We start from the raw sequence: 131,352 nt of genomic DNA, 5'->3' as shown, positions 1-131,352 counted from the left end.
CGCTAGTGGTGATTTGACGGGAAGAATATAGATGTTCTGTATAGCCAAAGAAAACATTTAACTTTTTTTTTTATTGCTGTAGTTCCCTGTTGACTCCTTTTCAGTTTAGAATGTGGCAAACCCTCCAGATCTTTCTGATAAACTGTTATCTAGTAACACTTTCCCTCTCCACAACTAGCAAAATTGTTTTCCCCCAGCTAATACATTATTACCCATTATAATGCTCTTGGTAATAAGAGTATTAAAATTTCCTGAGAACATTGTATCTTTTTCAACAGCAGAGGGTGCTTTTGTGTCACTGTAGAAATGGGCTTAATTCTCAAGAGAAATCAGAATGAGGAGGCCAATGACATTTTGGGGGATATTTAAACTTAATGGATGAACAAGAGACACATCAGACTTGCTCCAAGTTGTAGAAATGCCAAATGATGGAAATTGAAGATAAGGCTGATTTAGAATATTAATTCTCAATACTAGACAGTGTCAAGTATGCTGAGCAACCTCCTGGTGAAGATACTGTATCTGTCCTCTATATCTTCACTTGGAGGAGAGAGTGGTGGACAGGATGAATAAGCTGAATTCAGTCTAAAAATCTGAGGGGTGAGATGATGTTTTTGTCTGTGCTTTGAGATAGTATGTATCCAGATAAGACTAATTTTTCAAAGGAGCTCTTTGATCTCATCTTTACTCCAGTAAATTAATTTACCGTGGGTGAAGAAGAAGATCCCAGGAAGGATTTGTCAACTGCTTTGATCTCTTGGAAAGAGGAAAGGAGAAAGAATGAGATGGGCCGGAGCTGGATGCAAAATTGAAGTAGATGTACTTTTGGTACCCTTTCCCCTTCAAAGTCTTGTGACTAACCCAAAATCTTTCACTTCACTTCTCACTTTAATCTGCCTCTTTGCCTTTCCTTCAGATCTTTGTGCTTCAGAATTGTTTCTTCTACCTTCTTAGTGCTAAGCCCCATTTCCCTACTTTTTTAAAAACTTCCCTACTAGTAGGTATTTAGACAATCTGAATTGTTGGAAATCTGCCTTACTTTAAAAGTTACTTTTTTGAATTGTTGTTGTCTTTTGTTCTTGAAGAGGACCATGACATCAGGGAGTGATACTGTGACATGCAAATGAGTTGTATTGAAGTGAGGAGCAGCTGTACAAAGTCACAATTTCATTTGGTTCTCCAGAGTCATCAGGGTCCAGATCAATAACGATTAAGACAACGGGAGATGTACCTGGATACAGTAGGAGACCTTGGCTTTTTTGAGCAATGGTCTTTATTAACAGGTGGGCCTTGACCTGAGATCTATTGTTGACTAATGTATGAGAGCCAGAATCATTTGATATTTAAAACTTGGTCCTTAAAAAAGAAACCTATGGGTAAATCCCAAGATAGCTTGGGAGATTTCAGTGATCAAAGGGGAAAAAAAAAGTTTGGGCAGAACACGCACAGGTAAGAGTATTATTTTGGAGAAAAGCAGATTAAAGCAGCATATTCCCAGTAACACGATTATGAATTTGTGTTGTTTTCCTGCTCTTGTTGTATTGAATATTTTTCTAGACATGGCATTATACTGTTTTTAATGTCTTAATGAAAATGTAATTATTTACAGTTTACTGATCTTATTTACAGTTTACTATTATTGCCCCACTGCTTCAGAAGCCTTATAGGTTTTTTATTATGTTGCTCATATTCATTTGGGAAAAATCTTACTGATTCTCTGTCAGGTGTGGTGGGGAAGGCAGAGGTAAATAAAGTGAAATTCCCACCCTTGTGGAACATCAGCCATCATTTGATTCTGGCATGAGCTTAGTAGGAAATCTGTAATTCAAGCCCTTTTGGGAAACTTGCTTAAGGAAGTTTGAAGGGAATTTCAATGCAAATCCTTTTACTACCCAGTAGAATATAAAAGGGCAGGAAGGAAACTACATGCTGGGCTGGTTTCACAAAAAGATCACTTCCAGTTAGGTTCTGAGAAGCTCATGTGGAGAAAGAACTTTTTGGTAGGGAATAGATAGCAATTGGGCAGCCAGATTTGTGGAAACTGCTTGGGAGAAGCAGGGAAACAATTTGATCAAGCTCCTGTTTACACCTCTGTTTCACCACTATCTGAGAGGACACCACTCTGAAACTTAATTTTTGGGGTTGTTGATAATCTATCTGAACTCATTCCTTAATTATTATCAAACTCTCACCCTGTCATATACTTTAGTGATTCTGAAGCTATGGTTGTCATTATCTAAACTTCTTTTAGACTCCCATTGCCCAATTCCTTTATTACTCTCAACCTAACCCCTCTCATGTCTTACTGTGAAGCTATGCTCTTTTCACTGTGCCCTTTGGAATGCCTGCTCTATAGGTAACACGTTTATTTTTTAATTAATCCACTATCTTCACCGTTGACAATTTTCCAGGGTTGTTTTTTTTTTTTTTTTTTAATCTTTTTCAAAATCCCAAACCTTTCATAGCTTTCTTCCATTCTTTCCCCTCACTTGAGAACTTGGCTTAATAGTTTACTGAAAAAAATTGAGGTTGTTTGCTAAGAGTTACCAATCCCTGTATTCAACTTTAGCTAGCCTAATAGTTGGTCTGGGGTTGATGAATTTGTAAAGGGATCTAGTTCCCTTTGTCACCTTGGATATAAACTAGTCTTGAAGAAGGGACCCCGAAACTCTAAAAATCTCCCTTAACTCTGCCTCAGTGAGGGACCGCACATCCAGGGACAAACAGTTTCATCCTTGTTATCTAGTGGGGTTGATTCAGTCTTGAAACTCATTGAATTCTATTCAAATCCCAGCCCAAGTTGATGAGCCAACTCAGGCTGTCCCATCCCCCACTAAGACATTCAATATAAAAGAGCCAAACTAAAACCCTCTCTTTGCAGAGGTTCCAAACATGCCAGCTATGCCATGCTTGGGATGCCAAGAGCCTTTGTCCACTGGAATATTCTTTACCAGTGTCACCCTCTCTTTACTCTCACTTATGCCTCTCTGTCAGGATGTCTAACTTTACTTCCCAGTTGCCATAATAAACCCTTTTATCAAGCTAGGTTTTTGGATCTATAAATTCCTTTACAGAGAACCTCTGCACTGCCAGAAGGTAGTCCCCAAAACTCCCTACCCTTGCACCGAATCCAAAGAGGGTGCAGGGGATCCAAACCTCTTCATTTGATTCCCTGACCAGGAATCCCGAATATCTGGACACTCAGAGCCAAGTTGGGTTTTGAGCTGTTGAAGCAGTATTCTCCAGGGGAGTATATCTGCATTTTTTGGCAAAAAGCCAACTTTTGGTCACATTCTTATTTTTAGATATAGTGGGACCAGGAAATCTGGAACTCTAGACAAGGTAAAAGACTTTTTTTCTTTTCCTATTCTATAGTGGACACCCAAGCCACCCGGGTCAGGCTTGGGTCGTTGTTAAAGCTCTACCCTCGTGCACAATTCTTTCTCAGGGACGCCCTATGTGAATTGCTGTGGACTGACAAAAGGCCTCCTTTTGTCTCGCTCTGTCTCTAGAGACATCTAGACACACAAGAGATGCTGCAAGAATTTGGGAAAACTAAATGTTTTTACCTTTCCACAATCTAGAAACACCTCTGCCTCTAAAAATCCTTGCTTGAGCAGAGATACTTGGCTTGAGGAAACTCCCTAGGCCTAGCCCCTCTAGAGACAAAGGACCTTCCTTTGCATTTTAAGGTACTCCTAAACTCCTTTTTCTCTCACCAGAAAGCCTGCCCTCAGGCAGGAACTCCGAAACACTAGAGGAAGTGTCTCTTGATATAAAGAGCTGAAACTCTGAATAGGTGCACTAGAATCAGACAACAGAGCACTAAAGGCTAATTACCTATTAGACAATAACTCTGTTAGCATATGCTTGATGGAATAGCACTATTCTGTGCTTAATCTTTTAGTGTATACAGATAATGGTGGGAGGGATTAGAGGTGGAGACAAGCCAGAATCACTTTGGAGGAGGAAGAGGAGAAGGGAGGTTGGTGGAGAGTTTGTGGCAGTTTTGCCCATCCCCTTCACTTCTTCCCCTAAAGACCAAGGACTTTTGCTTATCCTGACTCTGGCTAATTCTGAGGCCTCCTGGGAGCTAGCTTGGACATTACATTTTGGGGTCTAAGGCCAGCACTCTCTTCTGTCTGCCCTGGGGAGATAAACAGATATTTAAGAGAAGTCAAGTTTGAGCCCTCAAGCTTCTCCCACTCTGCTGTTACATACAGCTCTTGGGGTCTCTGATGATCAGGCTGTAGCCATGAGGAGAAAGTTAATTGAATTGGGGCGAGCCTTAGAGACATCTCTTGACCCTTGACTGCTATTCCCAAGAACTACAGGGGTTGAGATGATTTCCCTAATGCCCTGTCCTCTGACAGGAGTTTGGGATTTGTTCAGTTCCCCCTCCCTCAAGTTCCATCTTGGAATTGACAGAGGAACCCCCTGGTAAGAACATTGCATTTCTTTCTCCCTCACTCTTTCTGGGTACCTCTGGTCTTTCTTCCCCCTCCCCCATAGAGTGGGGATCACTGAGGAATCAAGGCCTTTTTCAGACTTCTCCCATATGGCTTGGTAACCTGTCATTTAAATGCTCTTATCCTGTCTCCTTTTTGGGGTACTGTACAGTGGGGAGATTGGGAACTCGGTCTTCTCAAATCTCTGGAAAAGTTTTTCACCAACTTCTAAACTAACAGAAGTTTACCGGCATTCTGGACAAGCAGGCCACGTTCCTCCCAGAACCTTTGTCTGGCTCTTAAAGGAGCTGAAGCTTCCAGCCCTCTCAGCATGCGGGTCCCATACATTTTAAAACTGGACTTGGTTTCCCTGATTTGGTCATCCCGCTTTAGAGCAGTGCCTCCTGCCACAGCCTTTTAACTGAAGAAGTCTCAAAACATGCTTTTGCATGCTTATGGGGCTGTCTACAAAGACAGGAGATTCCAAACTGCTCTTGGGTTGTTTTTTTTTTTTCCTAGTCTCAGAGCACTTGCTTAAAGTGCCACTTCCTGGAGAGATGAATAGCCTAGCTGTGGAAAGCAGGCTATGTCTTTTTGTTGAGGTGTAGACCACATGTGTTGAGGTCTACATTTGGGGTACCTAAATGAAATTAGGGTTTAGTTAAGGTCTAGTGGCAGGTTTGGGGTACAGGGAGTCAAACAGAGTTCCCCTGCAACCCCCTTAGATTCGGCACAAGGATACAGCGGTATATGAGGTCTAGAAGGGGCACGGATTCCCAATAAAAGCATTTATTGGCCCAGAGAGCTAGATTGATAAAAGAGGTTTATTACTGAGTTTAGAAGTAGGAGATAGGTGAAGGTAGAGATAAGGAGGGCACTGGACAGAGGGTTCAGTGGACAGAGGGTCCTCACATGGCGACCATGTTTGGAATCTCTGCAAAGAGGGGTTCCCAGTGTGGTCCTTTTAAGTCGGAGACTTAGCTCGAGGGGCTTTGGGGTGTACCCCAGAGTTGGCTCAGATCCAGGTGGGGCTGGGACAGGTCCGGACCTTCTATTGGAATTCAAAGGGACCAGGATTTGTGAGTCAAAGGGTAATTTACATTAGCTAGGGGGGTTGGGAATCAAAGATTGGAATCTTTCCCACATCACTTTCTCTCACTTTCCTACCCAACTTTACAGGTGGGAACTTTTCGCTCCTAATTTTCTCAGTCCCAAGAACTTTTGCATTTAGCATATTCTCTCCTATTTTTCTGGATTGGCATTCTATGTCCCTACCAACAATTAAAGGTTTCTTTTCTAGGGAAATAAAATTCCAAAGCAATTTAATTAAATTGTTAAGAGTGAAAAATAGCTTCTTTCTTTCTTTTCTCTTCTTATTCCCTGACTGCAGCGGGGAAATGAGGAGTTAAAGGGAGATACTGAAACTATTTGAAAACTCCTTAACTACTTTCAATTTGGTGCCTTTTCAAAAGAAAAAAAGGCCTTTCCTGTTGCCTTTTCTCTAGCTTTCAGAGTTCCCTTGTGGGGATTCCTGTGGTGTCTCTCTCTAGACTTGTTCTCTATTCTATAGCTAGTCCCAGTGACAAATTCTCCCTTGTTCTGTTATGCCACAGTTCTCTTACTGCCTCAGTTTCCCTAAACTGATCTGTATCTTGCCGCAGTTTCTCTGGCATTACAGCTCAAGGAGCATTTTGTTGCTCTTCTCTGGAGAAGGACAAGGGGCTATAGAATCTGGATACTGTCTAGAGTTGGGCGAGGAGCTTTTTTTCCTAGAAATTAAGGATTTCAGTCTTTCTAGTGATGGCTGATTTCCCATTTGGTGACTGTTCACGGGTTTTTTTTTTTCAGTAAGCCACCACCCAACCCTTTCTATAGCAAGAATTGACAGCTTGACACCCCAGGGCATGGTCAATGCTGTCTGGAACTTCTATGCTCAGCAGAGTTTTTCCACAAGTTATGGCCTAAAGTTCCTGCGAATTGACAGAAATTAAGGTTTTTGTCATCTTTCTCTCTTATGGACGCCTATAGAAAATGGAAAAAACCACAGAATTGGAAAGCTTGGAGCTTGGGACCTTTTCCCCTATCCCCAAAGACTCACCTTTACGTTGTCTCTTAATGCAGAGACACTTGGCTTGAAAAATACCTCAACCTCAAAATTTGAACACTGATTAGATTACTTGAAAGGGATCCAATCTCCCTCCACACATCAATATCTCAATGTGCTCTTAAAAGTGCCTTCTTTTTTTCTTTCAAATCCTGGGACTGATTCTGACTTCTGCCCCAGTGGAAGTGTCTCTTTCAAAGCTGAAAAAACTCCCAGCCTAAGGAGAAACCTGGGAATCACCCCAACTTTTTCAGGAGTCCAAGGCCAATATACTAAGATCAAAACTGGACGAGCCCATTTTGAGTTCTTGATGTTTCTCCCACTCTCTCTCACCTGAAATAAAACCTGAGACTCCCATCTCTTTTTCTTCTCAGGGCAACTTCTGCTTCCTAGGAAAGACATTCAGAGCAGAGTTGTCTTTTTAATGCAAATCTCTCCCAGACTTAGGCCGGGAACCCCAGAGGTTTGTCCTGTAGGTGTCACGGAAACTGAGGAGACCCCAGCGTCCTGCTCTCTGGTAGGAATTTGGGATCTGGCCCTGTTTCTCCTTTTATCTACCAGAACAGCCTGAACATCTCAGGGGCTGGTAAGCTGGGTAGGTAGCGCTGCTACTTTGCACTCCCTCTGGCCCTTCCACTCCTCCCCCATAAAGAGTGGGGATAGTAAGGGGGGGAAGGCTCAGGATCTTTGCCTAAATCATCTTGGTGATTTTATGGTGAGACTGAAGAACCAACTCTCTATTTAAAACAAACCAAAAAACCCAGCACAGTCAGTTAATCAATTTCTAAAAGCTTAAACTGCATTTTTATCTTTATAGCCCTGACAAGTGGGGACACGCCCATCGCTAGACCCTGCCTCACAAAAAGATCAGTGGCTATTTTTAATCAAAAGCCTCCTAATTGAAGAAGTCTAAAAATTAACCCTGGGATAGCTATTAACCCCAGGAATTCAGAGCATTTTTTTTTTTAAAGTCTATGGATGACAGTGGCTTTTAAACTTAATAGGTATTAAGGCCTGAGTAATCCTTGCCACCCTGACACCATTGCAGGAGAAATTAGCTTTCCTGGAAATTGGAGTGAAAGGGCTAAACTCTAGGCTACTTAACACCTTTTACTATCAACAATGAACTTTTTGCTCCTAGCATTTTCTCCTACTTTTCTTTGGCATTCGATATTATTAGATGGGCCATCAGCATTCTTATAGGCAGCCCACAGAAGGGACATGAGGCATTTTGTGCTAAAGACCCCATTCCCAAATGTGGCCATCTCAACCCTGGATGTCACTCCACTTTTAATCTGCTCCTGAGATCTGTTTTCCCTAGACTTCAAACTTTGGATTCTCAACTGCCCTTTAGCCTGGAGAACATGGGACGAGTGACTGGGACAAACACCCCTTAGATACCCTGCTGCCATTCCCAGACCCACGCCTCATATCTCACCTCCTGGCATGAACCCCCAAAATCTCTATGACCCTTGCCAGCTCAAAGCAGTTATATGAAGGAGAGATCTTCACCCCTTTATCCCAATGTACTTGGAGGTGACTGCTTGAGGGGGAATGAAGAAGGGACCCCAAAACTCTGAAAATCTTTAAAGGAGAAAATCTTCAACTCTGCCTCAGTGAGGGACTCCACCTCGAGGGACAGTTTCATCCTTGTTATCTAGTGTGGTCCATTCAGTCTTGAAACCCATTGAATTCTATTCAAATCCCAGCCCACGCTGATGAGCCAAATCAGGCTTTCCCATCCCCCACTAAGACATTCAATATAAAAGAGCCAAATTAAAACCCTCTCTTTGCAGAGGTTCCAAACATGCCAGCTATGCCATGCTTGGGATGCCAAGGGCTTCTGTCTACGGGAATATTCTTTACCAGTGTCACCCTCTCTTTACCCTCATCAATTTCCTAATCAGACTTTATGCCTCTCTTTCAGGATTTCTAACCTTACTTCCCAATCCCCATAATAAACCTTTTTATCAAGCTAGGTTTTCGGGTCTGTAAATTCCTTTACAGAGAACCTCTGCATTGCCAGAAGGAGTCCCCAAAACTCCCTACCCTTGCACTGAATCCAAAGGGGGTGCAGAGGAGCCAAACCTCTCCAGTCTTATCTATAACAGCCACAAACCACTTAGAATCAGCCTGTGGTTCTCAGATATTTTTCAGAGACCATTGTGCAGACCATTTCCATTTCTTAGGATTCCAGGAATCTAGGTAGGGGGAGATAGGTTCATATTTCCTTGTGCATGTCATTGTCTTACCAGTGATTTGTAATGATCAATAAATTCCATGGATTAGATTAAAGGAATGTGAGACGAGAGTAGTTGTCAAAGGTTTCCTTTAGCCACCAAATATCATTGGACTGAGACTTCTTGCTTGTCCAGAAAGAAACATACTTTCTCACCTTAGTCCTCCAATCATTTTAACCTTTTGATCAACTTAGTATCATATCTTTCTTATTAGACTTGTTTCTTTTGGGTAGGAACTATACAATTTTCTTTTATCTTTTCCTTTTTTTTTTTTTTTTAAATACCTAAGTTCTAAAAGTGCTAGCCTTAGAAAAGTTCTAATGTCTCATAGTAGAGAGATAATCAGAGCCATAACTAGCACAGAATAAAAATATCTTTTTTTAAGTGCCTATTACATGCCAGCCACTATGCTAAGCAATACAAAGAAAAGCATATGATAATCTCTACCCTCAAGGAGCTCACAATCTAACAGGCAAAGACAACACAAAAAGAAGCTGGAAGGAGAAAATTGTGGGTGGGTGGGGAGGGGCAGGAGGATGGTACCCAGTGCCTGGGAATGGGAAATTATTGGAGTACATAAGAGTTTTAGAGTTTATGTTGTCTTGCAGAATGATGAGTTTCTGGAGATCATGAATTCCAGGAGAGCAACCTGGTGGGAAATGATGAAGTAAATGAATACCTGGGGTAACCTCAAACAGAATCTGGGAGAATCTTCCTGACCATCTCTCCACCCTCTTTAATCAGAGGGAGGAAGGGACCCCAGGAGCAGGTGGTACTAAGAAGATTTGGGTTTCAGAGTTGTTTTTATCTTGTAAAATGAAGAGTTTACAAAATGAAAAGGGGCTTTGTCCCAGGGCTCCAGAATCTTCTGGGGAAATAATGCTTTTACCCTGAGAGAGCTTAGTTTTCCATGGTGACCATTGTTTGTGTGTCTTGCTTTGTATTCCTTCACTGGCCCATACTGCCACACAGTAGTACCATCATGAGGATTTTACCATTATAATGCTCTTTTCTAATGCCCATCTTTTCCTCTGCTGGAATGAGGGCCAGATTTTAGCCCTCTGCCATAACTGCATCTGCTCCCTATCTTCAACTGTTTTGCCTTAAAGTTTAAAAAAAAAAAAAGTCTGAGTGATCTGCAGGAAAGGCTTTAATTAAAGTCCTAACTACAAATTGTGTCTACTGCAGATCAGCCAAGATGGTGGAGTAGAAGGGTGTTTGTCCCCTACAACTCTACAAAGATTTATAAAATGCATCAGAATAAGTCCTGATGGGGAAAAAACAAGAAAAAATTATACTCCTTAAATTTTTCAGTTGCCTCATGAAGCCTAGGAAAACAAAAGTCTGAACATTAAGAATAGGGTTTTTCTAGGATTAGCCACACAAGAGTCTTCCAAAATGGGGATTGAACAAAATTTTGATTGCAGTTGTGCACAAGGCTCCAGAGTAGTATTTATCTGGTAGAGAGGGGTCTGCCTTTGTGCAGAGATCAGGAACAGGTGCCAGTTGGCTGAATCATAGATCCTAGGCAGATTAAGAATCCACATCTAAAACCAGGGAAGAAATGGTAAAGCACCTTAGGCTTGTGTCCTCAGCTAGGAGGAAGTATAGAGGCCAACAGTAACATTTGTGGCTCTGACCCTAGGAGCTGAATGGGGACTGAGATCCATTCCCTGGACAGCTCTGAATTTTGTAGGCCAATATCCAAGTCAGGAAGTGGGATACACTAGGGGAGAAAAAGAAGAAAGGAAAATTATCTTGGGGTATATGTGTAAAAGTCCATGTATAAACAAAGAGAAAAGTGGAGGAAGCTGTCAACATTTAAATCTCACTTTAAACTGATCAAAGGAGAGAAGAATACATGTATAATTTTGGGTAGAGAAATACATTTCACTCTGAGAAATAGAGGAGTGCAGTAAGAGGGAGGATAGATTAACAGAGGGATTATTACTAAGTAAAGTAGATTCTAATCACAGAGGGCGATTATGGAAGAGGGGTTTAGAATGATTAGAACCCATATTTGGGCTTCAGGCAAAGAATGCAACATCCAACCATGATTTCAGAAGACAAATGATGAAGTATGCTATTCATTCCTGACAAATAGGTGAGGGATTTGGGATGTGGAATGAACTGTGCATTTAAAAAAATAATAATGTATTTTAATATACTTTGCTTTATAAATCATGTTGAGCTATACATTTTTACATGGATAATATGGAAATTTGCATATTTTATAGGGTTTCCTTTTTTTCAAAGATGGAGGTGGAAATGGTAGATAAATATTGGAAATAATTTTTAAAAAAAAATTCTGTGTCTACTAAGGAACAGCCTATACATAAGCATATGCATACACTCATATATGGAAATATGACTAATAGGATGATTACTAAAGAGTATATTCTTTAACCATGAAAAGTTTGAAAGAAAGAAAAATGCAAAATGGCCTTCAGTTTCATGTGAAAGAATCACATTCTTTCCTTTTTTTCCCCCAGATATCAGCAGAGTTGCAAAAAAGAAATGAAGGTGTTAAGAATTTCACTATTTTTCATTTGTCTATAAAGTTAACTTAGCTATTAGTATTAAGTATGAGATCCGTCTTCAATAATCACTTAATTGACAGTATTCCTGATATAAATGAAACTAGAATACAAAGGCAAATTGCCTCTAAGTGGATCACAAGCTCTTCATTTTAATTCTGAATGGGTTTTCATGTTCAAAGTTTTCCTTAACCACAAAAACAAACCACCAAAGCTTTTATTTTTTATCTTCAATTTTTTTTTCATTTTAAGTTTCAAGTTCCCTCTCCCCACCCCCACCTATTAAGAAGGCAAATGATATCAATAACTTATTATTGATATCAATATACAATAACTCATTAAAAAACACTTCCATCTTGAGTTACAAAAAAAAAGGCAGAAAAATAAAGTAAAAAAATATTCTTTGATTTGTACTCAGTGCTCATCAGTTCTTTATGTGGAGGTGGATAGCATTTTTCATTATGGATTCAGATTTATTTTGAATTATTGTGTTAATTTAGAGTAGCTAAGTCTTTCACAAATGATCAACAATACAATAGAATGGCTACTGTGTATATGTGTTCTTATTCTGCTCACTTCACTTTGCATCAATTCAAAGAAATCCAGGTTTCTCAAAAAGCATTCTGCTCATCATTTCTTTCTTTTTTTTAAATTTTTTTATTTTAAATAGTATTTAATTCAAATTACATGGAAAGATAGTTTTCAACATTCACTTTTATAAGATTTTGAGTTACATGTTTTTTCCCTTTCTCCTCTCCCTCTTCCCAAGATGTCAAGCAATCAGATATAGGTTAAACTTTTACAGTTATATTAAACATGTTTCCATGTTAGGCATGTTGTGAAAGAAGAATCAGAACAAAAGGGGAAAAAAAACACAAGAGTGAAAAAATAACATGCTTCAATCTGCATTCAGATTCCATAATTCTTTGATGTGGATTTTTTCTAATGGGTCTTAATTGTCTCTTATCATTGCATTGCTGAGGAAAGTTGTCTATCAGAATTACCATTGTGTAATGTTGCTGTTACCACAATGTTTGCTCATCATTTCTCCTAGCACAATAATATTCCAAAACATTCATATACCACAACTTGTTCAATGATTTCCCAAATATAGACTCAATTTCTAGTTCTTTGCTACCACAAAAAAGAGCTGCTACAAATATATTTGAACATATAGGTCATTTTCCCTATCTCTTTGGGATACAGACCTAGTAGTGGTATTGCTGACAATTTTATAGCTTTTTAGGCATAGTTTCAAATTGTTCTTCAGAATTGTTGGAGCAGTTAAGAACTCCACTAATAGTATATTAGCATCACTGTTTTTCCACATTTACTCCACAATTTGTCTTTTTTCCTTTTTTGTCATGCTATCCAATATGATAGATATGAAGTAGTGATTAACTAAACCTAATGTGCTTTTCTCTAGTCAGAGGTAATGGTTTGATTTCTTTATCAATTGGCAGTGACTCTTATTTATAGAATTTAGGCTCAGTTACTTAAATATTTGAAAAAGTCTTTATCAGAGAAACTTGCTTTAAAATTTCTCTGCTAATTTCCTGCTTTCCTTTTAATTTTGGCTACATTGCTTTTGTTTGTGCAAAATCTTTTTAATTTCATATAATCAAAATGATCGATTTTACTTCCCATGATCTTTTCTCTTTCTTTGGTTATAAATTCTTTATAGATCTGGCAAGCAAAATTTTTCTATGCCTGTGTAATTTGTTTATAATATTATTCTCTTATTTTTAACAATGTATTACTTAAATACAAAATCAAAAAAGAAAAAAATATTGCAATGTACATAGCAAAACATGAGAGGATTCAAAATATAAAACAATAAATTTACATTTTAAGAAAGCCTATATAATAGATACTGTAATGCCAGAGAAACTGAGGCAAGATAGAGATTAGAGAGTTTTTAATATTTTATTAATTGGAGAGTATCATTGACTGGACAGTTCTCTTGTCTCAAAGTATCCAGTGACAAATGGGAGAATTCCAAATCTTTATATCTTTTTTGAACAAAGAAAGGAAAAAAGCAGGAACTTCTTTACAGAACCATTTGGTTCTGTCAGGATGGGGGGAGGCTATAAATTCTCACTAAAAGCCAGAGTCAGGATATTTGAATAAACAGAAGTAAAGGTGTCAATGAGGTATCCGGGATAGTCTTATCTTTTGGAATATTTTAGAGGGGGTAGTGTCATAAATTCTTGAGGGCAGAAGGAGTTAGGAGCCAGGAAGTCTGATCTCCCCCTCATCTTGAGCCTCATATTGACAATTTATAACCTTAGAGCAAATAGTCCTCAGTCTTAATGGACCAGAGTGGAGTTTTACAACTAAAGGGGATTGAGGCAGAACAGTTAAGGAAATTGAAATAGAACAATTCAGGGAAATAGGACAATAAGGGAAACTAGTGCAGGGAAACTGAGGTAGAACAGTTCAAAGAGACTGTGGCATAACAATACTACACATTATAGTTAGATTTTTTCTTTGCTTCCTTGTAAGTTTTCTTTTTGTTCTCTGTGTTGCCCCTTGTAGTTTATTCTTTTTCCTCTTTCTCTCCTCCCCTAAGAAGGTTACGATAAAACTTTGATATATACATATACACAGACACACACATACACATATGCACATACATATGCCTATAATCATACACATACACACATACATTTATATATATCTATGTAAGACTGTACTGTGCTTATATGTCCTCTTATTTCTCTGATGGTAGATAACATTTTCATAAGTTCCAAGTCTCCATATTTTTCTAAATCTACCAATGCATCTTTTCCTACACCACACCAATAATCCAACCTTAAATAGTCTAAAATAATATTGAGTAATATGTCTAACATCATATTTCTCTATTTTTCTCTTTTGATTAAATCTATTTTAACTTTAAGATCATGATTACTCTCCTGCTTTTTTTTAAACCTAATAAATTCTACTCTTGATCTTTATTATATTTGTGTATATTTCCCATTCTTTCTGACTCCTCAGCTTTATCATCTCCCCCCATCCTTCACCTTTGCCTTCTTGTTTCTGTCTGAATTTGGAAAACTTTTATGGCTTTCCAAATATATATATATATATATATATATATATATATATAATATATCAATATACCTATATCTTTATCCCATCCCCATTAATCTATACATCTTTCTATATTCACCCTTATCTTATTCCTTTACTTTTATTTATTTCTAAATGTATATGTTGTTCTCTCTTTAAGTTTGATTCGAGCAAGATTCCGTCTAAAAATCCCTCCCTTATCCTTTCTTTCATCCCTATTCCTTTACCCTCTAATTTCTTTCTGAATTTAGAATTTAGAAGACTTTTATACCCTTCTAGATAAGTGTATATAATATAAGTATATAATATATATATAAGTGTACCCTCTTTAACTCATCTCAATGAGAGTGGATTTCCAGAACTACCAGCCCTCCTCTCCCATCTAATTCCTCTGTGTCAGTTCTTCCTCTTGTACTTGGTTTGTATAATTACTTTTTATCTTTTTCTGCAGTTTTGCTTTTTAGACTCACATGGTATTCATCTCTATCCCAATTTTTCTTTTCAATTATCTATTTACTAATGATAATTTTAAACAAAGGATTTTTGTTTTCATGTATAAAAAGTAAACATTTTGTTCTTATTGAGTCTCTTGTAATTATTCTTTGATGTTTACCTTATATTTCTCTTGGATCTTGTATGTCAAATTTTGTGTTATATTACGGTATTTTTGCAAGAAAATCCTGAAAGTCTGCCAATTCACTGAATGTTCTTTTTTGTTCAGGATTATGCTTAACTTTGTGGGGTGTGATATTTTTGGATGCAACCCTAGTTCTTTTGCTCTTCGATATATATATATATACTTCTCTGGTGTAACTTTTACCCACCTGAGAAGAAATAACCCAAATCCACAACTAAATAAATTTCCAGCCTTGAATTTATCAGTTAGTCTCCTTAACTTTCTTCTTCGAATGCCAGGGTAAAACAAATAGCCAATTGGATGGGATATGCTGTGCCTCTCAGTTCCCAGGCAAAGCAGGTTTGAGAGTGCTGCCTCCACAAGACCCTCCCAGAGTTAGGATGTGCTCATGCCTGAGAAATTGTCAGAGCTTCCAGACTCGGGTACATGTCCCTAGATTTTGGAATCTTTCACCCTGCCATGAGAGGCAAGTCGAGCTGAGATAAGGGTCTAGTATATCCTGGTTTATTTTCTCACAGAAGGGAACAGGTAGAACAAAACACCGCAATTCTTCCCAGGAATGTTATGTTAGGAATCAAAGGATCCTGCACTTGAATTCACTCTCATATTTTTCCATATCCAAAGGGAATGGTACTATTTGGGCATGGGACAACTCATAGCACAGACATAGAAAGTGCTTTTGGTTCAGACTCTTTGCAGAGTACTTTACCAATTCTCCCCAGGCATTAGTGTCTATTACTTAAGTCCTTGACTTGATTCCAAATCTTCCTAAGAAATTTATACCTCTTACATCTATTCCCAAGTTCCTCTTTGATCTGCATTTTCTAAATGTCCAGCCATTGGAGCAAACCAAACATTATTCCAGATTGAACAGGAAGTTCCATAAAATCCTTTATCAGGACACAAGTACTTATTCAAGCCTCTATAATTCTATAATTTGACAAGCATCAAATTGAATTATTTTTGCGGTACCTTTTTCAGTAATATTAACTCAAATCTTAACCCAATGTCTCCAGCTTTAGTCCCAAATATTGTTGTACCAGGGGAGTAGCATTAATCCTTTATAACTTCCCCCCTTCACAGCATTGACGAACTCCTTATAAGGAATTTATTCAGACATTGGATAGTTTGGGGTCCATTCGCCAATCAGCTCAAGTTCACTTAACTAATGGGGTCCAAAGATCTTTTTTGTGGTATGGGGTGAGGGTCTCAACTTCTGAAACTACTTCCTGCTGTGAATGGGTGTTTTGAGGTAGGTCCTCCTACCATCTGGAGGAGTTTGAGCTGATTGAAGATCCAGTGAGTTGAGTCAGACCCCTGAAATTGGTCAAAACAGTTGTATGGTGCTCAAAATCTAAAAGAAAACAAACCTAAGAGAAGTTAGAGAATAGTAAGAGCAAAACCCTCATTTTTGGGAAGAGTGCTTTTATCTTCCCTGAAGATTCTGTAAATAGCTAATTAAGCATCATCTCTTTTAATAGAGACTTTATTACAATGCAGGCAATTTTGTGAAAGTGGGAATCCCATCAGAATAATAGAGGTATTTACAAAATCTATCCTTTACAAGTCTCATTTGCCTGTACAAAATAAGATTTTGTGATAGAGATTTAACCCAAACTTCTACAGGAGGCATATGTGAAGCTTCTCTGCAAGCAATTTATTTCTAGACAAGTATCCCTCTTCTGAACAGGTTTCAGGAGAAGGGAATTGATTCAACGGCACTTTCAGGAGTCACTTGGGCTCCTAGCCTGTGACCAGTGAAAATAGATTTCACAAAAGCCTTTGTAGCCTGTTGTAGGCCTAAGAAAAGTTTCCACTAGCTTGGCTCTGGGATTAGAAGCTGGCCTGAAGGTGTTTACCATTCAGATTTCTAGATTGGCTAGCAGCTTTTCATATGGAATAAGTTATTCAAAAGAAAACATATTTGTGCACAGGACATACAGAACAAATATGCTATTCCCATATTAGTAACAAATAAAATTGACTTTTCCATTGATGTAGCAAAATATTCCATAAAAATCTTTCTAAAAAAACTTGAATACACTTAAATCCTCTTTTAAACCACAGGAGAGATGTTTTAGCTTTAGTTTCAATAATCAATAAAATACAGATTGTACACAATTGGATCAATTGTTCTTACATTATTTTGAAGGACTTTTTATATGACACAATATATAGTAACATCACTAGGCCAAATACTCATTTACCTAATTACTTAGGATATAAAGATTACATATTTTCAGATTGAAAATGGCAAGATAGAATTTACTAAAATTGTTCTTGTGGCTTCTATTGACCACTTACTCTGATTATAGAAATTTACCATAAGAGGAAAAAGCAGGAGCATGATAATAATAGCTAACAATCCCATCTTAGCTAACTCAGGAATCCATTTAAGTAACAATAGTATTTCTCTCAAATAATGGGTTAGTAACTTATTCAGATAGTCATTTCCAAATTCAAAACTGAAAACAATATCAGTTTTAATCCCAAGAGATTTCATCTCAACAGCAAGTTTCACTAATCAGAGGTCTTTAGATCCTAAACTATCTATTCCATGTGCCTGCAGAGCATAGCCAAAACTATATGTAGTACTGTTGGGTTGAAATCCTGCTTTAGAAACTTCAAGAAAACTATAGATCATATTTGCTATCATATTCATTAAACATTGAAACTGTGATGCATTTAAATAATTTTGCTGATGACAGATGGAGATCTTGGTAGAAGTAATCATTTTCAAAAAACTTGTAGTTCCTAACTCTGTGACCCTGGGCAAATCACTTAACCCCAATTGCCTCATTAAAACAAACAAACAAACAAAAACCAACTTGCAGTTCTGGCAAACTTCTCTTAAAAGTTCCTTGCATCTAAGCAGTAGTGATGAGGTGTGGTAATGAATGAGTGAGATTCCTTCTGCTCAGAGACCAAATTCGGAATTCGCTAATCCCAGAAGCTTTGGCAAAAGAGGAGGCTTTATTGTTTAAAAAACACCAAGAGATATTCTCTTAGCAGGCATGTCTTTCTTAATGGAGAAAGATCTGCAAAGAATCAGTTTCCAGAAGACCTATATTATGAGTAAGTCTAGGGGAAGTTTGATAATTCTCAATTGAATGTGAAATCTTTCCTGGGATTGTGACTTGATCACAATCAAGACTTGTGACAAGATCAATAGGAGTTTAATTTGCTCTTGAATGGTACAGCTTATCGAACTCTGAGAGGATGTGAAGCCATTTGGAGCTATAGATCAAAGGGGACATGGTTTTTGTGATTTTACATAATTTTACAGAGTTCACTTAGGTCATACAGAATTCACTTGTGTCAGTAGAACCTTTGATACAACATCACAAATGACTGTCTTAAAACACAGACTTGAAAAATAAAAATGAATATTCAATTATTAACACCATGTAAACATAAGTTATTCTTTTAAAAAATAGAGGCAATTGATGTTAAAGGAATTTTATTTAACTAGCTGGAGGGGGCCAAGGGTGTAGAATGGTCTAGATTTCTGGTGGTCCAGAGGTTAGTGGCTATGAGAGCGTTATTAAGAATCCCCATTAAATTGGCTGCAGGTTCTAGGAGTGAAAGAATTCACTCATTCTCTAATATTAGTTGCAAAATGAAAATTTATTGTTAGATAGAAATCAGTTTAACCAGAGACTGATTTCTATAGTGGCAGATCTAGGGAAAAGAGTTTTGCACTGAGGATGCCGTTCTCAGTGGACATAAAGTACTGGCCGCTGAGTGAGCCACCCAGGTCCATCTGCAAAGACTTTAGTTGCTGGATGCTAATTATATTGATTACCTTAGTTGGGGGTTGGGAAGCCTGAGCAGATCAGAACCAGTGGGGACTGGGAGAGCCTAAGTTGGCTCAGATCCAGTGGGGACTGGGACAAGCTCAGATCTCCTATTGGAATTCAAAGGGATGCTTTTGACCAGGATTTGTGAATCAAAGCCTCTGGCAAGGTAACTTGTCTGGGGAGGATATGCCTCAGCCAGGAGGGCTGGGAATCTGAAAGGAATCACAGATCAATAGGAAATACAATTTCTTAAAGGGACCCCAACCCACTTCAAATGGACTGTTTTTCTCACTCTCTTCACCCATTCCCCAGGGGAAAGGGCTCAGATGCTGCAGCCACATCCAGTAGGAGAAGAGTGGACTATGCACCTTCCCTAACCAACAGATCTACAATAAAAATATGATGTAAATAATTAGCATAGTTTCTAATCCTTAAATACAAAAAATCCTAATCAATATTTTTCAGAAATTTAAAGGTTGAGTAGATTGGAATTTTATGCTTAGATCCAAGCTTTTTCTAAACCTGACAAGTTTATGAATTAGGGAAAGAGACCCCAGAGCAGGGGCTGAGTCTGCTTCCCCTGTCTGTCTAACCCCACCTTTTCTACCCTTAGAGTTGCTGGGGGCTTTCCAATACATAATAGTAATTATCAATATTAGATTTCAATATTATGACAATAATCAATAATTTAATTAACAATCTCACAATTTTCATAAGTGACAGCCAAATAGAAGTGGCCTATCACAAAAATGGATAGGAATCTCATGTAATTTATAGTCAAGTTTCTAATTTGAACACAATCCAATTGAAAAAGTTATTTAAAAAGTCAATATGTTAGCTTGTGGGTCTAACTGGATATTCCATTCAAACTTGATTACCTTAGTTGTTTCCAAATTCATATAAGCTAGGAAAGGAATTCCTTTTCCATCTCAAGAATGCAGACCTTTTCCTCTTGAGGTTATTACCAGAATAGCCCCACAAACCTGACTCCTGTTAATGCCAGTACAAACTTCTAATTGCCCTTTTTAATCTTAGCAGTTACTTTTACAACCAATCTTTTTTGTCCTTGTTTTTTTTTAACCATCTTTTTTTTTTTAACTTTCTATAAAATTTTGTAAACTTTACCTGTTATATAGCTTTGTAAAATGGAGAAAGCAAGACAAACCTTAAGATTCAAAATATAAGTAATATCTGAATAACTTTAGACCAATTTTCATAAAATCTATATAATGTTCAGCAAAATTGATAAAATTTTAAAACATAGTTCATATAATTTTTACAAATTGCCCAATATACAATTTTTAGAGCAACATAGTACCTTAAATATATTTCATCTAATTAAGAGATACAAATGTATTTCTAAAGTAAGTTATCAGACAATTTATCTTAGGTTAGTTATCAGGCAATTTTGTTTTGAGATAGCCCAGGCAATAAAATTCAAGACAGCTAAGATGTTTGTAATTTAGAGAGCATTTATTTATTGACCAGGATAGACCTCTTGGTAGAGTTTCATCCTGAACAGAAGTAGGGACAGGTTTATAAGCATTCTTGTTTAGCCTTGCTGTTACATTTGACCTTAAACACTGGCTTGTCTTTCTGCTTACTGATAGGGGGCTTACAGGATGTAAGGAGAATGCACAATGGCAGATGTTTGATACAGATTATTTTGGAATAGATCAGGGTTATCGAACATTGTTAGGCAGGCATCCTTATGGAATAAATACTCCTCAGAGCATTGTTGAGCAAACACTTTGTAGAGCAAAACACCTCCTTTAATGTAGCTGAGCAAACATTCCTGTGCAAGCCCGAGGCCCTTGTGGAGGAGGGAAGGGGAGGCCAGTTCTTTGTCCATTTCACTCCCCCCTTTTTATGTTCATAGTTGTGACTCATCTGAGGCCAATGGGGAATAAGTCATCGTGAGAGCAAAAAGTTTCAGGATCTGTATGGGATCCTGAATGTAAGAGGTGAGGCACTTAATTAAGCAGGGAGGTATGAGGAGGAGGAGAAGGAACAAGAGGACTGGGCCTGTAACTCCTGAAAGGAGGGTGATCAGCTAGGGGGACCAGTTATAGAGACAACTGACCTCCCTATCATCCAACCACTTACGCAAGGAGGTGAGAGATTTTAAGAAAGCCAATGTAAGGCTGGGGAAATTGAGACAAGATAGAGATCAGAGAGCTCCCAACATTTTATTAATTGGAGAGTTTTGATTGACTGGACAGGACTCTATTCTCAAAGTATCCAGTGGTGAGTGTGAGTTTTCAATGATATGTAGCTACAGGGTAGACCAAGGTGAGGGGTGGGGGTGGGGGTGGGGGAGGGGGAAGTGTCAGAACATTGAGAATGGGAACAGACTATCAGTCTGGTTCTGACAGGGTGGTGGGAGACACTGGGCATTCTGATAGGAGCCAGGAAGTCTGAATTCCCCCTTATCTTGAGTCTCATATTAATGATTTATAACCTTAGAGCAAGTGCCCTTAGTCTTTAATGAACCAGAGTGAGGTTTTGCAACTAAGAGGATTGAGGCACAACAGTTAAGGAAACTGAGACAGAACAATTTAGGGAAACTGAGGCAGAACCAATTAGGGAAACTGAATCAGGATAATTAAAGAGAACTGTGGCCCAACATTAAATAAAATTAGAAAAATGCAAGGATAACTCCAGAGTTAACAGCAGTACAAAAGATCATTATTGCAAGCACGTCAGGCCCTCTGTAGTTGGGATACCATCTCAGCCAGAGAATCCAGTTTGAGATGGACAGTCCACTGTGAGTTAAGTGGTCTGCAGTCATTTGTGCACCTAACTCAGTCTCTGCTTACAAAGCAGCAGGGTTCAAGGGCTCAAGGCCCATTCAGAGGGGCAACCCTCTCTATGGGAGAAGGGTGAGGCTTGGAGTAACTTCACCTGTCCCTGCCCAGAGGAACAGACAGGGCTGCAGAAAGGATCAGATTTCTGAGCAGATTATGCACAGTTAGACCATCAAGGCAGGCAACCCCAAACTTTTAGAGGCCTGATATCAAACTACAAGGTCCTTTGAGATTGCTGAAGTACTAATTAAGGAACTGGAGTTACAGGGCTGGAAAAACAGATCAGAGAGACTTCCAGTCCCAAAACAGGTGTCTGATTTCTAAAATTTTTCTTGTTTGTTTCTAAAAAAAAAGAATCCTAAGAACTGAGTCTGCCAGGGCAATTTTAACAGAATAAGAGGTTCCAAAGCTAAAGCATAATAAAAATGAAAAAAAAAAAAAAAAAAAAAAAGCACTGTTTAAAAGACATCCAAATTCAATCTGAACTAGTGAGATGGGGGTGGGGCAGAAGTGCCTAAGGCAAAGTGAATAGGAGCTAAGGGTTCCCATTCTTTCAGGTATTTTGAGAAAAATATAAGTTTCCCCAATGTTCTATCTCTTCTTCCCCTATTTTTTTTTCTCACAGAAAGGAATTATCAAATGATCATTCCACATATAAATTCCAAGAGTGAATCAAAATCCCTACATAACAGGCTAGTACAGTAAGTTTCCTAAAAAATCCCTCAAACAGTAATAGTTATACAATTTTAACATCCCATCCTAAATTTTAAACACACAGTAATAGATGACCCAGGCAACATTTAACAATCAGTCATCAACCATTTCCAAAGTCCCTCATATCAGTCCATCAGGTGTAAAGGGAAGAAGCTTTTCATTCAAACTGCCTCCTGCTGAGAAATGGTCAGAGGCTCTCATTCCATTCAAAGGGTGGATGTGCTGTACTGACAATCAAAGCTGATCAAGGTCCCAGAAGCAAGTCAATATCTGCAATTTGACCAAAATCTAAAACAAACAAACAAAAACCCCCACAAATGTAACACATAAAGATTAGATCAGTCTCAGACATAAAGATTCAATTCATCAGACTGCTGCAAAATATGAGGAAGTCAAAATAGATTGGCCAGCAACTTCCTATGTGAAGAGATGAGTTTGCTTTACCAGGACATGCTGTAGTCTCAAGTCTCAACAGCAGTTAGGTCTGTAAGACCTAACCAAAAGCCAAAACCACAAATATCCAGTAACAGACGGATGACAGGCTAAATACTTATTTGCCCAATCATTTAGGATACAATGATTACATATAATCAGACTGAAAATAGCAAGGTATGACATAATTGAATTGCATTAACAATTTCCGTTGACCATTGTTCTGATCATAGAGATCAGTTACAGGAGGAAAAATTGCAAGAGCATAACTATAATATAACATAAGCGGTCAAAACAACCTTCAGCAAATACAGACTAAAATAGTTTTAACCTAGTTTTATTCCAATCAATTGTCCCACTAACTGTCAGAGCATGGATCCTTAAAACTCCAAATAGCAGTAACTAATTAACTATAAGCCCAAGACATTTTGCCTCCAATAACAGATTCCATTAATCAAATTTCTGATAAATCCTAAATAGATATTTACATAACCTTATAGTGATAACAGTAAGAAATCTGTCCCAATAAGTTCACAACTTAAACAATGATCATACCCAAGTAGATGTTTCATAAGTGAACATTATATATACAAATCACTTTGCTTTTAAAATATCTAATACATAGGTAAAAAAAAAAAATCCCAAATTGCATATTGTCCATAACAGAAATATTTTCAAAAGGACAAAGAAAAAAAAAACCTATTATTTTCAGAGGCCCTTCAAATAACCTCAGGATGACCCAATACAATCAATTAAAACTTATACAGAATGTCCAAATACCACATAAGAGAACATGAAAGATTCTTAAAAATAGCAATTGAACTTTTAGGAATAATCCTACCAAAGTATGGATCACATTTATGACTATATTCCTCAAACAAGAAAACCATTATGTATCAAGAAACAAATATTTTAACCTAAAAGTAAGCCTGTCCCTTAAATCACAGTTTGCTGCAATGGCAATAACTTGATAAAAAATCCAGCTGGAACACACTTAGAGTGGGGAGGGGAGAAAAGGATTCCATGTGGCCACCTTTCTTCCATTCCTCTCCCCTGGACAAAAGCTTCCCTCAGGTTCCCCACTCAATTTCCTACACGGGAATCCTTCTTAAGATTTAGCCCATCAGTTTATTTACTTTCTCCCAATATCAAGTTTCTTCCCAAGTCCACCAGTTTCCCAACAATCTCCAACAACTTTCCTAACTAGACGTTCCATTGCTGAAGTAGCAGAAAGCAGTGGAGAGTGGGTGAGTTGAATCTTTACCTCTGAAGACAAAGGATCTTCTTTTCGTTTCTCTCTCCTCCACTTCTTCTTTCTAAGGCCATGCAAACCTTTAATTGCTCCTACAAATCAATCCTTCCTAAATCACCTGCCTTCCTCTTTCCTTTTTCCTTCAAAACCTGTAAGATTCACACTATAGTGAATAGCTCAAAACTCCACAAAACCCACACATGTCCAGCAGAGCTGGATTTAAAGTATAACTTATGTTAACAAATAAACCGAATCAAACCAAACTTTTTACAAAAGTTTGTTTTTTTTTTTTTTCCCCTGGCTGAGTGTTGCCTGACAGCAATTGGCATCTCTCTCTTATCTGTCCAGGCAGCTTTTATGGCCCACCCCAGGCTAAGTTTGAATTTTATTGTTCTTTCCCTTCCTCTTTAGTAATAAAGGTATCAATATTCAAACATATTCCAAGATCTTATACTCAGAATAAACAAATCTAGCATTCAAAGGCAACAGCAAAATTATATTTCCCATAATTTTAGAATCACCCCAATATTCCTAATCAAATATTTTCTCCTGCCTGAATTTAGATCAGATAAGGTTTTATTGCCCTGTACTCTAGCAGGCTCTGAAAACTGCTTTAAGGGAAACACTTTCCTGTGAGTTTAAAATAGCCAAGTTCCATTTACTTACAAATTAGTACAACAGATTAAAACGTTTAAAATTACAAGCAAATTTTCAAATAACAAATTCCCAAATTTCTTAATTATTGTTCTTAAAACTTAACAAAGTTTTAAATCAGCAAAACAGACTAGGAGCTTTTTCCAGGACCCCTGCCCCTGGAGAGAAGTTTGTTTCACTTTGAAAATTCTTGTACCAGAATCCAAACAGAGCTTCTCTAAACTTCCAAGCCCATTTAGTGCATTTCTCTGCCTTCACAGAGAATGCCTAGATATTCCATTCAAACTTCTTTTCTTTAAATGTTAGCACACTGCTCTTCTCATTTTTTTTTAACTTTCTAAACTTTCAAATACCTTTCAATCTATTTTTAAAAATTTCTTCCCTTCTCTCCCTTTTCTCCCTTTTCCCCAAGACTGTTGCAGTCAGCCAGAGACAGACAGAGAGAGAAAGATTTTTCAAACTTCTTTCCTTACCTGAGCCACTCTTGAAAGAATTACTACTCTGAATGAATTCTACTTCAAACAATTCAGCCTGATATTTTCTAAGCCTGTAACACAGAGGCTGAATTCTTATCTCTTACAAGCTTGTTAACTTTTAACACAGAACAAAATGCAAAGCAAAGATACACACACAGACACACTCAGAGCTCTGTTTTCACCTTTTACATTTTTTAAAAGTCTTGTTGCTTTTGCTTATGAATTAGTGAGACAGATTAAAAGTTAGAAATCACAATTTTATACTAAGCACAGTTGCAACGTTGTTCTTAAAAGTTTTAACAGAGCTCTTCAACCAACAAAACAGACAGACAAATCACACAGAACCCAGAACCAGATGTGTGCAGATTTATTATCTAGGACACCCAGAGTTGTGCCGCCTGGCACCCAGAACCAGATGTGTCTTAAGACACCCAGGACCGTCACAACAGAATCCCATGGAGGTTAGCAAGGGCATTTAGCTCTGCATCCAGCTTGCCACTTGCTACAGATACAGGAGTACTCACCAGACCAGACAGGTGGCTGCAGGACAGTTAGGCAGCTGCAGGGGCCCCTCAAAATCTTACTAACCAGAACTGGCTTTTAGAATGCTCTAAGCCAATTTTGGACCAAATTCAAAATTTGGGTCTCACTCTCCTGGTTGGCAGAAAGAGATTACTGGATACTAGGGGCTGGAGGAAGGTCTCTTGGACACCCCCTAGGATCCATAACCTCATTCGCCCTCCAGGGAGAGGGACTGGCCGTAAAACTGAGCCAAAGGCTTATCTCAGTAGGATCTCCAAGTGAGATAGCCCAGGCAATGAAATTTAAGACAGCCAAGGTATTTGTAATTTAGAGTTTATTTACTGGCCAGGATGGACCTCTTGGTAGAGTTCCGTCCTGAACAGAAGTAGGTACAGGTTTATAAGCATTCTTGTTTAGCCTTGCTGTTACATTTGATCTTAAACAGTGGCTCGTCTTTCTGCTTACAGGGGAAAGATAGGGGGCTTACAGGATGTAAGGAGAATGCACAATGGCAGATATTTGACATAGATTATTTTGGAATAGATCAGGGTTATGGAACATTGTTAAGCAGGCATCCTTATGGAATAAATATTCCTTGGAGCATTGTTGAGCAAGCACTTTCTAGAGCAAAATACCTCCTTTAATCTAACCGAGCAAACATTCCTGTGCAAGCCGGAGGCCCTTGTGGAGGAGGGAAGGGGAGCCCAATCCTTTGTCCATTTCAGTTTTAATAACCAAATTTTTAAAAATCAAATAAAATATAGTTTTAAATTTCTAGTAGCAATATTTCAATTTTAATGTACATATATTTCTAACATCTTGTTCCCAAATGCATCAGTTGAAAGTAATTCTTTTGTATGCAATTTAAATTTAAACCCACAAAAATTATGGTCACATTTTTGGGAGAAAACTCCTCTTCCCCTTCAAAAACTCTACTCTTTTATACTTCCCATAATTTTTGAAATGACAGTAAACTATTTGAGACCTGATAAGAAGACACAGGCTCCTGGGAGCAAAATAGCAATAGCTCCAATTCCCCTAAATTTTATATTCAAAACCCATGTGGACAGCTCATATAGGGAAGGGAGAAAGATTTTAAAGTATAAAGTGGATTTCCCTCAATTTCTCCAAACCACATGGATAGACGACACCATTTTATAGAATCCAAAATCCCGTGAGAAGAGTTTGGGGACTGGGGGGGGGAAGAAGGAGGGATTGAGGGACTAGGTGATGTGGTGCTAGTGGTAGTGAAGAGGTGTCAGAATTGATGTGGGAAATCCCCTCTGGTCTGGGAAGGTCCAATGCAAAAGAATTCACAAACCTGAAAAGTCTGAATGGCAGAAAAGGGAAGTTTATTGTTCACTAAGAAGAAGCTCTCTTAATGGGCATTAGGGATTTTGGCAAAGGTTAACACTGAGAAGAAAATAGCTTCACATTGGCAGTGTCCTGGCAGGCAGCTTTGCCAAGTAGAGAGCTTGCTGGCAAAGCAAAATCCTATTTCGGATTTCTGCAGAGATTTGTAGTTCAGAATTGTCTTTTTTTTATTAGAGTTCGGGGACTTGGGCTTCCATTGAATTAGATTCTTTCAATGATATCAATGCCTCCAGGCTTAGATTTCCAGTGGAAAAGAGATTAATTATCTTGGAGTTTTGAGCCACTCAGGGAGATCACCAACTGAATAAAATCACTTAACTGGGAGTTTGAGCTACTGGGGAATAGTCCCAAACTAATCTTCAACTTAATAGAGGGTGGGACCATATCTCTGGCCAAATCTCCAACTAAGTGAGATCATTTACCTGCCCTGAAGAGTGTTTTAGGGTTCACCCCCATCTTAAAAGAAAATGAAGCTGACTCCTAGAGTATGGTGTTTTGGGGCTACCTATTGTTCTTTGGAAAAGCTGCACTGGATATAAATTCACACACAATGAATTTACTGGCCATTCCCCAATCCCCTCTAGAGAGAGAGGTGCAAAAGCTTAAGAATAATTCAAGTAAGTTTGTATTAAGATGACTGACAGGTAAACAGAGACTAAAAACAAGCGCTTTTAAATCTTAAAACGGCCAGATCTCTTTTTCTTTGCTGAAGTTAAACTGAGTTTTTCCCATGGCTCACAAGTTCTTGCTTTCCCTAAAGGAAGGCTCAATGATGTCGCCCCAACCCTAACTCTTCGATCACCCAAGGTCCCCAGTTCTTGTCTTCTAGAACTCACTAGGTCTTCTTGTTCTTGGTTTTATGTGTAGCAATTTCCATGACCATTCTAATTCAGCCTCTCTCCTAGGTGACTTCACTGGCATGATAGGCGCTCCCAAGATATTCTCTCTTCTAGCACTTGCCTAATCAGCAGGGAGAACTTTCATAGATGGAGTCTACAAGCCACTGGGAAGTCTCCAGCGGGCACCTGCTTTAGGATTGGTATGGAAAAACCTCCCTTCCAAAAAGGGGGATCCTGGAGAGACCCCATAACTGTAGTAAGGGTCACTGCTTATCCTTACAATTAATCAGAGATATGTCTCAGGAGAGGCAAAGAGTAATTTATTGCTTTCTCATGAGAAAGGACACACCCAATGTCAAACAAAATAGCATCATCAGCGAAGAGCAAAGCTGAGCAGTTCTCAGCAAGTTTATATAGACCCTAAAAGCAGAATCCTTACCTACCCCCTACCTCTTCCTTCCATTGGCTGAGCTTTAGAGCTTATGCAGGATATTTTCTCAGCAACCAGAAAAAAGAGAACGAAACAAAGTTATTTGCTCAGCTCTGAGGTGTGGGGTGTGGAATGTCCTGAGAGGGAACAAGATCTGATCAAACAGGATCTTGTGGAACCTCAGTTTTTAATTCTATTTTCCATTTATGGGAAGAATTGTTAGACAAGTGATCTTGGAGGAGGATGAATATTTTGCAAAGATGTTCTGCATGTTTTCTGAAGGGGCTTCACTATTTAGGGATTTTACTCAGACAGTAAGTAGCAGGGTCTTTCATCCATGTCTGGTTGAATAGGAATGGATATTATAGCTATCTGTTCACTCCTTTCATTTCTGATTTATCCTGGTGAGACTGGCTCAACTCTGTGTAAGTTATAGTAAGGTATATGAGAGAATAGGGAGGAAGGCAGTCAGGAACATAAATGGCCTGCCTATGTTTTCCAAGTCTTAAAGTCTTGTATAATTTAACATGTACCATTTGAGAACCAGGGTGCAGAATATAACAAAGAAAAGATGTAAGCACTGATGACATGAATTCAGATTTTTATCAGATTTATATATCTGATCCTTCATGAAAGAATTCAATCACCCTTTCCTGAAAAAGAATGGCTAATTGTAGGTATCTTTTTGAAAAGCTTTGATACTATTTATAGTGATGAAATTTGGAGTAATCCTGGATTAAAATCTTGGTTCTGTTACTTACTATGGATGTGACCTTTGTCAAGTATTCTTCCCTTGACCTTGGTTTTTCATCTATAAAATGAAGAATTTGGACAAGAAGGTCATTTACATTTTTATTTTTGGTGAGACTGGATCTCTTTGTCTTGTCTGGAAGCCACTCAGCTTCTGATCAGCAGTAATCTTTAACCTGCTCTCTTTCTGACCTAGACTAATTCTGTTCTTTTCTGGGCAACCAGCTGGCTCTCTGTTCCTGCAGGGTAAGGGTTCACCAAATTGGTATTAGACTTAGTTTGGCCACCCAATTTTATTTAGTTCTACTGTAGCTCAGAACTCCTGAGTTCAATCATATTATCCTTTGAATGGGGTAGATATTTAATCAGAGAAATGCAAATTAAGACAACTTAAGATACCACTACACACCTGTCAGATTTGCTAAGATGACAGGAAAAAATAATGATGATTGTTGGAGGGGATGTGGGAAAACTGGGACATTGATGCATTGTTGGTGGAGTTGTGAACGAATCCAACCATTTTGGAGAGTAGTTTGGAACTATGCTCAAAAAGTTATCAAACTGTGCATACCCTTTGATCCAGCAGTGTTACTACTGGGATTATATCCCAAAGAGATTATAAAGAAGGGAAAGGGACCTGTATGTGCACGAATGTTTGTGGCAGCCCTTTTTGTAGTGGCTAGAAACTGGAAACTGAATGGATGTCCATCAGTTGGAGAATGGCTGAATAAATTGTGGTATATGAATATTATGGAATATTACTGTTCTGTAAGAAATGACCAACAGGATAATTTCAGAAAGGCCTGGAGAGACTTACACGAACTGATGCTGAGTGAAATGAGCAGGACCAGGAGATCATTATATACTTCAACAACAATACTAGATGATGACCAGTTCTGATGGACCAGGCCATCCTCAGCAACGAGATCAACCAAATCATTTCTAATGGAGCAGTAATGAACTGAACTAGCTATGCCCAGAAAAAGAACTCTGGGAGATGACTAAAAACCATTACATTGAATTCCCAATCCCTATATTTATGCACACCTGCATTTTTGATTTCCTTCACAAACTAATTGTACAATATTTCAGAGTCTGATTCTTTTTGTACAGCAAAATAACATTTTGGTCATGTATACTTATTGTGTATCTAATTTATATTTTAATATATTTAACATCTACTGGTCATCCTGCCATCTAGGGGAGGGGGTGGGGGGGTAAGAGGTGAAAAATTGGAACAAGAGGTTTGGCAATTGTTAATGCTGTAAAGTTACCCATGTATATATCCTGTAAATAAAAGGCTATTAAAAAAAAAAAAAAAAGAATGGGCTAGATATTTGGGATATTCATCCTGAAACCATCTACTTGTAGGAATAAATTAGGGCCATGTCTAAGTTATCAATTTGATTCCTTTCATTAGCCCTAAAGTAAACAAAAAAAAAAATTTAAAAAGAAAAAGAAAAACTCAGCAGAAGTCAAAATCTTGGGGAGGAGTTTGGCATAAATAGCTTTCTTACAGTATGTTGGTTTCACTTCTCTTTTTTAAACTGTGGCTTTGTAATTGTGGCTACAAAATTAATATGAACTTCATGGTCCCCAGTATCTTCACTCCAAGACAAAGTAGAGTGAACCGGTTACAGTTCTTGGTGCTAACGAGTGAAAAGTGAATTTTCTCTTCAGTGACGAATTGGTTAGTATTCTTCTCTATGCTTTGCTGTACTATATATAAGGTTTTCTTATTGAGGGAAGAAGCAGGTAATGTGAATTAAAGGGCAAGGGGGAACAACAGAACTATGGGGTGGCAGTCAGGAGACTGGTGTGCTAGTCTTGGCTCTTGGTTTTGCAATGAACTTGGTGTGTAAATTACAAAGAAGTCATTTCATGTCTCTGGGCCCCAGGCTCCTAAATCTCTAATGAGGATATTAGGGGTGAAGCTGTACCCCATACTTTGAAAGGTTCTTCTTTCACTGATCATTGGAATATTTAGCTTTCTTTAAGGCTCAGCTCAAAGACATTTACTGATCCCCCCAATTATTTGAATTCTTTCCCCAACATTATTTTGTACTGACTTTGAATATAGTTTATATTTCCATATCCTTGTCCATGTTGTTTCCTCTCACTAGAATGTAAGCTCTTTGAGGATAGAGGATATTTCATTTTTGCCTTTTTATTCCCAAGACTTTGTACAGTGCCTGGCACAGAAAAACCATTTAATAAATTCACACTGAATGAATAATGAATACATTTATAGTCCTGTCCCTAATTAGCTATATAATTTTGGGTAAATTATTTTATATCTCTGGGCCTCAGTTTCCTTGTTTGTAAAATGAGGAGATTAAAATATTTCTATCAAGTCCTTTTAACACTAAAGCACTAGAGGCCCAGATATTCTATAAGATAGATCAACAATTGCTTTTGTATTTTCACTTGACTACATTGGGCCATGTCAACTGTGAGAAGGTTACATTGTGATCTTGAATGTCTATTTTAGTTTTAAATCTGTGATCATATGATCCAAGAGTAAATTTTAAGATAAAATGGATAGAAAGTCAAAACCAAATCAACAGACAGGATGGAGAAAAGTGAAGGCAGAGAAGGGGCATTGAGGGTCAAATAAACACCAACCTTTCTCCCTTCAAGTCATTATTACATATCAATGTGTATTTTGTACCACTCCCAATCACAGCACTATTTAACCCAGAGGGTTTCATTTTAAAAAATGCTATTTTCAGGTTCAATGCTCACCAAGATAAATAAAACAATAGAGGACATAATAGCAACTGTTGACACCGGATGCTGGGTTAACCATAGTTTTATAATAGAGAAAATAAGCAACAGGGGCAGAGTCATGCATGTCTGAACATCTGGAGACAGTAATCATTTTTAAAGCAATAATTTATGACAATTTTTAGTTTCCCTAGCATCGGAAGTTTGTACTTTTTACCACATTTCCACAACCATTGCTCAGGAAAAAGGTTAATCTCATGATGACTGTCCATTCTCAGTGTCTCAAGGGCAGATCATGCTCAATTTGTCCCAGAGCTGAATCTTTCTTAATAGTTTTCTCCTAATAAAATGTAAGAGAATGTGGTAACAAGCACATTTCTCTACTATTTGGCAGCAAGGTAGGAGACAGCTTTCATCTTCTTGGAATTAATTTGCAGTAATCCTAAGTGGTTGTGTGATCTTTGTATTGAAGGAGAGAGGGAAGAAGAAGAAAGGTAGTCTTAATGGTGATGGAGCTAAGCATATACTCAGGCCACTTTTGATGACACATGAACTCTGGCCTCTTGCTAAAGGGCAAGTACCAAACAGAAATCTTTGGCATTATGTGACTTTTATAAAGGGCTGAATCATCTAACGTCATTTAACAGAGATAATAGGGCTCAGCTCCATTATACATACATACATACATATATACACATATATGTATGTTTAATGGAACTGAGCTCCATTATCTCTATTAGACAAGAAAGAAGGAGGGAAAGAAGAAAGAGGAAGGAAAGTAGGGAAAGAAGGAGACAGAGAAGAAAGGGGGAAGAGAGGGAGGAAAAAAAAATTCATTCATCTTTGCTCTACATGACCAATGATTCCATGATACAACCTTAAAAACCCCTTTGAACATAATTCTTATCTATAAATTCATGATTCCCCTAAATCACAGAACTTTAGAACTAGAAAACTTTCAAGGTGAACTATTCTAATTTTTTCATTTTATAGATAAGAGAACTAAAATTCTGAGGCTAAATGATTTTCTGCTCAAGGTCACACAATCAGTTAGTGGTGTGGTTAGTGTGAATTTACACAATCAGAATAGGTCTAAACCTTCACTTAGTAAAAAATCCTGTTGCTTCCCCAAATTTTCTATATTTCATTGAACTCTACTCATACAAACACAGCATAATGGAGTTGGTCTGTCACATGAAGTCACACTTAGATGTGTGCCAAGTTTGACTTTTTGCATAGATGCAGTAAAAGCAGTATGTAATAAAATAACTGCCATAAGGCTGTGAATCCAAAGCTTCTCTTAGACCTAGATCATTCACAAACAGTATACAGACATGCTCAAAATCCAGGAGTTTCAAGAAAGACACAGTTCAGTCTTTTTGTCTTTCTGTAGCTTCTCTTCCTGGGAGCAGACTAAAGAATGCAGAAAAAAAAGACATCTCAACATTGTATTCATAGTATCAATGGAACAAGTAATTAAGTGAAAAACTCAAGAATTCTGGATTTAGGGGCTAGTTCTTCTTTAACAGCACAAGAGATGAACTTGGAAGAGTCTTGGTATAGATGAAGCTTCTATAACTGATAACGTTCCTGTTTTATATCCTGTGGTTAATAGGGACCTTGATGGCCTCCTGTCACTAGCTTATTGCTTGGGAGCACAGGTTGCAGGCCCAAAGGGAGGCTTTGGCTGGAAGAACCAGTCTTCTTTTCACTCTTGTGTCTTTCTGACCTCATGATTCCATTTTTGGATGTTGATTGTTATGTCAGCTTGTATCTGGGGATTAATAGTATGCTAGAGAGAGTTAGGTAACATGTTAGTTAGACACTGAACCTGGAGTCAAGAAGATCTGAATTCATATTTTTCCCTACTTTTTCATTTTTTTGTTTTTGTTTGACTGATTCTTGAAATCTCATTGAGTCATTCACTTCCATTTGTTCAATTCTAATTTATAGTATATTATTTTCTTCAGTTACCTTTTTTAGCTCCTTTTGTAATTGACTAATTGAATTGTTTTGTTCATTGCATTTTTTTTCCATTTCACAAATTTTGTTTTTCAGTGAATTGGTGTCTTTTTCATTTTTATTTTGTAGGACACTATATGCTTTTTCCATTCCTTCTTGAGATGATGTTATTTTCTTTCCCCATTTTTCTTCTAACTCTTTTTTTAAGATCCTTTATACAATCTTCCAAGAACACTGTGAATTGGGGACCAGTTCATGTCTCCTTCTGGGGCTTCATCTGGAGTTGTTTTGCCTTTAGGAATCTCAGGATTTGAGGTCTGTTCCCTCACTCTATAAAAGCTGTCTATGGTGAGAGTTCTTTTTTTTACTCATTTTTTTAAGGCTTGAGGTCTGCTCAATGCAAAGGAGCGACAGCTGCTTTAATTTCCCCGGGGGGCAGTTCTGCTGATTGATTTCCGGTGTTGAGTAATCTCAGCTAGGTCCCGAATTCTTCTGGGGCTCAGTGGTTTACAATTTGCCTTTTGTAGCAAATCTGCCAAACCACCTGCTTGCAACCAGGACAGACTTAGCCCAAAAGACTCACAGAAGATTACCAGGTGCATGGAAGCTGCAACACTCTGCTCTCTGCTCCAGCTCCTTGCCCTGTCTCCTTGCACTGTGATCTAGGCTCAGCAGACTGCCCCCCCCCTGCACGTTTGAAATAGACCTGTTCTAAAGTTCTTCCAAAGTATCTTCTTCTGAGAATGTGTTGTATTCCAAATATTTGTGATTCTTTGATTCCAAAACCAGTTTAGAGGCTTAATCTGCTGTTGGTTTGAGAGGTTAGAGGAGGTCACAGAGTCTTGTCTGCTCTCTGCCACCCAAGAAGATCTGAATTCAAATCCAGCATTCAACACTTCTAGTTGTATAATCCTGGACAAGTGACTTAACTTCTGTCTACTTCAGTTCCCTCATCTATAAAAAACAGGAACAATAATATCTCACAGGTCATTGTTAAGGTAAAATGAAGTAAAATTTCTAAAGTCCTTCATAAACCTTAATGTGTGAAATATTATTATTATTATTAATGATGTTGTTATTATTTCACATTCCTTTATGTCCCTTTATTCTCCCCAGCTTTTGAGCTCAATAAGCTAGGCTTGCTTGAGCCACAAAACTTGGTTCATTGAGGGCAAAGATCTTTAACCACATATTTCATCTAGATTTAAAAAAAAAAAACCTTGGTATCCCATTAGATAGCCACAAGAACCCTGAGTAGGAAGTGAAAATCTATTACATTTTTTTTCAAGTGATAAAATTAAGAATCACAGGAGTTTGAGAGTTGGAAGTGTTAAATTAAGAAAATAGTTTTGTCTATTAAATTTAAATTAGTTTAAATAAATAAATTAAATTGAAATTAATTTAATTTAAATAAATAAAGTTGAATTAATTTAAATTAAATTAAATTAAAAACCACAGAGTGAAACCCCCAGAGAAATCATGGGCAAGAAGTGTAAACCTGAGCTGTGATTTAAAAAAAAATTATTCCATTGTTCAAATGAGTTATCATGGTCTGTTGCTAGTGAAAGATGGCTAAGTCAGGTGAAGATTTGCATATTTCAGTCACTGACTTCCTGCCTCTGAGATGCTATAATAGAAACAGAAGAAATAGACTTGAATAAGAAATCACTCTGCTCTCTGGGCTTATTCTCCCTGCCTTCCTTGTGATTGTTTAAGAAAAGCACTAGATTGTTCCCATCTCTCCTATTAATATTTTTATAATTTGTTGTTGAAATTTGAGGAGGAAAGGATTGCCCCAAATAGAGAAGCCCCTTTTAATTCTATAGCTGCTTAAGGTACAGGGCCTGCATTCTTTGTTTTCCTTTCTTCCTGGGTCAATTAGTTGACTAATTCAGACATCTAATTGGCTTTAGTTTTACTTTGGCTCAGAACTCCAGAACTCATCAGTTTCAATGTTTTCAGTAGCAGGGCTGCTATGACAATTATGCCATTGTCTCTTCAAGTTTCTCAGTGGTTTAAATGGATGTAATATGATTTTGTGGTCCCCTGATTTTTGGGAGTCTTCTGTTCTGACAATGTCAATGATTTTAGATTTTCTGCCTCAGGAAACTCCCATGCCCAATCTGTTTGATTCTGACCAATCCTTAGTCAGATAGCTTCTGGCTTTAGGAAACTCCCCCAGATCAAAATCCTGAGACAATAATGAATAGACCAGTCCTCAATTCATTGGTGACTGATAATCTGGTCAATGAGAACTAAATTCCTTCCTACCTGTGAGCCATAGAATTAGAGTATCAGTGATTGGAAAGCTGGATAAATGCAATTCCTTGCTTCTGTTTCTGTGCTAAATTTCCTTACAATAGCCTGATTTATAATGGTTTTGCTATTGAAAGAAAGCTTTGCCCTTTGGCCTGTAATGCTGGAGAAACTGAGGCAAGATAGAGATTAGAGAGTATTTAATAATTTATTAAATGGGAGAGATTTACTGGGACCAATGGATCCATGGTTTGGTCCCAGGGCGGAATGAGACTATCGTCTCCAAGAATCCAGAAAACAATGAGAGTTCTCAATGACCTATATACACTTGGCTCAGACTCAGGGGGTAAACTGAAGTGGGGGCAGAGTCAGGGTGCTGAGACCTGGAACAGGACTCTGACAATCTGGTTCTGACAGGGTTAGGGGAGGCAGGGGAACTCGGAGGTGGGGAGAGGCATCTTGATAAGACAGTATCTGACATTCGGTAGCTTAAGATGGGAAGAAGCATTCTGATATTCTAAAACATAGATCTTTTATCCTTGTCAGAATACTTGCTACACCAAGAAATAAATTTAATTTATTTCATTTTCTTTTTGTTATTATTGTTGCATTTTTTACCTGTGTCCTAACATAGCTAGTCTTCAAGAAAACCCCAAAAGAGTGTGTGGTTCAGAAATGATGAGGGGTCACCATTTAATAAAAAAAGCTGGAGTGATCTCTAGAAGCAAAGCAAAGTTTATTATACATTCTCACAAGAAGGGCGTCCTACCCATGGAGCAGACAATTGAAGGGAGGAAACCCAGTCAGGGGTAGGGTCAACACTTTTAAAACATAATGCAAATACCCCCTCCCACCACTGACTTTCATCCTTATTGGGTGAGGATCTTACATTCTAAACATGGGAACTACCCAAGAAATTGAACTTGACCAATAAGTACATAGTTGCCCATATTTGACTGAAATAGGGAGACCCTGATGTCATGGGAGGACAGCAGGAAGGGGACTTAAGTATGTTGACTCAATGCTTAAAGTCCTTCAGGCCTACTCAAACTCTGAAGTAGATGAAGCCTTACTTGATTTTCACAACTGTCTTGAAAGATCTCACCTCATCTCGTTCAGGAGGTTACAAAGAGTCAGGTACAACTGAAAATGGCTTACCAACAACAGTTCTAGCATCTAGCCCAGCCTATAGAGAAATAATCAAGTCAGAAAACAGACCAAAGAGGAATCTACAGGCCTACTTCAAATCAACAGAACCTTCTTGCTGACTATTAGGGGTGGAGTTTAGTGTTCTTTATACTAGCACAGACCCAAACCCCAGATAAGGAATTTGCAAAACTCAAAAGAAAGGGATGATAATCAGACTTTATCTTGCAAGAACTCCTCTGGGAGCACTGAAAGCTTTCAGGTTTCCAGCCTCTCCCTAAGATCCTGGAAAAACCAAAATTGAATATTCCAAGAAACCAGCAACAGAACCATTCCAAACCTTCCTACCAGAAATAAGGCAGAATCCAGTCTTAATAACAAATCCAATCAAGATGTAGGCTAGACAAACAGGAAAAGAAAAAAAGAACTGAACCTTAATGAGCTATTATAATGGCAGGGACATGGAGACACAAATGCAGAAGAGAATGACTCCAAAAATCTATAAGCAAGAGAAATCTAAATGAGACAAGAAGCAAGAAACATCCATAAGAGAAAAACACAGCTGGGATACAAACTCAGCTAGAATTTCTATAAGAAATGAAGCAAGAGTTAAGAAAAAATATTTTAAAATGTTTTTATGTTAGTGAGACTTTTCTTTACATGTAACATGTTTTGTGCCACAGTTCCCTTTTAAGTCCTGACCCAGTTTCCCTAATTGTCCTATTCAGTTACTCTGCCTCAGGTTATAACCATTCCCTCTTAATGTTAGGATAAAGGTCTTATATCTTAGACCTTAGGCTATAATCATTCCTTCTTAATGTTTGATGGGATAAAGGTCTTTATCCATTTTAGACATCATTAGAATATCAGGAGCCTCTCTAGTACCTCCCTCCATTATGTCATCTTAGGTGCATGCCTCCATTATATCATCCTCATTCTACCTTCTCCCCCCATTAGGTCATCCCCTTCCAGGTACCTCCCCCATTATGTCATTGTTCTTGTTACCCTATAAAAGATTCTTGTATCTGCCATTCACTGCTGGATTCTTATGGATTCTTATTCTGAATGAGAGACAATAGTCTCTCATTCAGTCCTTGGGCCAAACCATGGATCCATTTGGTCCCAGTAAATCTCTCCCATTTAAATAAATTATTAAATTGTACTCTAATCGCTATCTTGCTCAGTTTCTCCAGCATTACACATGGGGGTATCATTGTGCAATATGAAAGGAAGCAGAATAAGCACTTCTAGCTTCCCAAAAATTCAAATGGATCAAATGGAACACAGTGATTTCATGAAGCAACAAGAAATTCTGAAACAAACTCAAAAGGCTGAAAAAAAAAATGGAAGAAATTCTTTTCACTTAACAGATTAGGAAATAAAAAATAAAAGGTAGATTAAAGTGCAGACACAAGAAATCCTAAACAAAACAAACTATAATGATCTACAAAAAGTGTTAACTGGTTTTTGTTGTTGTTTGGTTTTTAATAATGGCAAAGGGTGGGAATCTGATGAAACATGCTACCTATCTTTTGGTAGAGAGCAAAAAAAAAAGGTTTTTAGACTTGGCTAATGTGGAAATTTGTTTTGATTGACCATGCATGTTTACATGGGTTTTGTTTTTCTTGTGCTTTTAGGAGGGAAGGTGTTGGAATGGGAGAGGGAGAAACTGAATAACAATACAATTCTTATAAGCATTGAGATGGACTTGTAGTGTAACTGGTTTGATTATTTCCTTTTCTTATGTAGATCACAAACACTTTTCGTTCTGTATAATTCTTCTTTGTGTCTTTGTAAATTCTTTTTATATAAATAGTGGGGTGCTATAGTGGAATTGGCTCTAGATTTGGAGTCAGGAGTTTGAATCCTGTGTTACTGTGGGTGAATGACAACCTCTTTGAGCTTCAGTTTCCTTCATTGCTAAAATGGAGATAATTTGATGAGATTTGAATGATCACTTGTTGGGTATATTGTAGTAGGAATTATTTTTTTCAGAAGAGATTACGCCAAAAGGCCACTGGGTTTCCAATTCTAGGTTTTGTGATTCTGTGAACACATAATATCTACTTCATAGGGTGGTTGTAATAATCAAATGAAATAAAATGTATAAAACCCTTTGAAATAGCATTTCTATAGCAAAACTCCTTCTGTTTTTGTCTGCTTGCATTTTTTATTTCCTTCTCAGGTTATTGTTACCTTATTTCTAAGCCTGATTCTTCTTGTGCAGAACATAACCGGATATATATTCATTTATTGTGTTTAACTATACTTTAACATATTTAACATGTATTGGTCTACCTGTTATCTAGGGGAGAGGGTGAGGAGAAGGAGGGGGAAAGTTGAAACAGAAGGTTTTGCAAGGGTCAATGCTGAAAAATTACCCATGCATATATCTTGTAAATAAAAAACTAGTAAAAAAAAAAAAAAAAAGAATCTTAAACTAAAAAAACAAAACAAAAATCCTTTGTAAACTTCAAATATATAAATAACAGTTATCACCATCATCATCATCATTATTAAAAAGTCTGTCCATCTAATATAACTTTCTTCCTTTAATGATTAGACTAGGTTCTAGTCATCCATCTGTATGGAAATTTTGACAGCTGAAAATCACTAGCCAATCAGATTAGCAGCTTGGTTTTTTGTCATTTTCAAGCCGTGTTCTCAATCATCTATCAATCTGCCAAGTATTTACCATGGGTCTACATACAAGACAATTTGCTAGTTTCTGAAGATTCAAAGACAAAGATAAAGTGGTCCCTTGTCCTTAAGGATTTTTCATTCAATCAGACAAGACAGAATTTCAGTGAATAAAAAGATCAAGTACATTGAAGGGGCATATGTGTGCCACTAAATTTGGTGTTATTAGGTATACAAATCAAGACAGCAAGTTGACAAACATTTATTAAATAGTTACTAATCAAATTTTGTGAAAAGTACTGGGATTGAAAAGAAGGAGCTCATAGTCTATCAGGAAAGACAACACTCAAATAACTATATGTAAACAAGCTATGGACAAAATAAAGTGATCCTTACCAACAAAGGAACTATTTATATATTTTTTTCCTTTTTTCAAAATTTTTAAAAATTAATTTTATTTGAAAAAAACAGTAAGAAAAAAAGAAAAACAGAAAAAATACAAAACAAAAAAAAAGCAAAACAACAGAACATTATCATGTGCCCAGCAGATCATCAGAAAGGATTCAAAATATATAAAAACAAATTATCAAATCAAGAAAGTATATATATTTGTAGAAGAAATTATAATCACGAGTGAGGAACTACTTTAAAAGGGATCAGGAAAGGTTTCTTGAAGGTGGGTATTTAGCTGGGACTTGTAGGAAGTCAGGGAATTTAGGAATTGGATATAAAGAAAGAAAGCATTCCAGAAGTAGAGGACAATCTATAAAAATCTTTAAAGTTGGGACATGGAGTGTATTTTGTGAGGAACAGTAAAAAGGCCAATATCAATTACATAAAAATGAATAAAATGGTATCTCCTCAAGGAGTTTCTATTCTAAATGGAGAGGCAAAGTAGAAGCAAAATTTAATAGTCTTTTATTCCTTCTTATAATTCATATTGTTTTTTTCTTTTTTTGTTTTTAGATCCTGTATTTTCCTGCCTAGGCAAGGTCGATCTACACCCCAGAGGCAAGAGTACCTGCTGCATGAAATGGCAGAGGCTGAAGACTTTGTCAGTCAGGAACCACATTTAGGTGTGACATGTTGTTGATTTCCTTTCTGTCCCTTCTTAAAGCTGGACCAATTTTGGGGATGGGAATATATCGAAACTGCTGAGTAGGGACCAACTCTTACTATTCCATCATATAAAAGTGGTTGTGATAGACTTGTCTAGGCTTGACTTCATATATAATCAGTGAGGTTCCTTGCAGAGTTTAGATTTTAGGATTCTGCGTTTCTTACTTCTTTATTCAGATTTATTTAGCTGTGGAAGGACAATACATTGAGTTGTTAACCAAAATGGCTTAAAATAAAAGATAGGTAACTTTTAAGATAACATCCTACTTTCTTGACTTTTCCAGGTGAATCTTTATTTTAAAAAGTGGAGTCAATAATAGCTCATTTTAATGTAGTGCTTTAATACATTATTTTATTTGGCCTTCATAAAACCATGTGAATTAAGTGCTATTATTATTGCCATTTTTAGAAATGGGTAAACTATATCCCAGGGAAGTTAACTAAATTGTTTAAGATCAGACAACTATTAAATGTCTGAACAAAAAAGTATAAACTCAGGTTTTCTGATTCCAAGTCCAGTATGCTAGTCATTTTATTACATACTTCTTTGATACTTCCTTGAATTTTATATTAGTTGAGAAATAATTATCCAAACTCTTTAGATTTGCTACTGGTCTATAGAATTGAGATTAGGGATGATGAAATTTTCATCCTTGAGCTCTCAAGATATTTTAATAGCATGTCTTAAAACAAGTGAGAGGATGCTTTTAATTGGATTCTGTATTGAATCCAATTCTAATTCTACTCAGAGTAGTCATGGTAACACCTGGCACTTCTTAAGTTACTCTGAATTACTTTGGACCAATTCCTAAGTATTCTACCCTAGCTAAATTGACACTCTTAAAGCACAGGTCTAATTATGTCATTTCTCCTCTCAAAAAACTCCAGTTCTGCAGCTCCTTATTGCCTCTAGGGGATCAAATACAAATTTCCCAGTTTAGCATTTAAAACTCTTCTCAATCTGAGTCCAGGCTATCTTTCCCAGATGATTACATGTCATTCCCCATCTGGCCAAATTGGCCTATTTGATGTTCTTAGACATAGTATTCCATCTCTTGCACAAGCTTTCCCCTCATTGTCTGGATGCACTCTTTCTTCATCTCTAACTTTTAAAATCTCTAGCTTCCTTCCAAGCTGATCTGAGAAGCCATCTCCTCTATGAGGTTTCCTTTCATGTTCCCACTACACAGAAAATTGTATTTACTTTGTATTTATTTTACATTGATTTTTTTTTTTCTGTGTACACATCATCCCTATATATATAGAATAGAGGAATGTAAGCTCCTCCAGGATAGGGACTATTTTTGTCTTTGTATTGTAATACCAGAGAAACTGAGGCAAGAAAAAGATTGGTTTTTAATCTTTAATGTGGAAAGTTTGGACTAGAAGACTGAACGGAACCCAAAATCATTTGGCCCTGAGGAACTGAGTCAGGGAACTTTATAGGGTTTTGGCTAATTAGGGTTTGCAGATGGGGAGGGGGGAGGGAGGGAGTGTGAGGCTGCTGGGAGGATCATAACTTATAGGGTCAATATAAGATAATGGTCAATATAAGAAGGTCACAGACAGGAGACAGCGAGGCGAGGGCCAATACTCAAAAGGAGAGGGAATTATCCCAGCAAGAATTGAGATAATGTACCTGGAGTTTATGACACAATGGTATATAAAGTTGACCAGAGCTTCAAGGTTTTTTTCTGACTCAATTCTCCCAGTTCTAATGGCAAGGAAGGGGGGAGGGAGCCATAATAATTTTTTTCAGGGCATAATAGTATTCTAGCCTATAGTAACTGTTGGCACATAGAAGTGCTTGTTGCATAGAATGGAAGACATTCCTTTAGACTACACATTTTTGGAGGAATTTGATTGATTCCATCCAACAGATTCCTCTACAAATTTGAAAAATTTCCTTAGGATTTGGTCTCCCCAAATGACTATAACCTGGGCCTCTACTTGGAGTTGGGGTTACTTTAGAAATTTAGGGTAAGAGTGAAACTCAAAACTATTTGAAATATATCACAGAATTATACATGTAGAATTGAAAGGAACTTTAAAGATCAAGTTCAACCTTTTCATTTTATAATATATAAAGAAACTGAAGACCCAGAGGAAAGCTATGATTTGCTTAAAATCCCACAGATATTAACTGATAAAGTAGACATTAGAATACAATTCATGGTGGAATCTCTGAAGAGATTGGTGAGGAAGTCTTTCTAGAGAAGCTAAGATCAAAGGTTTCTTAGTAGGATACTTCAATAGTGTCTAACATGGAGAATACAGGAATGTAGGACTCAGGTCTTCTCTGACCATGAGATCCTAAATACATAAAGGCTAATGTCAGAGGAACTTCAGAAACCTATTGTCCTAAATACCTTGTAATTCTTGTCTGTTTCTGTTTAAAAAAAGCTGTATTCAAAGGATCACCAAGAAAGAGGAGAAGATTAGACCAGAAGTGCAGAGTGTTTCCTCCAGCAGAACAAAGTGCTCTTAAGGAGTGTGAGTATGAAAAAAACACCTTTTAAAACTCTTCTGTCATCATGCTTTTCCCCTAAGAGTTTCAGGGAAGATGAATACTTGCAAATCATTTGCAAAAAGGAGTTAAGACTTGGATCACGCTTTCTTCAGCAGGTTTGTGGGTAGAGCTGTGCCAAATACCTAAACAGTGCCACCCAAAGGAAAGGAGAGTGAACTTTATTTTAGCCTGGGAAGTTAGCCCAAGAGTGGATTTAAATAGCGATAGGTAATAGCTAACATTTAAGAAGATAAAATCTTCAACTTGTTCTTAGGGATTTGTATTTCTTTCACAATTTCCTCAGTTTTACCTTACATTTTTAATGCAAATTTTTGCTAATTTATGAGTAGCTAGGTGGTACAATGGATAGAGAGCCATATCTGGAGTTAGGAAGATTTGAGTTTAAATTCCACCACAGGCTGTATATCCCTAGCTTCCATTAAGTCCCTATTAAAATCCTATCTTCTATATAAAGCAATACATCTTCCCATAGAGCAATTCCTACTAATTCCCATGTGTTCCCTCTGTTTATTATTTCCTATTTATCTTGAATATAGCTTGTTTTATATATATTTGTTTGCATATTTTGTGTAGATTTGTCTTCCCCATTTGATTGTAAACTCCTTGAAGACAGGAATTCTTTTGCTTCTTTTTTGTGTTCCTAGCTCTTAGCATTGTTCCTAAGTAGTAGACTGAGATGTTTTTTGATTGATTGATCCACAACAAGTCATTTAACTTTTATTTGCCCTAGTTTCTCTTAATTATAAAATGGGATAATAATAATAATACTTAACTCCCAGAAGTGTTGTGAAGATAAAATGAGGTAATATTTGTAAAGTGATTTATAAATCAAAAAGTACCATAGAAATGCTAGTTATTATTATTTCAATTTTTAAATTATTTAATAGAATTATATTTTTATTTTTTAAAAAAGGTATTTGACTAGATCAGTTGTTAAATGCCCAGTTATTTAGCTAGCTATACAAATGAAAGGTCCAGCCACTAAGCTGTTAAAACCTATAATCTAAAGCCATCAGAATAACTCTATGGGGAAGCATTTAATTAACTCATAGTATTTGCCTAACAAATCCAAATTAATCAATAGCTAAGTAATAATGGATGATGATTTGTAATGCCAGAGAAACTGAGTAAGACAGAGATTCGAGAACAATTTAATAATTTATTAAATGGAAAGATTTCCTGGAACCAAATGGATCCATGGTTGGTCCCAAGGTTGAATGACACTATCGTCTCAAAGAATCCAGCCATGAGTATTGGGAGAATAAGATTTTTATAGGATAACAAGAACAATGACATAAGGGGAAGGTACCTGGATTGGGGTAACCTAATGGGGGAAGGCACCTAGGATGACACAATGGAGGGAGGTACTGGAGAGGTTACTGATATTCTAATGATGTCTAAAAATGGATAGACCTTTATCCTGTCAAACATTAAGAAGGAATGATTATAGCCTAAAGATATAAAATCTTTATCTCATCAAACATTAAGAGGGAAAGGTTATAACCTGAGGCAGAGTAACTAAATAGGATAATTGAAGAAATTAGGTCAGGACATTAAAAGGGAACTGTGACACAACAGATTGTGAATGAAACATGTCAATATTAGGAAACTTCACTAAGCATTCCCAATAAATAGAGATCAGCAAAAAGTGGTGATTCTTATTGTGTTGTGCCACAGCTCTCTTTTAATGTCCTGACCCTAATTGTACTATTCAGTTACTCTGCCTCAGGCTATAATCATTCCCTCTTTTTTTTAAAAAAAAAAAATTATAATAACTTTTTATTGACAGAACATATGCATGGGTAATTTTTATAACATTATCCCCTGCTGTTCCAACTTTTCCCTTCCCTCCCTGCACTCCTTCCCCTAGATGGCAAGCAGTCCTATATATGTTGAATATGTCGCAGTATATTCTAGATACAATATATGTGTGCAGAACCGAACAGTTCTCTTGTTGCACAGGGAGAATTGGATTCAGAAGTAGAAATAACCCAGGAAGGAAAACAAAAATGCAAACAGTTTACATTCATTTCTCAGTGTTCTTTCTTTGGGTGTAGCTGCTTCTGTCCATCATTGATCAATTAAAACTGAGTTAGGTCTCTTTGTCAGAGAAATCCACTTCCATCAGAATATATCTTTATATATTCAAAACTGCCCAAGGTCCTGGAGATAGTAACAGAGATAACATTTGAACCCAGGTTCTCTGGATCTAAATTCAGCACCGTTTTCATAGTACCACACTGTTTTTGTATTTTTCCTAACAGGCAAACTCTTTGAGAAAATTCCTGTTGTATTTCCACATGTCAAATTGGTTAATTTAATAAAATAATAAAATAAGTAAATAAATAAATAAAATTAATTTAATTTTAAATTAAAAATAAAATTAATTTAAATTTTAAATTTAAATTTAAATTTAATTTAATTTAAATTAATTGATTAAAATTAAACTTACATTTAAATTAAATTAAAAAATTTTATTTTATTAAAATTATTAAATTTATTAAATTATTTATTTATTTTATTTTTATTAATATATTGAGTCAAATCACTTATTTTAATATAACATGTTTATAGATGAGCCTCACACAGCTAAAGATATATGTAGAGGTAATCCTGTACATGTGAGCTTTTTGCTAACATGTATGTATCACTATCACAAATTAGGATATGACATTGTGTGACAAGGTGCTCTTAGAGACAAATGTATCAACTTCTACCCTTTACTCTGCTACTTTATGTATTATCCTATTTATTAATTCTCTTAATGTACTCAAAGGTAACCAAAGATTATGATGATATTTTCTCATAAAGCACTAAAATTACATCATCCTTAATCAATTAACTAATTACCTTATTTTTTAGTATCCAAACAGTCTTATAATAGGATTAAACATAGATACTACTGGTTATATAATTTATTAGCAATGTAACAAAAAAATTAACAATGTAATAAAGATATTTAAATAATTCAATAATGTATCAACTATGAAAAAAATACATCTAGAGTCACTTACAACCAGTTGATTTCAACTGCTGACTTTTCCTTAGCATAGTAACCATTATCTATAATAATGCAATTCTTCCACGCTGATGGTCAAAATCTCTCAATAATTCTCCTCAGGCTTTCCTTTCTACAGCAAATCTTTTCTTTAGGCTGTTCATCTATAATCTGTCATACATGGCAATCAACAACCCCAAACTCTCACAAAATGATATTTAACTCTTGTAGTCTTTTCACAAACTCTTCAAAGAATGACAAGCTGTCAACCTTCTTAAAATTCTACTTCCCTTTCTTTAATTATTTGTAACAATATTTGGACTTTGTGAGAGAAGCCATTTAATCTAGAATTACAATAATATTCAGGAAAGCTCATCCTCTACCTTTACTTCTAGGGAGCCAAGGTTGGGTTGCCAACTGTGTATACCAAAATGAACATATTGTCTACTTATTTCAGATGAAAAGCTGGAGTTAAGAACCAGGAGGGTTCTGAGTAACACTTACCAGAAACTTATCCAATCTGCTTTCCTGGATGATGACATCCCTGGTGGGGTCAAGTATCTCATGTAAGTCCATGTGTTTAAAACAATTGTTTGTATTTTATACAAGGTTTAGAGTATGGGAATATAAGAGGGAGAAAAGGAAAGAGGAGATCTTAAAACAGCCATTCAGGAAGTAAGGAGGAATCAGGAAGGAGTTCCTACGATGTTGGTTTTGAGGTCGGGCATCTGCTGCCATTTCTTTTACTCTAGAAACCATGTTATTGTTATTACAGTTTTATTTCTGTGTAGATAAGACAAAGCAATAAATCTCAGATGTATACAAACTTATATTGAAAAAGCCCTCAGGGATCAAATTCAACTCAATGAAGGAGTTATTTCTATAGCACCCCTGACTGGACATTTGCTTGAATAGTTTTAATAATGGAGAATTCTCTTCCTTACAATAATGATAGATTTCATTTATATAGTATTTTAAAGTTTGTAAAGTGCTTTATAAATGTTTTATTTATCCTCAAAACAACCTTGGGAAGTAAGTACTATTATTATAGTTGAGTTAGATAGAGGAAAGGGAGTTGCTTGGGGTTACACAGCTAGTAAGTGTCTGAGATGTATTTGAACTCAGACCTTCCTGACTCCAGATCTAGTGCTGTATCAACTGAACTACCTAGCTACCTATCTTTTGGCAATTGTAATTGTTAGAAATTTCTTCTTCATATTGAGATAAAATGTTCCTCTCTGCAATCTCCAACTGTTAGTTTTAGATGAGAGATTCTTGATCTCATTTGTGTCATGTGCCCTTTGGCAGTCTGGTGAATGCTTTCTTAAAATAATGTTTTTTAAATTCATAAAATAAATACCTGGAATTTAGAAAGAAACCAATTATATTGAAGTAAAAATGTATTTTCCCCCCTATCCTACCTCAGGGTTTTCCTGAATATTAAGAATCCTTTTAGGGGTTTCAAGAATTCTATCCTTTGGAAATACACTGATTCAGTGCAGTTCTTCTTTCAAGGGGCAGCCCTTTCAGATAGAAAAATATGAGTTCTAATTATGCAAAGAAATTGATCAAAATATCCATGCCCTTTTGATCCAGAAATCCCACCACTAAAGATATATCACAAGAAGCTCAAAAAAATAAAAAGTTCTATGTATAACTTAACATTCATAACAGCATTTTTTGTAATAGTAAAGAATTGACATCAAAGTAAATATTCATCAATTGGAGAATGGCTAGACAGACTGTGGCATATGAATGCAATAAAATAATGATGTGTTGTGAGAAATTATTAATATGAAGACTTTAGACATGGAAAATGTTATGTGAGCTGACATATAGTTTAGTAAGCAGTACTGAAAGTATACATATACAGTAAATAAATGAAAAAGTATTTATTATGTTTTTTCTATATGCAAAACACTGGAGCTATAAAGAGAAAAACAACACACTCCCTGCTCATCAGAAGCTCATATTTTAATGGGGGAGATAACATATATAGGAGATAGCTACAGGTCAACTAGAAAGACCCCATGATCCATATGGTATAGCGCCAAAACATGACAAATGATCCTTGTTTAATGGCATTTCCACCAATAAAATCATATCTTCTTCTGATATTAGGTCATTTGACAGTATTAAGGACTTTGGTGGTGAGCCCTTTCAGATCTTCTATCGTTTCATAATAATACTATAATAATGTAAATAAAACAGAAAAAGAAAAAAGATTATTAGTTATAATCATATTAAAATGGTTAATATAATATAATTATATTAATTAGTATAATGATGATATTACTATTAAAATAGTTATAATAACCAAGTTTTGCCCCAGAGGAAATATATGAGAAATTGTACCTCCTTCTCTTCTGTATAGAGGTGGGAAAATATGGTATATATTGAATATACTGATGTGCTAGGGAAAAAAAAAAAACTTGCCTTTCCCCTTTTCCTTTCTCTTTCTCTGTCTCTTTCTGTCTGTTTGTCGGTTTTGTCTCTGTCTCTCTCAAAATCAATAACATTAAAAAAATCCATTTCTTTTTATTCATATAGAAACCGACTTCTTGCTCTGATTGAAAAGTCATCCTTGGATCCCTTTTATATCGGACTCTTTGGAGCAACTGGAGCAGGCAAGAGTTCCCTGCTCAATGCCATCATCCATCAGGCAATGTTTCTGCCCCTATCAGGAGACAATGTATGCACATCTTGTATAGTCCAAGTGAGTTCCAGCAGCTGTGAACACTATGAGGCCAAAATCCATCTTCTTTCTGACCAAGTAAGTAATCTACTCCCCTTCTGAGTATCAACTATTTATACTGATATCTTAAGTTCTTAAAGGAAATTAGGATACCATCAGGACAAATGGTAGCCAGCTTTTAAATTATTATAAGGAGAGCTTGTGCCTTTTTAAATGAGAGCTATTATTACAGGAATGTAACCAATCAAAGAATCATGTCTTTAGAACTGGAAGGAAACTTAAAGGTCATGGAGTCTGATTTTCTCAATATTGAGACCTTATGGAATAGATTGAGAAGATCACATATAGAATCCCAGAAAGTTCAATCTATACCTGAAAAAAGCTCCCTGATATCATACACCAAATGATTGACTATTTAGTGTTTGTTTCAAGAACAACACTAAAGATTTTTCCAAGGCAGTCCATTCCATTTGGGGATAGTTTTAATTTTAAGAAGTTTTTCCTGATATCAAGCCCAAATTTACCTGTGCAACTCTCAGCTGTTGTGTTCTCTGGGGCCAAGGAGAATAAATTTAATCCAGGGTTTATATGTACTTTAAATGGTTTAAGTCAGTTATAATAGTACCTTCAGGCTAAATACACAATTTCTTCAATATATGTTCACAGGGCATGAACTCAAAGCACTCACTATTCTAGTTGTTCTTTCCTGTACATTTTCCAGATTATCAATGTACTTTCTAAAATGTGGTTCCCCAAATGGAACAAAGTATGTTATGGATCAGGCAGAATATGAAGGGAGTATCATTTCCTTATTCTTGGAATTATTGGGGTTTTTTAAATGCCACGCTGAGATCATATTAGTTTTTTTTTTTTAATTCAGTTTAATTCAGTTGTGGAAATATATATAGAAGAATTATACATGTTTAACATATATTGGATTACTTGCCATCCAAGGGAGGAGGTGGGGAGAAGGAGGGAAAAAATTTTTGGAACACAAGGTTTTGCAAGGGTGAATGTTGAAAATTATCTATGCATATATTTTGAAAATAAAAAGTTTAAAAAACTTTTTTAAAATTTCTACAAAACGTTGTTGTGAACGAATCCAAACCATTCTGGAGAGTAAGCTGGAATTATCCCCAAAAAGTTATTAAACTGTGCATACCTTTTGATCCACCAGTGCTACTACTGGGCTTATATCCCAAAGAAATACTAAAGAAGGGAAAGGGACCTATATGTGCCAAAATGTTTGTGGCAGCCCTCTTTGTAGTGACTAGAAACTGGAAAATGAATGGATGCCCATCAACTGGAGAATGGTTGGGTAAATTGTGGTATATGAATGTTATGGAATATTATTGTTCTGTAAGAAATGACCAGCAGGAGGAATACAGAGAGGATTGATGAGACTTACATGAATTGATGCTAAGTGAAATGAGCAGAATCAGGAGATCATTACATACTTCAACAACAATACTGTATGAGAATGTATTCTGATGGAAGTGGATTTCTTCGACAAAGAGAAGATCTAACTCAGTTTCAATTGATCAGTGATGGACAGAAGCAGCTACACCCTGAGAAGCTACACTGGGAAATGAGTGTAAACTGTATGCATTTTTGTTTTTCTTCCCAGGTTATTTTTACCTTCTGAATCCAATTCTCCCTGTGCAACAATAGAACTGTTCTGTTCTGCACACATATATTGTATCTAGGATATACTATAACATATTTACCATGTAGAAGACTACTTGCCATCTAGGGGAAGGGGTGGAGGGAAGGAAGGGAAAAGTCGGAACAGGAGTGAGTGCAAGGGATAATGTTATAAAAATTACCCATGCATATGTTCTGCCAATAAAAAGTTATAATAAAATAAATAAATAAATTTCTACAAAACAAAGAATATTGATTAAAATGATAATCAAAAAATTAAAAAACAAAAAATTTTATTTTATTTTATTTTTAGTTCCATATTAGATATTTTTTTTTTGGACTGACATCATGCTATTATCAAAGATGAAATAATTTACTGGATAGAGAGCTGAACTCAGATTCAGGAAGACCTGGATTTAAGTCCTACCTTTGACACATACTCACCAATGTGACTCTGGACAAGTCACTTCTGCCAGCTGCAAGTCAACTAGAAAGACCAGGGTCATGTAAGGAACTCAGTTGTACTTTTCCCCATTATTCTACCATCTTGCCTACTGCAATCAGATCTTTTTGAAATTTATATGGAGTTCTAACAGAGCTTTCCAAAAGTGAGAATCAGTTGCCTCAAGAGGTGATTTGTCTTCTTCCCTGGAGGTTTTAAAGGAGAGTCTGTATGACAACTTGGTGAGCATATTGTGGAGGGGATTCCTGTTCAGGTATGGATTAGACTAATTGGCTCCTGAGATCTCTTCTAGCTCTTAGGGTCTGTGATTCTTTGAGTCAGTTATATTTACATGGAGCACAGCTTAACCTAAAGTTCCTTAGAGACCTGGAAGGTCCCCTAGAAAGGAAATGAAAGTGGGAATAAGGCAGGCAGGTGATAGAGCAAGTTACCCTATTGAGCTGAGATTGTATCCTGAAGCCTGTATTCTTGGTTCCCTTGAACAGGAGTGGAAGGAGGAGCTGCGGAACCTCACCACACTCTTACAAAGGCCAGAGGAGGAGGATGGGGAAGAGGACTCTTGGGACAGAGATAATGCAGTGGAGGAAGCTACTTGGAAATTGCAAGTACTGTATGGAAATGGAGCAGAACGGAAGAGTTATGAGGAGTTACTGAGGGCAAAGCCCCGAGCAAAGATCCCTGCCTCTAGGATTATTACCCTCAAGGGAGAAGAGGTAACTTCCAAATTCTTTTGTCTTATACATCACATATTTGCCATTCCATCATGTAGAGTGGTTGTTGTCTCTTAAATGGATGACTTTTTAAAAAAAATTGAACTTATCTCATTTCGGCAGATCTTTTGGATCTGTCCTGCATCATAAAGTTAAAAAAAAAAAAATACCAGTTTTGAAATACTGAGGATTTAAGTTAAAAGTCTAATTTTGACACATTGTTTGACTCTGGAAAGTCATTTAACCTCTCTGTTTCCTCATGTATAAAATAGACTCGATGATACTTATACTACCTACTTTGCTGGGAGAAAGGGATTCATAAGGGAAGGGAAGACATAAAGCTCAAAGAAAGTTATGACTGTGAATCTTTAATAATACTTAAATTTAATAATCATTTATATTTTTATAGTACTTTGAAGTATGCACAGTACTTCACCTATATTGTACATGAACCTTAGTATAATCCTGAGATGGATGCTATTATCATAGATCATAATAATAGCTAGCATTTATATAATGTTTTACAATTTGCAAAACACTTTGCAAATATTTTCACATTTGATCCACAAAACAGTCCTGTTGAAGGACAGGAGAAGAACCCTATTAGGACAATCCTGTGAAGTAATTCCTATTAGTTTCACCATTTTACTGGTAAAGCACTAAGCCTCAGAGAGGTCATATGATTATAGATCTTTATATTTAGACTTGAGATCGAAATTTTGAAGCCCTTTTATCCAAATTAAGTGATTTGCCTCCACGGTTATACAGATAGTAATAAGAGCATGAGATTAGATTGTGGGTCTTCCTGATGCCAGATTTAACCCTTTATCCACTGTGCTTCTCTGTACTGAATATATGTGATAGTAAAAGGAAGGGCTTTAGGCTAGGTACAGAATGTTAGTGGATGCTGTATCAGATGCTATTTGGCTAACAGGCCAAATCCAGATGTAGTTTGATTGTTTGATGTCCTTTGTTTTGAAGAGGACCAAAGTGACATACCTATGTTAAAGTCAAATTACAGTGTGTCTGGGCAGACCGGTATGAGCTTGGAATACCCAGATCTGCCACACATATTGTCCATGTAAACATTTGAGGTGGATTCTCTAAATTTGCACATTTCTTTTTCTTTTGTGCTACTTCAATTCTGCTTTGTTTATAGAACAGAGCCCCTTCTCTGATGGGGGCACACATGCTGGGATCTTGAGAGTGTCTTTGTATCACTTTTTCTAACCATTTTGTGAGTGTTTTCTTTGTATGAGTTCTCCATAAAATAGTCTTTTTGGCAAGTGTGTGTTTGGCATTCAAACAATGTGGCCAGCCCAATGGAGTTGTGTTCTTTGGAGTAGAGTTGGAATGCTTGGCAGTTTAGTTTGAGAGAAGACCTCAGTGTCTGGTGTTTTATCCTGCCAGGTGAACTTCAGAATTTTCCTAAGTCAATTCAAATGGAAGAAATTAGGTATCCTGACATGGTGTTGATATACTGTCCAAGTTTCATAGGCATATAACAATGCTCTGCAGACCTTCAGTTTGATAGTCTGTGCTTGTATAGTTTGGAGTAGTCCTGAATTGCTATCTGTGAAGGGGGAGTTTATGGGAGGCTGCCCTGGAGTTGGGCCACTTCAAGAAGATCTCTGGAAGTTTTCTTTGGTTCAAGAGCCCCTGGATCTAGGGGGAAACAGACCTGTCTGTATTTTTATGGAAGACAGCTGGATATAGGCAGAAACAAAACAAAACAAAACAAAAACCACTGGTCTTGGATTCAGTAGATCTAGGCACTTACCCCTTCAAATTCCAGTGCTCACTAACCATTCATCAGCAAAATACAATAAATACTTGTACTGCCATATAGGGATGTTGTGAGGAAAATACTTTTTGGGGGCAGGGAAGGGAGAGACAATTTGGGTTAAGTTATTTGTCCAGGTTCACACATCTAGTAAGTATCTCAGGTCAAATTTTAACTCAGGCCTTCCTGAGTTCAGGGCCAGTTCTCTTATCTTGTACCACCTGGTTGCCTCAAGCCAACTTTTTAAACTTCAGAGTTCCAAATAAATACGAATAGTTATAGTTATAGTAGTTCAAAACTGATCTGTCTCTAGGGGATTCTTTTTCATTCAACAATAATTTATAGTTATAAATTAGCTTCATACGTACAAGATGGGGGAGATATGGCTAGGAAGCTGCTCATCTAAAGCAAAGATCTAGGCATTTTAGTAGACCACAAGCTCCATGTAAATCAGAGTGATGTGGCATCCATTTAATATTAATAATAGCTAGAATTTATATTAATTACTGTGTGCCAGACCTGTCATTATCTCATTTGATCTTCACAACAGTCTTGAAAAGTAGATTCTATTTTTCTCCCCATTTTACAAATGAGGAAAATAAGGTAAATGAGGGTTAAATGAGTTGCCCAGGAGCACAAAGCTAGTAACTTTGGATTACTGGATTTAAATTTAGATCTTTCTGATGTTCTACCCCTACAGTCATCTAGCTTCTAATTCTGCTATAAGCTACAGTAATGGGGCCATAGCTTCAGAGGGCAGGTAGGCAATAGTTCTTTGTACCCTGTCTGCCCTAATCAAATTACATCTACAAGAATGTATTCAATTCTGGGCACCACATTTTAGAAAGTATTTTGACAAGCTGGAGAGCACTTTTAAGAGAACAATCAGGGTGGTAAAGAGGAACCTCAAATTTAGGCCATGTGAGGATTTGTTTCTGGAAGCTGTCAATTCTAGCTCCAGAGTCTCTAATATCGGTCCCCTTCCTTCCACTCATACAGACATCACCTTAGCTCATTGCTTGAATTGCCACACTAGCCTTCTACTTGGTTGGTCTCTGTCCTCCATAGCAGAGTGGAGCTACCTACTCACAACCTCCACAGAGGGTCAACTATAAGGCTGAGTTGATCTCCATTAAGTCTTTCCCTGATTGCCTCAGGGAATAATTTTATCAGTAATACTCCAGGCTTTCTCTGCCTACCCCACCTAGTTACTCAGGATCTCATCACTTGTATTTTTGTCTAAATTCTCCTGTAAGGAGAAGGATATCTCATTCAGTCTTTGAATCCCATTGAGTTATTTGCTAAATGGATGTATTAGATAAAGAATACATGCAAACTATTGACTAGAAAAAAAATTAGTCTGTCCTCCATACAGATTAAATTGATAGGACTAAAACACAGCTCTGGCTGTGCTACTTCCCCTCTTCTGTGAACTCCAGTGGCTCCCTGTCGCCTATAGGACCAGATAAAAATTTCTCCATTTGGGCATTTAAAACCATTCACAATCTGGCTCCAGCTTCTCTTCCCAGGCTTATTATGCAATATTCCTCACAATGGACTCTGTGTACCCCTGTAGATACATTCTGTCTCTTCTGTTTGTGCATCTTTGCACAGAATGACTCACCATGCTTGAAATGTTCTCCCTTCTTACTTTAACTTCTTCAGTCAATCAATAAACATAAAACTAAACATCTGCCATGTGTCAAGTACTGTGCTAAGAACTGAGGAAGCAAAAACAGGCAAAAGATAATCGTGCCTTGAGGAGCTTAAAATCCAATGCTTCATAGAATTCCTAGTTTCTGTTTAGGTTCAGCTAAAATGTCACCAGCTATCTAAGGTCTATTCAGATTCCTCCAATGAATAGTGTTTTCTTTCTGAAAATTGCTCTGTGTGTATATGTGTGTGTGTGTGTGTGTGTGTGTGTGTGTGTATCTGTGTAGGTATGTATGTGTATACACATGATGTTTCTTCCTAATAGAATCCCTTCCTCTTTGAAGGCATGGGCTATTTGTTTTGTTTTTGTCTTTATCTCCTTGGCACCTAGCTGGGTGTTAAATATTGACCAGCATACCACAAAATGCATCCCCTACTTCCCTGAACCTTAGAGAATTGCTTAGACCAGATTCTGCTTTCTGGAAACAACCCAAACTGCTTTAGGGCCCCAATTGTGGCAAGCCTAAATATCTACAATGCCTTTCTCACTATATGAGTGCTCTCAATGATACACTAAATGTCATTCTGTTGCTAGATAAAAGTGATATTTCACCTGGCTCTAGAACTCTATTGAAGCTTCCCTAATTAGAATTGTCAAAATTTATTTTGTTTGTACTACACTCCTACTTTGTAGGCAAGGCTATACTAAGGCTCAGGGAAAGGATTAGCTCTTTAGGCTAGGATAAGTGACTTGGGCTCCATTTATAGTGATAAAGAAGTAGAAACTTAAGATGCCCCTCCCCTTGTTGAACAAATTAGGTTATGGAATACAATGGAATATTACTAGATTACAAGACTACATTACTAGATTACAAGATTCCAAGACTTATATGAACTGATACCAAATGAAGTGAGCAGAAGGGAGGACAATTTAGATAATAACAACATTGTAAAGAGAAATAAATAATTGATCAACTCAATAACTAACCATGATGATGAATTATGTTAGCCACCTCCTGACTGAGAGGTGATAGATGAGGCACACATTTTTGGACATGGAAATTGTAGAAATTAATTTTGCTTGCCTATGTATATGTTATTATAATAGTTCTCTTTTTGTTTAGAAATGGGTATGGAGTGAGGAGAGAAAACAAATGATATTTAATTGAAAAATTAAATGAATTTAAAAAATTAAATGACTTGGTTATGGTTATGTAGCTAGATTAGTGTGAGATTTTTCATGCCTGCCTCATTTGATTATGTATGATACTTTTTTGACACACCTGGGCAAACATCAATCCAGGAAAAGATAGGCTGTTGGAATATAGAATACAGTTTCTCTCGAAAACTACATGAAACCAAGCCTCTGAATAGATTCTGATGGAATGAAATCATGCTTCAGCTCAAGATAGAATGAAAAAACTTCAAGAAAGGTCAGTCTCACTGGGGTAAAAAGGGTGCTCAGCCCAGCTCAGACAGACTCTAAGAAAGCTAATGAGAAGGTCTTAATCACAGCAAATCATCAACTAAGATTCTCAGTCCTGGTTCAGTAGAGTCCTGCCTCAGGGGGGCATCTTTCAGTCCCAACTCAGATGGCAAACTCTGGGAAACCAGGCTGTTTTCTAGAGAGAGTGGCCAAGCTACCCCTTACAAACACAAGGGGCCCTTGTGCTCAAAGCCAAAGCACAGAGCTGCACAGGATGCTTGGGATAGTACCCTCCTTTACCCCAGGAGCAGAACTGAACCATATAAGTTAAAAAAAAAAAAAAAAAAAAGAAGAAGAAGAGGAAATACCAAAAGAAAAGGAAAGAAACTGAGCAAGAAACAGAAAAGAACCTTGACCACAGAAAGCTATTATGGTGACAGGGCAGACCAAAATACAAACTCAGACAAGGACAGAATGTCCACAGAAGAAATCTCAAAGAGTGATATGAATTGTTCTCAAGCCCAAAGAGGCTTCTTGGAAATGTTCATAAAAGACTTTAAAAGGCAAATAAAAGAGAGAGAAGAAAAAAAAATGAGGGAGGAAGTGAGAGGTATACATAAGAGAGGAAACAGCTTGAAAAAAAATTGAAGAAAACAACTCCTTAAACAATGGAATTAACCGAATGGAATAAGATATACAAAAGATAACTGAAGAAAATCAAATATTAAAAACTAGAACAGGGCGAATGGAAGCTAATGACTTTATGAGACAGCAAGAATCAGTCAAACTAAAAAGAATGAAAAAAATGGAAGAAAATGTGAAATACCTTATTGGAAAAACAGCTGACCTGGAAAATAGATCCAGAAGAGACAATTGAAAAATTATTGGCCTACTTGAAGGCCATGATCAAAAAAAGAGCTTGGATAGCATTCTATAAGAGATCATTAAGGAAAACTGCCCCAATAGTCTAGGAACAGAGGAGGAAATACTTATTGAAAGAATCTATTGATCACCTCTAGAAAGACATCCCACAAGGAAAAGCTCAAAGAACATTATTGTGAAACTATAATCTCTTTATTTATTTATTTATTTAATAGCCTTTTATTTACAGGTTATATGTATGGGTAACTTTACAGCATTGACAATTGCCAAACCTCTTGTTCCAATTTTTCCCTTACCCCCACCCTCCCCCAGATGGCAGGATGACCAGAATGTTAAATATATTAAAATTAAATTAGATAAAATAAGTATTCATGATCAAACTGTTATTTTGTTGACAAATAAAAATCAGACTTAAATATTTACAATTAGCTTGTAAGGAAATAAAATGCAGGTGGGAAAAATAGGATTGGGAATTCAATGTAGTTTTTAGTCATCTCCCAGAGTTCTTTTTCAATTTCAGTTCAATGTCCATTGAAATGATTTGGTTGATCTCATTTTGGAGGGATGGCCAGGCCATCAGAACTGGTCATCATCTAGAATTATTGTTGAAATAAAATCTTTTGGCCCTGCTCGTTACTCAGCATCGTTTGTGTAAGTCTCCCAGGCCTTTTGAAATCATCCTGTTGGTTTTCTAAAGAAAATAATATTCCATAAATTTATATACCACAATTTATTCAGCCATTTCCAATTAATGGGTCCATTCAGTTTTAGTTTCTAGCCACTAAAACCCAAAAAGTGGGGGCCCTTTCCTTTCAAACTTTTTGGGAACATTACAAAGGGTTCCTTTTCTTTTTGAAATCCCTAAATTTATTTGACAACCCACCAACAATCCAATGTCCCAGTTTTCCTGCAACCCTTCCAATAATTATTTTTTTCCTGTCATCTTAGCTAATCTGACAGGTGTTAGTATCTCAGAGTTGTCTTAATTTGCATTTTTAATTAATAATGACTTGGACATCTTTTCATTGGTTAAAATAGTTTCAATTTTTCATCTGAGAATTGTCTGTTCATATCCTTTGACCATTACCAATTGAGAATCTTGATTTTTATAAATTAGAGCGCTTTATATTTTGGAAATGAGGCCTTTATCAGAACCTTTATGTTGTTTTCCAGTTTATTGCCCTCTAATCTTGTTGATTGTTTTGTTTTGTAAAAACTTCACACAAAACTTTTTATATAGGGAAATGTGAAACATAACTTTTTTTTTTTTTTTTTTTTTTTTTTAAATTTAATAGCCTTTTTATTTACAGGATATATAATGGGTAACTTTTAAGATTAAAATTGCCAAACCTCTTGTTCCAATTTTTCACCTCTTACCCCCCCACCCCTCCCTAGATGGAGATGACCAGTAGATTTAAATATATTAAAATATAAATTAGATACAAATAAGTATACCGACCAAACGATTTTTGCAAAAAAGAATCAGACTTGAAATATTGTACAATTATTTGGGGAAATCAAAAATGCAGGTGATAAATATAGGGGATTGGGAATTCAATGTAATGGTTTTTAATCATCTCCCAGAGTTCTTTTTCTGGGATAGTAGTTCAGTTCATCACTGCTCCATTAGAAATGATTTGGTTGACTTTTGGAGAAGGCCCTTTCCATCAGAACTTCATCATCTAGTATTGTTGGAAGTATAAGATTCCTGGTCCTGCCATTTCACTAGCATCAGTTCACGAAGCTCCAGGCCCTCCGAAATCATCCTGTGGTCATCTCTACAGAAAGAAATTCCAAATTTTCTTTCTTTTTTTTTTTTTTTAAATTTAATAGCCTTTTATTTACAGGATATAACATGGGTAACTTTTACAGGATTAAAATTGCTAAACCTTTTGTTCCAATTTTTCCCCTCCTTTACCCCACCCCCTCCCCCTATGGCAGGTTCACCAATACATATAAAATATGTTAAAGTATAACTTAGATAAAAATAAGTATACATGACCAAAAATTTTTTGCTGTACAAAAGAATCAGACTCTGAATTATTGTACAATTATTGTGAAGGAAATCAAAATGCATGTGCATAAATATAGGGATTAATTAATGTAATGGTTTTAGTTTTCCAGAGTTCTTTTTCTGGGCATAGCAGTTAGTTCATTATGCCCATTAGAAATGATTTGGTTGATCTCGTTGTGAGGATGGCCTGATCCATCAGAACTGGTCATCATCTAGATTGTTGTTGAAGATATAATATCTCCTGTCCCTCATTTCACCAGCATCGTTCGTAAGTCTCCGGGCCTTTCTGAAATCATCCTGTTGGTCATTTCACAGAAAGATATTCCATAATTTTCTATATACCAAATTTATTCAGCCATTCTCCAACTGATGGACATCCATTCAGTTTAGTTTTTAAAATACAAAAAGGGCTGCCACAAACATTCGTGACAACAGGTCCCTTTCCCTTTTTATAATCTTTGGGATATAATCCCAGTAGTAAACTGTTGGATCAATATGAAGGATAACTTTTTGATAGTTCAAACTACCTTTCCAGAATGGTTGATTTTTCCCACAACCCACCAAAATGCATTGTCCCAGTTTTCCCAAAACCCTCCAACAATCATTATTTTTTCCTGTCATCTTATAATTGACAGGGTGTAGTGGTATTCAGAGTTGTCTTAATTTGCATTTTCTAATTAATAATGACTTGGAGCATCTTTTCATATGGTTAGAAATAGTTTCTTTTTTTCATCTGAGAATTATCTTTCAATCCTTTACCATTAAATTGAGAATGGCTTGATTTTATAAATTGAGTCAGCTCAATATTTTGGAAATGAGGCCTTTATCAGAACCTTTGATTGTAAAAATGTTTTCCCAGTTTATTGCTTCCCTTCTAATCTTGTCTGCATTAGTTTTGTTTGTACAAAAACTTCACACAAAACTTTTTGATATAGTCGAAATGTGAAACTATAATCTCAAGGAAAAAATACTGCAAACTGCCAGACAAAAACAATTCAAATATCAAGGAGCAACAGTCAGAATTGCCCAGGATCTGGCAGTTTCTACAATAAAGGATTGGAGGACCTGGAATACCATATTCTAGAAGGCAAGGGACCTAGGGTTAAACCAAGAATTATCTACTCAGCAAGATTCAGCATCATCTTTCAGGGGAAAAGATGGAGTTTCAGTGAAATAAGAAACATTCAGTCACTTCTATTGAAAAAACCAGAACTAAACAGAAAATTTAATCTATAAATCCAGGGCAAGAAAAGCATAGAAAGGTAAACAGGGGGGGAAAAATTATATATATATATATATATATAATTTAAAGGTTGAACTGTTTACATCACTAGATGGGAAAATGATATCTGTAACTCTTGAGAATTGTATATGTCACTGGGTCAGAGAGAAAGAGAGGGGCCATCACATCGACTGAGAGTGCAGTTGTTAATGGACTATGATATGATGACATCAGAGAAAAGACATTAAGAGGAGGGAAAAGGCATGTATTGGAAAAAGAGGAAAGGGGAGGTATAATGAGACAATTAATTTATATGAAGAGGTGCAAAAGACCTATTACAATCCAGAGAAAGAAGGGAGAGGATAAGCATTGTCTGAAGCTTGATCTCATAGGTTTTGGGAATACTTTAATCATTAAGTTGTATATAGAAATTTATCTAACCCTATAAAGAAGTAGGAAGAGGAAAAAGAAAAGAAAAAGGAGGGACAAGATAGAAGGGAGGATAGAAACAGTGGGAAAAAAGGTAAAAGAAGGGATAATGGGTTAAAAAAAAAAAAGGAATAGATGGCTATTATACATCTTTCTTTGTTTTTCAGGCAAATGAACTTTCTGCAAAACTGGATCCTTACATCCAGACTCAGATGAGGAATATAGATGGGGGGCCAGTTAGGACTCAAATCTGGCCCTTGATCAAATATGTAGAAGTGACTCTTCCCAGGTCAGGGATGATTCCAGAAGGTGTGGTGCTTGTGGACATACTTGGAACAGGTGACTTTAACAGCAAAAGAGATGAAATGTGGAAAAGGGTAATTTCTCCTTATTTTTTGACTCTTTTAATCTCTTCAATCATGTCTCTTTCTTCAAACTTTAAAGGAAGATTTGCTTTTTTGATGGTAGAATACTAATGAGCTCATGTAGTGATTTTCTTATCCTGGTCTCTGAGTATTAAACCCAGTGTTGATGTATAGATAGGGATTATATACGGTAAGAGTTGGGAGTAGTAGGGGTGGACATAGGTCAAGAGACAGAGATAGAGTAGACCATAGCCAGTGGGGCAAGCTCAGCTAGTAGAAGGCAGAAGAGTTTAGGAGTTAGCAACAAGGAGGTTAAAGAAGAAGGTGGATGTTACAAGTGGTTACCTGACCGAAAAAAAAAATCTAATCTTTTTTTAATCCAGGTAACCAACAAAACAAGTCAAGTTCTGTGACAATATAGAGCTGATTTCCAAGGTATAAATGTTCATATTGAAAATATAATAATCACCTGCTAGAGTTGGCTCTAGCCCACCTTTGGCTTAGACTGTCTTAGTCCTAAATGTGACACTAATTATCAGTAAGAGCTCAGGTTATACCACTGTAATAACTGTTACAAAGCCCTTTATTTTATCATACATTTTATCTTATATTCTCATATCTCTATATAGATACATATGATCTAGATATATATCATTGTGTATCATATAGTTATATCATACACTCCTGGTGTTAGAGGGAAAGCTTGAATCCAGCATTTCCTGACTTCCTAGCCAGCTCTTTATGCTAAGGTGAGTAGAACTGCTTTTGTAACCAGGAAGACCCAGCTTCAAACTTGCCTATGACACATATAAGATGCATGATCATGGGGGAAGTTCCTTAGACTCCCAGTTATCCTGGCACCTCAGTGACACCATCAGTGGCAGAGAAGTGGCAGCTGGTATTATTGGAGGGAGTGCTTTATGTTAATGAAAGCATTGGTACAGTTCTTATCCCTAAATCTTATAGAAGAGTCATATTTGTGTATCTCTCTATATATCTTGTGTGTGTGTGTGTGTGTGTGTGGACTCGTGTGCACATATATTTGGGTGTAGGTATATATACCTGATAGTATGTGTATTTTGTATATATATGTATGATATGTTTATATATATATATATGTGACATAAGTATGTGTATCTGATATATATGTGTGTGTGTGTGTGTGTGTGACATATATAATACCTTTATATGCGAGATGCACACACACACATATGTATAGGTATGTATACCTGATATTATTCTGTTAATTTTCAGTCATGTCTGACTCTTTATGACCACATTTTGGATTTTCTTAGCAAAAATACTAATGAGGTTTTCTATCTCTTTCTCCAGTTCAGTTTACAGGTGAGGAAACGGAGGTAAACAGGGTTAAAAGACTTGCTCAGAGTCAGACAACTTGAAAGTATCCAAAACCAAATTTTAACTCAGATCTTCCTGAATCTAGGGCACAATTCACTGGGCCATCCAGGTGCCTTCTGTTAGTCAAGAAAATGGCAAATCACTCCAAAAAACTCCAGATGGGGTCACAAGAAGTTGAATAAGACTAAACAATAACAACATTTCTGAATGTCTCTCTCACACACACACACACATACACACATATACACACATATTCTCACATTTATATATGAACTATATGGATGTGTATATTTGATATATATATATATATGTATATATACATATATCATGTTGTCTATTTCTGACATGTGTGTACAATTGATATTTATATAAATATCACCTTTATATGTGGATATGTTGGATATATGATATATATTCATATAGTACCACACATATTACATGTATACATATAAATATGTACATACAAGGTATACATATAAATATGTATATATATATTTATATATATACATGTAATATGTGTGGTGCTATATATATATCATTGTATACATATATACAAGGTATACATATAAATATGTATATATATATTTATATATATACATGTAATATGTGTGGTGCTATATATATATAATATATATACACACATATGTGTATATATATACATATATCTATATGTATCTACATATACACACATATATCTATATGTATCTATACACAGCCACACTCACATATATAAACACTCAAGTATATATCTATATGTATACATACCACTCTCTGTGCATGCATAAAAGTTTGTCAGATTTGTATTTAAAGACTGCACCTGTAAAGAACTTCTGGTGAGTAAACTCCCTCCTCTAATGCAGATGAGCACCTACTCTGTAACTCTGAGTCTTTAACCTATTTCTACCTGACTCTGAGAGTGATTCTTTATGATCCCCAAAGACTTTATGGCTTGGCAAGCTTGATAGCCAATACCTCCTGGGAGGGAGGACTACCTCCCAGTAGTATAATCATATATATAATATATAATATATAAAGAAGACCCCAAATAGCTTGTTTCTCTGCTCCTCAGTTTTCTCATCTCTTAAACAAAGAGGGTAAATTGTTCATTGTCTAATGTCCTTTCTAACTGTCAGATTCTATGATTCTGGAGCAATGGTGACATTGGCCAGTCTTTTGTTCCTTCCACATGACATTCTATCTCCCAACTGTACATTTTCTCTGGTTGTTCCCAATGTTGGGAATGTTTTTCTTCCTCATCTCCATCTAGTTTTCCTGACTTCCTTCAAGGTCCAGCTTCTAGAGGAAGTCTTTTCTCAATACATCTTTATTCTAATCCTTCCTTTTTTTGATTCTCTCCAATTTATCTTGTTTATAGCTTATTTGTTCATAGTTGTTTGCATGTTTTCTACCCCCCTTAGAATGTGAGCCTCTCAACAACAGGGACTGTCTTTTACCTTTCTTTGTGTCTCCATTGCTTAGCATGGTGGCTGACACATAGTAGGTGCTTAATAAATATCTTGTCACTTGATGACTTAACTAATGGCAAGTTGGGAGAATACTAGCTTTGGAATCAGAAGATGTGGTTTTGAATTCTGGCTTTAGCTCTTAGTAAGCAAGTTATTTCACCTATTTGGACCTCAGTTTCCTCATCTGTATGATGAAGGTAATATATATTCTTACTACCCTCTAAGGTAGTAATGAGAAAGCACTACAAAAATGTGAATCATTGTTATTTGAAGGAGGATGAAAATCAGAGTGCTTGTTTCTTGAGGAAATGATTCTAGGATTTAGGCCATTTGTGGGGCTGTGGGGCTTTTATTTATATTCAGTCCAACTGGCTTTGGTTTGGAGGAGGCAGCTAATTTTTCTTGTCAAGCCAGGCTGTCTCTTAGTATCTTTATGAGGAAACTGAGGTTCTGAGAATCATGTTATATGACTTATCTGAGGTCACCTGGGTAAATTAAGTAGTAGCAGAGGGGTTGGACTCGTAAGTCCCTGACTCCAGAGCTAATTCTATTTCTGTTAAATGGCATCTCTATACGTACAAGTCTGGACTCGGAATAAGAGTGGCTATGAATTCAATTAAATTCAATCTCAGAACTATTGATTAAATCCTTACTATGTTCTAGGTACTCTGCTAGGTGCTGTTTGGGGATACAAAGAGAAAGTCCCTAATCTTTAGGTCAGGGGGATAAGGAAAGGAGGGTAAGGAAGGGAATAACCATTTATTAAGCTCCTACTATGTGCCAGACATTGTGCTAAGTGATTTACGAAAATTATTTCATTGATCTCCTCAATAACTATGGGAGGTAAGTGCTATTATTATTTTTGTTCTTCCGTTGAAGAAACCGAAGTAGATAGAAGTGAGGTGATTTGCTCAGAGTCACACAACTAAGTAAATGTCTGAGGATGGATTTGAACTCAGGGCTTCCTGACCCCAGGGCTATTTTTGTATCCACTAGATGTCTCTGGGTGGCAGGTGGAATCCAGTAGAGATAAATAAATGCAAATTATATACAATGTAAATTGGAGGGTGGTGATGGTAGTCAAAGGTCATTTAATCCAAACCCCTCATTTCACAGATGAGAAAAATGGGTCAGGGAGATAACTGAAATCATTTACATAATCACTAATAGTTTGGGGTATTAGGACTCAAATGACCCTTGAGTTGAGCCCTAGGGATGCCAAAACTTAAAGGATGGGAGAGAGAGAATTTCAGAGTGGACTGAGGAGGAGAGGGGACACCTGATTTATGCCAGTGTTGGGTTATTTTGACTTGGCCATGCGCCCAGATGGAGCACTTACCTTACTCAGTTGGATAGTCTTTCAGAGGTCACTAATAGCAGAAAAATAAACTGATCCAGATGGGAAAAAAAGCCCCAACAAGAACAGTCTGAACTAATTCCCTAATCCTGACCACAGTACATTTGGATTGCTGCTTCCTAGCATACTTGTGGTTTGGGGATATCATCTACATATTGAGGTAAAAATTGCTTTTCCTTCAAACATTGTGATCTGAAACTGAAACATAAAACCCGCCCTCCCTGCCTCAGTCATCTCTCCCTCATCATCTCCTGCTGAGTTCTGGCATTGTTGCAACTCTGTTGATTGCCCCTTAGTATAAAACTACCCCGTGAGCTTAGGCAAATTTTTTAAACAATTGGGACTCCTTGTCCTTTTATTTCTAAGTTCTTCATCAATTGTCTGGCAGAATGATCATAGGAAAGTCACTCCTTTCTGGCCCCAGTTTTCTCATCTTTAGGTTGAAGTCTATTTATTTTACTTGGTAAGACCAGTCCAATAATGTATTTTGAACTACTTATTGCTTCTCACCTAAATAATTCCTTAATCTTCTCTCATGTATTATTTGGACTAGCTGGCTACTGAGGTGCCTTCCAGCTCTCAAATCCCATGATTTTGTAAACCTTCCTACCTTCTATAAATATGAAGGATGCCCAAATCCTGATGTCACCCCATAACCATGTCCCTTTGTCCTTTATGCTTCTATCCAGAGTTTTCTCAGGAAAATCTTCAGTGGCGTTATATGTCTAACTTGTGTCTAGGTTTCTGTAAGTGTAGGTAGCAGAGTCACTACCTTTTTTATGAGCACTTAAGGCAATAAATACTTAAGAAGAATAGGACAATCTTTATTTCATTTTACATATGATGCAAAAGATTCACATACACACACACACAAATGCAGAAAGCATATAAAAGGACCAGGAATGTGCTAATCATTATTTAACAATAGCCCTCTAAAAAAAACAACCAAAAAAAGTATGCATGACACATTTTTATAGTATTTTTTCTAATCACATATAAAGATAATTTTAAAATTCATTTAAAAAAAATTTGAATTCCAGTATACCCCCCTTCCTCTCTTCCTGTAGCAATTGTATATACAATCAACATATTTTCATATTAATCATGTTGTGAAAGAAGAAAAATACCAAAAGAAAAAAAAAACACTGAAAAAAATAAAGTGAAAATAGTATGTTTCAATATGTATTCAAACTCTTTATCCGTTCTTTCTCTGGATGTGGATAGCATTTTGCATCATGAGTTCTTTGGCATTGTTTTGGATTAATTGTGTTGCTGAAAAGAGCTAAGTTTTCATAGTTTTTCACTGCACAATATTGCTGATATTATATACAATGTTTCCCTGGTTCTGCTGACTTTACTTTGCATTTCAGGTTTTACCAAAATCTACCTGCATGGCATGACACATTTTAAAATTTCATTTGTATTACTAACATTTTCTCTATCACTTTCTTAAGTCTAAGACCTTTGCTAATTTCCCCAGGTGTCAATGCTCACAAGGAACATTTCACAATCGACTCTCTAGCAGGTCTGAGATAACTCCAGTTTCCCTCAGGTGGCAGTCTCAGACTCAGTTTTCTGGGTTCCTGGCCATTGACCAAGATCTAATTCTTTGTGTTATACATTTGTTGTTCAAGTGTATGTGTTGTTGGTGCTTTTCAGACCATTGATAAGTGTTCTGTGATCTGGGTGATCAGTGACATTGAGAGGATTTCTGGGGAAAAAATCCATGAAGAGCTTCTGTGTGAAAGTATCAAAGCCTGTCAGCGGGGAGTCTGCCAAGATATTGCCCTGGTGGTCACAAAATGTGATAAACTCTATCTGCCAGAATACTTAAGGTATGGTTTTAGGCTTTCCATTGTGCAGCTCACTTACACTTTTTTAGAGAGTCAAAAAGGGGTGCAATGGAAAGAGAGGAGTCAGAAGATCTTAATTTGAATCTTGCCTCTAACATTTTCTGACTGTGACTTTGAGTAAATGATTTAAGTTCTCTGAGTTTTATTTTTCTCACATATAAAATGAGAGTGAGGGGGTTAGATCGCTAAGATCCCTTCCAGGGATTCACTTCCAGGAGAAAATGAAAGTTGCTCAACATGTAAAATATAGTAGGAAAGAACTCAAACTATCTGATTCTAGTTGCTGCTTTATTCCTAACTTATTTTGTCACCTTGAATAAGTCATTTAAAACTCACAAGGATCTGTTTTCTCATCTGTAAAATGGGAAAGAGTAGACTAGGTGATTTCTGAGACCCCTTCATTTCTAAGGTCCTTCAAGTAGTACCCCACATCTAGGTTGCTTCTCCAATATGATACTTAAAGATTTGCAGGTTAGGTTCTCAGAAAGGCATCTGTTCTAAGGATAACCATTGGTACCTGTTTCTAGAATACTAGCTGAAGCCCTAAATTGACATAGCAAGCAGTCAATAAATGTACTAAGGCATGTACTAAGATGGCAGATTAACAAAACAAAACAAACAAACAAACAAAAAAACACTACATAGTGTTCAAAACTTTTCTCCCATAAATATAGAATGATTTTAAAAATTAAAAAAAAATCATTTTTAAATACACATTGCTTTATGAATCATGTTGGGAGAGAAAAATCATAGCAAAAGGGAAAAATCATGGGAGAGATTAAAAAAAAAAAAGACGTGGACATAGCATGTGTTGATTTACATTCAGTCTCTTTAGTTCTTTTTCTGGATGCAGATGACATTTTCTGTCCAAAGTCTATTGGGATTGCTTTGAAAGGGTACTCTCTTTAACAAATACACACAGCATTGGTGAACACATGCAGTACAATGGCAGCGAGGCATACATGTGGCTGAAGTAGTTTGGGTCTCCAGTATTACAGAATCTTGATGTCCTCCTCTTGGAGTCCTACCCTTAGCTCTTCCCTGAACAAAGAAAAATAACTCTGCAGAGAAGCAATCTCAGCTGGCCTCCCCAGGGTCTGCTCTTCTGCAGTTTTGGCTCTCAGTTGCCAGATAGAGTTCTCCAGTGAATTCCCAGGTTTAAAAAAAAAAAAAAATAGCTTTAAAAAATATATAACCTACCTTTCTCAATATAACTTTCCCTGTGCCTCTTCCAGAGTGCCATCCTTTGTAACAAAGAATAAAAAAAACCCAAATAAATGTTAAACAATGTGAAGACCGAATTAGCACCCTGGGTACCTTAGAATCAGCCGGAGTCAGGATAAGCAAAAGTCCTTGGTCTTTATTTTTGGTCTTTAAGGGTTGCAGTGAACAGGATGGACGCAAGATCTCCATGACCTTCTTTCTCTTCCTCTACCACCAAAGTGACTCTGGCTTGTCTTATTCCACCCCCTAATCCTTCCCACAATTCTCTGTATACACCAAAAGATTGAACCAGCACAGAATAGTGGGAAGGGCCATTTTCCAAGCATATGCTAATATTGTCCAATCAGTAATTAGCCTTAAGTGCTCGCTTGTCCAACCTCAGTGTATCAACTCAGAGTTTCAGTCCTTTACAAAACAAAATTAAATAGCATGTCAGCCAACTTTATGTATACTATATGTTACATGTTATATTATAGATAGAATTCTACGTATGTTCCCCATCTCTGCAAAGAAGGGAGAGAGGTATATCCTCTTATTTTCTCTTTGAGGTAAAATTTTATCATTATATTTAAGTAGCATTCAATTTCAATTATTCTTTACATTTACATGTTGTATTCATTGTATACAAGTTATTTTTCTTATTCTGTTTTTACTTTATTGGACAGGTAAGAGATGCATAAGATAGAGCACTAGTCTTAAGAGTTAGGAAGATCTGAGTTCGAATCTAATATCAGAGTTACTATGTGTACAACCCTGAGTAAACAACTTAATCTCTGGCTGCCTCAGTTTCCTTATCTATGAAAAGAGGATAATAATAGGATTTCCCTCCCAGGGTTAGTATGAGAATAAAAAGAGTTAATCCCCCCATCCTCTCCCATAGGATCATAGATTTATTTATTTATTTTTGTTTTCAGTTCCAAATTCTCTTCTTCCCTCCACCCTCCCTTATCCATTGAGAAGTCAAAAAATACAATATCCCAAATGACATAAAATTTGTAAAGAGCTTTGCAAACCTTAAAAGTGCTATATAAATGCTAGCCATGAGAGGATGATATTTTTCCATCCTTCTTATGTTCATTGTTTCATCTTTTCTTATAATGCAGTAATATCCCATCACATTCAGAAGTCTTTTGGAGTTCTTTTCCTTTACATTATTGTGATCATATAAATTACTTTAAAAATTTCAATTCAAAAATTTTATTTTTCATCAATTCATATGTTTCCTTAAGTTTTCCTGAATTCTTCCTATTTTCTATTTCATATGACATATGCTCTTTAGGGCAACTAGGTGGAAGAGAAGATAGATCTCTGGACCTGGAGTCAGGTGGATCTGAGTTCAAATACAGTTTTAAAATACTAACTGTGTGGCCATAGTAGGCAAGTCATTTAATCCCTTGGCCTCAGTTTCTTATCTATAAAAAGAGCTGGAGAAAGAAATGACAAATTACTCCAATCATCTTTGCTAAGAAAACCCCAAAATGGTCATAAAGATTCACTCAAGACTGAAAACTACTAAACAATGACAACTTTAGGAACTCATAATTAGGTCTGGAAACCAGACATGTAATTGCCATGAATGGAGAAGTTACTTCTGAGAGAGAGTTGCATCCCATTTCAATTTTCCCCTTATCCTTCTGCCATACTGTATCCAAATTACTCCACATTCTAGATGATATTTTTCTTGAGAATGTTCTCTCCTAAGCTCCAACTCCACTGTTTTTCATAATCACCATTTCCTATATCAACATCTTTTTTTCAGCTTTCAAATCTTCTTGTATTTTCATTAGTCATCAAGACCCTAGGTCAGTATTTTGGAAAAAAAAAAAAAAAAAGAGGAGATCTTGAATGGGCACATCCAATCTAATTCAGTCCAATCAATATTTATAAAGCACCTGTTATATTTCAGGCACTGTGCTAAGAGCTGGGGATACAACTAATAAAAAGAAAGACAATCCTTGCCCTCAAGGAGCTTATAATCTATTTTTTAAGCTTTTTATTTTCAAAACATATGCATGGATAATTTTTCATTATTAACCCTTGCATAGTTTTGTGTTTCAGATTTTCCTCACCTTCCTCCCACCCCCCTCTCCTAGATGGCAAGCAATCCAATATATGTTATACATGTTAAAATATATGTTAAATCCAATTTGTGCAAACATATCTATGTAATTCTTTTGTTGCACAAGAAAAATCAGATCCAAAAGGAAAGAAAATGAATAAGAAAACAAAATGCAGGCGAATAACAACAAAAAGAGTGTGAATGTTATATTGTGATCTACATTCAGTTCCCACAGTCCTCTCTGGGTGTAGATGACTCTCTTCATCACAAGATTATTGGAATTGGCATCAATCATCTCATTGTTAGAAAGTCACATTCATCAGAATTGATCATCCTATATTATTGATGTTGCCGTGTACAATGATCAAGGAGCTTAGAATGTAAAGGATATGGTTTATGGCTTATCCAAAGGCAAATTGGGAAAAGAAAAGTGGATTGTTACTTGAGGTCTCTGCTGCTGGAGGAGTTTGTCCTTTTTTTGTTTAAGATCATAGATACAGAGCTGGAAGGAAGATTAGAGGCCATCTAATCCAATCTTTCCATTTTATAGATCAGGAAATCAAGGTCCAGAGACTTTAAATGATATCTCAAGATGACATAGGTTATCAGTGACAGTCAGAATTTGAAATCAGATTTTCTGATTCTAAATTCAGAAGTCTTGCCAAATGATTACTTTAATGCATACTAAAAACCATAATGTGTTACTAAATTTTTATTTATTTATTTTTTTTTTTAGGGAAAGAAAAGGGGGAGATGTGAGTATGAATTATTTCCTTTCAAATGAAATCTTAAATCTTCCTTATAATTCAACACAATTCAGCAATCATTTATGAAATCTCTACTTTGTGCCAGGCACTGTGCTAAAAAATCCAGGGAATAAAAGAAAAGTATTCCTTGTTTTCAAAGAAGTTAAAGTCTAATGGAAAGAAATTATCTACATGTATAAGCAAATATGAAATCTATACAAAGTTGTTTAGCAGGGTGGGGAAGGTGGGAAGAAGCACTAGCAAATGGAGAAATTGAAAGGGATTTGAATAGGAGCTTCTTCTGTGAGCTAAATATTGAAGAGAGGTTTCAAAAAGTTGGGGTGAAGGGAAATATGCCAAACATGGGGTACAGCCTGTGCAAAGACACAGAGGCAGATTTCATGTCACCAAGTATAAGGCTCACCAATAATCTACACTATATATAGGTTCTAAGACTAACTCTTACCTGGATGAGTGAATCCTTTTTCCCCTCTGGATCATGATTTCCTTTTGTCCCTTATATGCCATGATACTGTGTCTTGGGGTAGAAGAAAAAAGAAGAAAAAAAGAGGAAGAAACAGTAAGATTCTGACTTTGAGGTAGCCGTACCATTGCATGCGCATGGTGTCGGAGAACTCAAAACCAGGTTAGTAGGGAAGGCCAGTCTGAGAGAGCCAGTACTACTGAGTCCATACACAGAGTTGTAACTAGTAACTAGACCTCTTTATATTATCTTTCCTTATACCTGTGAATAGAAACAGTTGGATTTCTTATGTTACTTATTTACTATTCTTATATGTGTTTCCTCATAGATTGCAAGCTATTCAAGAAAAAGGACTATTAATTTCATCTTAATATTCATAATACCTAGCACAAAATAGTATAAATAGGTACTTAATAAAATCTGGGACAGGGTTGGGGTAAGAGAACTTTCTTATACTGTACTGTTGCAACATTCATTTTAAAAAATTTTTTCTCAGTAGTATTCCCCCCTATTACATGTAAAGATTTTTTTCAACATTCATTTTTATAAGATTTTGAGGTCCAAATTTTTTTACCTCTTCCCTCCCTTACCTCTTCTCTCCCCAAGATAAGAAGTAATCTAATATAGCTTTTACATGTATAATTATTTAAAACATATTTCCATGTTAGTTTTGTTATAAAAGAAAAATCAGAACAAAAGGAATAAAACACAAGAAAGAAAAAGTAAACAAAAAAGTGAAAATAATATGGTCTGAGCCTCATTCAGTCTGTATAGTTCTTACTCTGGATGTGGATGATTTTCTATCCCAAATGTATTGGAATTGTCTTAGATCACTGAATTGCTGAGAAGAGCTAAGATATCATAGTTGATCATCACATAATCTTGCTGTTATTGTGTTCAATGTTTTCCTGTTTCTGTTCACTTTACACAGCATTAGTTCATGGAAGTCTTTCCAGTCTTTTCTGAAATCAACCTGCTCATCATTCCTTATGGAACAATAATTATATTCACATATCATAACTTATTCAGCCATTCTCCAACTGAGGGGCATTCACTCAGTCTCCAATTCCTTTGTAACATTCATTTTAAGCAAAGATAAAGGGAAATAAGATAGATATTTTCAAATATCTAAAGGGCTGTCATTTGGAAAAGGGCATAAATATGTTTTGTTTTGTACTAGATTCTGGAAATAGAGTTTAGTGGAAATAAAAGGGAATATCAGCATATTCTAAGAAAGAACTTTTTCATAAAAATTGGATCTATTCAATAATAATGATTACTTTGTGAATCAGTGAACTGCCTTCCATAGGAAATGTGCTAGATGATCCTAGGGGCAAGTAGGTGGTGCAGTGGATAGAATGCTGGACCTAGAGACAGGAAAACCTGAGTTTAAATCTAGCCTCAGACATTTATTAGCCATGTGACTCTGAGCAAGTCACTTAACTGTTTGCCTCAGTTTTCTTATCTGTAAAATAAGATGGAGAAGATGGCAAATTACTATAGTATCTTTGCCAAGAAAACCCCAAGTGGAGCCATTAAGAGTCAGACATTATTGAAACTACTGAACAGAAAAAAGATAACTGTCTCTCTGGAATTCTGTAGAAGGACTTTCAACCCTGGACTGGAGGTCAAAGTAGATTCTCTCAGAGGTTCTTTCCTTAATTCTTAAGATTCTATGACTTCAGAATATAAATCATTCTATTAATATAATCTGTTATAAAATAAATTATATTTTATATATAAGTAGTATGGAATATATCAAATAATAATGTATAATATAATCCTATATTATATAATGTAAATTATATAAAGTTCATTTTGGCTGGTAACTCATCTTTATCAGTTGTTATATGTGATTGTGGGAATATTCAATTAGCATTTAATAGACTATTGGAGAGGCAGTATAATATAGTACATGGCAAGCTGGAAAAGAAATCTAGAAATTTTGGATTCAAATCCTATGTCTTAACACCTGCTTGCTTCATGGCCTAGACAAATTATTCAACCTTTACAAGCCTCCCTTTCCTTATGGAAATAATTAAATATGTTATTACTATCACACAGAGTTGTGAAATTCAAATGAGGTTATATGTGCATATATGTAAAATATCTTACAATAACCTTAACAATACCATGCAAATGGCAGCCATTATTATTTCACATACTTAATAGAAGTAGCTAATATTTATTCATCTCTAATGTTTTCATCCTATGTTATCTCATTTGATCCTTACATCACCCCTAGAAAGTGGTAGATTATCCCCATTTCACAAGTGAAAGATCTGAGACAGAGGAAGTCTTGCTGAGGGATTTGTCTAGGGTCACACAGGTAATAAATATTTGAGGCTAGATTAGAAATCAGGTTTTGACTCCAGACTCAGTGTTCCATCCACTGTGCCATGGACCTACCCTTAATAATGATAAGCGCTATTACAAAACATCACTGCTTATACAGCACAATTGTATAACCATCAATAATAATAAATTGTTATTCAGTTGTTTCAGTCATGTACAACTCTTTTTGATCCCAATTTGGGTTTTCTTAGCAAAGATACTGAAATGGTATACCATTTCCTTCTCCAGCTCATCTTTACAGATGAGAAAACTGAGGCAAATAGGATTAAGTTACTTGCCCAGGCTCCACAGCTAATTAAGTATCTGAGATTGGATTTGAATTCAAATCTTCCTTACTCCAGGCCCAACATGCTAGCCAGAACACTACCTAGTTTCCCCAATAATAATAAATACTATTATATAAATAATTTATATTAGTGTCATCAGCATATTAATTAAGGTATAATGTCAATAATAACATCATTACATAGAATAAATATTATAAGTTATTTCTAATAATAATTATTAGTGTACTTTTATTTCTTTTATTCATCTAGAAGGTGATTGAAAGTCAGCGTGAGGCAATTTTAGAAAGAAATGAAACTGTAAATCTGCAAAAGAACAGGACTCTCAAGGAAAAACTGAAGGTGAGTTCACATATCCCCTGTGTATTTTGTCTTTTGTAAATTAATCCCTCTTCAACATCTCCCTTTTCTCTGAAATTTTGAGGATATCTCTAATTTTTTTTCTCAAAATAATCTTTCTCCTAGAATGCTATTATTACTCTTAGCAGCAGCAAGAGCTTTTTTAGGGACTATATAAAATTGATTGAAAAAGCTGTTGATGGCCCTCTTAGTAGCAAGGGAACAAATAGTGTTAGCTGTTTCCCCAGCCTCTAGATCCTTGGCTTGATGAGCTATTGACACAAATTGAGTCACAATTTCTCTGTAGCAGCAAAATATTTTTTAAAAAGGTAAAGTGTGGTGTGGTGTGGTGGGGGGACATCATGAATAAATATAGAGTTCTTATTGAAAACTTATCCAAAACTTTATACTGTGTGCTATCACCTACAACAGCCATGGTGGTCCATTGGGAATGGCAGGGTTTAGCAATTGTCATTGAGATGCATCTCCCCCAGAAGAATTCAGTACAAAATGGTAGATTTGCTCTTGTCACAGGGCCTTATTCTCTAGTGTGAGATTTGCCATCACTTTGTGGCTCTGTAAGACCTGTAGTTTTGCTTGTCATTGTCATTTTCAATCATGTCCAGCTCTTCGTGACCCCAGATGTTTGTTTTGTTCTGTTTTGTTTCATTTTGGTAAAAAGACGGAAACAGTTTGCCATTTCCTTCTCCAGCTCATTTTACAGTTGAGAAAACTGAGTCAAGCAGGGTCAAGTAACTTGTCCAGGGTCACTCAGCTAGTGAGTGTCTAAGACCAAATTTGAATTTAGGAAAGCGAGTCTTCCTGACTCCAAGCCTGGCACTCTATCCACAATGCCCACTAACTGCAGGTCAGCTAGGACTCACATAGCCATATAGCATGGAAAAGAATATTTGTTACGTGCTTTTTCTGTTAAAATATAATTCTCTTCTTGGGAGAGAAAGTACAGCCTAGGAAGTCCTCAAGGTTTTTATACTCTAAAAGTGTGGGCACTGAGGGAAATAAGCATACTACCACTGGCACAGGCACACCTGGAGCGGGGAAGAAGTGCTCCCAAGGTTATGTGTTAGCACCTCCAAATTTTCCAGGCAGGGACAAAACACTAGTTGTCCTATCCTTGTTACCCCCCTGTCTGTCGTGGAGCTCTGACATAGCTAGAAATGAGCCTGTTTGGATTTGCTGGTTTGTAAGGACTCTTGCTCTCTAGAGATAAGTCATTGCATTTCATGTATATCTCTTTCATTTTAGAGAAAACTGCCTACTGACTCCAGGGTTTTAGAAGCCTCAGATCTGGTATACACAGTCAGTGCTCAGGAATATTGGCGGCAGGACTTACTCAATGAGGAAGAAACTGGTAATATGAGCTTTTTCACTTCCTTTTTCCTCAAGTGCCTGACCCACTGGGGTCAAATTTGATCTTTAGTATTTTTTCTTTCTAAGCATATATCTCATCAACCTATCATGTCCTAGCTTCTTAATCTGTTGATAAAAATTAATATCTTTTTAGCATTACTGTAGTGTCTGTACAGTAATTTGGGACTAAAATCCGAGGGAAGCATGAGATAATGGAAATAAAACTGGGGCTTGGAGCCAAGAGAACTAGCTAATTAACTCTTAGGCTAGACAAAAACAGGCAGCAGGCTGAATTTGGTCTGTTGACCCTTGGTTTTCTGATTAGATTATAAACTGCTTGAAGGTAGGAGAACACATCTAATTTAAATTTTAATATAACTTTATTTAGATTAAATTTAAATGGATTAAATTTTAAACTTTCTTCTCCAGTATCTAGCATAGTTTCTGAATAAGTTGACATTTGATAACTAGATAAGCTAATGATTAGTCTGCTTTTTACCCGTGTATAATGAAATACCTAGCTTGGAAAAAAGGATGGGCAGGTAAGTCAGCCTGGTATTAAGAGTCTTAGTGGTTCTGTCTACTTCTTCTTTGAATAATGATTTAAATATGGTAGTGATCTTAGGGGCCATCTTGCCCATTCTACTTATTTTACAGTTAGGGAAATTAAGTCCCAGAAAAGTTATTACTTATACCAAATTGCAGAGGTAGTAAGTATCAAAAGTAGAATCTAAATCCTAGGTCTTAAGACTCAAAAGCCAAAATGCTTTCCATAATTTCATTAGGGGAAGTGGATAACTTATGGGTAATGATGGGGGTCCAGTATGACGAAAACATAGAATGGAGGAGTAAGCCATGGAATATAAAAGGATTTGGAAGTTAGTTTGAAGGCACATCCACCAGGATATGAAAGACCTCTAATATAAGAAGGGCAGAAATGGGAGAGGAGCCCAGGTGCTGAATTCATCAAAACAGAAAGGGATAGTGACTTGAGGGGCTGGTATATTAGAGCCATCATATAGATGTGCTATTGTTATTATTAAAGTTCCTTAATTAAAAATTAGAGATAAAATGTTTTCCATATTATTCTGCTGCCTTTGGAATGAGAATGGCTACAATAGCTTGTGAATTCCAATATGGTGGATGGTTAGGACTGAGTTGGATTTCTCAACTAGAAAGCTCCTGTGTAGGGATTTTTGCCTTATCCATCTTTGACAAACAGAGGTTATTTTGAAATTGGAGTCAGACAATCTGGACTTAAATCTCAGCATCTGTGTAATATTGGGTGAATTATTCTCTAGAGTCCAATTTCTTCATCTTTAAAATAAAGAAGTCAGATAAAATGGTTACTAAGATTCCTCTTAGGATTTTATGATTCTATAATATTACATATCCTGTGATTCTGTAAGGCTACAAGTATATAGAAAAACAATAATTATAGCAACCAAAACACTCTGTCTGTGTATGGCCTTAGACTAAACTGTTTGGTAAATGCTCATCCACACCATTTTGAACATGACAGTCTTAGCCTAAAAGTGCTGTCCAAGTGAAATTGAAATGGGGGCCACTACACTGTACATAAGGATCCCTGTGGGTCACATATTTAGTTATAAAATCACATATTAACATTATCTGTGTTTTATTATATTTTTATTTATTTTGTTAAATGTTTCCCAATTATATTTTAATCTGGTCCCATAGCCAAATGTGTGTTTGATACTTCTGCTTTTTTTTTATGCAGATAAACACACAAGATGAATATTGGGTATGGATCAATCTTTCATGTTCTCTTATAGATTTTACATATGGAAAAAAGTGGCTTTCTGTAGGGTTAGTGTAGTTGGTGCCATACCCTAGCAGACACTGGACAAAACCTAGTTCCATCCTGACTCATCCTGTGGCAAACTGATCTTTCAATTTCTGTGAAAAGAATGTTGAATTTCGAGTCAGAGGACCTGGGTTCCTCTAGGTGATGCAAGGGTTAAATTAGTGGACCTCTATGGAGTCAGAAAGACCTGAGTTTTTCAACCTTCAACTCATTAGCCACCTAACCTCAGTCTGTCTGAGTTTCCTCCCATAATAAATGACACTCACTTCTCAGGGTTGTTGAGAGGATAAAATGAGATGTTTGTAAAGTATTTTGTAATCCATAAGATGCTATGTAAATGCTAGCTATTAATATTATTATTCCTAGTTATGACAGGTTTTTGGTTCAATAAACTATGCTAGTGATTCTGGTGATATTCCTAATTGTGGGTTTGTTTGTTTGTTTGTTTTTTTTGATTATAGAAATCTCAAAATTAAGAGACTATATCAGGAAAAAATTTCTGGAGAAGAAGAGGAAGACTGTGACTGAATATGTTACAGAGGCTTTTGGAATCCTGTTACTCATAGACACTTTTAACTCTCAGGATGGTCTCACGGTATGGAAGGACCTAGATGCAGTCCTCTATTGCTTAGGAGGTTGTCCCCATTCCATCTGTTAAGTGCTCACTGAAAACTACCTTCTGATATTTTCTTCTTTCTCTTTCAAAGAAGGAGCTAAGTTCAAAGAATCTAATAAAGGACAACAAAATTGATTAGAGGCTTGAAAAATATCCCCAGAATGGACCAGAGAAAAGTGACATGATGATTTTTCTTGTAGTTTTGAGACAATCATCCAATAGTGAGAGGTGAAGGCAAGTGACAGGAAACAATCATAAGGGGAAGGCAGTTTGAGGAAAGAAGCTACATGCTTTTTTTTTGTCTCCTCTTTTCATTTTATTTTTTTCTCTCAATAGTATTTTATTTATCCAATTATATGTAATTGGTTACATGTAATTTTCCTAATTACATATGAATGGTTTTCAACATTTTTTTTTTAAATAATCTTTTTTTGTTGTTATTTTGTGAGGCAATTGGGGTTAAGTGACTTAACAGCTAGGAAGTGTTAAGTGTCTGAGGCTGGATTTGAACTCAGATTCTCCAGACTCCAGGACCAGTACTCTATACAATATACTATTTTACTAACCCTCAACATTCATTTTTGTAAAATTTCTGAGTTTCAGTTTTCAACAATCTGCTCCCCAAGACAGCAACCAATATGACTATATACTTTCTTTTTGATTTAAAAAAAAAATTTAGGACTTAAAAACAAAACAAAACAAATCTTTATTTCTACATATAAAGTGGAATAACAAATAAAGAGTTTACCCTGAAACTATTAATCCCTATTGTTTACATATTGGTTTTCCTTTTAGGCAAGTAATAAATTCAACAGATCATTTTCAAAATTTCTATTCCTCTTCTATGTATTAAAAATACTTTAATGATACTCTTTCTTTTCCTTTAAAAAATCATATTGCCACCCTCTTTCCTCACTTCCCCACATCCTGCCAAGTTGAGTAAAAACAAAACAACAAACCTCCACAAAATCATTGTAACAAATATACTTACTTACTTAAGATAAGCAAAATCTTTCATTAGCCATATCCAAAAATTTATAACTCAGTTTGGCACCTTGAGTCCATCATCTTTCTGACATGAGGCAGGTAGCATGCTTCCTTATGAGATCTCTGGGGTCATGATTGGTTGGTATTGCATTGATAAAAGTTAAGTATCTCAAAGATATTTTTTTTTACGATACAAATTCTTTTCCTAGTTCTGCACATTTCATTTTGCTTCAATTTTTATAAGTTATTTGAAACCATACCTTTCATCATTTCTTATGGTGATAATATTCTATTGCATTTATATGCCACACTTTGTTTAGCCATTCTCCAATTGATGGAGACTCCCTTAGTTGCCAGTTCTTTGAAATAAAAAAAAAAAAATAGCTCCTTGAAATGATTTTGTATGTCTGAATCAATAAGACTCTTTCTTTGATCTCTTTGGAGTAAAAGTGATATTTTTGTTTCAAAAGGTGTGCACACTTTAGTGACTTGGGGGCATTTTTCAGATACTTTCTTTCAATGACTAACCAGTCATTACCCTTTACCCTTTAATTACCCTTCTTTTAATTCCTTTTCTTGTACAAATTCATTACAAGTAATGAGACAGTTTAGATGAGAAACTATGAATGGAGGATTTTTGTGAATGTGCCTAAAAATTAATTAATTAAAATTAATAAAAATTCATAATTTTATTGAAAAAACTCAGCTATGGAGACTGAATGTAAATCAAAGTATACTATCTTAACCTTTTTTTTTTTTTGGTTTGTTTTTTCTTTCTCATGGTTTTTCCCTTTTGTTCTGATCTTTCTTTCCCAACAAGACTAATATTAAAATATACTTAAAATGATTATATATGTATAACATATATCAGATTGTTTGCTGTCTTGGGGAGGGAGTAAGGGAAGGAGGGACAAAAACATTGGAACTCAAAATCTTACAAAAATGAATTTTGAAAACTATCTTTAACTGGAAAAAGAAAATATTCTGTGTGTGTGTATGTGCGTGTGTGTGTACACTAAGAGCATTTCTTCAAATTCTTTTTTAAAATTTATTTAATATTTTCCCAAGTTACAATTAAAACAAATTTTCTTACATTTGCTTTTAAGATTTTTGAGTTCTAGGTTCTCTCTCTTATTCCCTCTCACTATTAAGAAACCACATTTGAATTTATGAAAAAAAATTTTTAACAGTCAAGTTGTGAAAGAAAACAAAGATCTCCCACTCTAATGAAAATAAAAACCCTCAAGAAAAATTAAATTAAAAATAAAGAGAGATAGAGAGAGTAATAGAGAATGCTTTGATTTATATTCAGACTCGATCATTTCCTTTTCTGGGTATCGATGGGATTTCTCATCATAAGTCCTTTAGAGTAGGTGTGGATGATTGTACTACTGAGAATGACAAAGTCATTTACAGCTGATCATCCCAGAACATTACTATTACTTTGTATACAGTACATCATGGAGGACTTTCCAAGTGGTGGGTTTTTATTTTTATTTTTATTTTTGTCGTTGTCTTTTTTTTTCCTGCGAGCATCCTGCTCATTATTTTCCAAAGAATAATAGCATTCCATCAGAGAAACTTGCTTCAAAAAAATTTTTTTTACAATTACTATTGCTAATTGCATCTCCCCTCCCTCCCATTTATTTTCTCTCTCCTTTCACTCTATCCCTTCTTAGAAATGTTATGCTACTGACCACTCCCTCCCCTAATATGCCCTTTCTTTTATCTCCCATATCCCATTCCTTTCCTATTTTCCTGCAGGGTGAGATAGATTTCTATATTCCTGTTGAGTATACATGTTATTTCCTCTTTGAGCCAATTCTGATGAGAGTAAGGTTTGCTCACTGTCCCTCTTCTCTCCCTCTTCTCCTCCACTGTAAAAGCTTTTTCTTGCCTAAAAGAAAATATTCTTATATAAAAAAAGAAAGAAAGAAAGAAAAAGTTCAGCCCTTACTCCCATTAAGATTCTTATCAACTTTCTAGTTTTACATAACACATGCTCATTCAATAGATTAAATCACATTTACTGAATGGATGGAATATATATATATATATATATATATATATATATATATATATATATATATATATATCTATAAAGTTCTTCAAAACATCTCTCCCTAGAAGGACTATCAAACACAGCCTCATAGCAAAGTCACAAAAAGGATACCTCATGGTGGACAGCAATCTCTATTCAGCATAGCATTTCCTTTTTTTACTAATGCCAGATGAAATCTGTAGTCTGGTATTCCCTGGAGGTTCATTCCCTTCCCTACCCTCCCCCTTCCCCCCGCCCCAAATTGTCCTGTGCTACCACTATGGCTGTGTCCCCATTTTCAACTGATTCTGATTCAACATTTTCATTTTTTAAAATGTTCCATGCTGCAAATTCTCTTGCCCATACTGAGTCTCATACATATTTTCTGTTAACTCTCTTCTGGCAGATTATCAATAAACCAAGTGTCTGGTTTTTAAAGGTTCCTCTGTAGCACTCTTTTATGCTGTGTGCTTTTTTGCATTGTGAGAGATGAAAGAAGTGGGAAGACAGTTTCTGGAAAGAGCAAGGAGACTTTATTTTACCTTGTTCAATTACTCTCTTCTAAATTATCCTTTCCTCTCCTCTCCCCATTTTTTTTTCTTGTATCAATGAATTTATTATGCAATTATGATTTACTATGTCTTCCTTTTTTTAGATGCCAGAAGAGGTCCAGGGCATTATGAACCTCATAAAGAATATGGAATAGGTTTGATGATGAGATAGGAGAGAGAAAAGAATCCTAGATTGAGAGTCAGAAGGGATTGCCCTCAAACCTCCTAATTTGTGATTTAGAGCAAATGACATAACTGATTTTTCGCAACATTCTTCATATTAGAAGTTATGGGTAATTCAGTTCCTAGACTCCTTCATTATATTCACTCTGGAAGTGACAGGAAAATGGAGAGGAAAACATTGAGCACCAGAGACTTGCTGCAACTAAATGGTACATGTGAAATAAAATGATCCCTTTGAGTTTAATGTGATTTAGTGCTAGATGCCCCTTACCCACCATGCTGCTTCCTTCCTTTCTCTCCTCAGAACTGCATTTCAATTGACTGTGTTAAAACTAAGCAATAAAATTTGAAGATGGTGCAAAAAAGAAATGAGGATGGCTGACCCCAGTAAAATAGCCAGAATAATGGGATGGGAGGAGAAGAGAGGAAGGAAGGAGGGATGGTTACCATACAATATTAATTATCAGCATGTCAATAATGGAAAGGAAATATTATTCAACTGCCTTTAAAAAATATTAACCTTTGATTTAGTTGGTTTAGCAGCACTTCTGATGAGGAAATTCCTCTTACCAATGCAGACTGATACCTTCCCTGTAACTTATAGTCTTTAGAGAATTGCCTGAGGAAGAGTACCTTATTTGACAGATAAAGAAATTCAGTCTATGAGATTGAAGTGACTTTTCCAAGGTCACATAGCTGGTGATAAAAAGTGGCATAGTTAAATAGATGTGCTCTGAAGTTTCGGTAAAATGTTGACTTTTTAAACTGGTTTATATGAAGCCAAAGAGTGAACATGGAGAACATTTAAGGAAGATCTGTATTTTCCTGTCTACCCCCATCCCCCATCTAAATCATAGATTGAACTTAGATGATACTTAAGGAAAACCACAAATATTTGAAGGGTTTTCATGTGTAAGATGGATTAGTCTTGTCTCACAGAGACAGATGTCAATTCAATAAAAGGGAGAACTTCCTAAGAATTCTAATTGTCCAAAAGTGGAGTGATCTGCTTCTAAAGACTGAGCTTTCTGACACTAGGATGTTCAAGCAGAGACTGGATGACCATTCCTGAAAACACTGTAGAGAGAATTCCTATTTTAGGTAGTTATTGAGTTAGATGATCTATGAGATTCTTTTAGGTATTATGACATTTGATGAGTCAATGATTTACAGTTTATTAAGTAACAAGATGTATAAGGTTTCTTAAAAGTCTCATATTTAAAGGGCTTAAATCTTCACTGAGATTTTTAGTATATTCTGTATTTAATTTTTTTTTCCTTTTAAGTTCAGTTCTTGTGATCTTTATTTTGGATATAATCTAAAAGGGGAAAATCCTTGAGAAAGGGCATGGAACATATCCATCCTTGGTTCTCTGCAGCTTCTGGAAGAACATTTGAACTTCTTTCTGGGAAAAATTTCATTTGGGATGAAATCACGTTTTCCACCAAGCAATATATTTCTTTTGGAAACATTTTTGGAAAACCATGCAGATGTGGTCCCCTGCAAGGCCAGTTTATTTTTACAAATACAAGGGAAAATATCTCACAAAACAAATAGTGAAAGGTCTGCACTGCATGCCATTCTCTCCTAATTTTGAGGTGTGACCAAGTTCCAGGACATATTTCCATTTTTGGAGCTAGACACTGGGTGATGAGAAGCAGAGGAATGGAATAGGAGGTGGGGAAGGTAGGATGATGTGTTCCATAGCACTTTTTTAATAGCCATCTGATTGCAGTAAATAGTAAATTTTCCAAAACTTTCTTGGACTTTGATTTGGATGCTTGGTCTCAATCCTTTGTTGGAAAGTTTGGAGTCAGTTATTTTTAGTTCTAAAGATATGCAAGGTCAATTTAAAAAATACAACTCTTTACATCATAACTCAGATAAATTGAAAGTTTAGGAACTAAATGATTTTTAAATATCAGTGGTTCCCCTTCCTTCCTTTTCCCCAAGTTGTTTACTGTTTTCTTTTGAGCACCGAGAACTCATTCTTTTGATCATTTCTTCCTGCTTGGTACAGAGTCTTGTATGTATAATCATTGAATGAGGAGGCACCTTCAAGATCACCTGATTCAATGTTTTCATTTTACAAAAAAAAAAAAAAAAGATTGATGTGAAGTGTTATTACTTCTTCTTAACAGAGTGGTGGTGGACCCTAGATGCATAATGAGGCATTAATTGGTAGTCAAGGTCAATATGATCATTTGTTTTGCTTAATTGAACTACTTTGCTCTTCAGAGTCAGGAAAGTCTGAGCTTCAAATCTGCCTCAAACACTTACCCACTGTGTGATCCTGCACAAGTGATTTAACCACTTTGAGACTATTTCCTCTTTCATAAAATGAATATAACAATAATACTCCATATCATGTCCAGCAAATCATCATCTGTCCCTTGCTTTTAGAATTCCAGTGAGGGGGAATTCAGCCTCTCCCACTCCATTCTTAAATTATTAGGAGGTTGACATCAAATTTCAGTTTGCCTCTTAGTGCTGCTATCTTTTGCTTCTGCTCCCAGCTTTTAGGTCTAATCCCTTTTTGGGATGATGACCTTTCAAAGGCTTGAACACAGCTCTCATGTTCCTCCCTATATCTTCTCCCCTACAAGTTGAATGTCCCTGGTACTTTCTTGTGGCCCTCATATGAGGAAAACTTTGAGTCTCTTCATTTTCTATTACATGATCTTGGTCATATTTTTCTGAACATTCTCCATTTGATCAATGTCCTACTTAAATTGTGCCACACAGAACTAAACAAAATGCTCTGATCGGGACAGAGATTGCAATGAGATAATCACTATTCTCATTGTGTTCACCATGAGTTTGTTATGTATGAGTCAATGTATTCCAAGATCCTTTTAGTTCTTTTTGGCTATCACATCACATTGTTAACTCATGTTGAGTTTATAGTCCATTAAAATCCCAAGATCTTTTTGAAATTAACTGATGATTAGTAGATCCATAGTTAGGAAAACTGATAGCCAGAACAAATTTGACTGAGGAGATGAGATGGGGGAACCACATTTCCCCTTAGCTGGGTACAGCCCTCACCCCTAGGATAATCCTGATTCCTCAAACAATAATAGGAGATGGGGAAGGAAAAATGTTAATAGGGTAGGGAATGTGGTGGCAAGGAATCTTGGGAAAGAACCCCATGGTAATTGACCCTCAAGACCTGATGGCCTAGATAAGGGAGCAGGGTGATCAGGTAAACATTATGGGATGATGGGCACCTGCGAGGTCTAAAGACAGAGGACTGTCATGTAGAGGAAGAAGATCCTTAGATATTTTTCTAAGGTACCAGGACCTTGTTATGTCTTCATTGATTAGCCAAGAGAAGATAAGAAGATGTTGTGGCTTTTCTTTGGGGCTATGGGGTAACATTTCTTGTGTTCTCCTCTGTCTAGAATGAATACTTGCACTTGAGCAGTCTTCGGAGATTTGTGGAAGAGAGAATACAATTGTTGGAGAAGGATGTGGACCAGTGCTTTACCCAGGTAGAACAGCCTCTGCAGGAAGGGGTGAGAGATGCAAGGACCTTCTACAGAAGAATTCTCAGTGGATGTCTAACTGTGAGTGACATTTCATTTCCCCCTGTGTTCCAGAGAAAAAATCATGATATAATTAAAATTGGGGCTGAGAAAATCCTATTTGTACCTAGGGGCTTCCTTAGAAGGTCATCTATAGTCTTATCTATATCTATTAGTTTTGACCTTCTTTTGAGTTGTGTTGGATCTACCAACTTGAGTGTATAAAGTGATTGTGAAACTTTCTGAAACTTTACAGGTCTGATTTTCAAGACTATTTCCTTCTTGGAACAGCTATGTGGCTCATGAATACAATGCTGAGTCTGGAGTCAGGAAGGTCCAAGTTCAACTCTGGCCTTGGACACTTACTAGTTGGGTGACTCTGAGGTCATTTGACCTCTATGCATTAACTGTAACTGTAAAATGGAGATAAACACCTACCTCACAAGGTTGTTATGAAGATCAAATGAAATAATATATATTTTCAAAGCACCTAACATAATGATTGGCATATAATAGTTGCTATATAAATATTTATTCTCTTCCTTTTTCTTCCTTCTAAATGATCTAACCTCAGTTCTAGGAGCTTTTACTAAGAGAATATTTGTTTCTTGGATTTAAGCCTATAGGCTAAACTGTTTAATTAACCTATGCATTAGTTTAATTAGCATGGATTCCATTTATTTGAAAAACTATTTATTAAGTGTAAAACACTGAGGTAGGTGAGTTCTCTTTGGGAAATGTGAACTACTAGTGGGACCTTCAGGTGGAAATTTTTGATGGGCAGTTGGTGATGAGGAGATTAAAGAAATTTGGTCTAGATACATAGATTTGGACATCATCTACATAGAGATGATAATTTGACATATGGGAGCAGATGATATCAAGTGAAAGTTATAAAGAAATAAAAGAAGAAAGCATAGGCCTAGTTCTTATGGAAATTTGTGATTATGGGTTGGGAGATGGATGCTGATTCATTAAAGGAGACTACAAATGAGATGCCAGGAGACATACAAAAAAAAATCATAATACATATTAAGGCTTATAAAGTGATTTTCTCATGATAATTCCCATTCAATAATGCAAGTATTACAGAGATAAGGTAAAAGACCTTAGACACATCCTGTGGTTAGTAAATGTTAGATTTGGAATGTAAATACAATCTTCATGATTCAAAGAGTAGGACTTATTTTATTACATCACACTACCTCTAGCACAAATTATGATTCTGCTATAAAAAAGAATATTCTATTCTATTCTCTATATTAAAGGAACAATATAAATTATTTACCTACTTATTAATTAGTAATAGTGCTATAACATGTCAGGATATAATATAGAACAATTGTTGAATTTCAAAAACAAATAAAAACACTTAGGTACAGGTTAAATATCACCTCTCTCAACTTCACATGTTTTCTTTTATTGCTTATTCTAACTCTTCCTGAAGAAGAAGGTTTTAATTTATGTTCTGGATTTTGTTTATAGCTATTTAATGACAGGTTGTACCCTATACTTCTATAGTTACTGTTTAAAAGCCTTTAATTAGCTATTTGCTATTACCTGAGGGAAAAAGTACTTTTTAAATACTTCTTTAAAAAAAAAAAATATATATATATATATATATATAATATATAATTTTATTGGTACCTTCTGTTTGTATATTACTTCTGTTCTTCCAAAATATCCCCCTTTTCCCTCTCAGAGAACTATCTCTTTTAACAAATAATAAAAAGGCTGAACAACGTTCAACCAAATTAACTGACTGAGAAGAGTCTGACACTTTCTATAGTGTTTCATATCCACAGTCCCCCACCTCTGCAAAGAAGTGAATAAGGCACCTTCTCATTAAACTTCTTTGGAGCCAAGTTTGGTAATTATAATTTCATATGATTTGTTTTTTTTTTTTGGTTTGTTTATTGTCTTTTCTATTCAGAAAGTACATTGCAGTTGCATATATTATTTTCTTGGTTCAGTTCACTCTTCCTTATGACAATTCTTAGAAGGCTTCCCATACATTTCTGTATTCATCATATTCATTGTTTTTTATAGCATAGTGGTATTTCACTGTATTCAAGGACCACAACTTTAGTTTATTTTTTAAAATTGATAAGCATCTACTTTGTTTTTAGTTCCTTGCTACAATAAAAAGTACTGTTATAAATATTTTGGTATATATGGGGCCTCTTCTTCCATTACTGACCTCCTTGTGCCTCACTGTGGTATTTCTTTATCAAAGGGTATGGATCTTTTACTCATTTTATTTGCGTCATTCCAAATTGGTTCCAGAATGTTTAGACCAATTCATAGCTCCACTAAAAGAACATTAACATTCTCATGCTTCCCACAAACCTTCCAACATTGATTATTTACATCTTTTAGCATCTTTGCCAATTTGCTTCCAGTGAAGTGAAGCCTCAGATTTGTTTTGATTTGCATTTATCTTAGTATTAGTAATTTGAAAGCATTTCCTTATTTGGTAATTAATTGCTTGCAACTGTCTTAAAAATTATACATAGTCTTTGATCATTTATATAATTGAGGAATGATTTTTAGTCTTTTATTTTTCTGCTACTTGCTTATTTATCTTTACTATTAGACCCTCATCAGAGATTTTTGATATAAATACTTTCCTTAGTTGACCTTTTTCTTTTTTTTACTTCTCCTAGTTGGATTAATTTTGTTTGTGCAAAAGCTTTTCAATTTCCTGTAATTGAAATAATTGACTTTTCCCCTAATCACCTATATTTCTTCTTAAGAATTCACCCCTAGTCATAATTATGAAAGGGTCCTGATATGTTTCTCTTCTTGTTTTTTAATAGTATAATCTTTATTACCTAAATCACATATTCTTTGGAACTTATTGTGATATGTGATATAAGCTGTTAGTTTAAAGCAAGGGATCTTAATTGAGAGTTCATGAATTTATCTTTGTAATATTTTGATAATCTCATTTCAATATAATTGGGTTTCTTTGTAATCTTACATATTTTATTTTATGCATTTATAAACTTTACTCTGAAAAGAGATCCATAGACTTCAGTAGACTACCAAGAGAGCTCCATGACACAAACAAAAGGGAGAATATTTGATTTAAACCAAATTTCTATCCTTTTGCTCTTCAATTTTTCTAGAAATCCTTGTCAAATAGGATCAATACTACTTCTTTCTCATGCTGGAGGTCTTTCTCTTGCTCCCAATTTTATAAAGAGAAATAAATGTATTTTTTTTTTCCTTATGCATGGTTCAACTATAATAAACCCCTGTGGCTAACTGAAAAGAGACTGGGGGAGGGGGAGAAGAAGGGAAATCAGTTATATTCTATTCCTCTCATTTCCCATGACAAACTTAATTTTTTCTTAATAAAAAAAAGACTGTTCTGACAATCACGGTTGCTCAGCACTCCATTTATTCATTCCCTTTCTCCTTTCAATAGTAGCAGAAATTAACATACAGAGGAACAGAAGAGTATTGCAATTTTTAGGTGCACAATATCTATATAACCTACCAAAATCTATTGTTGAAGAGCCACTGTGAGGCCTGAGGGGCTTTGACAGTGCACCCATTCTCTAAGGAGCTCCTCTCTTATGGATTCATGCACTAGGTAAATTGGGCTAATACAAGTTAATAATGGTCTCTAGAAAGAAGGGTTGGGCTCTCTTTTCTCACACTCTTTGTGTGAGAGACTTTCTTTGGCTTGGTAAGTGCCTCTTAGTTTCTAGAGGGAAACTGGCTTAAGACTTTGTTTTAGGTTTATGCTCACGGTTTCCCCAAAGGGGTGAGTAGAAAGCTATCTGAAGTACAATATGACTCAGATAGGGGACTGGTAATTATTTCCTGTACACAAAAGAAATGTCAAAGGATTCAAAAGACTCATAGTTCACACTGACAAGACTTACACAACTGGTAATGTAAAACTATTGTCACAATCTTCTGGGAGGTTTTTATTAGCATTGGAATAGGAGGCAATTTGTGGAATGAATTGAAGGGCATTCCATATTTCACATTGGCTCTGCACTGTGTAACTAAACTTCTATTGACCCATTTTCCACTGGGTGGCCATTTTCTCTAGTTAAGAAGATCCCCTTGCCATAAGTCAGCTCTTTTCAAAGGACTTAGGATCTTGGATTTCTTAAACTCGTGAAATTATCTCCAAGCCTGGACATGTATCTTAAGAATCATGCTTGGTTTACTCAGGAAAGGAAGTTACAAAAAATAAAAGGCAGACAGGCTCTAGGTATAAGTTGGTGGGCTAGAGTGGGGAATGAAGGAAGAAGGGCACCAGCTTTTCCTCCACCTTTCTGGCAAGGGTGCCAAGAGAAATTCAGATGCTCAGCAGCTGAAAAGAGAAGCAGCATGGGCAGAGCTGGTCCCTCTTTGAAGATCCAATGATTCATCTCCTTTTTCTGCTTAATGGCCAACGAGAGGATGCTTCCTCTATCTGCTTCTATTCTTCTTCTACCATTTCTGGATTTAGCATGCCTCAATCAGACAATACAATGCTATTGAGTGGATAGAATATCAGTTTGAGTGAGGAGGAATTAAGTTCAAATTATGCTAAATAGCTCTGATAAATTGTTTTATTTTTGTCTACCTTTGTTTTTTAAACTGAAAAAATAAGAATAATTATAGCATCTATCTTACAGGGTCGGTGTGAGGCTTTAATGGGGTGATATTTTAAAGGACTTTTCTCATTTCTGAGGTAGAAATGCTCATACTGAAAATTTAATCATTGACACCTCAAACAGGTATGAGTTAGTTTCAGCACATGCCTCACATGAATTGTGTTACATTTACAAAATCAGCAAATGCTACAAACCAGGGCTTGATTTATGATTTTGTTGATTGTTTAGGCTTAAAGAAGTGATAAAGAAAATGAGATTAATGCAGATTAAACTTTAAAAGTGTGTTCTGTGTTTTTGGAGAACTCACTGTGAAATATTTACCAGCATCCTCCTGAAATGGTGGTTTGTTGGCTATCTGATAATGCTCTATCATTATGCCTTGAGTTTCATGGACCAGGAACTATACAACAGGGGTCCAGATAACAAAGGGGTATATGATGATCAAGTTGAGGGGACAAAGGGTTCAGTTGACCCAGGTGAATAAGCAGAAATATGGAGCAGGATGGTATGATGGAAAGAACACTGATTCTGGAGTCAAAGACCAAGTGACACTTTGGTCCTCAGGTCTTCATCTGTACACTAAAAAGGTTGCACTGTGACCTTTGGAATTTCAATTCTAAATCTATGATTCTTTAAGACTAAAAGGGCATTTAGGTGGCTCAGGGGAAAGAATCAGGAAGATATGAATTCAAATCTGATTTCAGATCATACTAGCTGTGTGATTCTGCACAAGTCACTTAACCCTGTTTCCTCATCCATAAAATGAGCTGGAGAAGGAAATGGCAAGCCATTCTAATATTTCTACCACCAACACCCCAAATAGGTCACAAAGAATCAAATATGAATGAAAACAACTAATTGTCAACAATAACAAATAGCATCTATTTAAAACTAAATGCTAAAAACTCCAAAAGCTAAGATGTCAGAAAAGAAGGAAAGCAAATATAAAACTCCAAAGGCCAATAAAGCACATTCTATTTTCCTTAAGCATTGTGATATCCAGACTGTGGGTGAAGGGCAGAAGCTAGGTACATAGGATCTCCATTTCTAGCAATAATACGTAAGATGTTATTTGGTTTTAAAATTGGCTTGTTGGCCATGAAATAAAGTATAAATGTGACATATTTTATGGTTTTTTGTATTTCAAAAGATTTTATCATCCATAACATTCCATGAAATGACCTGCATTGCACATTTCTTTTCAGGAAATTGCCTATTATGTATTTTATGCCAATGAATAGTTTAGGTATGCAGATGAATGTGAGCTAGGAGCCGATTGGCATCTGGTACAACAATATTGTTCATTAGGGAGATATTAGAGATGAAAAGTTAAAAGCAAAGTAATAAAGGAAAAAAAGAAATGAATGAATTGAAAGGATTTTGTAGAGTGTAGAAAAGCATAATATAATAGGAAGAATATTGAAAGGAAGCACAAGTCCAAGATCTCTGTGAACTTAGGCAAGTTGCTTATTGCTTTTGGGTCTTAATGTTCCTCATCTGTAAAATAAAGAGTTTGAGGCAGGGGTATGCTAGTAAATATTTAATAACCAGTTTGCCTCTCTCCCCTCCCCCCAAATAAAGTTATTCACTTTTATGTTGAATCTGAATTGTTAACATTTTCTTCAACATTTTCTTAAATCTAGACAAATTAAACAACAACAACAAGAATAAATCAAGTCCTGATTTCTAGGTTGTAAATGCACAGATTGATCATTTAACAATTAACTCATGACAGTTTGAGCTGGTTCCAACACTGTTCATTTGGACTCAATTATCTTCACAATCCCTTCCAATTCCAGATAGTAGGATACAATAAACAGAGTTCTGCTGCTTAGGAACTCAAGAAAATTAGAATTAAGTAGAATCTTAGAATTGGAAGGAACCATCAACTGATCAGGAATCACCTTTACAATATCCTGTAATAACTGACCATTCAGTCTCTACCTGAAGACCTCTCACAATGGCTGGCACATTGCTTTTGGAGGCAGCCCATTCCACACATAGGTCTTAATTGTTTTTTCCTAACTTCTATGCCCTAATATTTTCACCATGTCATGCTTCCAGAACAAAGTTATGCATTGCAATTTAGCAAAGTTCAGCTGCTTTTGATGCTTATGTTGTTGTAGTCCTATCTATTGATCTTTTGGTTCTTCTTTCTTTATTTTGCATCACTTCATACAAGTTGTCTCATAGTTCTTTGTATTCTTTATGTTTGTTATTTTTTACAATGCAAAAAACACTCTATAACTATTCACATATTATGATTTGTTCAGTCATTCCCAACTCAATGGCATTCACTTGGTTTCCAGTTTGTATTTTTTTCTACAACAAAGAGGGCTGCTATGAGTCTATACTCATATATCTCATATACTCTTATATCTGAGACTTTTATTTCTGTCTTTGGCCTTCTTGAGTTACATGCCTCTGTTTATCTATCCATCTAGTTGTCTGTCTGCCTGTCTATTTAACTATTCATTCCATTATCTTCCTGAGCTTCAGTCCCATACCACCAATTGTCTATTGGATAGGTCAGGCTTGAAGTCCTAAAGACATCTTGATTCAACATATCCGAAACTTATTTTTGCCCCCTGAAAACATATCTTTCCCCCCACACTTCTCTAGTTCTATTGAAAACACTACCATTTTTACAGTCTCTTAGGTTCTCAATATTGGCATTGTTCTAGACTCCTCATTCTCCTTAACCCCATATTATCAACTGCCAAATCTTGTTGCTCTCACATTTTTTGTAGCTGACCCCTTCTCTTCACTCATCTTCAGGTCCTCTTCATCTTTTACTCACATAATTGCAAAAGTCTCTCAATCAGTCACTATGCTGTTATTCTCTCACCATTCTAGCTCAGGCTATATGCCAAAATTTCCCTTAAGCAAAGATATGACCATGTGATATTCCAGTGGCTTCCTGTTACTTATAAAATAAACCCCTTTGTTTAGGTTTTAAAGCCATTTACAACTTGGCTCCAAATGCTCTTTTTAACCTCACAGGACATTATTTTTCCTATACTGCAATTCAGTCAAACTGACTTTTTTTTTTTTTCTGTTCTTCACACATGACATGTCATTTCCTATCTCTGTGTCCAAATATGTCTTTCTCCCTCTTTTATCTACTGGGTTGTATTTTGTAGCAAAGAATGAAAGAGAAAGAATTTAGCAAAATTGATTAACACATCAACTGAATCTGACAGTATGTAACAGTTCACCTTCTGCAAAGAAGGAATCTTTTTTTTTCACAAGTTTTCTCTGGGGTCAAACTTGGTCATTATAATTATGCAGCATTCAATTTTGTTTTTCCATTCTTTCCATTTACATTGTTGACTTTTTGACTTTTTTCTAAGGCAATATTTAACTTTGAAATTTTTATGATGGCTTTTGCCCAAAAGCAGTAAGATTTTGATTCTCATCCTCCCTACATTTAGCTCAGTGCTTGGCATATGATTAGTGTTTAATAAATACTTGTTGCCTGCCTTCTAATTTTCTACTTTCTTATATAGAGGAGCAAGGGAAATCAAGGTTTCCATCAGACTTTGAAAGCTGTTTGTTTGAAAGATGGTATCTACGCCTCTAGGACTCTTGCTAGAATAGATCTGAATGAAGCCATCACTCAGCCTATTTATGATAGAGTGGACCCTATTTTTGGAAACATTTTCAAGTAAGTTCATTATCTCCTTCCTTTGCTTCCTTTTAGGAAGCAGAGTTACTATGTATATTGAAGCAGACACATTTCTAGGACTTTTAGTTTGGGCCAAATCTTGAAGTATGTTTTTTATAACTCAGAGATTTTGGTACAATTAAGGACTGGCCAATGTCAGGTCAAGGCTGTTAAGTAGATCATGCCTCCTGATCAATTTTTAAAAAAATAAATAATTTCTTATCATAAACTAGTGTACAGGCTAAGTTGTCACATGAATATGAAAATTGTGGTTATCATAATCTTATAGCTATTTTATAAGAACAGCAGGAGATTAACTTTTCTAAGGATCTGAGCCTAATAGAGGGTATTTCAGTTGGAGAAAATGAAGTTAAGAAAAACACATGAGCATTTTTAACCAAATTAAAGATAAAAACTAAAGTAGGCTTTGGTTCTGTCCATGCTATAACATACTGTCTTTTTGTAAAGAATGAAATGAACTCCTTAGGAAAGTTATCTTTAGGAAAGATATTCTATTTATATAAACCATTTCCCTATACAAAGGTGAAAGTAATGCTGGTAAATATTTAACAACCACTACCCAAAGATGGAGGGCACACTTTTAAGTTTAATCTGCATTATTAAACTTTTTTTTAAATCAAGTTCCCAAATCGGGATAATCAATAGAACCACAAATCAAGCCCTGATTTGTTGTGAAATTCTGAGGTTTAAATGCTCATACTATATATTTAACAACCAGCTCTCACTAACCAGTTTCAGCTGGCTTCAGCACTTTCTTGCATGGATGACTCATAGACAGCAGAAAATGTAATCTGATTAATTTTTCCACTCCCATTTGCTCTACAAATCATTTAATTAAGTATCACTAGGTGAGCACTTGTGATTCCTTGAACAAACCAGTAAGACTTTCATGGACAATTGAGAAAGAACAGAAATTCCATGTCATTCAGTTAATTGTGTTTTCCTATAAAATATAGGAAAATTTATTAAATCATGTTATTATATTGTCAGATTACTTTTAAAAATCAATTACTATCAATATCTATCTTGATTTACTATATGTAAACAAAAGTATACACATTGTAAAGCAAGATTTCAGTAAATATAAACATCTAGGTAAATTATGGTATATTTTTATCTACTTCAACCACTTTCAATTAGTGTTTATCTTAATTCTGGTTTTCTTTACCAGGGCTAATCAGATTCCCATTCAAATCTTTATAATTATCTTATAGTTTATAATTAGAAATTTATATAAATTTATAAATTGGAGTATGACTTTAGCAACTCAGAAGTTTTGGTATAATTAAGATCTGGGAAATGTCAGGTCAAAATTGCTCAGTTCAGCATATCTCCTTATTGATTTTGTTTTATTTATAAATAATTTATAATGAAAAATAGAAATTAAAATTCTTCATAATTAGAAATTTTCTTGGAGATATGCATTATTTCCACCAATGGGAATGATACAAAATTTAGATAAAATTTGACAATGTTTGTTTTCATGATACTTACAATCTAGTAGAGAAGAGAAGACAAAAAGCACAGGCCTCAAGTTAAGAAAACCTGAGTTCAAATCTAGCTCAGATACTTAGTAGCTGTGTGATTTAGGCAAGTCATTTAGTTCTGCCTCAGTTTCCTCTTTTGTAAAATGAACTGGAATCCCAAATGGGGATATGATTAAACAGTTAGATATGGCTGAAATAACTTAAACAACAAATTTGTAGTATGTTAAGGTATGAGGAATTATAGCATAATAGTTAAAACTATATATGCTATGTAATTATACTATAATGCTTATTCTAGTATAAAGAATAATTGTGTAGGAAGAAATAAGTAGCACTGTCTAGGCTGTACTTGTTGGTTTTTCTGGTTCTTGCCAGTGGGTAAACCATACTTCTTATGCCATGTTTGTTCTCAGGTTGTTGTTAGCTCTTTCTCTTTTAACATCTTAACAACTTGGCATCCTTCTGTAGGACTGGGAAGGACACCAAGTCTGCACTGATCCATCACATAGATACTTTCAAGCAGTCTCTGCAGGAGAAAATGACTGAAATGGTCTTAAAAAGAAGGTGGGAATCTGCCAGCTGCCAGCATAATTTTCTGATCCAGGAGGTGAGAACAAAGTTCAGTGTTATTGGTTTATGAATTCATGTTGTTCAGCAAGCTCCATAAATTGGCCTTCTAGCTGTTATCTTGCTCCCTTGGAACTGGTTAGGGTCTCACAAGTAGGGAGAAGAGAAATTAATGAACTACCAATCTAATGAAATACTAGGTGGTGTGGTAAAAAAAAGTGCTGGGCCTGGAGTCAGAAAAATCCATTTTCACCCTGAGCAAGTCACTTCCCGCTGTTTGTCTCAGTTTCTTCATATTGTAAAATTAATTGAAGAAGGAAATGGCAAACTTTTGCAGTATCTTTGCCAAGAAAACCCTAAGTGGGGTCATACATGACTGAAACAATTATATAATAACAAAACTCTTTACAGTTTGAAGGAAATAACTAGCCTTAAGACTGCATCTGAAATATAAACCAAAACTGAACCTCATTCCAACATGAGATTAGCTGTTGGTAAATTCTTTCTCTGTATGTTAGAGACAGGGTACACTTTATAAAATTGTTTACAGGGCTCCTTGACATGTTCATTAATGTGTAACATTTTCAGCCACTTTTCTTACATTTTTGCCATCATAGAGAGATTGTGCTTTAGAGGAAAGGGACCATGAGATCTGGGATGGAGTGTGGATGGCCACTAAATAGCCATAAGGAACTTTCCCAGATTTTATTTCCTCATCTGGGAAATGAGGAGGTTGGATTAGATGGCACTTGAAGTCCCTTTGTGGATGGTAAGCTAATATATTGTATGAGGATCAGCTTAAAATCATAGGGACATCAGATCACTGATCTAGAACTGGTAAGAACTTTGGAGGCCCCTTCATTTTATAGATAAGGAAATTGAGGAACTAAAGCTGCTACCCTAGAGAAGAGAAAGCTGATGGGGGGATGGGGTGGCTTTCTTCAGTTATTTCATGGAATGATAGATTTAGAGCTACATAAGGACCTTGAAGGCCATCTCCTTTATCAATGAGAATGATTCTGAATGCCCAGAAAATGAAGACATTTGCATGAGGCCTTCTGGATTATAAAAGACAGGATTTTAACTTGGGCACTGATTCTAAATTCTGTACCCTTTTCACCAAAGTAGGTTGGAACATGGAAGAAAAATGAGAATTATTCTCTTGGCCGCATAGAGTAGAACTTCATTACAAAAAGTAAATGTTAGGTCACAGTAAGAAAGAATTTCCTTACAATTAGGGCTGCCTGAAGAATTTTTAAAATGGAGTAGTGAGGTGGCACAGTGGATAAAAGTGCCAGGCTTGTAGTTAGGAAGATTCATCTTTCTAAATTTGAATCTGATCTCAGACATTTATTAGCTAGGTGATCCTAAGAAAGTCACTTTACACTGTTTTCCCTAGTTTCCTCATCTGTAAAATGAGGTGGAGAAAAAAATGGCAAACTGCTCCAATGTCATTGCCAAGAAAATCCCAAATACGGTCACAAAAAATTAGACACAACTGAAAAATGACAAGAAGAAATAACAAAAGTAAAATAGGCTACTGAAGGAAATGGTGGGTTGAATGACCATTAGAAATGTTGTAGATCAGAGGTCACTCAATATTTATTAAGTGCCTACTAAATGCTAGTAAGTGCTAGGGATACAAAAAAGAGGCAAAAGACAAAATATTCCCTGACTTCAAAGAGTTCACAGTCTAATAGGGGAGATAACATGCAAACAAATACATACAAAGCAAGCTGCATACAGGATAAATAGGAAATAATAGACAAAAGTCACTAGAATTATGAAAGATTGGGGAAGGTTTCCAATAAAAGATCAGATTTTAGTTGGGACTTCAAGGAAGCTAGGAGGTCAATGGTCAGAATGGAGGAAAGGTCCAGGTATAGGAAACAGCCAGAGAAAATTCCTGGGGCCAAGAAATAGTGTGACATATTCATGGAATAGCCTAGAGGCCAATGTTACTGTATCAAAGAGTATATCTTAGGGAGAAAATGTAAAAATACTAGAAAGGTAGATGAAAAATAGGTTGTGAAGGTTTTGAAGTAACATTTGTTACTTATTCCCAAAGGCAATAAGAAATCACTGGAGATTATGGCACTTTATAGTTGGACCTGTGCTTAGGAAACCACTTTAGTTGTTGAATGAAGTGGGGAAAGACTGGAGGCAGGATAGTTAGTGGGTGTGAGCTGGAGAAAGATGTAGGAGAGGAAACAGGGGAGAAGGAATTATATGGATGCAGGAGAAACAGGAGACAGAGGTGCCCTGAAAACTTAAATAAAAGAGAAATTGATTGATCCTTATATGTGGATTTTCCATTTGAGTTTGATAACACTGTTGTAGCAGTTGATTAGATGACATCTGAAGTTGTTTTTTTAACTCTGGGATTCTGATTCTATGATTCTGGCTCTAAGATTCTAGATGGTCTATATAATTAATAGTGTTGTGTAATTTAAAGGGGATAGTGGGCTTTGTGTGGTCAGCTAGGTGGTACAGCAGATAGAGCACTGGGCTTGGAATCAGAAAGACCAGAAAGGACTTCAGACATTTACTAGCTATATAAGCCTAACCAAGTCACTTAACCCCTGTCTGCATACAAATGGGGAAGGAAATGGCAAACCATTCCTGTATCTTTGACAAGAAAACCTATGGACAGATGGTCCACAGGGTCACAAGGAGTTAAACACAAATAAACAACAAAAGACTTTGTAGTCTTCTTAACCTGAGCAGTTCCATGTATTATAATTTAGGATTTGGGTGGGTTCCCTTTGGCTCATCTTTGCAAAGGTTTTAGGGAAGAATGGCATTCTTACCCCCAAAATCAGAACTTTCCAGGCATCAGAGTTTAATTGTTGTTCAGATGGGACTTTACTTTCTTATAAGCTCATCCCTGCTTATTCCAAGCCTGAACTAGATCAATGGAAAAAGGAAAGAAACAAAAGGTGCTATTTATACCTATTTATCTATTTTTTTAAAAAAAATTCCTCTTTCCTTTCTTTCCCCTTTCTTTCCCTCTTTAAGGATGTAGAAGTTTAAAAGGGCCAGCTTTGAATAGATCTTTCATAATTCTTGTATTTTGGAGGAGTAATGTTTTTGACTCCATGATGTGTTACTTATAGTCTGTATAATGCTGGCCAAGTCCTTTTTACTACCCTGGGCCTCAGTTTCCTTATCTCTAAAATAAGGAGGTTAGACTATTTGATCTCTGAGGACTCTTCTAGATCTTGATCTATGGTCTTAGGGAAGATGACTTGTCTAGCACATGGTTGAATAAATGATTTGTTCATGTTTTCTGAATATAATTTCTCATAGATAAATGCTATTTTGGGAGGTCTGGAAGGACACATCCTCAGAAAGAAGAAGAAGATCTATGAGTCTCTCTGCAACTCTGTTCAGAATGATTTGAAGTCATGTTATGAAGGTATAAGCTTGGGGGGGCCTGGTGTTTACTTTGTGCTTTTTTCCATTAACTCCTCCAAGACTATCTTCCTAGATTACCCCAACAGCTTATTTTTTTTTTTAATCTGTTAATGCAGTTTATTTTATTTTATTTTTTTTAAATAACTTTTTATTGACAGAACCTATGCCAGGGTAGTTTTTTACAACATTATCCCTTGCACTCACTTCTGTTCCAATTTTTCCCCTCCCTCCCTCCCTCCCTCCGCCCTCTCCCCAAAGATGGCAAGCAGTCCTATACATGTTAAATAGATTGCAGTGGATCTTGTATATAATATATGTGTGCAGAACCGAACAGTTTTCTTGTTGCTCAAGGAGAATTGGATTTAGAAGGTATAAATAACCTGGGAAGAAGAACAAAAATGCAAGCAGTTTACATTCATTTCCTAGTGTTCTTTCTTTGGGTGTAGCCAACAGCTTATTTCACAAATAAAAATCAGATAGTAAGAGAAAAAAGTTAATAGATAAGCCATCTATCTTGCCTTTTGGCACTGTAATGGACTTTCTAGTTTTAAGAAAATCAATCACTAGAATTATAACTAGGATGTAACTTTTTCTCAGGATGCTTGAATTTAGAGGGCACTGAAAGCACTTTCAGTTCTTCAGCAGAATAGTAATGTCAAAATTTTATCACCAGTTTTCAAGGGCAACTTGAATAGGAAGTTAACAGATGACAGTTTGGAATTCTTCCTTTCTTCCTACAGTCCTTTCCCACAAGTGAGCCTGTGCTTTTTGTCCTGGGTATGGTAGTTTGTGGTACTTCCCTTGAGTGAAAAATTTCCTAGTAATGCTCTACTTTTTGATACCTTGCTCTGCTGATTTTATGTATGCCTTTCCTACAGCTTTGTGCCTTAATTCTTTAAAACACAAATTATTTAAATGTGAACAGCTGGTTATCCAAAATTTGAGAAATGATACCAAGCAAATGCAGCAGAGAAGAGGGAATAAGCACTTTTCATACACATAGTCCCTTTCTTTAGATGGAAGCGAAATTGATTCTTCCTGATCATTCTCCTTTCTATTCTCAAAAGAATGACTCAATGAATGATCTCACTCTTTCTCTTTCTTTGCCTCTTTCTTTTTATTTTTAAATATTGAAATAAAACAAGCATTTTCATAACATTAGTAGAATAATAAAAAGATGTTTGCACATGAAACCACAAATCTATTATGTAAAATTTTCTATTCATTTAAAATATATAATAAATTAATGATGTAAATTTCTTTTTTTTCCCCTTCCCTCCCTTCCCATCTTCTCTTATGTCTCCACCTTTACAGTTCGGGAATGGTATGGTTGTTATAAAGAGTGGAATGGATAAGATAAGAGAAAAATACCTGTCTGTCAGTTTAGAGGTAGTGATCTTAGTTTGTGAAGATTTTAATCTAGGGCTAGGGACCCTGCTCCTCTTATACTTTCTCTTCTCTGTAAATTTAAAAAGATTGAAAGTAGATATTAACAAAATTCAAAAGATTCTGAGGCTCCAAGTGATTCTTTTGATTACCAGCCTGGAAATATTTCAAAGATAGTTGAATATGGTGAAATCAATTATCCACAGGTTTCCTTATTTTTCCTCTCTCTCCTTATCTCACTCTATATAACAACCATACCAACTCAGAATACACAAAATGATTTTATTTTCTAAAAAGTCATTATTAAAAACAAAGCAAAACTGATAAGCAAAATATAAAACATTAGATAAATACTTAATAATAAATCATGCTATCTATTTCATGTCTGAATAAAACAGAAATGAGATACAGAGAGTACAGTAAATTCTCAATTGTTCTAGTAGTTTCTCAACTAGGTCTAATCATTGCTTCCTGCTCAGCCAAATAGGTAGTCGGGTCAAATTCATATAGAAAAGGAGGAACATAAGGACTGCCAAAGACAGTGTGTTGACTTAAAAATAACACAAATTAACATTATATTCTATTGTATTTTCATTTATTTTGTAAATATCTCTTGATTGCATTTTAATCTGATTCTGGCTGCACTAGGGAATATTACTGGACACAACATGCCCTCCAGGCCCTGTGTTTGATACTCCTGCTTTTATTACTGTCATCCCTCACTTTCCCAACTTTCCTCTTCCCTCTCCAGAAGGAAAAGCTGCTGCCTGTAACAGAAAGTTCTGTTCTCCACTGGGAAATGAGTGTGGACCACAATATAGCATTTACACTCTTTCTACTATTGTTTGCTTGCATTTTTGTTTTTCTTGTCAGGTTATTTTTACCTTCTTTCTAAGTCCAATTTTTCTTGTGCAGTAAGATAACTGTATAAATATGGATACATATATTATATTTAACATATTCTTTACCATATTTAACATGTATGGGACTACTTGCCATCTAGAGGAGGGATGGAGGGAAGGAGGGGAAAAGTTGGAACAGAAGTTTTTGCAAAGGTCAATGTTGAAAAATTACCCACGCATGTTTTGTCAATAAAAAGCTATAATAAAATGAAAAAAAAGAAAAAAAGAAAGCTCTGTTCTCTAGTCTTGATCTTTTGATAGCACACAAATGTCTTCCTGAGCTAGAAAGAAATATAATCTCCAAAGTCTTTAGTGACCTAACTCCATTCACAAAACAACCAGTCTTGCCTTGCTAGAATGACTGTTATAAAGATTTTTTTTTTAAAGGAAAGGAAAAGACTAGATTTCTCTTTCTTAATGATGAAACATAATCTTTCACAGCCCTTTCTCACTATAACTAGACCAGATTGGGTGAGATTAATCAACAAATATTTATTAAGCTTGTATTATGTGCCAGACACTGTTAGGTGCTGGAGATCCTGATTAATTTTACTCTTGCTATTAATAAAGATTCTCTTAGTGACAATTATATAAATAGCAAAAATTATAATTTCTCACCCCACCCCCATTTTATAATCTATTTGCACTGTCACAGAAACAGTAATTTTTTTTTTTTTTCTGACACTGGAGACAACCCATAAATATATTTTTTTCCTCAAATGGAGTGCAACTATGGTTTGTTTTGTTTTGTTTTGTTTTTTTTCACCAGAGGCAGCTCACATAACTGGCAAAAAAGCCTGTGAGCGAATGAAAGATGCCATTAGAAGAGGTGTGGAGATACAAGTGGCTGAGGGTTTATTTGAAAGGGCCCAAGAAAGAATGAAGATTCAATTCCAGCAACTAAAGGTATTTCACATCCTATTCTTGATTTCTAATTCTAAGAGGTTGATATTGGGGTTCCATGGGAAGGTTGAAATGTTGGCCTTCAAAGCTTTCAAGAGCAAATTTCTGATACCCAATGAATGAGGGTGGCCAGCTTGCTTTCTGATTTCTTCTTTCATTACCATCAAACCTGGTTTTGTGTTCTTGGGACAATAATCTTAGGAATACATCTCCACCCATCCTGCTTTCTTTCATCCTGCTCTCCCTAAATGTTGATCCCAGCCACGTGCCCTCAAGTAGAATAGAAGAATTCTATGTACAATAATGATAATCATCTGGGTACAAATTATTTGTAGGTTTGGCAAATAGATATATACAACATAGGTTTTATGTAGCTTTATCATTCATTCAGTACACATTCTTTCAATATGCATTTATCAATACACCATGCTAACTGCATGCATATATATATATATATATATAATCTAGCTTGTTCAACCTGCATTCTTTCAACAGCCATTTATTAAAGGTCTATTCTGTGCCAGGTGGGCATCTAGATGGCACAGGGGATAGAGTGCCAGGCTTGGAGTTAGGAAGATTCTTTTTCTGAGTTCAATTCTGGCCAGATACCAGCCTGGGCAAGTCACATAACCTTGTTTGCCAGTGTTTCTGTAAAATGAGTAAAACAAAAATGTGTTATGCACAGTGTTAATTGCTTTCAGCACAAAGACAAAACATTAAATTAGTCCCACCTTTTAGGAATTTATATTATCTTGACTTTAGGACACAATTCTTAGTGATTTGTCTGATTTAACACATCTGGGCAGCAGATTACCTGCTTACCTAATTTTAGTACTTCCTTCTGGGACTGGGAACTGGGGAGTTTCATTTATTCTACATTAGGACTCGAGGATCCATTTTTGAATGGATCATGACTTTCATAGCCATTACAGGGTTTACCGGGTACCAGTTTACATACTTGCTTTCTGGGAAGTGGGAAAGTTTCTTGGCAAGGTCCCTTCTTTTTGAACAGGAATGTTCTAACAGAGTATTCCATGTTCCTTAGAATGGAATCATAGAAAAAGTGAAGGGAAGTGTGTCCACCATGCTGATCCTTGCTTCACCCAGGGGAGAAAGCCTCTATAAGGAACTATCAGGTAAAGACATGGAACTTTCTAAAAATGAGTGACACTCTCACCAAGAGTGTGCTTGTAAATGTTTAGCAACTGTCATTCCATGGGGGAAAGTATATATAACATACATATTAGTTTAATCTGCACTTTTTCCATTACTTGAGTCTAGAGAAACAATAAAATAATAAATCAAGCCCTGATTTGTAATTACTTTTTTGTTTCTTTGGTGTGTTTACAATGGAATGAAAATTTGGCTTTACATCTAGCTCTGCAGTATCTTTCTAAGTAGGATTCAAATGAAAGATAGAAGAAGAAAAAATAATGGCTGACATTTAGGTAGTGCTTTAAGGTTTACAAAGCATGCCCATTATCTCATCTGATCTGCCTAATAACCATATAAGACTGGTGCTCCTATTTTAGAGATCTCTTCAATTCATTGAAATTCAATTAATGAGTATTTATATCAAGTGGCTATTATGTACTAAGGATAAGAGTACAAATAATGAAATTATTTACAATTAATCTACATTTTAATGGGAGAAGACAACAATCGCCTATGGAAATACATGCAGCATAATTATAAAGTTTGCATATACATAAATATATACACAAAGGGTCCTGTGGGAAGGACCATTTTGGGAGGCTCAGGAAAGATTTCTTACAGAAGATGATATTTGAGCTAGATCTTAAAGTAAGAAGGAAGGAAGAGGTAGTATATTTCAGAGGAGTTAAGTGACATGTCCAAAGTCAACCAGTTACTGTCTGAGATGGGATTCAAATCAAAGCATCCCTGACTCTAAGTCTAACATCATTGGATTTGGCCTAAAATGCAGAGTCCTCTGGGATAGCTGGGTGGTACAGTGGTTAGAGCTCCAGGCTTGGAGTGAAAAAGACTTGAAGTTAAATCTGGCCTCAGACTCTGGGAAAGTCACTTAACCATGTTTGCCCCAGTTTCCTCCTTTGTAAAATGCTAGAAGGAAATGCCAAACCACTTCAATATCTTAACCACGAAAACCCCAAATAGGATCACAAAGAATTGGACTTGACTGAGAAACAACAAAACAAAATCCTTTGGCTTTTAAAACTTTTCATAAGTATTTTTGGATATGGATCTCTGGCAGTTTTGGGGTACAGATTTCTAGGTAGATTGGGTTCACTCCATGAAGGAGTTAGTTACCTAGTATGAGCTTGTCATAAACTGAATCCTAGTGTCAATCTCCACTGAATAATTCTTATATACATATAGATAATGATGACAAGCCTTGAGAGAGGTGAGATCTGAATGGCATAGTACTGAGCCCACCTCAGCATATGGTATATGGGAAGGGAAGAAAATGAGGGAAGTAGGGCACAAGAAGATTCAGAACAAGACAATCCAGAATCTGTGACATCTATGAGTTAGATAGTAAAAGAACTAATCTTTCATTTTGTAGAGCTACAAATTGCTTAGTATCATCCAAGTAATAACAAAGCTAGGATTCAAACCAAAAATTCCATATATTATGTTCTTTCTATCATGTCAGACCATCTCTACTGTCATCAATCATTTGATCAAAAAGAACCTACTAGGCACCAAGCATTGTGCTAAACTAGCACAAAAGTGAGATTCCCTGCCCTCAAAGAGCTTATATATATTATATATTTTAAATTTTCTAATGTTCAGAGAAATAGAATAAGAAATAGAATAGAAATAGAATAAGATAATAGAATAAGGAAATAGAATAAAGTAAGTTTAAAATTGGTTTAAAAATTAACTGCATTAATGTTAATGGTGTTAAGAGGTGGCAAGGAGAGAATTTGTCAGAATGAGCCTTAGTCTGTTTTGATAGATGGGGTCACTTCAGATCCAAAGCTTGGTCCTTAGTTTTAATTACCCTGGAACTTGACTTGATTACTTCTCTAAGGGGTCAACAGGCATTTGGAGGACTGATTCATACTTGCTAAATTCACTGGAGACAGATTTATTAAGTCAAAATCCCATTTTATCAGCTATTTCTCAGCGTAAATTAACTCAGTCAAGCTGGGATACAGCTGTTGTCTGGTCAACCCTTCCTCTTCCTAATAGGAGAGATTTCCTGGAAAACCAAAAAATTAGGTTGTTTGGTGAATTGAGACAAAACTTAGAGAATTGGATACTTTAAAGGAATAAAACATTAAAAAACCCTCCAAATCATAGTCTGATGGATCCTTCTCTTCTATAAAGTTAAGCCAGCCATGCCATTTCCTCAGAGCACTTTCTGCCCCATACTCTTGTTCTTATAGTAGAGAATCAGTTATGTGCAGAGGATTAGGGAGAGGTGAACAATTTAGGAGAGTTAACAAGTGTGTGGAAACAGAGCAGGAATCAGCCCAAAACAATGACAAGGAATCAAAACACTAATCAGTAGCAGAGTCAAGGACAGACATTTATGTGCTACCAGATCCAAGCCAATAGGTGGGAACATATGTTCTGAGTTTAGATGTAATGAGTCCAATTGGTGAGAATGGGAGCGGTCCACACAAAGTGGGGTTGGGAGAATAACACCAAGGGAGGAGTTTGGTACTTAATGCAAAAAATCAACTTGGGGCAGGCCTGATTTTATGGTGGTGGGTGGAAGCCACATCTTTTTCCCACTCAGCGTAAGGAAATGACACAGTGTTACAGATCTATAGACTGATTTTTTCCTACCCAATTATTTTTCTTACCAAGTATGCAAGAACAAACTAACACTTAACACTTAACTTCCCCATTTTTGATGGAGTTCAGAGATGACCAGGTTGCTCTGGATTCAAACCCTTATCTTGGGTCTTGAACTTTTTTTTTGTCATGAATTCCTTTGGAATCTCATGAAGCCTATGAGACTCTTCTAAAAATAATGTTTTTGAATGTATAAAATACATAGAATCACTAAGGAAGCCAAAACTTAATAAATACTAAGATGCAATATTTTTTTCTCTTAAGAAAACTCATGTATGCTACTATATACCTTTTAGGGCCCACTGTGCTCCAAGCTAAGAATCTCTGGCCAAGATTAAAACTCTCACTAGTGAATCTTTTCAATTCTAAGCATACAGGTAGATCTCTATCCGTTTGAGATTTTCCCACAAGTACTCCCAGGCATAGTGAGGGAGAAACTGGATAATTGGTAGAGACCTTATGAGAAAGTCATGCTCTGAGCTGGCCCCAGTGGGTGGAGACATTTATGGTCAGGGAAAATCAATTCCACCCACTTCCTCAAAGGGAGGGATGTGTTTGTGTGTGAAAAATGTTGCTCATGGGTTCCAGTTCTTCCTCTGGCTTATTTAAGAGATGCCATGACAGCAATATTGGTTAGAAATAAGAGTATGAGAAACTGATGCCTGAAGCAAAAAGAACTGTAATTATGATGAGGTGGTTTGTGTGTTGGTACAGTGTGAAAGTAGTCATTTGGGAGAAATGAGTCTGTGTATGCGGGAGAGAGTCAAAGTGTCCAGAAAACTTGGAGCTTCATGATTCTTTTCCTTAGCTTTTCATCAGTCTTCCACAAAGGGTTTACTTGGTATCTAGAGGACTTCCTTTCATTTAAAATCTTGTGGCTATCAGTAGAACTTTTATTTCTATTTATTTATTTTTTTAAAAGTATTTTATTATAGCTTTTTATTTACAAGATATATGCATGGGTAATTTTTCAACATTGACCCTTACAAAACCTTCTGTTCCAACTTTTCCCCTCCTTCCCCCCCCCCAGATAGCACATAGACCAATGCATGTTAAATATGTTAAAGTATATATTAAATACAATATATGTATACATATTTATACAGTTTCTTACTGCACAAGAAAAATCAGATTTAGAAATAAGGTAAAACTAACCTGGGAAGAAAAACAAAAATTCAAGTAAACAATAATGGAGTAGAAATGCTATGTTGTGGTTCACACTCATTTCCCATAGTTCTTTCGCTGGGTGGAGCTGGTTCTCTTCATTATTGAACAAATGGAACTGATTTGGTTCATCTCATTTTTGAAGAGAGCCACGTCCATCAGAACTGATCATCATATAGTATTGTTATTGAAGTGTATTATGATCTCCTGGTCCTGCTCATTTCACTCAGTATAAGTTCATGTAAGTTTCTCCAGATATCTCTGAAATCATCCTGCTGGTCATTTCTTATAGAACAATAATATTCCATAATGTTCATATACCATAATTTATTCAGCTATTCTCCAATTGAGGGGCAGCCATTCAGTTTCCAGTTTCTAGCCTCTACCAAAAGGGATGCTGCAAACATTTTCCCCCTTTCCCTTCTTTAAGATCTCTTTGGGATATAAGCCCAGTAGTAACTCAGTAGAAATTTTAGAGGGTTCATCTGTCATAGTTCATCCTTGCCACATGACAGGTCTACCCCCATTCTGAGTCAGTCATGTTACACATGTTTAACAAAAGTTTAACATTTCCCATATAAGTCCCCCATTACTAATGTGCAATACCCTACTTCTACCCACCATCCATTGATAGCTGGGTCATCTGAAGTTCTGATTCTTTGGAAAATATAATACAAGTGGGATAATGCTAGTGTTAAAAAGATGGGTTTTTACAGCAGGATGTGGCTTTGAATCATTAAAAATATTGCACAATTTCTCAGATGGGATCCAGCCAGATCTCCTCCTACCATTAATTATTGGGCTCAGTTTATGTTCCATCTGCAGTGCCTATTCAATGGGTTGTCTATTCCACTGGATTGTCTATCCCATTGCATATGATAATCTGGGCTATACAGATTCCTCATCAATTTTATTTTTCTTGTATGTATGTGGATTTCATTGAGAAGACTTGATGTTATACTGGGGCTTGTTGTCAATGGCATAATGCTACCTATAAATAGGAGCATCTGGAGAAGCTCTCGATCCCCAGAAGAGGGATTCTCTTCCATTTGAAATTGATGCATGACATCCTCCAAGACACTGATGACCACTTTTTGCAGTATATATCTCCCTTGTTGGATAATGTTCTTAATACTGATAATCAATGGTTGATTTAACAGAATTATTTCTATAATTCTATATGCCATGGGACTTTAAAAAAATAATCTTAACATAGATATGGCACATTATTTTAGCATAACCTTTCAAGCAGAGGTATCAATTATGTGGTCCACAGAGTCTGAGCTAGATTAAAATGTAATTGGAAAATATTTAACAAAATGAACAAAAATACAGTAAAATATAGATAATTTTACATTTTAAACTTAAGTTAATGTACAGGCCACAAGGATCCTTCTGTACAGATTAGTGACTCCTGTTTCTATTTGAGTTTAATGTCACTGATTTAAAACTTCTTTTTACTCTGCCAAATCATTTTTTTCTCTATCCAGTAATTAACAACTAATATAATACAATGGATTATTATATTCCCTACATCTTCCAATCAACTATGTAAATGTGAAGATAAAGAAAGACTTTATAGGGGAAGATATATGATAAAATATGATAAAATTTGGTACTTGTATGGCTGTGATAAATGAGGCACACAAATATACTATTGGTGGACCTGTAAATTGTCTCCACCTTTTTTGGTAAACAATATAAAATTTTAAAATGAGAATGATTTGGCCCAGTGAGGTACACTATTAGAAATACATTCAAAGGAAGTTAATAATGGAAAATGATTTATTTCTTTTTTCCCTCCTTTTAGTAATATTTTATTTTTTTTCAAGTACATGTAAAGATAGTTTTCAACATCAAAAAAAAAAGGTTTTTTTGTGAGACCTTGAGTTTTTTTCTCCCTTCTTCTGTTCCCCCCTCCCCAAGAGTATAAGCAATCTGATATAGGATATTTTATGTATGATAAAATGATTTATTTCTGCAAAAATATTTCTTAAAGCATCACTAGATATATGTCATGATATGAACAATCTATCAGTCAATATGAATTTAGTAAGAGGCAACATGGCAGAGTGTAGAGAGAACCAGCTCCCTTTATTGTTAGGAAGATTTAGGTTTAGGTCCTTTCTTTGACATGTACTATAGCTATGTAATCCCCACAACTTAACTACAATAATCTATGTATTTAACTACTTTGTGCTGAGAGAATCAGTATGGAGCAGGCAGACTTTCTCAGGTGATATTTAACAATGTACTACATTATTGTTTTTTCATAATTAACTGGAAGATGTAAAGAATATAAAATCCCATTGGACTAATTGTTTGTGACCATGAAAAAATATTCAGTTTAGTAGAACAGAGTGTCATTCAAATCGTTGAGATGGCATATCCCTTGGAGGATTGAATATATTTATTCTGTGAATATTTATATATGTACATTTTGTTTCCCTCAATAAGATATAATCTCCTTGAAGGTAAGGATTATTTCATTTTTGTCTTTGTATTTTCATTGCTTGGCATGTAATAAATAGGTGCTTAATATATGCTTTTGATTGATTGATTGAACAGTTACCTATCTGCATTGGTAGAGATCTTTCCTCACCTGGAATTATGCACACTAATGAAATCAAAGGCCTGAATAAAGATATATACTATGCACAGTTAATAATGACTGATAGTTATATAGCATTTGAAAGCATGCGGTATACTTTAACCTACCTTTTCATTTGAGTCTCATGACAACCTTGAGAAGTAAACAACCTAAGATGGGAATTATTCTCATTTTTCAGTTAATATTCAGAGAGATAAAATATTTTATGGCTTATTAGTCCAATAGTGACGGAGTAGGATTCAAATCCATTTCTTTGTGACTTGAAGTCTACTTTTATATCCACTATTCTATGTTACTTTTTTTTTTTTTGCTGTTGCAATTGAGGTTAAGTGACTTGCCCAGGGTCATCATGTTACTTTTTAAAAAAAAAAATTATAGCTTTTTATTGGCAAAACATATGCATGGGTAATTTTTCAACATTGACCCTTACAAAAACTTCTGTTCCAACTTTTCCCCTCCTTCCCTCCACCCCCTTCCTTAGATGGCAGGTAGTCCCATACATGTTAAATATTGTAAAGAATATGTTAAATATAATATATGTATACATATTTATACAGTTATCTTGTTGCACAATCATGTTACTTTTTAAAAAGAAATATGCAAGCCTTATAGAAAGTAACATAGAGTGAATACAACAGATCCCAAAGACCAATGTGCCTGCTCATTGTAATAAGTAAAAACTTTTAAGGAAGTCTAATTCTCTATTCACTTTGCTACATTGACTTTTATATTAAATTTGTATTGGTTGATTAATTGATTATTCATCTCATGGTGTAGTGACACTATATGATATTAATATGCCATAATACCTAATGAGAGATATAAAGGGTCCTCTATACTATTCATGCCCTTATCAGGCCACATCTAGTATATTGTGTTCAGGTTTAGGATCCACATCTTTGAAAGGCTAGACCTTGATCGTGATGGTGAGAAAACTAGAAGACTTGCCAACTGAAGATCAACTGAGGGGAATGGAGAAGCTTAGCCTGGAGAAAAGAATTCTTGGGGTTGGGAAGGATGAGGTGACATGATAGCTCTATGGGAGGTAAATTAGGTTAACTTCCTTGGCTCCAGAGGGTGGTATCAATGGGTAGAAGTTGCAGAAAAATTGAGTTAATTTGAACTCAATGTAGGGAAAACTTTCTGAGTAATAGGAGCTTAACCTAAAAGTAGAATGTGCTTCTTCAAGAGGTAGGAGGTACCTTTTCTTTGAAGGTCTTTAAATAGATATCACTCGCTGGGGATATCATAAAAGTGTCATTTTGTATGGGAAAAGGTCAATGTTTCTTTCTACCAGCTATATTTGATGGGACTTCAGGTCCCTTCTTGGGACGCTCTATTGGTGAAAGCCAGCAGGTGGCACTTGAAGCTTGATCTTCCTGCTGTAGGAGCATAGCAAGTACCCAGGCAGCCCAGCCTTCTGAGCACTCCTGGGTAATATGTTTTAAATCTAGGCCAATTGATAAATTCCAACAATAGCTTAAAATACTCTGGATTTGTGTCCCCACCATTGTGAATTCTAGTCTTGCTCCCCTTCTCCCTTTTCCCCAAAGAATTCATTCAGTCAGGATATAGGCAAAATGCTTTTACTGTGGGGAAAACAGAAAATAAGGTATTATAGTGGTGCATCACAAGTGATCACGGCCTATTTGAGTTGTCCACTGACCTGACCCTGTTCTCTGTAGGTTTCTTTGCTTTTGTATAAGGAGGAAGCACAGATGTCCAGCAGGACTTTCTTAGTAGATGGGCATTACCAAGTATTCTTGATATTAAAATTACCAGGGGAGGGGAAGTCCTTTGACCATGTTCCATCTTTCCCTACTAATACATATGGCCAGTGGAAATCATCACCAGTCAAGTGAAACCCACAGTCTTATACTTTAGCCACTGGCCCTGGGAAAATAACCAAGGCTGGGAATTTCCCACATGGTTCAATTTCCTTCTTCACTTTGACTCCCAAAATGTTTTCGATATGACTGGAAGTTTGGGAATGAGTCAGCTACTTAGTACTTCCATGGACTGGTTTTGCGAAATTCTATTCTTACCCCCCCACCCTGGTTGCTCAAGTTGTTAAATGCCTGAAACCTCTCCTAGTATTATGGCTTCACTACAAGAGAACAAGTCATCTAGAAAGATTGAACTAAAGTGAACACTGCAAAAATACTGCCCTTTTAAAAGTCCTTTCAGTTACTGTGATTTTAGTGAGATCTCTGGCAGGCCAAGACTATGCCTAATACTTCAATTTGTCTTTGATATATAAAGAGCTAGAAAAATGCAGGGGGAAAAACCATATAGCTTTCATCAACTACAACAAAAATTATATCAATTTGAATACTTCAACTTGTGAATGGAAGTAATTAAAATGTAGAAAATTAAAAGACAGATTTTATAGGCGTGAAAAATTGGGTTGATGTGTTTTGGTTTGTGAAATAATATTGGAAGCTTTTTCATCCCTTTGGAATCGTCTTTTCTTTTGAGATATGTTGAAATTGAACCCTTTATCTGGCAAGTGAAGCTTTTCACAGCCTGGTTCCAGTATCCTTTACTAGGCTTATTCCACATTATTTCCCTTTATCCCCTCTACATTCCAATTAAACTGGCCTCATATATAACATCCTGTCTCCTGTATCCATGCCTTTTCATGGGCTGTCTCCCATGTCTAGGATGAATTATTTCCTTACTTTTGGACAGCTACAGTAGACAGAGTGTTGAGCCTGGAGTCAGGAAGACTTGGGTTCAAATGTGGTCTTAGACACTTAGTAGCTATGTGACCCTTGTCAAGCCATTTACTATTTGTTTACCTCAGTTTCCTCAACTGTAAAATGGGGGATAATAATGGCATCTACTTTACAAAGTTATTGTGATTATTAAATGAGATAATAATTATAAAGTGCTTAGCACAGTTCTGGACCATAGTAATAAGTTAATAAATGCTTGCTTCATTCCTTCTTTTTGCCTGGTAGAATCCTGGCTTCTTTAAGTGCTCAGCCCAAGTATCATTTCTTATATGAAGTCTTTTTAATTTCCCTGGCTAGTAGTAACCCCCATAATTGCTTTATGATAACCTTGTAGATCGTTTTGATTTATTTATAGATATATAGATTATTTCACTTGAGAGAGTGTAAACTCCTTGAGCACAGGGACTATATAATTTTTGTCTTTAAATTTACCATACCTAAGTCAGTGCTTGTCATTTAACAAATACTTTCTGATAGATTGATCCCTAAGTACCTTTAAAATTATTCAATCATCAGTTGATTTGGAATCCAATACTGATTTGGAATCAAAAGACTTGGATTTAAATCCTAGCTCTTTTCATTAACCTGTTGTCTTGGGCAAGTTGGGAAAGTCTTAATAATGATATTTGTTAATCGTTAGTTAACATTATTGATAATTACTACTACTATCAAAATATTAATCACTAATAAGCGATAATGAAAATATCTCAATGATAATGAGAGCTCTGTGGCTCATTTTACCCTCAAAAAAAAAACAAAACAAAACAGAACAGATTTATTAAAAGCTATGGAAAGAATATAAAAGGGGCTCATATCCAAGCTTTGTTAGCAAGGAAATAGAGCTTCATAAAATTTATAGTATTAACTAGTCAAGGATGTTGGTAAGGATGATCCATTGTCAGCTTTCCCCATTTTCATAATCTTCCCAAACAGTGCTAGATTCAGGTTTTCATATGTGCACATTTACAAAGTAATGTTAAAAATAAGAGATTTTAGCTATAGCTTTAAAGTTGAAAAGGATTATAGTAGCCATGTAGTTTGAACTCCTAAGAGAGTATCTACTACAACAAAGGGTCACCCGACCTTTGCTAGAAATCTTTAGTGTGGAGTAATCTATTATATCTCAAACCAGAATGCATATGAATAGTTCTTAATTTCAAGAGGACCATCTCTAGTATCCTGAAATATATCTGGCCCCTGGACTCAGATAGCACAGGAGGAGAAAGCGAAGCAGGTGACCTTGCATAGCCTCCCTCACGTAAATCCAAGTCACGTGCATGTCATGGCATCCCCTCCCTGTGTCATGGACCCCTGCTAGAATGAAGGACAAGCAGCAGCATTGTCTCTGGGATCTTTATAGCTGCAGACATCCAATATCTGTGCTGCTTGCACCTCCCATTCTTCACAGCCACCATTCCCACATGCGCTTTACTTTTCTTGTGCAAGTCCCTGTTCAGAGCTTTTGTTTACTCACATGTGTCCTTGGCTCCTCTTCAGACCAATATAACTAGAAGGAAAGGAAGAAGCAGACCCAACTTTTTTTTTTTTTTTTTTAAACAGGCTCTTTCCTGATGTTGTATTTTTATGGAATCAGTTAATAATGTTAGGCCAGGTAAGCCTGGATCTGTTGGCTATTGCTCCTGAAACCTTCTTCATGAAGCCTTTATGTTGGTTAGAGGACCACTGGTGACTTTCCCTTGCCCTGGGATAAGGAGTTCATATATAGAAATGAAACTCATGATCTTTTTTCTTCGCTCTACTCCAGAGATGCAGCTAGATTTGCATCATCGCCTTAAAGTTTACTTGCTTCTGATTTTGTACTTGATTTAATCTTATTTGAACACTAGCCTCATTTATCAGTTTAAAGCAGTTATTCCCAATTCTTATTGGTGTAGAATTGTTATACAATTGTCTCAAGAAGTCATTTATTCATTCAGTAAGCATTTATTAAATCTTACTATATATCAGATACTATGCTAAGCACTGTGGATTAAAAAAAAAAAAAAAAGATAAAACCATGGTCCCTGACTTAAGGAGCTCAAATTTTAATTGGGGAGATAATATGCAATTAATTTAATAACTAAGCTCAATGCAACTCAGTGTATAATGGAAGTATTCTCAGAGGTCTCACTTCAGTGAGTCCACCATGTAGATTATAATTCATCCCTGACTACATCTCTGGCATGACTCTTGTCTATATATCTTCCTATATTAAGTTAACCCAAGCATTTCACTCCATGTATTAGGATCTTCTTTACTTTCTTTAGTCATCATAAGGATTTCAGTGGAGCAGACATATTTTATATCAATTATCCTTGTTCTCTTCATGGAACTAGTTTATCTTTCCTTTCACTCATTCTTAGATTAAATCCTTTGCTCCATTTCTGCTTAATTTTTTATTCATGATATGTCACAGCATGCTCTCATGTAAGGATGCAAAAATTAAAGATTACTCAGTTGTGTTTGACTGTAAGTGTATGCAATTGTTATATTTCTAAAGATAGAATATGATCTGGAGTATAACTGAATCTGTGAGAAGGAGCTATAGATGAGGAGCTAGGAAACCTGGCTTCTATAATTTGGCTCATTGTTAAGTGACCAAGTTGAGAATTTTGAAAATGAAATGAACCACAGGCATCATCTTCAAACAATGGAAAGCATGTTGAATTTAGAATTGGAATAGCTGATTTCAAATCCTTTTATCTTATAGATTGAGGAATCCAGAATGTTTAGATCAGAAAAAACAAGGCTTGGGAGAGGATTTGATTGATAACTTTCTTCAAGAATTTCATAATATCATGAATTTAGAATTTTGATTAGACCTCTCTAATCCAATCCCTTCATTCTACAGATTAAGAAACTGAAATTTATGATGTTGTTATTTGATTATGGTTATACAGAAAGTGAATATAAGAGTCAGGATTTTCAAGATCTTATAATACAATAACCTAGCAATGAACCAGTGTAGTCCTTCATGCAGATAGGTTCTTTGTGATCATCTGTGACAAAATTAAACTTCAAAAAAACCCCCTAATTTCTACATGTTCTATTTTTTTTCATTTTGTAGATGTCAAGAATGAATACAAAGAAATGGAAAAGTTGTATAAAAGTCTGAGAGAAATTGCAGAGAATGCGGTGATGAGGAGAGGAATGCAAGAATTTCTTATGAAGATGTCACCTAGAAAAGTTGACTCTCCAAAAAACTCAACTCTTGTTCTTTGTGATTAGGCTGCAGGATTTAGAAATTGAGCCTGAAACAAAAGAAACATTGATTTTTGCATGCTGAAATATCAGAAGAGAATTTTTTCCAGCCTTCCAGTCAAAATATCCTTTATCCATTGGGATAATCAGGGATGTCTTTGTTCTCTGATGAACATGATTTTGTTTTGAGTCTAACTAGCCCAGATGTCCTGCATCCCTGTGAATAGGGTGCAGTTTTTAGTATCTGTTCTTTGTTCCACCTTTGACATTGGCAGATCCTTGGGGAAGGATGAGCAAACATCAGTGGAAAAAGAGGCAGGATTGTATTATATGGGGACTAGCCTGGGAATTGGGAGAACATAGTTCTGCTCCTAGCTTTGCCACTGATGCACTTAGCCAAATCATCTTAAGGGCATCCTCCGTAAACTTAAAGTACTGGGCTGATTAGCTTATCCTCAGGATTCTTTCCAGCTCTGACTTACAACTATCCCTAAATGCTTCCCTTTTCATTGCTTTGGTTTCTTCCCTTCTGCAAAGGGTGTGCCGGGTTCTGAGCTGTCTCACTAACATGGGTGAGGAGCTTGATTATAAAGTCCTTTCCCCATTCAAGCCCTAAATAAATAAACTTAGCTGTGGAAAATTGGATGACTCCTTTTACTGAGACTCTGGGAAAAAAAAATGTGTGGTCTAGTATTGTGTTAAGGGGATAGGTTTGAGGAATTGGAGATGTGAAGCTTGAAGAAGTGAAGTCTCAGGGTAGGGGATATGCTAGCCATCTTCAAGCACCTCAGGTGTGGAAGAAGGAAGAAGGTGAAACTAGGGACCACCCATTAGTGTAAGTTGCAAAGAGACGATTTCAGATTTGATGTCAGGAAAGACTTACAATTAGAATGGTCTGAAGGTAGTAAGTTTTCTACCACCAATAGTCTCTGACCAAAGCCTGGATGACAATTTGCTGGGTATCTTAGAGCCAGAATTCTTTCCTGAATATAGGCTGAGCTAATAGTTGCTAAGGTCCTTTCCAACTTTGCAATTCTGTGGGAGTTCTGAGTTGTTTTTTTTTTTTTTTTTTTTTTACTTTTATTTTACATTTTACATTTATATTTATATTTTATTTTTATTTTTTTATTTTATTTCCCCTAGATAGAGGATCTGGACAGAGGCAATGTGGTAAAATGGAAAGAATATTAGATTTGGCTCTAGAAGGACTAGATTTGGTGTCAAAAGAACCTAAATTCAAATCTTGAGTGCAGCTTGCTCCTTGACTCTGGACAAATCACTTCATCTCTATGAGTCTCAGTTTTCTCATGCGAAAAATAAGGAGTTTGGCTAAATCACGTCGAATATGTCTTCTGGTTCTAAATTTATAATTTTAAATGTACTTTGGGGGAGGTTAGAGGAAGGTAAAACTATGATTAAAATTTCTAGTAACTGATTTCAAAAAACAAAACCATACTTTTGTTTCCCTCTTTCACACAGTGTGTGGAAAAAAAACCTATGCATTTTCAAAGCTATCCTGATTTTCTGTGCTTCCTTTTAAGTTTTCTTTTATTCTCTTCTGCACTTTTTTATTTTTTTATCCTTCCCTTTCCACTCAACTCTTTATCATATACAAATATGTATATATGTGTAAAACCATGTTATACATACTTCTATTTGTTATTTCTTTCTCTGGAAGTGGACAGTATCTTCTTTCATAGGTCTATTACAGTTGATTTGAATACAATTCTCAAAATGACAGTCATTTCAGAGTTATTCTTGAAACAATATTGCTGTTACTATGTACAACATTCTCTTGGTTCTATTTGTTTCAGTCTTGATTATTTCATGCAAATCTTTCCATGCACAACCATTCTGTTAAAGTCAAATCATGCCCCAGGCTTCTACAGGCATATTTCTTGGACGTTGAAGTATAGTTACGTTCAGTCTCATGGTGGGATCTCATTATCACAGACTTCCTGTCAGCCAATGTTTTCCATATGCTTCTGAATTTGTGGTGTTCCTGCAGATGTTTGGTGGGCTGGGCTCTGAGAACATTGTTTCACACGTTTACCTGGCCTGTTCCCACCTCTACTTTCATTGATAACTCAGTGTGGGTGACGCCACTTAAAATTTACTTTTCCATAGGAATATTCTTTGGGGGAGGAAGGATAGAGAAGAGAAGAAGGGGATGCTATGTTAGAATAGCTCCCTGCAACACTGTCCTTCTCTTAAAAGTAATTACCATATTAAAAGAAGGATGCATTCTACTTATTTAAGACCACAGAACTAAAAGCATGGGGGCTTCGAGAATTTGCTTTGATAGTTTTTGTTTCTAAAAAGTCAGGAGACAGTGAAAAGGAAAAACAAAAGATGTCTAAATTGCAAAAATCACCAAAAAATGTGGTGGTGCCAAAGGAAGGGATCAAGCTTTTAATAGCCCGAACAGCTGAATTTCCCCCAAAATGATTATCACCTAATTTTTATCCATTAGCTGTGAATAAAGGCAATTTATTAATTAATATTAACTTTGATGACATCAAACAACAGACAGATGAAGAAATTGGGAAACTTTTGCCAGTAAAGACTAGTAGTTTCCACAAAAAGTTTCGCCTTCACTCAGAGCAAAGGATATTTATTTAGAAAATTGCCAAAAGATCCAGAAACCAGCTGAAGTTGATTTAGCATTCTCTTCATTTGACTCAGATTCTGATAGAGAAGATTGTGTCTCAGAAATTGTCTTGAAACAGAACCAAAGGAAAGTTTTCACAAGGGAATACTTTTGAGAGGAAGGCCCCCCAAATTTGAGATTAAGCAAGAAGACCCAGTTCCAGAAAGCATGCATGGACTCTACATATGTGGAGAAATCTCATCAGAGATGAAATTCACTATTGAGTGATCAGAAGCCTATTAGGAGCCTAATATACCCAACTCAGAAGTAATAGTTTCTTTTAGAGAGCAAAGTACAAAAAAAGCACATTTGCAGAATTCCTTAAACTGAATTAAATAAAAAAGGTAGTGGAAATTTATAGTAAGTTATCTGACCAAATGGAAGGAGGATCATCATTCCAGTTAGATATAAAAACAAAACTGTTGATAACAAAGGAAGAAAACAGCGAAAAGAAACCAACAGTTGCTGATTTTACAACAGATCATTTTAAGAACAAAGATATTTTAGAGCAACATGTACCTATCCTAAATTTGGTAGCATCTCTTCCTCAGACCAAAGAAGATATCTTAGAGGAAAATGTTCCTGCAACAAATATTGTTACAAAGGAAGAAGTCTTTCAAGGGTTGGCAGTGAAGTTGAAAAATCAAATCATCATACCAGGTTGCCTCAGCCATCCTCAGGATGAAAGTCACCTAGACACTGAGTTAAAAGGAAAATTTCAAGTTTCTCTTTGATTCAACTTAGAGTTGCTGCATTTTCTCTTCCATAAATAAAATAAATTCAACAGTGAAAAATAAAAAAAGTGGTTATTTCATTTGATCCAATCAAGGATTAGTGAGTTCTATCCCTGTAGGAGTTTTAACCAATTAGTCATTCATTTTTTGTATCTATATTTTTAATAGAATTGAATTAAAATTTAGAAAATGATAGTTTTTATTGGGATGAGAGGGTTAGAAGATTTCTACTTTTGGAAGATAATAAGAATAGAAAAAAAAAGAAAAAGAAGAAAAGAAGGTAATTCCTAGTGTCATCTAGACTCTGACTTTTGAGACACTAGTGTCCTTAACTGCTCTGAAGACTTTTTTTCTGTTCTTGTGTGTACTCAAAGAAATAATTATGTGAATCTATTCAACTTTTAATGTTGAATAAGCTAATTGATATAGTTTTAATTATGCAATAAAGCTGGAAATATAAGTAGATATCAGATTGTAAATAGCTTCAACTGTCAAACAGAGGAGAGGATTTTAGAGGTAAGAAGGAACCACAATTTACTGATCACCTCCCTGAAGTGACATGATCAGATGTGTATTTTTGGATAATTGCTTTGGAAGCTGTGTGGAGGATGGAGTAGAAAGGAAAGAGATTTGAGCAGGGAAACCAATTAGGAGATTATTGCAAAGACCCAGACAAAAGGTGACTGATGGTCAGCTTCTTTTTTCTTTTTCATTTTTTTTAAACAAAATATATTTTTATAATAGCTTTTTATTTTTCAAAATACATTCAAAGAGTTGTCAACATTCACCCTTGTAAAATCTTGTGTTCCTTATTTTTCTCCCTTTCCCCTTTCCCCCTCCCCTAGACAGGAAGTAATCAATATAAATTAAACATGTGCAATTCTTTTTTTTTAATTAAAGTTTTTTATTTATAAAGCATATGCATGGGTAATTTTTCCAACATTGACTCTTGCAAAAACTTCTGATTTTGTAGAAAGAAAAACTTTTAAAGAAAATTCTTGAAGCCCCCATGTTAAAAGTTCTATGGTCTTGAATAAGTAGAATGCATCCTTCTTTTAATATGGTAATCATTTTTAAGAGAAGCTTCTCAGGAAGCTTTCATTTTGAAAAAGGAAGACAACATATAGGAAAGAATGGTGGCCAGAGAGGGTTATTTTGGTCAAAGAATTCACAAAAATGGTTAGTAGAGGGTCTGTATCCCAAGGAAATCATAAAGGTGGGAAAAGGACCCATATATGCAAAAATATTTGTAGCAGCTCTTTTTGTGGTAGTAAAGAATTGGAAAATGAGAAGATACACATTAATTGGGCAATGGTTGAATAAGATGTGGTATATGAAGGTAATGGAATATTATTCTATGAAAAATGATGAATAAACTGATTTTAGAAAGGCCTGGAAAGATTTATATGAACTGATGCTGAGCAAAACAAGCAGAACTAGGAATACATTGTACACAATAACAGCAAGAATGTGTGATGATCAACTATGAAAGGCTTGGTTCTTCTCAGTGGTTCAGTGATCCAAAGCAGTCCCAATAGACTTTGGACAGAAAATCCCATCTGCATGCAGAAAAAGAACTATGGAGATTGAATGTAAATCAACACATACCATGTTCACTTCTTTTTTCAGTTTTTTAGTCTCTTCCATGGTTTTCCTCTTTGTACTGATTTTTCTCTCCCATGATTCATAAAGCAATATGTATTAAAATAAACAAATTGATTAAAAAAAAAAAAGAATGATGAGTAGAATTAGGGACATTAATTGGCAAGTTCTTTTCAGGAATAACACTGCTGATTTTATCAGTTTTCCCAGAACTAGAAGCGGTAAGAATAGGCACACAGTATGAATGTCTGGGGGGTGGTGTGGTGGGTCCAGATCAGGAAATATGATGAAACCTTGGCAATCCAAAGCTAGGGTCCCAGGGCAGGTACTGTGGTTGGGTGTGGGGTCTAGAGGGAGAGGATGCAGCACAGGAATATAGCATGAAGATGGTAGGGGAGCAAAAAAAAAAAATACTATTGACCAAGTAGTCTGATTTCTTGTCCAAAACATTACAATCCGTTAAAATAGTAGTATATCAAAATAGCTTTTCTTCCTTTTCTTGCCCTCATACATGACACCAAGTTAACCAACAGTCTTGGTTAGGAAGGCAAACGGAGCAGTAATTAGCATGGGATAAATGGAACTTCAGTCCAGGGCACTAATATCCACCAGGGAAACTTGCTTCTGAGTATGAAAGGATGTTTCCTCTTAAGAAACATGAATTCCAACCCCATGGTGATCTCAACTCTTATGCCTTAAGTCACAGTCCTTCAGATTCTTGTCACTATGTTGGCCCTGTTTTGGATCTGATTTTCTTTACAAAGTCTCACGACTTCTCTTGAAGTGATGGCACCCAAAGTCAGACTATCTTTTGTGCTGCCATTATTTCTAGCCTGTATTCAACTGTTCTTATTCTAATGAAAAATATTATTAGGGTCTGAACTGTCCAGGATTGGTTTTCAATGAAAATTATTTCCATTTCTTTTTGTACATGTTTTCAGAGTGGCCTAAGGGTCTAGCTGGTTTTCTAAATAGCTGCAGCAATTTAATCTGTTCTCACTCTCACCTTGTTTTTGAAATCCTGGTGGATAGAGGTGGGAGATGAAAGAAAAATAGCAACAAAAGTTCAGAGGTTTCTTAAGTGGTTAAGGAGACTAATGGATATACTTAGCCTAGTCAACAAAGTGAAGATGTTCCCTTTTGACTTTCCCCTTTCCCCTACTAAAAGTGCTGGATGTCATGTTTATCCTGAATACTAAAATTAGTTCAGATTCATCTTGTTTAGAGATCTCATTTTCTGATACAGGTTGAGGTCACTGGAGACTCAATGCAATGGGCCCTATGCTCATCACCGGAGTCACAAAGACAAAAAATAAACAAACGAACTTGCTCTCATTCTACTGGAACACGCCACTTTAAGGAACTGATAGAGTCAGTCATTTTGTTTTGGCATGATACAGACTTGTAACCACCATGCTTGATTATGTGGACATCCCCCCAAATCTCCAGTAACTTCAATTAACATCAGAAAATGAGATCTGAAACATGTTAGCAGGAGGAAAGGAGAATGCCAAAGACCAGCCAATGAAGATGGAGTGCAGCATGCAGTTCCAGGAAGGTTGGAAATAACTGGTTTAGATAGAGATTTGGTTATCAATTTTTTTTTGTTCTTTTTCCCTTTGTTTGAACTGAATATTGATATTTTGTTTTGACACAATCATCACTTTCCCACCAACATTCAACCCTCTGACAAAGCAGAATTATTATTCTTTTAAGTTAGTTTGGTAATTGTTGCCAAAGATGTATCCTTTAACTTAAAAAAAAAGTTAGTTTGGTGATTGTAGCTAGAGCTGTATCCTTCAACTTGGAATTTGTGTCCTTTCCGCCTATGTCCCTGACCTTGGCCAGTTGCCCTATCATATTGACTTTATTGTTCTAGTTGAATTACTGTATTATTGTTATCTAGGGTCTGCTTTCTTCACTCTTTATCACTCCATAGATATTTTTCTAGAAACCTCTCCCTTTCACTTAGGACCTATATTTGTAATAAACCAAGAACATGGACCCTGCGTTTTTCTTTGGAAATAATTGTGTTGCTCTCTGGTTTAGCAATAGTCTTTTATGGCAGGGCATTCTGGAAACTATCCCAAATTCTCTAGTGAAGGCTTTAAAATTTCCAGACCATAGTATTACCAGTGTATTACTTAGTGCATAAATGAGATTTGGAAAGAAATTTCAGAGATATAAGAATGGTTCATCCAAATAACAGAGAAATACGATGGCTAGCGCTGACACATTTTAACTGTTTAGCAGGATATTTTAAAATGTGAAAGGCAGTATGGGGTAATGGATAGATAGCCTCAGAGTCAAGAGGTTCCTGGTTTTCAAGGGAAGAAGTTCAAGACTCACCTCTGATTCATCCTGGCCATGGGTCCATGGCCCAGTGACAGTCACTTCTCAATGCCCCCAAGCAACTCTGCAGATTACAAACACAGTTGCTGATCTACTTTGGTAGAAGGGATTTTCTCAATGGAATGTCCTTACAATGATGAAATCACAAATCTGGGCAATTTTTAAAAAGCCACAGCAATGCCCCATTTATATAAAACATGAAACTTCTGGCAAGTTCAGCCTGCTAGACCACAATCAAGCAATCAAACGAGCATTTGTTAAGCCAGAACCTTTGCTATTCTGGTTTGGGTTGGACTAGATGGCTTCTGAGGTATCTCCAGCTCTGCATGACCCCATGGACCATACGTTGTTTGCCATTTTCTTTTCCAGTGGATTAAGGCAAGTAGAGGTTAAGATATTTGCCCATATTCACAGTGCATGTCTGAGGCCAAATTTGAACTCAGATTTTCCTGACTCTGGGTCCAATGCTCTATCCACTGAGCCACCTAGCTGCCTTATATCGGAAATAGCAAGTTAGAAAGGAATGTGGATAGACAGACAGAATCGTAGTACCAAGTAGGAAGTCGTCTCAGAGGCCATCTAGTCCTACCCAAGCCAGAGTAGGAATCCCCTTTATATTATCGTTGGCAAGTTGTGCAATCTTCACTTGAAGATCTCTCAGTGACAGGGAGTTCACTACCTTTTAGAGCAGTCACTTCTGCTCTGCTCTGATCATTAGGAAGTTTTTCTTAATGGAAAATAGAAGTTTTCTTAATAATTTAGGATTGACCTCTTTCTCTAACCTCTGTCCATTGCTCCTAATTCTTCCTTCAAGGATAATTCAGGACAATTCTAATTCCTCTCTTATAAATAGTTTGGGGCAGATAGGTGGCTCAGTGGATACTGGAGTCAGGAGGACCTGAATTCAAATTCTGCCTCAGCACTTGCTAGCTGTGTGACCCTGGGTAAGTCACTTAACCACGATAACCTCAACAACAACAGCAATAACAATCAAGATACTTAAATAATTCTTCAGATGTCTCCCCCATGTTTTTATTTTATTCTGCCAGAATCATGGGGCTAGAAGCCACTCAGTTGCTTTCTATAACATAAAGAAGCCCCCATTATAGAATCTTGCAGAAAGGGAACATCCAGTCTCTGTTTGAATAATTAAAATGAGGGGAAACTCATCAAGGCAGCCCATTTTACTGATGAATAGTTCTAATTACTAGATAGTTTTTTCTGACTTCCAGTTTAGTGTTGCCTAGAGAGAGGACTGTGGAAACTGAATGTGGTTCACAACATAGCATTTTCACTCTTTTCATTGTTGCTTGCTTGCATTTTCTTCCTTTTTTTTTTTACTGGTTTGATTTGATTTTTCTTGTGCAGCACAATAATTATATAAATATGTATGCATATATTGGATTTAACATATATTGGACTAATTGTCATCTAGGGGAGGGTGTGAGGAAGGGAGGGAAAATTGGAACACAAGGTTTTGCAAGGGCTAATGTTAAAGAATTGTCCATCCATATATTTTGAAAAATAAAAAGCTTTAATAAAAAAAAGTTTAGTGTTGCCTTTTTGCAGCTTTCATCCATTACTCATGGTTTTGACCTCTGGGATCAAATAATAAGTTGAGTTTTTCATCTGGATTCCTTAAATATAGTTATCATGTTCCCTTAAGTTTCCTCTTCTGCAGGCTAAACATCCCTGGCTCCTTTAATCAATACTTATATGGTGTCATCTTCTCTGGACTTGCTGTAGTTGACAATATTCTTCCTGTAATGTGGTATCCAGGATATACTGCAGAAATCCATGTATGTCCTGATGAGCAGAATACAAGGATAGACAGCTATCACTTGATGCTGCTAAAACAGAAGTGACAGTAGAAAGTTTGGATAGAAGAGGGACAAAATGACTATAAAGTTTAAAGTAATAGAACATTGCCATTTGGGGCCATTGAGTTCCAAGGCAAAGAATCCGTACTACTCAGTAGTCTTTGAGAGTATTACTATACAGTGGAATTTAAGAAGGCAGTGATAGCTTATAGTAAGCAGGAGTATATTTAAAAAAGAGATATATCCCAAATGTTGATTAAAAAAAACTTTTGGTACCTTTAGTGAACCCTCTTCCTTTCCTATATCACTGAAATGTGCCACCATTATATTTCAAGCTACACTTGCTCAATAATATTGCCAAGAAGTCAACCTACTCCTTCCAGAAGAGTATTCAAGTCTTTCTGATTTGTCCAGTTGAGCCCATTGATCTTCAAATGTTGGTTTCTTTGCAGCTTTTTCCTCTCTATCTGAATTGCATATATCTGTTCTGATTTCTGTTGCTTCTCTCTATAAATGATGTAATACTGTGGTCCTCCTCCATTCATTCTTCTCTAATTTCCACGCCAAAAAGGAAAACTGACCAATCCCTGAAATCTGGACAAAACTATTCATTAGATTTCACTTGAGATGAAACCACTTTAAATCTCTGCTTTAAAATCCTTGTTAAATTTTTTGTATAAAAATTGTTTATAAATGTTTTATTCTTGTAGGAACACATAAGTTTATAATGCTGGAGATGGATCTTGCTACATGACTATGATCTTCCTGTCCTGGCAACAGCTGGGATGAAAAGACAATTTTTGCCTTGTGCCCGGTGACAGAGAGAAAGGTAAGGAGAAGAGTGCTAAATTGTGACAATTGTCTTAGACCCCTATTGATAGGACCATCAAATGATACTTCTTGTTCTTGTTCTTGTTCTTCTTGTTCTTGTTCTTGTTCTTCTTGTTCTTGTTCTTGTTCTTCTCCTTCTTTAAGGTAAAGACTATAGGAAAAACAGGCTAATGAGTAAGCCTTGCCTGTTGATGGTATTGTTAAACCTCTGAAGATATTATGAAGTAAGAGGATTCAGGGTGAGTTGAAGGAAGCATCTCATTCAAACCTAAAGTATGACATCTTCTGTGGCAGTTTATGAGCTGGTTGCTAGTGTTATTTCAAAATAGAAATGGGAAAGAGAAGTAGGATTCACTTAGGACTATCCGAGAGAAATTTTTGGTTGGGAAAAGGGAAGATCTAATTAATAGAAGAGGGAGGAGAGCTCTCCTATTTTATACCCAAAATCCAATTAGGGAAAATCACCTCTGCCCTTTCTTACTATTTAGCTGAGAGAGTAACAAGGGGATGAGAGTTGGCAATAGTGATACCAAGATATTATCAGTTATAATTTTTAAAATTCTAAAAACAGCCACAGACAAAAGAACCGATAGATCCCAATGCCTTGTGACTGACCTCAGTCAGACATAAGGGAGGATGCAGTAAAGTAGGATGAAGAACATATATTGTCTAGATGTTAAGAGACTGAACTTCTCTTGCTTGCAAGGAATATACACTGAATATTTGTTCTCTACTTGTCCTTCCTCAACTAGACCTATGAGTCTCATATGCAGGAGCCAGGAAATGGTATGGGGTGATAAAGGTAGTAAAGAGAAAAGGAGTAAGAATGGTCTCACAATGTCTCCTTTTCCTCAGAAACAATGATATGATCACAGAGACTCTTTGGTGAATTTTCTTTCTTCCAAATGTAAGGTCCTTAAGGAAAGGGTCTCTTTTGTTTCTGTATGTCCCCTAGACATAGGTATGGCATCTAAAAGAGCATTTGCACATTAAAAAAATTAGTCATTTCATTGGTATAAAGAACTCATAGTTAGGGAACTCTCCTTATCAGTTAAGTTTAGTACCTACTGCATAACCTAGAGTCTTAGAGAATTGTGTGGGGTACTGAAAAGTTAAATGGCTTTCCCAGAATCACATAGTCAATATATGTCAGAGGAGAGATTTGACAGTGTAGTGGTTAGAATACTGTGCATGGAATTAAAAAGCCCTGTTTTTGAATGCTGCTTCAGACATTTGGTAGCTGTGTAATCTTGGGCAAGTCAATCTCTCTGGGCCTCAGATGCCTCATCCATAAAGTGATGAGTTGGATTCAATGATGTCTAAGGTCCCTTTCAACATTAAATCTTGTACCCTGTGAGAGCCCGCCATTTCCCAAGCTACTTCTTATGCAAATGTTTAACAAATGCTAAATTTAATTAAAATAGTCTCATTATAGGAACCTGGGAGAACACACACACACACACACACACACACACACACACGAGAAAGCAACAGAGAGAGAGCATGCATCAATATTCTGAGACTAACCATTTACAAACACTTAGTTTGAAATGTTATAGATGAATGTTTTATTAAAAGAGTGAGGGAAACAAAGCTAAATTTTATCTAAATGAGAAGCAATTAATTCCAAAGATATATGTAGATCTCAAAGTCATTTCTACTTCTGAATATGGTAGCTTATTTGGGGGAAGCTCTTTCTTGCTCCTAGAACCATAACCAGGAAGAATAATGGGAACTTTCTCTTAGAGTACTGATTTACAGGGTGTTGAAAAAACAGTCCTTCAACATGTAGATCCAATAGAGTTTAGCACCTAGTTAGCAAGAACATTCGGTTAAAATAAAAAGCCTGTAGTCTACTGTGACTTTCCCAGTAATGGACCCCAAGATGCTTCAGCTTAAAAAGGCGATATAGATGCAAATATTTCTTTTTTAAAATTAATTATTTTTTTATTATAGCTTTTTATTTACAAGATACATGCATTGTAATTTTTCGTCATTGACCCTTGCAAAACATTCTGTTCCAACTTTTTCCCTTTCCCCCCATCTCCTCCCCCAGATAGCAGATAGACCAATACATATTAAATATGTTAAAGTATATGTTAAATACAATATATGTATACATATCCATACAGTTATTTTGCTGCACAAGAAGAATCAGACTTTGAAATAATGTAAAATTGACCGAGAAGGAAATCAAAAATGCAAGTGGACAAAAACAGAGGGATTGGAAATGCTATGTAGTGGTTCGGTCCAAATATTTCTAGTGAAAGTTATTTCTCATCTCTTTACTTCTCCTCTAAGTCCTTTCTTGATTCACTGCTACTTGCTTAATAAAGAGGGTTTTGAAATATAGAGAGTTTTCTGTTTCTGTCTCTTCCCCTTTTCTCTTTCTTTCTCCCTCCACCCCTCTCCCTCTTTCCATCCTTCTCCTTTTCTCCTCTTTCTTTATCCCTTCTTCTCCCCTTCCTTCCCTCCTTTTTTCTTCTCTCTTCCCCCACCTTCTCTTTCCCATTCTATATCTCTTTCTCTGACTCCTTTCTACTGTTCTACTGTTCAGTGAAAACCTGGTTATTATACTTCCCCTCTCTGCCCTCCTTTCTTCTCCATTCTCTCCCTGGGAGGCAGTTCAGCACAGTGGAAAGAGTAGCTGGTTCTATAGTCTGAAGACCTAGGTTCAAACTCTACTACTTAAACATACAACCTGTATGATCTGGAATAAGTCATTTAATGCTCTTATTTCTTCTCATCTGTAAAAACAGAAGGTTAGACTAGGTGGTCTCTGGGGTACTTTCTACATCTATGAGCTTGTAATCCATTTACTGGGTGACTAGGTGGTGCAGTGGACACTGTGTCAGGTCTGGAGCAAGGAAGACTCATCTTCCTGATTTCAAATCTGCCCTCAGATACTTCCTAGCTATGTGATTTTGAGAAAGCTGCTTAATCTTGTTTGACTCAGTTTTCTCATCTGTAAAATAAGTTGGAGAAAAAATGGCAAACCACTCCAGCATTTTTGCCAAGAAAACGCCAAAAAGAGTCATGAAATGACTAAACAAAAACAATCCCATTTATCACCATATGTGCCTTCTTCCATAAACAATATTTAATCTTTTCAATGACTTGAACAAGGGAAGAATTGGGGAAGGAGGGAAGAAAATCTATTCATCAAAGCAAACTAGGAGCAAATGATGGTATGATTAATAACATGACTTCCTCCTAGCACTTCCTGCCACTATCCACTCCTCTCCCACTTTTGCCCCAGGATGAGTCCATCCCCAGTCCATCCCCATTGCTGCTCCCCAGTACTGGACTACATACTTCCTCGTGGCCAGGATTGACACAAAGTCCCCTTTACAAACAGATCATGAGATCTAGGTGAGAATCAGGGCAACCCATTCTCTCTGAACCCTGGCTTGTGACTTCAGGGAGAGAGAGGAAAAAGAAGTCTGAGAAGATCACAGAAGAGCTGGCTGGGTCTTCTTTGGAATTTCAGAACTTTTAATTGGGCCAAAAGAGTCAGAGGAGCTACTCAGTTCTAAGGTCTGATGACTCACCTCAAGGAAAAGAGGGTTTGGGATGATAAACTGGGCGAAAGGAAAGAGGAAGAGAGAATTTACAAATACAATTTTTATATAACAAGGAATTGCTTCTAAATCCACTCCTTATCCTTGCCATATGTGTATCCCAAGCAGCTGCTGCTTTCTCTCTTTTTCCCTTTCTACTTTATGTACTTAGAAACCTTTGGGAAGACTTAACTTTCCTTCTGAGTCCTGGATTGCATCACCAACTGCCCATTGGATATTTCCAATTGGATATCCAGTAGACGTCTCAAAACTCCATGTAACCAAAACACGTCTCCTTGTCTTTCTCCCCCACCCCTTTTCTAAACTGCCTTATTTCACTGGAGGGCACCTCCATTGATCCAATCACCTAGGCTTCCCTCCTCAGAGTCATACCTGTTCATTCTCCTGTATCATGCACAATCCAACTTCTTGGTAAGTTTTATTGATTCTACCTTTTCAATGTCTTTTTCCTCTCTCTTTTTCTCTTCACTCACATATTCATCACATGGTTTAGTCTCCTATTACATTCCACCTAGACTATTGTAGTAATAGCTATAATATAGCACATTAAGATTTGCAAAGCACTCTACATATATTGTCTTATTTGATCTTCTGATATTATGAAGTAGTTGCTGTTCTATTAAAAAGAATACTGACAGAAAACCGAGAGTTTAGGTTATTTGTCCAGAGTCATATAGCTAGAAAATTTCTGAGGCTGAATTTGAACTCAGATCTTCCTGATTCCAAGTCTAGTACTCAATCCATTATGCCATCTATCTGCCCCATTATAGGGTATAGATAGAGCCCAGACCTTTAATTTCATTGATAAAGGGAGGAAAGTACTATTTCCTCTCAGGGAGCAAATACTTTTCTTCAAGACAAGTCTGTACCTTTTCTTCTACTTATAGCCTTAGAAAGTTTCCAGGCACTGTGAGGTTAAGGG

The 131,352-nt window shown here is 36.1% G+C and overlaps 1 protein-coding gene and 1 pseudogene across 2 annotated transcripts; both read left to right on the top strand.

Annotated features, from left to right (window-relative positions):
• The first annotated feature begins 30,603 nt into the window (after positions 1–30,603).
• On the top strand, positions 30,604–117,490 carry NUGGC (nuclear GTPase, germinal center associated). 2 transcript variants are annotated; one of them, XM_012539787.3, is made up of 19 exons: positions 30,618–30,781; positions 40,789–40,898; positions 43,345–43,434; positions 46,927–47,035; positions 49,020–49,242; positions 51,757–51,984; positions 61,558–61,767; positions 67,597–67,772; positions 71,810–71,828; positions 75,195–75,284; positions 76,548–76,653; positions 78,942–79,075; positions 86,263–86,427; positions 94,517–94,674; positions 96,651–96,789; positions 100,059–100,167; positions 103,224–103,360; positions 104,403–104,493; positions 116,727–117,490. In XM_012539787.3, exons 2-19 carry the CDS (start codon positions 40,856–40,858, stop codon positions 116,885–116,887), a joined length of 2,388 nt encoding a protein of 795 aa, XP_012395241.1. In that variant the 5' UTR covers positions 30,618–30,781; positions 40,789–40,855; the 3' UTR covers positions 116,888–117,490. The 2 variants fall into 2 exon arrangements, with proteins under 2 accessions (XP_023350346.1, XP_012395241.1); XM_023494578.2 differs by lacking the exon at positions 104,403–104,493 and having other exon boundaries at positions 30,604–30,781; positions 116,727–116,886.
• Positions 117,491–119,092: 1,602 nt separating this feature from the next.
• Positions 119,093–120,979, top strand: LOC111718596 (annotated as a pseudogene).
• The last annotated feature ends 10,373 nt before the right edge of the window (positions 120,980–131,352 follow it).

Source organism: Sarcophilus harrisii, chromosome 2, assembly GCF_902635505.1.
Source record: "Sarcophilus harrisii chromosome 2, mSarHar1.11, whole genome shotgun sequence".
Classification (NCBI taxonomy): Eukaryota; Metazoa; Chordata; class Mammalia; order Dasyuromorphia; family Dasyuridae; genus Sarcophilus; species Sarcophilus harrisii.
This window is presented reverse-complemented; position numbering and strand designations above follow the sequence as displayed.

What these genes read in the sequence shown, in the direction of transcription:
- NUGGC (XM_012539787.3), top strand. Translation starts at nt 40,856, where the DNA reads ATGGCAGAGGCTGAAGACTTTGTCAGTCAGGAACCACATTTAG. An exon ending in CAGTCAGGAACCACATTTAG is followed by an intron (nt 40,899 to 43,344) that starts GTGTGACATGTT and finishes GTTTAAAAAAAG; the next exon opens with CTGTATTCAAAGGATCACCA. An exon ending in TTCTCAGTGGATGTCTAACT is followed by an intron (nt 86,428 to 94,516) that starts GTGAGTGACATT and finishes TTTCTTATATAG; the next exon opens with AGGAGCAAGGGAAATCAAGG.